Consider the following 143,765-nt stretch of genomic DNA (forward strand, 5'->3'; position numbering starts at 1 on the left):
TCTCCCTAGTGGCGATGTTTACACACCGAAGCAAGGTACTCATTTGTGGCTGAATCGACCTAGGGGAGGTCCAGGACCGCCACTAGTATTGGTCGTGGGCGGGTATCGAACTCGGGTCGCCGGGTTCGTAGCGCAGTGCGCTGACCATTGCGCCACCGCTCCCTCCACACTCGGGGGCATCACGCTGTGCCCCCATTACATTGAGTATATGAGAGGTTATTGCACTGTTATAATGAATTAAAATCGTATTTCTCATTCATCATCATGCAGGTCACATTTCTTAATGCTAGCGGAGCCTGGGACACGGTCCGCAAATTAAATTATGGACGTTTAAATGTGAGCACACAATACCTAAAGTCATAATTTCCCTCGTTTTCCAATGATTAGTGAGGGGAAACTGAGGCACATTTTCGCTTCACCTTTAAGCAAACTGGCCCATGGTCCTGAACATGATATTTATTAATTAGATACAGGATATTCCTTTGTGTGTGTGTTTTTGATTTGAATTGATTTTCCAACCTTTTACCCAACACGTTTGAATAGAAATGCAAACAGGAAAATCAGCGAGGAGCGTTGCTGCTGATTTGACTGCATTGGTTCACGACCTTGACAGACGGTGCAATTATGAAAGTTTACTTTTTTTAAACAGAATACATTATATTTAAGGCTCTCAACAAGGTACAGGGTTGAACAAGAAGCCATTATGCGTCGTCTTTCTAGGATGAAGCTGTGGTGCAGTGGTTACCTGACTGCTCTCAAATCGGTTACACGAGTTGGATTCCAGGCTACGTGTGATATCTGAACTGGTCCTGGCTTTCCCGGTCCCCATCACCATTGCCCACCATGGTGGGGCAGTCAAAGAACCCCCATGATCGACACTTGAGATTGACGGAGGGGCTGTAAATTACAGTTGTTTTGATTTCAGCTCACAACATTTTTGACCTTCAACCCAAGGAAGAGAATCCTGATCCTGGCTCCTCCATCAGCTGCCTAACGCCTATGGGCCACAGTAATGGCTGGCAATTTCGACCTGGCTGCTGGATGTAGCGTACGAATACTTTGTCATCAGGGGACAGGACATTTCCCTTATGTGTGCACAAGGCATCCTCTCCAGAGACACCCAGCGCCTACCCGCTCAAACTCCCTATCCCTTGATAACGGAGCCAAAACAAACATGAGGGATTTGGAGTTGAAATTAAAGGCAAATATGATGGCGGTGCAAGAAAATATTTTAGAATGCAAGAGGGTCAATTGACCCTTTCCTCTGAACACCGCTGTCCACCCTCCCATTGCATCGCCTTCCTCCAACAAGCCGCCACGTGTTAAGACATATTTCACGAGTACACCCCTCTTCCCCATCCCCTGGGATTACTAAGTGTTGACTTTAATGTTCTAAAATTATGTTATAACATTCCAGAATACATCAGGTCGATCTAAGAAATACATTAGGGACTCTACTCAAGTGCATGGATCTCTCGCCTGCACACTGCAACCAAATCAACCTGAACGCACTCAATCTGGTTGGACCTCAGAAGCTCAGCAGGTTGGTACCTGGTGAGTTCTTGGATGGGTGGGTGACCAGTAGGGCTTGCCAGGCGTTATAGGCGTCGGGCTATAGGGTTGGCAATGTTGAATCGCCCATTCGTGGAGGTTTGCTCCAGATAATGCACTTTGGTTTCCTTTCGCATTCCAAACATTCATGAATTTGGCCAAATATTGCAATACAGTATTCTCCAAAACTTGAGTCGTACTACACTCAGTGCAGCTTTAATGGTAAATAATCGACATTTTATTAATTGGTATTATTACGATGTGGGTTCAGAAATAAGGTTGTGGTTAATCTGTAGGAACATACGAGATGGTGTTGACACGTTTAGGATGTTTCCCTGTGACTACAATGAAAATGAATTTACATTGCCGTGGGTGGTTTGACTCAGTGATTCCAGCACTCACTGATGAACTCAAGTAACTCGCTCACCGGCGGTCAGTTAACACCGTATCACTTTTATATCGCTATCAGCATGGTTTACTCTTCCCATTAACTTCCCTCCTAATTTGACCTCCCATATTGAGGACTCGGTGTACCAGACTCACTGTTTTATCATCCACACGCACTCAACCACCGCACTGCAGGTCACAACACTTGTATTTCTGCTTCTTTTCTCGCACTGTTCCACCTTGGAATTCTCCTCCAGTTGTTAATTCCCCCCACCCCCCCCCCCTAAGCTCCTATGAGCTTCCTAAATTTTATAAAAGTATTAAAACGATCTTCTATACCACTGCGATCATGCTCGTTGTTATTGGCAACTTGACATTTTAGGCCTGTGCTCAGAAACGTATAAAAAACCGTGACAGACAGCAAGCAAAAGCCATTGGGCAATGGAAGCCCGTGATCAGATGCATAAAAAAACACGACGTAAAATGTTCCCTTATTTGATATCTATTTGGATAGAAAAGGAAGGGAATGTATATATATGTTTTATATACAACCGATCAGTAGCACTGAAACAAGCAGACCGGGAGCTGTCAACAAAATGTCAGAACGCCGGGCTGATGCAGAAGGGGTCAGCTCTAGCAAGGGCATCGATTTAGCCGTGGGCAAGGTTTGATATGTGTGTGCACTCGTGGACCAAATCATCTGCAATGCGCCCGATCTCGTCAGATCTCAGACGCTCAGCAGCTATGAGCCTCGACGGTGCTTGCGTGGGTGACCACTTCACACAGAGCCGGCTGGTAGGAGAATGCAGTGCAGTCAAATCCATTGGGGTGCTGTATTTTGGTGCTCCCTGCCTTCTCAATCCCGAAAATATAGTAAAATAATCAACTAAACAATTTTTAATTTGACCAGGTAAGGCTGACTGAGCTCTTTAGCTCTTTTTCAGAAAAAAAAATCAGGCCACAAATGATATATCAACGAAGTGGCTTATCATGTTGACCTTTATAGCAGCCAAATACTCTAAATGCATGTTTCTCAACGTAAAGGGAAAATCGGAGGACCCGGAGAAAAATCCATACGCCCACGTGGAAAAAGACATGCAAATTCTAAATATAGAGGCATCAAGGTTGGAATTTAACCCACTGCCTGTATACCAGGCGAGGCAAATAACATCTCGCCACCGGGGCGCCTTAATCACTATGACCCTTATGGCTTTGGGAGACCCTCATCCAGCAGTGGATGGACAAAAGGGCTGCACGATGTATTTGTGTGCCTAATGTTAATTTGGCAGTTGCTGAATGGCTGGCCGTGCCAGGAGCTTATTGCTTGCAACAGTACTGATGCAACAATTTGCAGAGATTCAGCAGAATGGGAATCCCACGACCCACCGCCTCTGGCTGCGAGGAGTTATCAAAGCGGAGTGTTCTATAGAAGTGGAAGCCACCAGCACAAATCGCTGTGTGGGTGTCATGGCCCACATCCGTCAAATTTAAGGATTTATCCCAGGGTTTCTGAAATTGGCCTGTGGCAAAAAATTTACTAAAGCGGTTCTTTCTTCGTTTGCCAGGATACAAAGCCCCTTGTTGCCGTGCTAATAAACACTACTGAAACTGAACAGGGGAGCGTGTATGAAGTTGCGGCTTCATTGGTATGAAGTTGGACTTATATAATATCTAAATAAATGACAAGTTAATAAAAAAGGTATTTTTAGTAAAAGGAGAGAACACGCCCTAGAGTCTGACCACCGAGGAGATGGAGCGATGAGATTAGTCCTCTGCAGGAGTGAGACTGTCATCGCAGTATGGTGAGGGATGGTCATGCCGTGATAAAAATCGTGACGATTTCCCATTATCATCAGGAATGAATAAAACAATGTTATAGAAATGCCTCCTCAATCTGTCGCCATCTCTTACGAGCCTGTAATACAACGACCTCTACTTCCTGCACGCGGAGCTGATTTCATTTCTCCATCTTCTTGGTGGACACCTACGCGTATGCGTTACATTTATTGCCTGCCATTCCATTATTGTTAGGAAGTCACTGGAGCTATGCACTTCTAAATCTACATTGCAAACTAATTTCTTTATAACTGCTGTTTGTGCTCAGTTTGTTGTCCTTCCTCCACACCTCCGATTAGCGCGGTTGGCTACGTACGGCGCAAAAGAAGTTCAACACGCATACATTATTCCTGCCCATATTTCCTTCCAGCGGCGCGTCCTGCCCAAGCCCACTTAAACGTTTCTTAACATTGTTGCACGATGTCATTGACCTGTGTATGCTCTCAACTCTAATTCGTGCGTCGCTCTTTCTGACGATGTGTACGCGTTGAACGAATTAACGAATCCATCAATCAATGCTACTTCAAGTTTTCTGGTCACCGCCCGCTCGCTGGTGCGTGGGCGCGCATCTGCGGGAGCGGTGCCGCCATAAATCACCCATTAGCCAGACCCCATCGACACAAACGCCGTTACCACGAGCGGTGGCGGCGGAGGAGGTAGAGGCTGCTGCCACCCTCCCCTCCGCCCAGCCTTGCATGCGTTATCAGCCCTGCATCGAACCAATCTCTCGCGCCTTTCCCGTATCCCCTGCACCCATCGCGCAGCCTCAACTTTTCGCCTTTCAGACAAACGGATCGGGGACGCAGCTGAGCCGATAGAGACGCGAGCTGGTGAAAACAGAAGAGTAGAGACGAGGACGAGGGAACAAAGAGGAGAATAGGTGGCAGTGGGGGGGGGTGACAATGGAGGTGGTTGTGGGAGATGTTGCGAGCTCTCGAATGAACGACCTTTCCATCCTGAATGGCAAGACGCCCACAATTCTGTCTCCACGGCGACTGAGGCATTTCCATTTGTGGCCCACGCGTCTCTGTCTTCACTATCGCAATGTCAAGTTCCATCACGCGGGACCCAGCGGCGGCTGTCACCGACACGCTCCCCGAAATGGTTCAGCCAGCCCGTGCTGCCTCCCACTCGCCACCCCTCCTCCATCAGAGAGATGCCCGGTGGAGCCCACGCGAGATGCTGCTGCTGCTGTCTGCGAGCTCCTATTTCACGGCTGGCATGCCACAAGAGCGGGCGGCGTGCTCAGGCCCACGCCCGGCCGCCTTTGCCTCACCGCTGCTGCTGTTTACACACCGCGCCCTGATCATCATCAGCAACCTGGTCAATCCACTGCTGGATGAAGCCCTCTCTCCCCAAGCCGCCGTCACATCGAACGATTCTGTGGCGTAACAATTCGCTCACTAGCCCCTGCACACGAACTAATAATTTAAACTGATTTCATCGCTTCATCTCGTGCACCCGGTATTCGTTTAAGGCTAAGTGGACCCAAAGGGAAGACCTCAGATAGTCCCCACTGACGTTAGCCGTGGTCGGGAAACGAACTTGGGACGCCGGGATCGTAGAGCACTGCGCGACTGCTCCCCACGCAGAAACAGGCACACAGTGACACACGGCAGCCGCCAATGGCCACCGACTGGCGGTGGCGTCACCGCAGCGAGTGTGCCAGGCTCGGTGCACGCTGAGGCCACGTTAAGTGTCTCAGGGCATAGGAGCGGTCCTCTTATCACTCGTCGCTGCTGTGCGCCGTGGCCGGGACTCAAATGCGGGTGACAGGGTTCGTAACCCTCCAGTGCGCTAACCGCTGTTCCACCACTCCACCGTGTTTACCACCCGAAACCTCGCACCGTGTGGCGTCTTTCTCTCTCCAGCTCCGTGTTGAGGAATGCTAAGTAGAGGCGAGCACGATGGAGCCGTGAGATTGACGCATGAGCAATATTACACCGGGGACACTCACACGAGCGTGCAGCCTGCGGCAGGAGCGTGTGGACACCCGCCTGCCTGCCTTGGGGAGCGGTGGTGCAGCGGTTAGCGGTGGTGCAGTGGTTAGTGGTGGTGCAGTGGTGAGCGGTGGTGCAGTGGTTAGTGGTGGTGCAGTGGTGAGCGGTGGTGCAGTGGTGAGCGGTGGTGCAGTGGTGAGCGGTGGTGCAGTGGTTAGTGGTGGTGCAGTGGTTAGTGGTGGTGCAGTGGTGAGCGGTGGTGCAGTGGTTAGTGGTGGTGCAGTGGTGAGCGGTGGTGCAGTGGTGAGCGGTGGTGCAGTGGTGAGCGGTGGTGCAGTGGTTAGTGGTGGTGCAGTGGTTAGAGGTGGTTCAGTGGTTAGTGGTGGTTCAGTGGTTAGTGGTGGTGCAGTGGTTAGTGGTGGTGCAGTGGTTAGTGGTGGTGCAGTGGTGAGCGGTGGTGCAGTGGTTAGTGGTGGTGCAGTGGTGAGCGGTGGTGCAGTGGTTAGTGGTGGTGCAGTGGCTGGTGGTGGTGCAGTGGTGAGCGGTGGCGCAGCGGTGAGCGGTGGTGCAGTGGCTGGTGGTGGTGCAGTGGTTAGTGGTGGTGCAGTGGTGAGCGGTGGTGCAGCGGTTAGCGGTGGTGCAGTGGTTAGTGGTGGTGCAGTGGTGAGCGGTGGTGCAGTGGTTAGTGGTGGTGCAGTGGTGAGCGGTGGTGCAGTGGTGAGCGGTGGTGCAGTGGTGAGCGGTTGTGCAGTGGTTAGTGGTGGTGCAGTGGTTAGTGGTGGTGCAGTGGTGAGCGGTGGTGCAGTGGTGAGCGGTGGTGCAGTGGTGAGCGGTTGTGCAGTGGTTAGTGGTGGTGCAGTGGTTAGTGGTGGTGCAGTGGTGAGCGGTTGTGCAGTGGTTAGTGGTGGTGCAGTGGTTAGTGGTGGTGCAGTGGTGAGCGGTTGTGCAGTGGTTAGTGGTGGTGCAGTGGTTAGTGGTGGTGCAGTGGTGAGCGGTGGTGCAGTGGTGAGCGGTGGTGCAGCGGTGAGCGGTGGTGCAGTGGATAGTGGTGGTGCAGTGGCTAGTGGTGGTGCAGTGGTTAGTGGTGGTGCAGTGGTTAGTGGTGGTGCAGTGGTTAGTGGTGGAGCAGTGGCTAGTGGTGGTGCAGTGGTTAGTGGTGGTGCAGTGGTTAGTGGTGGTGCAGTGGTTAGTGGTGGTGCAGTGGATAGTGGTGGTGCAGTGGTTAGTGGTGGTGCAGTGGTTAGTGGTGGAGCAGTGGCTAGTGGTGGTGCAGTGGTTAGTGGTGGTGCAGTGGTTAGTGGTGGTGCAGTGGATAGTGGTGGTGCAGTGGCTAGTGGTGGTGCAGTGGTTAGTGGTGGTGCAGTGGTTAGTGGTGGTGCAGTGGTGAGCGGTGGTGCAGTGGTTAGTGGTGGTGCAGTGGTTAGTGGTGGAGCAGTGGCTAGTGGTGGTGCAGTGGTGAGCGGTGGTGCAGTGGTTAGTGGTGGTGCAGTGGTTAGTGGTGGAGCAGTGGCTAGTGGTGGTGCAGTGGTGAGCGGTGGTGCAGTGGTTAGTGGTGGTGCAGTGGTTAGTGGTGGTGCAGTGGTTAGTGGTGGAGCAGTGGCTAGTGGTGGTGCAGTGGTGAGCGGTGGTGCAGTGGTTAGTGGTGGTGCAGTGGTTAGTGGTGGAGCAGTGGCTAGTGGTGGTGCAGTGGTTAGTGGTGGTGCAGTGGCTAGTGGTGGTGCAGTGGTTAGTGGTGGTGCAGTGGTTAGTGGTGGTGCAGTGGTTAGTGGTGGTGCAGTGGCTAGTGGTGGTGCAGTGGTTAGTGGTGGTGCAGTGGTTAGTGGTGGTGCAGTGGTGAGCGGTGGTGCAGTGGTGAGCGGTGGTGCAGTGGTTAGTGGTGGTGCAGTGGCTAGTGGTGGTGCAGTGGTTAGTGGTGGTGCAGTGGTTAGTGGTGGTGCAGTGGTGAGCGGTGGTGCAGTGGTTAGTGGTGGTGCAGTGGCTAGTGGTGGTGCAGTGGTTAGTGGTGGTGCAGTGGCTAGTGGTGGTGCAGTGGTTAGTGGTGGTGCAGTGGTTAGTGGTGGTGCAGTGGTTAGTGGTGGTTCAGTGATTAGTGGTGGCGCAGTGGTTAGTGATGGTTAGTGACGAGTGGTGGTGCAGTGGTTAGCAGATTGCGTTACGAACCCGGCTTCGATTCCCACTCACGGCCAACAGCAGCAATCGATATCTGAACTTGTCTTAGGCCTCCTTTAGGTCGACTCAGCCTTAAATCGGAACCTGGTGTGGTGTGTAGGCATCAGCACTGGGGAGACAGCCAGCCGCGTCCCGCCTTAATAGGTGCTCGCTAATGAACACTTGCCTCAACGGTCTCTTAACGGGTTTACCCGGGGGCTTTGCCTTTATTTTGTCTGTCTGTATGTGTGTATGTGTGTGTCTGTATGTGTGTATGTGTGAGTGTGTGTATGTTGTGTGTGTGTATGTGTGTATGTTGTGTGGGTGTATGTGTGAGTGTGTGTATGTTGTGTGTGTGTACGTGTGAGTGTGTGTATGTTGTGTGTCTGTATGTTTTATCAGTGGGGGAGAGAGCTGGAATGGGGTAAGGGGTGAGGGTGCGCCTGGGACCGGTTCACACATCACTCGCCACTGGTGTTAGCCGTGGCTGGGAATCGAACTCAGGTGGCCGAGTTCTTAGCGCAGTGCGCCCAACGTCGTGTCACCACCGCTGCCCGCCGCTATCACCTGCGCGCTCCCAGATTGTGCGGTGTCCGCCTCGTCTCGCTCATCTGTCGCGATGGGCGCGCGATGCCTGCCCGGAGCGAGGCGACGAGACGAGGGGACGAGACCCCTGGACCCTGGCACGGGCCGTGGGGCTGCGAGACGCCGCCGCCGCCACGGGCACGAAACACAGCGGCCCACCCTCCCCCACTCTCGCTCACAGTTCCGCGATGTCCTCAGCGACCCGCCACCAACCCCCCCAGAATATCATAAATGATGAAAAGCATTCATCTACGCGGCGAGATGCGATCATTGGCGGGGCCCCGAACGCGGAGCGGCGCGCGGCATTGCTGACTCGGACGCTTCATCAATCCGCCCGTATCTGATTATTGTTGTTATTAAGTTCAAAGCCGCGCTCGTAATGAATGCGTCAATCGCGTAAAGCGACGCCTCCCATTCGGAGCGACCGCTTTGAAGCCGGCGCGATCCCCGTGCTCCTTTCACCGTGCGCGTTTTGATCACTTCGCGGACACACACAACTGTCGGCTGCTGGTAGCCCCACGTTGCCTCCCCGTGTCTCGCTGTGTGTGACTGTGTCTCCCAGCGTCTCGCTGTGTCTCCCCGTGTCTCCCCGTGTCTCGCTGTGTCTCCCCGCGTCTCTCCGTTCTTCTGTTCTCATCTTCGCGTGTCTCTCTCCCCGCAGTTCACTTCTCCGCCCGTGGCTCTCGGCACCTCCCAGTGGCTCGCAGCTTCTCTCTCCGAGTCTCCCGCTCCTCATCGTCACTCTAAGTGGCTGGCTGTGCCTCCTCCCATGTCCCAGCTGCCCCCCAGTAGGCCCCTGCCTCCCCCTCGTCAAGACTTTCCTTCGCCGTGCCTCGACATGGCTCTGCCTCTGACCCCCCCTCCCCCTATTTCTTACGGCTCCCTGCGCCCCTTCATGTCTCCCAGAGGGCTCCCATACCCCCAGCGGCTTCATGTAACCAACTACCTGTCGCTGACGCTGCACCTGATGATGCCGACCCCCTGGCTTCTCATGGCTGCCTGGTTCTCATCATTCTCGCCCACCTGGCTCGCGGTTGCTTTCTGTAACGTTCTGCGTCGCATCGTGTCGCATCGTGTCTCCTCCGAGCTCCCCTTGGCTCCCTGCGCCTCGTCTCGACTCCCCGTCCCTCCCCGCGGCTCCCCAAGGCCGCGGTCCAGACACTGATTCAACATGAAGTTTCAGAAAAACGAAAGGAAATCGATGCGAGACGCAGCCTCTGTACCAGCAGCAATCGCCGCGGAGAATTCCCACGACGCGGGCAGCGAGGCGACTCCGGGGTGGCGTCATCAGCGCGGAGTCGAGCTTCTGGGTTCTCGGTGTGCAAGTCTTGTTGATTCACCGAGTAACCACCTCGCCACCCCGCGGTGACTGCTCTCCGTGTCGTCAGACCTCGAAGGCTAAGCAGGATGTAGGCGCGTTAGTACTTGCAATGGAGGCCACCACCGCTGCTTGCCAGCTGTTGTAGGCGTGGAGCTGCTGGATGTTGTTAGGAGATGACAGTGCTGAGTGTCACCCCCTCGTGTTTATACACGACGGGTTTTCTCCGGATTCTCAGGTTTCCTCCCACAAGAAGTCAAACGCTCAATTATAATTGGAATTGGCCGTGAATCCCAATGTGGCAAGTGGCACTTGAGGTTTTCCTGGATAGTGACGGACAATCGCATCGAGTCTCGGCTTTGACCGCTGCTTTTATCCCTGAACGTCCCACGCAGCCCCATGCAGTCCCTCCCTCCCTCCCACCCCGGTGAGCCGTCGATTCCCCCGCCACCAGCCTCGCGGCTAATTAAGGCTCTGGGATGGAACCCCGCGCGCAGATGGGATTCTGAATGATGAAGATGAATGGGCTTCTAATGAAGTGTCTGATAATATAATGCCTCTCCCTCTCTTCCCGATGGAGTCGTGGCTCTTAATGACAAATCTCAGAATTGGGGGGGGGGGGGGCGCTCTGATCCCACATGTGGATGTGTCAAATCCAAAAATGTCAATCTTGCGTGAGTCATATTCTACTCTCCCCACGTGTCGTGCAACGTCATAAGGAAAGAGATGAGTCGTGGCATTTTTATAGTGACGCTTGCTTAAATCACCCAGCACCTCAAAAAAACTTCCATCACATCTCCCCTCAACCATTATATGTCCTTCTACAGTCTAGCCAAGGGGACTCCAGTGGCAGCTGTCCCTGTGCTGCAGCGGTCTGCAACCTTCATCGGCACGTGCGTCGCATACGTGCCATTAGAACGGGAGGAACACGCGACGAGGAGTAACCACAGCCATGTCGAGATGTATTTGTGGATTTGATGTGCCGGGGTGCGGAAACATTTTCTGGGGTTTTCGACCGGTTAAAATTGAATCCTCGAGAGGAGGGGAATCTCTGTCGTATTATGTATCAAAATAAATTAACGCATCGCTGTAAGTGAACGCGAGCGTGGGAGTATGTGCGCGCTTGGGTTTGCGCACTTATATCAACACGTCCGTGTTGCACGATACATTATCTGTTTCCCGCAGCGAGTAGCGGCTCTGCGCGTTCAATTCGTCTTTCAACCACCCAGTGTGATCGTGCCATGCGTGTGCGACCACGCGCGCGTGCACACACTAAGGCAGAAGAAAATACACAAACATTCACAAATACACAAACACTCATGCGGCATGCGGCTTTCATTCCTCGTCGCAGTCATGGGGCCGCGACCTGGACGCCAACACAGACGCGTACAGCTTCTGCACTCCGTGCGTTACGCGCTGAGGTCCGAGGTTCTGGGATCTGAGTTCTGTCGCCTGAGATTTTACGACGTGTGAGCTGAGATCCCTCCTCTGCAATGTGATATCTGCGCTCTCTGGAGATGTGAGATCTCTACTTTGAGATATGTGCTCTGAGATGTGAGACGTGTGCTCTACGAACTGTGATCTGAGATCCAAGCCCTTAGATCTGTACGCTGATATATGATACATGTGTCCGAAGATGTGAGATCTGTGCGCTGCGCTATGTGGCTGAGACTCTGTGCTCAGTATCTGAGCTCTTGGCTCTCGTCTCTATATCCTCTGTTGTTTGTTCCAGACGAGGAGAGGCGCAATCATTTACCGAGGAATCTTCACCCAATAACTGATCATGCTGTAGTCTCGTTTTTTTTTAAATCCAGTTTTTTTACGGTAACGCGAGTACAAACACGTTGTCAATCGATACAGCTCTATTTCCAAGTAGCACCTCGCTGCTTATAGCCGTGGATGAATGTCAATCCCATTTGTTAGGGACGAGGCGCGTGCGGGCAATGACCCCCGTCGGACACCATAACACCCCCCCCCCCCTAGGAACGCAGGGGTCCCCACACGTCCACTCTGTGGGGGCGGGGGGGGGTGGGACGAGGGGTGCTGCCCGGCAGATGCTGGATGCGAGGTCGGTGTGGGCTGGACCGTGCGCGCCAATCACCGTGGGGCGCGGTGATGGAAACTGAAAGCCACCGAGAGCGCGGCTCCTGCCCTGCGTGGCTCGGAGTGAAACACTCGCCAACACCGCGGGGCGACGTGGACAGCAGGGGGCAGTGCAGCTGCACTGTACTTCTACGCTCCCCGTGGTCCATGCTCCGCACCTTCGCCAACCGGCACTGTGACTGGTGAGTGATAGGCAGCTCATTTGTAACAACAACATTTATTCGCCATATTTCACTCACGCCGCCTTGTAGTAGGACTCCTGATAGACGGTGGACGTTCGAACAGCGGCCCTTCATCAGAGCGGACATGCCTCCAGTGACCAGCGCGGTGAAGAGCCGCCAAATAACCCCACGACCCGCACGGTCGATTGACAAAATGTTCTGGCTGTGAACGGCACACATGCTTACCATGGCCCCAGATTTCTCAACCTGCAGTTACCGAGACGCGCAATGACGAAGCTTCCGGTACGGGAGTGAAACGTCGGACATTGCGTCGAACAACATGCGGTGCGACGCGAAAACCCATCGGCCAACCCACACAGCACAAACTGCGCGCGTTTGCTCAGCAGTGATATGGTGAATGTGTTCCACTGCATGGGTAGAGACTGGGAAACTCGACAACAGTGAGTCTGGGGTCCTCAGAGCTTCTCTTCGCGGTGGCGTTAATTTTAAATGTGTATACTCTCTGGTTCTTTGGGGTTTTTTAATGTTTGTTTTTCTTTCACAAAGCCGCCGAGTGCCAGACCAGGCGCGGTTCGCACACTCGGGGCGTTGGGGCGCCACCCCACCAGGCGACTGGAGATGAGAAATATTTTTTCTAATAAAAAATACTTTTCTATAAATTGTTTTGTTGCGTTTACAAACATGAATATATAATGATTCTTTCAACGTGAATTATCTAATGAAGATAACATTTGAAGCTGTTTGTATTAGAAACCGCCGCTGCAACGCCACAGTCTGATTTGTGCCTCGGGGAGGTCTCGGGGCGGCTGTGAAGGCGTCGTCCGAGCGAGAGATTTCCTCTTCGTCTGTTGCGTTTCAGCTTGTAGCGTGGTAGCCACGCCGTGTGAGACCCATTGAGGGCGGTGAAGAAGTCGCCCGTGGCTGTGATGAGAGACGACGTCACGACGCGAGGTGGCACTCTGCAAACAGAGCAGCAGCTCACGGTCTCCACGCTCTCGGCTTTTGGCAGTGTCCAAGGGGTTGTGTCGTGTGGACTTGAGGGTCATGGGGACAGCATTTGAGTCCTTTGTTGTTTTGTTTCGTATTGTTTATAGATGCATACCGTTGCTATATAAGACAGTTATATCACTTTCACGAGAAGTCCATTAACATGACCAGGTTCTTCTTAATTATAACACCATATTTTCAGAGGTCACTCACAACAGCCCCACCTAGTGGACATATCACGAGCCGCCACTGTGCCCGACTTTCAAGTTCAGAAGTGGCAAATGAAGTGTCTCTCCCACTGCGACGCAGCGATGTGTCTCGGCGACTTCTCCTTCTGCCTCTCCGAGGTCTGACGCACGGCGGCGAGGCCCCGCGTGGCTGCGCGCCGCCCGCGACGACCCCAAAAAAGCAACAACGGGAATTGGAGGAGGAGGATGGAGCAGGATGGATGGAGGAGGTTGGATGGAGGATGAATGGATGGAGGAGGATGGGTGGAGGAGGATGGGTGGAGGAGGCGAATCAGAAGACCTGGCAAAGGTCCCGGGGATGGATTCCAGGCAGGGCTGCGGTGAATGTGTGGACCTCGTGCTGCTGGCTGTTTGGATACTTGCAAGCGTCGTTTTAACTTTGATCATTACCTCTGTGTCGATCGTTCAATGTTAATGTGCCATTGTATGGAGGGACTATTGCTGTGTGGGGCATCTTGGCGTGGTCTCGGACTATTTTGTTGTTGTTTTTGCTGCCTTTGCCCAATCTTGATACATCGGACTTATATAATTAATTTATTTCTATTTAGCGACTTTCTTTACCATTTTCTCGACTGTTTCACTCCTATCGTTTGATGTATTGTTTGCTGTTGCAACTTACTGACCCGTAAATGCTAAACATCTGTGGCTGGTTGGATACTTGGGGGAGGTGAGGGGTAGAATCAGGACGAGTAGCTGGTTGGCTCGTTGGGTTATAATCAGAGCTCAGTGTAGTGCTTGTGTGCACGTATGTGCCCCACGTCCGTTTAAATCAGCGCTCCCCACGTCACGGGTGGGGCGCGTGTAACAATCATCAGGCGCGTGCAGCATGTAACGACTTCATATGTATTTGAATGGAGCATTGCTGGTAAGGGTGAATCGGTAGCAGTCAGCAGTGAATTGACAAAATCTTGTGAATTATGACCATTATTGTGATAAGATACCCCAGAAACGCGTACTCGGGGTATGTCGTGGAAAGCCACGACTTACCCCGGGTCCACGTGGTAGAAAATTAACGCCCTGGCCAATGGACCAAGCCACGTGGCATTAACCGTCACGCCTTGCGAGGCGAGACACGCGTCGCGGGGGGGGGCTCCTTGCCGAGTCTCTGCCAATTAGCCCAATTATCGCGGCGGCGCGCTCGATAAAGAGCCGCGTTAATTGGAGACGGTGACCTCGAATAATCATCACCTCGAATAATCATCACCTCGAATAATCATCACTTAGCATAATCATCACCTCGAATAATCATCACTTAGCATAATCATCACCTCGAATAATCATCACTTAGCATAATCATCACCTCGAATAATCATCACTTAGCATAATCATCACCTCGAATAATCATCACTTAGCATAATCATCACCTTCACGGGGAGAAGGTGTTGGCCTCATCAGCGGTTCGGGATCTCCATAAACAGCTGGCGACGCTCTGCGTCTTGCACCACGCACCCTGCACCACACACCCAGAGCCCTGCACCACGCACCCTGACCCCGCACCCTGCACCCCGCACCCCGCACCCTGCACCCTGCACCCCGCACCCCGCACCACGCACCCTGCACCCCGCACCACGCACCCCGCACCACGCACCCTGCAACCCTGAACCACACACCCAGAGCCCTGCACCACGCACCCAACATCGCAGTAACTTGGAACACAGTCACGCATGGATTAGTCGATGATAAATATCGATGGCGAAGCTTCACGATTGTGAATTTTAAGAATTGCGAGGGAAGAGTCCCGACGTGCTTTGCTTCGTCGGCATCTTTGTTGCATCAAAGCGAAGTGATGGGACAAGGAGGAGATTGCGAGCGCCGCCGTGGGGGTGGCCGTGGTGGTAACGAGGAGGAGCGTCCCGCGTGCGTCGAGAAGAAGGCGTTTAATCAGCGCGCGTTCGCAGCTGCGGCACCGATCAGAGGCACGGAGACTGACGGAGAGACATTGAACAGCGAGCGGCTGCTGCTGCTGCAGCAGCTGCTGCTGCAAAGTGCGCAAAGAAGCGCGGAGAGCCGCACGCCACCGTGGGAACGGAGCGACGGGATCGGTTCTCGTGCAGCAGTGGAGATTGGTGACGGCAGCATTGGAGCGTGGGGGGAGGGGGTGGCGTAGGCATGCGTTCATCCAGCAGTGGATAGAGAGTGCCTGCGATGACGATACGTTGCATTCTAATGGGTTACCGTGACACACCCAGCCACAGGCCGCTACATTGAACACAATGTTAAATAAACAATGTACTGTTGAGCCGAATAGAAACCACTGAATAGCGGCAATTGTATTCACGTTGGACTTCTTTCGCACCGTATGTAGCCAACCGTGATACTCGGAGGTGCGGGAGAAGGACAACAAACGAAATGCCACCGGAATGGCAGCACGCGACATCACCCGACGCTGCCAGGAAGCCCCCAGCCTCTGCACGCTGCGCCGCCTGCCACCCTCAGTGCCCACGACCCCCACCCACCCACTCGGCACTGACAGCCGGAACCTCACGGCCCGCACCCCCCACCCCCTCCAAACCGCACTCGCACATTCCGAACCCCACCCCACCCCCATTCCACTCCCCGAATTCCCTCTCCTGCGCCTCCCAACCCCGCCCCGTGCACCCCGCGACTCTCTGCACCCTGCACACCTCCGTCTCCTGCAATCCACCACGCACCTCCTCCCCTACCTGACACCCGGCACGTGACACCCGGCACGTGACACCACCTGCGCTCGTCCCCTGCGCTCAAAAACCCCACAGATGCCACCACCCCCTTCCAGCGACAAAGGTTCCCTGTGTAGCCTTGGACAAACTGTTGGGGCAAGTACTGTTAGCGAGCATCTATAAAGGCCGGCACGGCACACGAGGAGGTGGGTTGCCAGCACCACGCCCGGCCGCCTTTGTCTCCCTAATAGCGATATTTACAGATCGTACCATGTACTAATTTAAAGTCTGAGTCGACCTAGGAGAGGCCCAATGTCAGTTCAGATAATCACCACTGTTGCTGACCACGAGGGAGTGTCGAACTGGGGTCGCGCTCACCACGACATCACCACTGCCACACCCCCCGCCCTCAGCCCCCAACGCTCTCACCAAACCACGCGCCCCCCGCCCCCCGTCCTGCCGACTCTGGCCTCCTCGCCCGCCCGCGCAGACCAACGTCACCCGCGGCACAACAAAGACTCCCACAAAGACTCCCACGCGTCGAGCGCAGGAAGCGAGGGAGGGAGTAGCGAGAGGGAGCGCTCGGAGGGGGAGGAGGGGGGGCCACAGGCAGTCGCGGGGGGGAGCGGGGGGAGCCACTCGCTTCGTCTCAGCCTGGGAATCGACCGCTCGGTTTTGACTCTCCTGCCGCCCCAGCGCCGTCGTGCGGGCCGCGCTCCCTGCCTCGTCGAGTTCTCTTGCGCAGGGCGCTTCGTGGCCACCCGCGTGCGCAGGGCGCTTCGTGGCCAAGCGGCAGCGCAGGGCGCGTCCGTGGTCTCCCTCTCTCTCGCGCTGCAGGACGCTCCGTGGGCGCTGCGTTCTCCAGGGAGCTCCGGTGGCCACTCGCTCTTGCAGGGGGGAGCCCGGGACGCGCGACTCCCGGCTGGCATCCAGGAACTCGCGAGCCCTGGGACCGCGCGCGGGAGACGAGGCCGCGGGAGACGCGACGCGTCTTTATCCAGCGAGGTGCCGAGATGATGTCTGCATGCACACACGTGTCCTCGCATGCGTTTACACATACGTGTACACACACAGGCGATACAGAAACACAGGCATGCACAAAGGGAGCACGCACGCATATGCATGCGTGTCCATACACACACATTTATACACGTGCACGCACACACCACCGCATACAAATACAAAGATCCCCGTATAGCCTTACCCAAACGAGACTGTTGGGACAAGTCCCGTATATGCACACATTCACGTATATACACAGTCCGTGTACGCGCAGACGTCTGTACATATACACCCACGCACACACGCACGCACGCACGTGTAAACAGGGACACACGCATGCATACATAATGAGCGCGACGCATTTGCAATTCACTGCGCGATGCCCTTGGTGGGTCCCGCTTTGCTGGAGTTTACTGGAGCCGTGAGCTCTGCGAGGTCAGTGCTGGATCAGTGCTTGATCAGTGCTGGATTAGTTGCTGGATCAGTGCTGGATCAGTGCTGAATCAGTGCTGGATCAGTGCTGGATCAGTACTGGGTCTGAGCTGGATCAGTGCTGGGTCTGAGCTGGATCAGTGCTGGATCAGTACTGGGTCTAAGCTGGATCAGTGCTGGGTCTGAGCTGGATCAGTACTGGGTCTGAGCTGGATCAGTACTGGGTCTGAGCTGGATCAGTGCTGGGTCTGTGCTGGATCAGTGCTGGATCAGTACTGGGTCTGAGCTGGATCAGTGCTGGGTCTGAGCTGGATCAGTGCTGGCCACAGCACCCCCTTGTGCGTTGTTTCGACTTTCGCTAACGGCAATTGTCCCAAACAGAATGCAGACTGGGGTAGGCCTTTATTGTTGTTGTGTAAAGGTGTGTGGCTGTGCAGGTCTGCGAGTCTGCTGGTGTGTCTGTGTGTCGGTGTGTGTGCTCTGTGCGTGTCACTTGACACCCTGGTCACCCTTGCGAACGAGATGTTCAAGGGATTATACAGTGGGAATATTCAAAACACAAACATTCTCGGAGAGCGAAAACTTCACATCACAGCATCAGCTCTCTCTGTCTGTGTGATAGATGAAGAGAGCGCGAGAGAGGAGATGAGAGGGGGAGGTGGGCTGGCTTGGAGTCGGAAGTATCGGCGTAAGGCACCACCACTAGAATACTCGGTATGCCTATCCATAATAACCCTAAATTATGAACCAATTTGTGAGAATATAGAGCAGTTCACAACTCACGCGAGATGGATGTGTGGTTCTAAAATAACTCGGCGTTCCGTACTCTGCGGGCTGAGCGTCAGCACTCGTCAGGCGGTGGATGTGACTCCCCCACCCCGCTCTTCCCCGCTGCTCGTGCAGGGCACGGAGTGGAGACGCTGGCTCGGAGAGGCTCGCGGCGCCCATGGCGACCAAGACGCACGGACCGCTGCTGAAGAAGCACAGCCAGACGGATCTGCTGAGTCGGCTCAAGACACGCAAGATCCTCGGCGTGGGAGGCGAGGATGACGACGGCGAAGTTCATCGCTCGAAGGTGAGCAGCGGCATCGATTCGTGGTGGCGACATTGGTGGAGGTGGTGGTTGGTCTGCTCGACCTCAAAGGAGTGCCGGCTACGACGTGTAAACATCGTTACTGGGGAGACAAAGGCGGTCGGGCGTGGTGCTGGCCACCCACCCCTTCGTGTACCGATCCGGCCTTCATAGGTTCTCGCTAACAGCTCTGTAGGGCTTTAGGCGATGTGTATTATGGTGAGAATGGCTGTGCGTGCGTCAGACAGCGCCTGCGGACAATAGCGCGTGGATGAGTCATCGAGTACGTAACGATCACAACAATGTTGATGGTGGTGGTGATGGTGTTGGTGATGGTGAAGTGCTACTGATGGTGGCGATCACTTTGCGCTAGCGAGAGGTCACCGCGAGCTGCTGATGAGCTCCATTCAGCGCGACACGCTCGCGGGGAGACGCGGGTCGTGTTCCAGGTTGGGTCTCGCCCCTGTTGCTCGGCACTGCGACAGGTGCCTGGACCCTCCCGCCCCCCCCCCCTGTGCCCCTCACTCCACGTGGTGTGGCCACGGCGACCGTGGCCACACCACGTGGCTACCTCCTGCCGGGTCGCTGTGGCCACAGCGACCCGGCAGGCGCCCCTCGCGGCGCTCTCACCAGGCCGCCAGTGGGCGACCTCCCGTGCCCGCAGTGCCCTCGCGGCGAGACGCGCGCGACCTCTGCACGCCGGCCACGGCGACTGAGGCGACAGAGGAGTCTGGCGACAGGCGAAGTCCACGAGGCACACAAAGCCCCCCCCCCTCCCCCCCGTGTTGTCCCACGGAGGACGGTTGACCGACGCGGCCACCGCGTGCCTTTGTGTGCGCTCTCCGTGTGTGCTCTCCGTGTGTACACGGGTGGTGCACGCTGCGTGCACACGTGTGTGTGTGTTGTCGTTTAAGTGTCTACGTGTGTTTGCACGCGTGTGCGTTTTATGTGGGTGCATGTTGGAGAGCGGTGGTGCAACGGTTAGCGCAATGCGATACGAACCCAGCGATCCGATTTCGATTTCTGCTCACGGCCAACGTCAGTGACGAATATCTGAACGAGTCCTGGGCCTCCCCTAAGTCGACTCGGCCTCAAATTAGTACTTAGTTACGATGTGTAAACATTGTCACTCGGAAGATAAAGGCGGCCGGACGTGGTCCTGGCGACCCTTCCCTTCGCGTGCCCTGTCGGCCTTCATAGGCGCTGCTCTCTAACAGCACTTGCCCCCTCAGTCTGCTAAGGCTATACGCAGGAGCGCTGTGCGTTGTTACGCGTGCAGGTTCGACCGGTCCAGCAGTTGGGTGACAATGGGGCTCACTGTGCGCCCCCATTGCAGTCGTCGCACGCTGTGCCAGTGGCTGTAATCGCAGCCATTGGCACAACACCGCGAACGGCAATGAGCCGTGGTGCGGCGGTGAGCGCACCGCGCTGTGATTCCGAACGTTGGAGTTCGATTCGCGGCCACGGCTGTAATCAGCGGCGAGTGATGCTCCGAACCGGTCCTGCGTGCCCCCCCCCCCTCCGACTTCGTCACCAACTCGCGCGAGAGACCAACACGGTGAAGTATGGCTAAACAACCTCTGTGAGCGACACGGTCATGGGGTGGGCCGTCATCCAGCAGCGGGATCGACACGGGGCAGTGCTACAATGATGATGAAACTGGCACCGCAGCGGGGGGAGGGGGGGGTTGGCATCTTTCCCTCGCCAAACCTCGCAGCTGCAGGTTGTTCCCGCCTCGCGTGGTGCGAGCGGCCTCATCGCCCTGCGCGCAGCCAAGAGGCGCACTCGGCAGACAGAGCCCGCAGTGTCTCCTCCCGCTGCCCCAGGTCTGTGAATGGGAGCCAGTGGGGTGGGGGCAGCGCAGACGCGAAGCCTCACTCCAGTGAATCTGATCGCCCGTGTAGCCTTGAGCCGATCGTTGGGGCAAGTGCTGTTAGCCCAGACCCTAAGAAGTGGGGTGGCCGGCACCACGCCCGGCCGCCTTTGCCTCCCCAGTGGCAATGTTTACACACCGCACCAGGTATTCATTTAAGACTGAGTCGACCTAGGGGTGGCCCAGAACCGGTTCAAATATTCAAACGTAAAATCGAACTGGGGTAGCCGAGGTTGTCAGCGCGCTCCACTGCCTCTGCCCTCCACTTGGGGGGTTTCCCCGGATTCTCCGCTTTGTCTGACCTGAACCCTTCTGAGAAAACAAAGAACACTCCAGGCCTTGGGTGGCTCAGTGAAGCTCCCTCGGCTTTAAATCCAGAGCAGCAGCAGCAGCATCGTCATTATTAGTATCATGGCCATTACCATTATTCAACCTTCACAAGAGACGGGCGCTTTCATCAAGTGGCTCTCAGCTGCGTCCGCACAAGGGAAGTAATTGATCGAGCGAGCGAGCCGCCCGTCCGCTCCGTGCTCCGCGTGAAGGGTTCCCTCTCTCTCGCTGCGTGGACGTCTTCCAAATGTTTCACAATTCGCCACCACGGCCACCACCACCGCAGCAGCAGCAGCTGCTGCGCATTTACCCCGGCCTCGCGCCCCGTGGGTCCCCGCACGCCCGGGTTGCCCAACCCGCAACCGAGCTCCGCCGCGCGGCTCTTTCGTAACAGACAGCGGTCTCCGTGACGCGTGCGCGCACACACACGAGCGTGTCTATACGCACACGTGTACGCGTGCACACGTGTGTGCGCGTGTGCCGTGCAATGACTCAATAGTCTCCGGAACGCTGCTGCTCAGGCTGTAGTAAGGATTATCGGCGTAAGGCGCGCTACCACCAGAGTACAAGGTGCGTCTAGACGTGAGAGAATAGTACAGTACAACAGTAGATGTTGTTGTTGTGCTCGACATTGCCCCACAATCTAGCCCGGCAGCAGCCTATAGCAACTTGTTCTATGAATATGATCCGCGAGATTTTGGGCGATTTCCCTTCTTCATTGCACATCACGCAGAAGGGACATTTCCCGAAACGTCGCCGATGCTATACAAATATAATTGTGTTTTAAGCCAGCGTTGTTGACAATTGTTGTTGATTATTCTCATGCACCACTGCCAACGCTGCAGCAGCGTCACCAGATGATGCGCTTCATGTAGACAGCGGTCTGATGAGATCGCGGGCACTTCGGGAGATGTGGGTCAGCGTCGCCCTTTTGTGCTGCGCAGATGTGTGGCGGCGTACTTTGCACTTTAGATTCGCGTCGTGTTGTTCGCCACGACGTCCGACGTTTCGCTGCACACATGCCGGGAGCTTCATCGGTTCGGGAAAGTTGCTCAATCAGTTCCTGACGAGGTAGCTGTCGTGCCAAAAATGCTTCGGAGGGAAAAATGTTCCTCAATTTTCTGTGATCCTTGGTAATATAAAAAACACGTAACGATGTCTGCACCACTAACAATGGGGGGAAATCGCCAAGGCAATCGATGGGTTCCGGCCGGTTCATCACCGGTTATAAATAAAGACCATCATCTATGTGTCTATATTTGTCTGTCCCACAGCCTCGGGGCAGAGATCTCAATCAGCACCGCCCGAGGGAGTAAAACTCGTTTGTCTCCTAAACGAACTATCTATTTGATGACCGAGAGCCCGCTCCTACGAAACGAACCAAATCCAACTCAATGGCACCAACCTTGTAGCAACATATTTATAGAAGGCAGACGTGTCGGGCAACGGCCCTTCTACAGAGCGGACACATCTGCACTGACCAGTCTGGTGAAATACGGTTAAATCACACCCACGACCCGAAATGTTCATTCGTCCACTCGGAACTTTAATCAACTCTTTTTTTTTCTTGTGGTCCAATTCCTCGGTCCACTCTCGAAGGCGGGAAACCCCCGGCAAGCCGTGCCCAGCGTAACGCGGCTGATGATGCCGATAACGTCATCACCACGCTACTCCCCCGCCACCTTCCGTCCAGCGGCACACGCGGGATTATTGGAGGAAGCGAGCCGATAGTCGGTCGACCTTTGCACTCATTCCTCCTTGGCCGGACGCCTGTGCCCAACATCTCTGTGCCAAGTCCCCCGCGGTTCTCCGTGACTCCAGGCGGGGGCCGGGGTCGATCCTCAGCTCGGCTCCACGTTAACGATTCCCATGAACCGCGTGAACCCTGCGTGCGGTGGGAGAGGGAGCGGTGGCGCAGTGGTTAGCGCACTGTACGAGGAACTCTGGCCATGGCTGATATTGGTGATATCTGAACTGGGCTTGGGTATTCCCCCCCCCCCACGTCGTCCCCCGCACTTTATCAACCTGCGCTGACCAGTGTGGTGAAGATGGACGATCGTGTTAAGAGCTGTGAGAGGTTGCGTTGTGGGTAGCATGGGGCACTGCAGTAAAATCAAATAGCGTGCTGTGCTCGCCGCCTTCACAACCAGCGCGGTGAAGTATGGTCAAATAACCCGCATGACTGACACGGCGTGGGAAGGCCTTCATCCAGCAGTGGATGAACATGTTAAGTGTTATCATTATTATTACTGGAAACACGACACGCTGTCTAAACACGTTTGATAGCCACGTTAGAAGGAATGTAACGCGTCCGATAGGTCCTCTACCGAGGGAGATGGAGCGATTAAAGCAGTTCGTGAGGAGATCTTGGGGGTATTCCTGGCATCGCAGGATCGCGAGATGTGGCGGCTCCTTGGGGGTAGAACCTCATCTAGCAGTGGATTAATTATGGCTGATGATGATGATAATGAGCAACAGTTTCGTCTCATCCAACCACCACACTGCAGGTCACAACCCACTTCCTTGTGCGTTCGTTTGTTGTCATTCCCCCGCACCTCCGATTTGCACGGTTGGCTACGTACGGTGCGAAAAAAGTTCAACGTACTGTACAGACACACGTGTACACACCCGCCCACCCACTCACCACACTGCATGTCACAACTCACCCACTCACCCACTCACCCACCCACTCACCCACCCACTCACTCACCCACCCACTCACTCACCCACCCACCCACCCACTCACCCACCCACTCACCCACCCACTCACTCACCCACCCACCCACTCACCCACCCACTCACTCACTCACCCACCCACCCACTCACCCACCCACTCACTCACCCACCCACTCACCCACCCACTCACTCACCCACCCACCCACTCACCCACCCACTCACTCACCCACCCACCCACTCACCCACCCACTCACTCACCCACCCACCCACCCACTCACCCACCCACTCACCACACTGCATGTCACAACAACTCACCCACCCACCCACTCACCCGCCCACTCACCCACCCACTCACCACACTGCTTGTCACAACAACGGACTCACCCACCCACTCACCACACTGCACGTCACAACAACGCACCCTCCCACTCACCCACCCACTCACCCACCCACTCACTCACCCACCCACTCACCCACCCACTCACCACACTGCACGTCACAACAACGCACCCTCCCACTCACCCACCCACTCACTCACCGCACCGCAGAACACAACACTTCTCTGGCCGCTTCTCCCCTCGTATTGCCTCACTTTAGAATTCCCTCCGCCCATGATCATCATCATCCTCGTAGAATAAATAACCTTTTCCAATTCGAGAGGCGGTTACAACTTTAATATCCGTGGCAATAATCGGGTCGCGCGTCTCCTGTGCATCAAGCTGGGGTCCGGCAGGAGGACAGAGAGCGCCGGGCGATGGGGGAGGGGGGGGGGCGATGAGGAAGGGAAGAAGGGGGGGGGCGATGGGGGGAGGGGGGGGGCGATGGGGGAGGGAAGAGGGGGGGGCAATGGAGGAGGGGCGATGGGGGAGGGAAGAGGAGGGGGGGGGCGATGGGGGAGGGAGATATGAAAGAGGGGGGGGGGGATGGAAGAGGGGGGGGGATGGAAGAGGGGGGGGGATGGAAGAGGGGGGGGGGATGGAAGAGGGGAGGGGATGGAAGAGGGGGGGGGGATGGAAGAGGGGGGGGGGATGGAAGAGGGGGGGGATGGAAGAGGGGGGATGGAAGAGGGGGGATGGAAGAGGAGGGATGGAAGAGGAGGGGAGGGCGATGGGGGAGCAGACATCAACAGCTGTTGTCACGATGGAATCTCGCTCTTGATTGTCACCGTGCTGTTTGTTGCTGTCCGCTTGCGAGCTGTTGGGGGAGGGGGGGGCGATGAGAGAGGGAAGGGGGGGGGGGCGATGGGGGGAGGGGGGGGCGATGGGGAGGGAAGAGGGGGGGCAATGGAGGAGGGGCGATGGGGGAGGGAAGAGGAGGGGGGGGGCGATGGGGGAGGGAGATATGAAAGAGGGGGGGGGATGAAAGAGGGGGGGGGATGGAAGAGGGGGGGGGATGGAAGAGGGGGGGGGGGGATGGAAGAGGGGGGGGGATGGAAAAGGGGGGATGGAAGAGGAGGGATGGAAGAGGAGGGGAGGGCGATGGGGGAGCAGACATCAACAGCTGTTGTCACGATGGAATCTCGCTCTTGATTGTCACCGTGCTGTTTGTTGCTGTCCGCTTGCGAGCTGTTGTTTGTTGTTGTCTTGGAATGTCCTCAGCAACCGTGCAACAACAACATCGCCGCACGGCACGATCGTTAGTCTTGACATTGCAGAGAGCGCGCGGGCGGGAGGAAGCTTCTAGACAATGGGCGAGAGAGCAGCAGAGAGCGGCGTGTGGACGAGGAGCTCTCGCCGGCTGCGGCTGCTGCTGCGGCGGCGGGGGGAGATTGAAGCGGATTAGCGTGGGCCGATGCGAACACCAAAGTGATGGCGCAGCGTCCTGCGGCCTGTGCCCGCGTCGTGAGTCACGGAGTGCTCCATCGCCACGGTCATAGAGGGACCACGGAGTCTAGACAAGGAAGAACAATCGTGCCCGTGTGGGGATTCCGAAACGTGTTTTTTTTTCTGTAACCGCGTTGTTTCCCCAACATGCCTCGGTTCTCGGAAGTAATGTTACGAAGTACGCGCTGTAATGTCATTAGCGCTGTAATGTCATAAACCCCGGTACCGGTAGCATTGAGGCCTCGTGCGCTGGTAACAGGGCGTCTGTACACGCCGCGATTCACCCACGGGGCTCGGATAGCGGCTGTGGCCGCACGTTTTGGGGAAACCGATCGATCAATGTGGCCGGTTGCCTCCAGGGCAAGTGCCTACTCATAATAATGTCACCTCGAACACGGCGCTCGCTCGCTCGCTCTCGCAGAGAGAGACGGAGCGAGAGGGGACGACTCCGCAGATGAGGAGCGCTGAGAAGCCGCCACCGAATCCCCCACGAAGCTCTGCTGTCCCCTGTCATCATTGAGGGGTTCCAGACACAGATCGACGGGAGTGAAGTTTCGTTTACATCGCATCAGCGGAACGAGTTACCGTGACCCCGCGTCACAGACACAGACGGAGCGAACGCAGCAACGCTTCACATCCGAACTGTGGCGCGTGAACACGGTCCCCGTGACGCGTGAACACAATCTCCGCGTGTCCTCATTCAAACTTGTCGTCGTCATCGTCGTTGAGCTCCAAGCGCATGACGCGCGTCACTTTGTGGGATCTGTTCCCCCTCCCGCGCGCAATCATCCGCGGGCTGGTGGCGCGTGACGTCCACCGCAGGCCCCGCGGCCGACCGCGGGGTCGTCCGAGGGTCGTGGCGCGTCCTCCTCCCGCTGCTGCTGCTGCTCAGAGATTGCGCCGGGAGCGGCGAGAGAGGCGATATCCCCACGCACCCTGGCGGCGTGCGTGGGGATGCCAGGGGCGTGGTGGTGGTGGTGGTGGTGCTGACGGCAGCTCTGCCTCGAGCTATGGTGGATGTCGCTGTGATGGGGGTAGCTGCTCTTGGTTGTAACTGTGGTTGTGGTGGTGGTGGTTGTGGCGGTGATGGTGGTTGTTGTTGTGAGAATGTTGGTGACGTTGTCTTTGGTGGTTGTGACTGTGGTGGTTGTGACTGTAGTGGTTGTGGTTTCGGTGATGGTGATGTGTTTGAGTTGAGAGGTGGGAGCAGTTTGGGTCAAATGATGGGAAATCTGGGTAACGTGGGGGACAAAAGGAGGTGTTTGAGGCTGGGGGCTGGATGACTTAAACCGTGACATTGCCCTCGCATTCACCCACCCCACACACAGACCCATCGCCAAAACGAGAACTCACACGGGGCGAGTCTGGCCTGGAGACGCAAGCGGCAATATTTCTCGTCAGTATTACCATCGTTGTTGTGGTGGTGTTTGTGGGTATACGAGTCGAGTAAATGTTCCAGGAAGTCTGTGACGAGATGAGATTTACGCACAAATCGAGTCCATCCTCCCTCACCCCCGCCCCTCCCCGACCTCAATACCCCTCCCCGCGGGTTGTTGTTGGACGGTCACAAGGGTGGGGGTAACGACGTTAGGGGCAGGGGTTGTAACCTCTTTTTTACTGAGGGCCAAATAGCATTTTATAATTCATGTGTCAGCCACCACACGTGAACAACGACAAAGACCCCCCGTATAGCTTTAACAGATTGTTGGGGCAAGTGCATTTAGCGTGCACCTCTGAAGGCTGGCACGAACACACGAGGGGGTGGGTGGCCAGCAACACACCCGGCCGCCTTTGTCTCCCTCGTGGCGATTTCTACACATCGCATCAGATACTCGTTTAAGGCTGAGTCGACCTAGGTGAGGCCCAGTACCGGTACACATGCTCGTCACCTGACATTGATCGTGAGTGGGAATCAAACTCGGGTGGCCGGATTTGTCCCCGAGAGCGCTAACCACTGCGCCACCGCTCCCCGCACGTGAACACGCACGCGCCCACCTCGACGAGAACGTGCGCGTGCACGAAGTGTGAAGCGGCTCGTTCAGTGACAGAGGCGACTGAGAGAAGGGGAATCGTAAACGCGGTGCCGCAGCCCAGTCCAACACCCCTCGAGGACCCGATTAGTACGGCTAACATATTGTTTGCCGCCGTGGTGGGTAAATCGAGTTCGCGAGCCGTACCGAATTTCAAAGTGGTAGGCCCCACGCGGCCGCGGGTCGTCTGAACCGAAGTCGCGGGCCGTGTGCGGCTTACAGGGCCCGTAGGCTCCCCATTCCGGGCTCAAGGGATGTGCGGGTGTAGGGGTGAGAACCGCCGAGCCTCGGCGTTCCTCCTTTGTTTGCTGAAGGACGGCGGCATTAGAAGTGTCTCCGGTGGCAGCGCGGGCCCACAGCAGACGTGCAGCCGCATGGCTCCAGTTCATCAGAGACGGCCTTTACACTTGAAGTGACATCGCTGGATGTCAACATGCTGGGTGCAGTGCCGGCCCTAGAGGGGCCCGGTGAGCGCTGGTTGACAGCGCCGGATGGCGCCACGCTTTGCGTGCAGTGCCAGTCCCTACAGGACAGGGTGTGTGAGTGCCGGCCGAGGGATGAGGTCATTAGAGGCCATGGCACTCTGGTTGACTCGGGAGGACACGTGACCGGTTAAGTCTACAAAGAGGCCCCAGGAGGGGGCTGGGGGTGGTCACGTGATTGGGACCCAGATCCTTCCAGAGGATTCTGGAAGGTGGTCGTGGCCAAGGGCGGAGCCGGCCACGCCGCAGAGAATATCAGCCGGGTCCCGAGAGGGACCAGGGTTGTTAATCCTAGAAGAAACCTTCGTCTACGATCTCCGTTCAACGATCCTCCAACACGTCGAACGGGCCAAAGCTGTTGGTCCCGGTCCGTAGTCGCAGTTACGTAGTAACTAGTGTAGGTAGCCTGGTGGTCACCACCCGGTTAACTACACTAGTTAGGTGGTGACTAGTGTAGTAACTAGTGTAGCTAGCCTGGTGGTCACTGCCATAGGTTGTTATTCTGTTAAGGGGAAAGTTACCCCGTGTGTTGGATTGAATAAATGTGTTGCCTCCAAGTCTACGTCTGTGACTAAGTTGAACCCACTACACACTTAATGGGCTCATTTGCATAACGCGTTTTCAATAGATGATTAAAATGCGCAAAATGTTATCCACGTCGTCTTATGGATGGACTATCCCCGGCCACTGTAATGTGGAGTTTATATCACCACGCTCGGAGATGAAGCCCGAGATGAGCGTTGCTGACTTGACGCGGTCCCCACGTGGTGATGGGATTGCCCCACCACGGAGAGCCCCCCTACAGTGGATTTGGCCTACTCTTCCACGCTATGCAGACGTCTTGCTCGAGGAAGTGCCGTGAAATCGAATTCTATTCGACTCTTTCGCATGATGGCAGCAGCTAAATGTCACCGTCGAGCTCTGCTGGCCACGAGAGGGCTTAGAGGGAGAGTTCGTGTCGTGTTGCTGTTCCTCCTCCTCCGTTAAAGGGGGGCAGACCACAGTGGGTTCACTGTGCGCTCCATAGTTTGAGTTGCATGGCCACAACCGCACTTCTGTGACCGTGCCTTTCATTTCCTATTGAGGTTACATAGAATGAAAGCAACGTTTTTGTTTGTAAATTAATAGGGCATTTTTATATTAAAATTAACCTCGTTTGAAAAACATCCCGCTCGGGGCACGTCCTGACACGTGCGTGTAGCCGTAGAGGGCCGCGATTACCAGGCCACGCAGGAGCTGCTTTTGTTCCAGTAATCGGTGCCAATTCTGTTGCCTCTCAGCGGCTCTACCAATTTCCTCTCCGTTGAAGGAGAGTTTGCGCCTACCCCCCCTTCCTCTCGCATCCTCGTCTTTTAAAATTACACAATTAATTAATTAGGTCACTATTGACTTAAGTATACAAAATTTGTTTTACCTCTGTATGAGTGAATGGCTTAAACAACGAATGAGTGAATGAATGCACGATTAATTTGTGAATCAACGTATGAATGAATTAATACATTAATAATATGTATTTGTCTATAAACCAGAATTGATCGGTGATTGCATTCGTGAATGAATGCATTGTTCAGTAAGTAAATGAATGACTAAATACATATACGAATTAATGGATGGATAACCTAATACGTTAATGAAGTGTTCATTTTATTATTGGGCTTGTTTACCGAGGAAATCCTCGCTGAGTCTTAAGACCCTTTTTCAGGAGGGTCCTGCCAGTTTTTCGCAGGGGGGCGATGTTGCTGCCCTGTCTCATCCTCATTGCAGCACAGCAGGCGGAGAGAGAACACACAGAGACTCCACACGGAGAGGCGCACGAGTCGGGCATCGGGCCCAGGGCCTTCTTGCTTTCTTACCACTGTGTCACTACTGAATGAATTAGTGAATTAATTGATGCGAGCTGGTGTTGTGCGCACCGCTGCTCTCGATCCTTTGCGTGGTTGAGTCGGCCTCTCTACTCTGTGAAGGAAGCGACGAATTGTTCACATGAATGAGTGAATAGAAATAATAATAATGATGATGATGATAGCTCCCGGAGAATCTAGGGGCTACGTCGTGGAGTTTGTGGCCTGCTCCACGTGGGAGCGCGGGAGTCACTCATGCAGGGGCCAAGAGCTCCTGGCCTCAGCCACATGGCGCTCTCCTCTCCCTGCGCCTGTTCTAAACCAGGCTCAACTCCGTATTGTGTTCCTCCGCTTGTCACCCACTGCCTCCTCCTTCTCATACTATACGAGAACATCGTTTTTATCCTGACCCACTTCCTGCCTGGATTCCTGTCTGTCTGCCTGGCCAGAAAGTGCGCGTGCTCGATAGTGACGTCACCTGCATCCCACAGCGTTGGGCCACGTTCGTTCGTGCCGACGTCACGTCCCCTCCCCCCCACCCACCTTGCACCCCTACCATGGCTACAGGATATTATACAAAAGATTTGCTGGCTGACTGGCTGGAGGAAGGGTCACGTGCAGGCTGCTCGTCTCGCTACAAAATAAATATGCCGACTCTGTCTCGACGGCGTCTTGAGACGCTGTCGCATTTGGACTCTACAACTCCACATTGCACTCTATTGGATCCACCGTTGTATTGTTCACTCGAATACCCCGTAAGGGGACTTGTCGAGCCTCGCGCAGAGCCGGATTGCGGGGTGAACACGGCACCGGATCGAGTCTCGTGGAGCCGACTCGGGCTGCGCGGAGTTCACGGATCGCAGCATTACTACGCAGACACCGCTCTCATCCCGTCCACATCTGTCCCTCCCCCGATAACAACAACAACGCGCGCGCGCGAGTGACGCACCGCAATCATCTGCATCCCCCGCAATGTAAACAAGACGCGTGCGTTATTGGCTGCGCAAGCTGGACATGAATTGTGGAAAAGCAAACACATGCGTGTTTACTCTGCATGTATAAGCGAGGGCGAGCGAATGCGTGACCGCTTATCTGTGTGTGTGTGTGTGTCGAGCGTCATTATCGGTTCATTGGCCGTGTAAGTAACGCCGTGTGGGACGCTGCCCGGTCTATCGCTCGATACGACGGGCTCGGTCTTCTCGGCAGCAGCTTTGCCCTCTCTTTGCCGTGATTTAGAAATGTGGAGCCCTTTACAGGGACACCGACCCCGGCTTGAGACATTGAGAGAGGCTGGCCTGCCTGCGATCCGCCCTGGGCTCAACCACAATGCAGGAGCTCAGATTCTTGAAGAACTGGACACAGGCCCATCAGTGAGCTTCCTGGCAGGCGAGGTGTGCGTGGCCTGTGGCCTCCTGTAGCCCGCAGTCCAGCCACCGCTTGCCAAAACAGCCTTTTTTTGGGCGGATAGAGGGGAGGGGATGCGGGGGCGCGGCACCGGCGAGAGAGGCGACAGACGCGGACGCCCTCGCCTCTGCAGAAGCCGTAATGCAAAACGTGTCTCCGTGTAGCTCAGAAAGGGGGGTGGGGGGGAGGTTGCGTGGAACGGTGGTTGGGGGGGGGGCAGATCGAAGCCACAGGGGTCGGATGGCCCCGTACATCGACGCTGATGACTGTGATCGTGGCGACGGTGGTTGCTGATGGCAGTGATGGTTGTGGTGGTGCCGGTGGTGATGGTGGCGCCCCTACTAATGGTGGATTGCAATGCTAGCGCTGCTGGTGGCGGCGACGCTTCTCCACCGGGTTCGGCTTGGCTCTGTTGATTCTGTAAATGATTGTGTGCGTCACGGTTGACGTGTAGGAAGTAAGTGTATTATCACCACCACCACACCGCCACCAGCACCTGCTAGAGACACGTGCAGGCTGCCTCGAGGTCGTCACCTGCAGACTCACGGCCCCACAGTTAGCGGTCGTGGTTCGCTCTTTGTTAGTGTAACGTTTGCACCGCTGCCGCCGCAGTAGAACCTAATAATAACGCGCGTGTGTGTTAGGGGTCTTGTGGAATCGAATCCTTCGTAACACAATTGCCACTGACAATTACTGACCTTTACGTTTCGTGGACTGAATATAAATTGCAGCAATGTCGACTTGTAATGACGCGGCCTTTATCGGATCCTTCGTTATTTCATTCACAATCCGAGGGCCTCCCCACGCCGTGTCGGTCATAAGGAATGTCTAGCGGCGCTGCAACACGCTGCTCAGTGCGGGTTGGGGCCCAGGCACGACTTGAATATCACACACCGCTGACGTTAGCCGTGGCTGGGAATCCAACTCAGTTCGCCGGGCTTCGGAGCGCAATTGGCTCACCACTGCGCCTCCACTCCCCTCTTGTGTAGTGGCGCTTTCATAAATAATGCTACAAGACAATGCCGGGATAACTACATCTGTTGTATCCCGGGTGTCATTTACTTGAGGGGTAATTAGTCTCCGGAGACTCTCACGGAGTTAAACGAAGGCCATACGGCGTATTTTTTTACGGCGTATTTTTTTTACGGCACGCGTTTAGGAGCCTTAATTCAATCTCTCGGAGAAAAAAAACCGCAATCACCTTTGCTGGCGAACGTTGATCAATCTGCGCGATGACGAACGAGTCACGGGTCATCGCCGCTCGGTGGCTTTATCGCCCCGCTGCCTGGGGCACCGTCGTGACGGGCTGATGGGCGCGCGTGCTAATGTCAGCGTGTACCCCCCCCCCCACGCTGCGAACGTTATAATGAGGGAATGCTCATCAGCAAGGACGGGGACCCCCCACCGCGTAGCCTACATAGACTGCTGGTGAAAGTGCCGCGAGTGAGCATCTGTGAGTGTAAGTGGCACACAGAGAGAGCGCGAGCGAGCGGGTGGTGTGGCCAGCAGCACGCCCGGCCGCACCGGGGTGGTCACGCCGCAGCGGCTGCTCGTTGAAGGGGAGGTGCAGCACCGGTTCGGTTATTCGCCACTGATGTTGGTCGTGTCCACGCATGGAACTCGGGTGGCCGGGTTCGTAGCACCACTGCGCTAGCCCTCCACCTCGGAGTGATCGCCAAACCCGATGCATGGAGTCGTTCTACCGAGAGCCAATGGGAGCGCCTGACACATCCTACAATACCTAAAAAGAGACGTCCGCTGAGGGAGATGGAGCGATGAGGTCGACTCGTGTGCAGGAGCGAGATGGATTTCTGCATCGCCGGACCGTAACGGCTTGGGGATTCCTTAATCTGGCAGTGGATAAAGCATATCTATTGATGGTGTACAGTACATTGTTAATAGTTACTGGAAAAAGCCTCACAAAGAGTCTCAAGCCTCTTGTTTTCAGGAGGTTCCTGCTACCCCGGGATGTTCTGTAAATGCCTTTTTAAATACTGAGAGGTTGGCTTCGTGTGGGAGGAAACCGGAATAGCCAGATAACCCCCATGACCGCGCATAGCGAGGGGATAGCTCAAAGATCTGCGTGATGCACCAATCCTAGCGTGATCCACCAACCCTAGCCTCCAAAGCGCTGGGTCACCACTGGCGCGCATCGCCGCCGCCACCACCACGCCGAGCGTCTCCGTGACCGCTTTGCAAGCGCGAAGCGCGGCTCGGACCGTCAACTCGGGGGTGGGGGGAGGTGGTAGGGGCAGGGGTTAGGACTGTAGGGGGTGGGGGGGAGGGTCGATTCATCACCAAACACTGGAAATGACCCCCTGCAACTCTTCCCCTCCTCTCACGGGCCTGTGTTTACATCTCCCGGTCTCGTTATGAGAGCTGCGCTCCGCTATTATTCGAAGACCTTTGTGACAAAGCGGCGCTGTCGACATCACATCCATCATCATCATCACCGCCCGCTGCTGGTGCTTCTGCTACCGTGACGGATGGCAGACGCCCGTGACAGAGATGGCAACGTCACGGACTTGGCCTAGAGACGCGCCACGAACAGAGATGCGCAGCGACCCCTGACCCTGAGCAGCGCTCATCTGCGACGCCACGGACCCCCGCGTGTCACTGGACCAGACTCTCCCCAACCCCACCCCCTCCATTTTCGCCCCCCCCCACTCCACTGTCCCCCTTCGACCCCTTCAAAACTCATTTTCGGTGCTTTTCCAGCCGCTGGCTGTAAACTCAGAAATCAGCGTCCACTCCTTGCACAGGGTAGTTCACAATGATTAGAACCCTCTCAACGCCGAGAGTGAGTTTAGAGTATATGGGTCTCACGCAGAGAACCATATACTGTACTTATATGGAGACCCATACACAGTACTCACGCACAGACCCATACACTCATATGGAGACCCATACACAGTACTCACACACAGACTCATGCACTCATATGGAGACCCATACACAGTGCTCACGCACAGACTCATGCACTCATATGGAGACCCATATACAGTACTCACGCACAGACCCATGCACTCATATGGAGACCCATACACAGTGCTCACGCACAGACCCGTACACTCATATGGAGACCCATACACAGTGCTCACGCACAGACCCATACACTCATATGGAGACCCATACACAGTGCTCACGCACAGACTCATACACTCATATGGAGACCCATACACAGTGCTCACGCACAGACTCATACACTCATATGGAGACCCATACACAGTGCTCACGCACAGACCCATGCACTCATATGGAGACCCATACACAGTACTCACGCACAGACTCATACACTCATATGGAGACCCATACACAGTACTCACGCACAGACCCGTACACTCATATGGAGACCCATACACAGTACTCACGCACAGACCCATACACTCATATGGAGACCCATACACAGTACTCACGCACAGACCCGTACACTCATATGGAGACCCATACACAGTACTCACGCACAGACCCATACACTCATATGGAGACCCATACACAGTACTCACGCACAGACCCATACACTCATATGGAGACCCATACACAGTGCTCACGCACAGACCCATACACTCATATGGAGACCCATACACAGTACTCACGCACAGACTCATACACTCATATGGAGACCCATACACAGTACTCACGCACAGACTCATGCACTCATATGGAGACCCATACACAGTGCTCACGCACAGACTCATACACTCATATGGAGACCCATACACAGTGCTCACGCACAGACCCATGCACTCATATGGAGACCCATACACAGTACTCACGCACAGACTCATACACTCATATGGAGACCCATACACAGTACTCACGCACAGACCCGTACACTCATATGGAGACCCATACACAGTACTCACGCACAGACCCATACACTCATATGGAGACCCATACACAGTACTCACGCACAGACTCATGCACTCATATGGAGACCCATACACAGTACTCACGCACAGACTCATGCACTCATATGGAGACATATATGACTTGACTGCCACGATAAGACAGGGGGCCTCGAGACGCGGTCGTACTGAGACCCTGTGTAAATCCGCATTGTAATGCAATTATATTCAGACGGGGGACCGCCCGCGGTCAATGCTAAGTACTGCTAATGAGCACATGGTAACATTTGTACGGACGCACGCGTACACACACAAGCTCGCGCACGCGTGCACAAAGCCACAGATCCCCCGCGTAACCTTTAACAGACTGTCGAGGCAGCGGCGACAGAGACTACCCCCCACAGACAAATGAGGGGGTGGTCGGGCGGTCAACACCGCGCCCGACCGCCTGTGTCTCCCCAGAGCTTCTGTTTACACATCTCACCAGGGACTTATTTAATGCTGAGTCGACCTAAGGGAGGCCCAGAACCGGTTGAAATATTCGCCCCGCGCAGTTGGCAGTTGGCACTCACGCACGCACACGTGACACACACGAAGAACCCCCCCCCCTGTATAACCTTTAGGCTGTGTTGTGTCGCGTTATGTCCACACTTTCACACACTTGGGAAAACTGTCACACAAACTCGCATTGGACACGCCCACATGTGGCACACGTTTGACACGCACGCTCTCTCTCTCTCATCCACAACACTCCCGACTCACTTCATAGATATTTGGGACAAAGGCCCTTTGGTGCTGTTAACACGCATATTTGAAGGCCGGTGCGACACACGAGGGAGTGGGTGGTCAGCACCACGCCCGGCCGCCTTTGTCTCCCGAGCGGCAATGTTTCACATTGCGCCGGGTAGTCCTTTGAGGTTGAGTCGACATGTGGGAGGCCCAGGACCGGTTCAGATACTCGACATTGGTGTTGGCTGTGAGCGGGAACCGAACCGGGATCGCCGGGTTCGTAGCGCAGCGCGCCAACCCTTGCACTACTGCCCCCCACTGCCGCTCACAAACACAACAACAACAACACCCGCCGTTCCCCACTAAGTGGCGGGGATGTCACCACTTTGTTGCCACGTGAAGTGTCGAAGGCCCGCTGGCAGGAGGTCACGGAACAGACCCAAAGAAGCCATGGGTTGACTGACCGAGATGACTGGCAGATGAGACCAACTGTGCCCCCCACTGTGCCAACTTTAACACAAACCCACACGCTCATCAGCTCATTACGCAGACGAGCACATTTGATTTTGTTAATCCGAGCGAGCAGCGGTAGCCGTGAATAGCGCCGCGTGCCCTGATTCTGTGGGGTGAGGGCTGCGGGGGGGATTAGAGGCTCGGTGCCATTTGGCTTCTCCACGCTGCACGGAACGCGGATCCCAGCGGGCCCCGCTGCGCCTGCGGGGCACGGGCGGGTCGCGTGTGGTGGCGCCTCAATGGTGGGGTTGGTGCTCTGCTAGAGGGAAGCTCGTGGTGGTGGTGGGGTAGAGGTGGAGGTAGATCTGGAGGTGGAGGTAGAGGTAGAGGTGGAGGTGGAGGTGGAGGTAGAGGTGGTGGTAGAGGTGGAGGTAGAGGTAGAGGTGGTGGTAGAGGTGGAGGTGGTGGTAGAGGTGGAGGTAGATCTGGAGGTAGAGGTGGAGGTAGATCTGGAGGTGGAAGTAGATCTGGAGGTGGAGGTAGAGGTAGAAGTAGAAGTAGAGGTGGAGGTAGAGGTAGAGGTGGTGGTAGAGGTGGAGGTGGTGGTAGAGGTGGAGGTAGAGGTGGAGGTGGTGGTAGAGGTGGAGGTAGAGGTGGAGGTGGTTGTAGAGGTGGAGGTGGTGGTAGAGGTGGAGGTGGTGGTAGAGGTGGAGATGGTGGTGGTGGTGGAGGTGGAGGTAGAGGTGGAAGTAGAGGTGGAGGTGGTGGTAGAGGTGGAGGTGGTGGTAGAGGTGGAGGTGGAGGTGGTGGTAGAGGTGGTGGTAAAGATGGAGGTGGAGGTGGTGGTAGAGGTGGTGGTAGAGGTAGAGGTGGAGGTGGTGGGGGGGGTAGAGGTGGAGAGGGGCTGTGCTGGAGGTGGCGGAGCAGTGTGGCTCTCTAATGATATGGGTGGTGGTCGTAGTGGTGGTGATGCTCGTAGTTGGTGGTCGTAGTGGTGGTGATGCTCGTAGTTGGTGGTGGTAGTGGTGGTGATCATAGTGGTGGTGGACATAGTGGTGGTGGTGGACGTAGTGGTGGTGGTGGCGAACGAGGGGTGGGGCCGATGAGGGCGAGTGGGGTGGGAAGGGGGGAGGATGAGGAGCGAGGAGGGCGTGGTGGCTCCCGTCGACCGATGATGATCTCCTGACATTCTCCACGGTGACTGTGGGCTGTGTGGTTGCACCGCTGTGAGTTTCCCTGTGTGCTGCATTGGGGTTAGGACTCGGTGTTAGAGGGTTCGGGTTATGTTAGCGTTGGTGTTAGGGTTAGGGTTGGTGTTGGGATTATGATTCGTGTCTGGATGAATGTTAAGGCTTGGATTATATTTGTGTAATAAACGACTGGACCACGATGTCTGGCTCAGTGTCCTTTATTATTCGGTTCGTGCTGTACACCCACACGGCTGTCTTTACTCTGTAGCTTCTCCACGGTGCTGACTCCAATGTCGGCCCGATCCACAACAGCAGCTCCGCTGCTGTTTCTCTCACACAGCCCCCATTGGCTGTACTCTCTGCTGCTCTTCTCCCTCCGCAGCTCTCACAGCTTCTTGCTCTCTCTCTCTCTCTCCGCAGCTCCTCCTGGCAGCCACACCGCTGCCTCTAACAAGCAGCCCCCTCTCTCTCTCTCTCCGCAGCTCCTCCTGGCAGCCACACCGCTGCCTCTAACACGCAGCCCTCCTGGCTGTCTCCTCCCCAGCTGCACACCACTCCGCAGCTTCCTCTTATCTTCGGGGTTGGCTCCCGATGGCCGTCGGCGCCCCCCCCTCTCCACACTTGCCCGCGTGGCCTCACTCTTTTCCGCTCACACCCCGACTGCCTTCCCCTTCCGGTTTACCCGCTTAAAGCCCCGAACCTTCCCCCCACGTCACATGACTCCACCCCCCGTGACGTCACCTCCGGAAGGTCGCTTACGCCCGCATTACACCACCCTCCCCCGTAGAAAAATCCCAGCCGACCTCGGCTGACTAATAGCAAATCGTAATGCGGCGAACCGAGCTTCCCCCCCTAAAGGACACTAAGCATATAATGTAACAACAAGAACAACAACAACGCAATTAACATCAACGAACATACAAAAGCATGCAATAAATACAACTGTAAGAAAAAAATAACAAGACAGCAACAATCAACGAAACGTAAGCGATTTGGAACGTGTGCGGGTCGCCGGCCCGTCCCGGACGGTCGGCGGCCCACTCGCAGAACGGGAACGCGATGAAAGTCGAGGAATGACAGGGGGTAATCCCCCTGTCATAGCCGGAAGTCCACCGACGTCCCGTGTCCCTAAAGAGTTAGTCTTGGGCTTGTCCTGTGACCGTGCCCGCAGCTGGGTCGGAAGAGCTGCAGGGCTCGAAGGTCCCGCAGACCTGGCAGGCGTCCTCCGAGCAGGGCCCCTCGTCCCCCGCAATGTCACGGCCGGCCTGTCTGGAACAGGTACGACAGGCGCTCTAGCGAGATCAATGGACGCAGGCAGGGGAGAGTCAGCAGCAACAGACCCCGGCAAGGCAACATTGGGGGATGACGCATCATGTAAGGGAGCAACATTTGGTTTCAAGCGCGACGTATGCACAACCCAGCGACGAGACCCAATCTGGACGCGTGCTGACTGTGGGTTGGGAACCGCAATGAGGCGTACGGGACCATGCCAGGGTTTGTGCAATTTCGGCGAGGTCCCCGGACGTACCTGTGGACAATGAAGCCAGGCTAGGTCCCCAACCTTCCAAGGGCACTCCCCCTCAGACCGTCGCGCATATCGCTCGTTCCGGGCCTGGGCTTTGGCCGTAGCCACGCGGGCATTCTCCCGCGCCTCCGTGACTCGGCGAACCGTGTCCTGAATGTATTCAGGAAGTGGTTTACGAGGTCCCTTCACCCCAGTTCCCAATTGCACATCCACCGGCGGCACGTTTTCCCGACCATACATAAGGTAAAACGGCGAATATCCTGTAGCCGCATGAGGCGTCATCCTGTATGCCGAAAGCACCCCGGGGATGTGCAGATCCCAATCTGATTGTTGTTCACTCACGGTATGGCAAAGCATGGCAGACAACGTCCTGTTCAGCCGTTCAACCATACCATCCGTCTGCGGATGGTATGGGGATGTCCGTACTTTCTTAGTCCCAAGGCCCGCGCACACTTCCGCCAATAATTTAGAAGAGAAATTCCTGCCCTGGTCCGTGAGGAGTCTCTCAGGCGCCCCCTTATCCATAATATACCCAAACAAAAAGGCGTCGGTAATGGCCGCGGCCGACTGATCGGGCAACGGCCAGGCCATCGGCCAACGGGAGAGGTACTCAACCCCTACCAGCAAATATTTATTACCCCTCGCCGATGGTGGAAAAGGTCCCAATATGTCCAGCGCCACCAATTCATTGACTCGAGACACCTGAATCGACTGGAGAGGCGGCACGTAAGGATGTTTCGGCGGCTTACGTTGTGCACACGCAGGGCACGCGCGCACGTGCCCTACGACATCTGTCGCCATGCCGTGCCAAAAATAATGACGTTGCAACATCAACAAGGTCTTCTGCACCCCTAAATGTAAGAGAGTGTCACAATGGAGGGTTCTAATCAACTCGAACCGCAAGGACGTTGGTACCACCAGGCGCCAACGTTCCTGGAACCCCTCCCGCCACATAAGCAGACCATCTCGGAGAGCGGTTTGCGGCCCCACAGCCGTACTCGGACTCCCATTGTCCTTAGCAGACCGCTTCCGCAAGGACACCAATGACTCATCCATCATCTGTTCCCGGATCCAGACAGACCGCGGCAGATTCAAAACCCCGTCAGCCGGTCCCGGTTCCATCGGAGTGTCCGACTTCTCGACGGCCAACGTGAGCGGCTGAGGGGGGTTTGGAATCGGCGAACACCTATGCGTCCCCGACTCACATTTACAAGGGGCGCGCCGCGGTAATCTGGAAAGTGCGTCAGCGTTCGCATGGCGCACTCCCTTCCGATGTTGAATTTGGAAGGAAAATTCCTGTAGCGTGTCCAACCAACGTGCCAACTGTCCGGATGGCTGGTCAATTTTAAGGGCATATTGCAAGGCCGCATGATCCGTACGCACAATAAAAGAACGACCGTAGAGGTATGGTCGAAATTGCCGTAGGAAAAAAACAACCGCCAATAGTTCTCTGCGAGTGACACAGTAGCGGGTTTCCGCAGGAGACAAGACTCGGCTACCATACGCCACGACACGCTCTACACCCCCTTTAGACTGTGATAACACCGCCCCAATACCTGTGTCACTCGCGTCCGTATCAAGAATGAATGGGTGATCGAAATCGGGATAATCCAATGTTGGGGCCGTGGCCAATAGATCACGCAGACTCCGAAAGGCCGCCTCCTCCGGCTGTCCCCAAACAAACTTCCGTCCTTTACCCGTAAGGAGATGCAAAGGCCTCGCAATCGTCGCAAAACCCGGCACGAATCTTCGGTAATACGAGGCAAATCCCAAAAACCGCCGAACATCCCCCACGGTGGCCGGAGTCGGCCAATCCCGGACGCACGCCGTCTTTTCCGGATCCGTGGACACTCCCTCAGCGCTCACGATGTGCCCCAAATAGCGGACGGACCGTTGCAGTAGGTGACATTTCTTTGGTTTGAATTTCAATTTGGCAGAACGCATCCTCGTGAACACTGTCTCCAGCCGCGTCAAATGTTCATCGAATGTGCGGCTGAAGACAATGATATCGTCCAAATATATAAGACATGTCTCCCACTGCAACCCCGTCAAAACGAGCTCCATCAATCTTTGAAATGTAGCAGGGGCCGCATTCAATCCCATCGGGAGACAGTTGAATTGAAATAACCCCTGCGGCGTACGGAATGCGGTTTTCTCCCGTGAGGACTCGTCAAGGGGAAGCTGCCAAAATCCCGAAGAGAGGTCCAGTGTGGAAAAGAACTTAGCCCCCGACAATGCGTCGAGGGAGTCATCCATACGCGGCAGGGGGTACGCATCTGCCACCGATATCTTATTCAATTTGCGGAAATCAACACAAAATCGCAATTTGCCATCCTTCTTCTTAACCAAAACGACTGGAGCGCCCCATGGGCTGTTAGATGGCGATATAATGTCCGCAGCCAACATGTCTTCCACTGCCCCCCGTACGTGTTCTCGCTCCGCAGGACTCATCCGATGCGAATTTAATCGAATAGGGGCAGCATCGCCCGTCTCAATGTGATGGTAAAGCAAGGAAGTGCGGCCCAAATCCAAATCATCGGAGCTGAACACATCGGAATATGTCAACAACAATTTACGCAGCGCACCACGTTGCTCCATGGACAGGGAAGAATTTTCGTCACATAAATGAGCAACCCAACGATCATCCGAACTCCTTGGCTCGGAAACCCCAGCAACAACTCCCCGGCTATGTGGACAATCATGGGTCGCAAACGCCGTAGTGGCATGTGCCACAACCGTACCGGCCGGGACACGGACGTTTTCTCCCCCCGCATTAAGCACCTGTAAAAACGGTAATTGATCCGGCCGGACGATGGTCTGTGCCCCCACTAACGCCAACCCGGTTGATATCGTGGCGGACGGTGACAACAAGACCCCTACTGCTCCTAGCCGATCAGGCAGGGGCTTCCGATACCGCAAGGGTATAAGCATCTGTGTACCAGGTGGGATGTCCACAGATGCGACGGACAGCGCCTGCACTTGTACGGCCGAAGCAGGTCGCCCCCAGGGCGACGGCAGGAACGAGATTTGACGGCCCCCCGGCAGTTCAATACAATTCTCATTGATTTTGATCAAAATGGGCATCTTAGCCAAAAAATCGGTTCCTAACAAACAAGGAACCGCCAAAGATCTCGATATCAACACAACACCCGAGGCCGACACATCCCCAATAGATATCTTAGCATCCACCTGACCCACGATACCCATGCTACCCCCGTTCGCAGCAACGCACGACCCATAAACCGGACGCACAGCCCCCGACGGAATGCCCAACAGATGGAAAATGACATCCGATATAATAGTCGCAGACGCCCCCGAGTCAACCAAAATGCGCACGTCCACACCTTGTATGGACCCCGGTACAGTGGACGAACCCGTAGCGGCCGCGACAACTCTCCGTGCCAATTTGCGCCACTGCGTAACTGAATGAAAAGGCCCCGTCGATGGCCTTTCTTTAACAACAACAATAGGATCGCGCAACACAGGTGGTGGGTGAGGTGGAAAGCCTTGCCGAGTGTCTGGTGCGTGCCGACATGCCTGTTTCGGAGGATCTTTAGCCGACTTGACCGGTGCCGAGGCCTCCTGCTGCGGCGGAGCCGGGAAGCGGGCCCAGCAGTCTCTGGCGTAGTGGCCCCTACGCCCGCAGCGGAAACATTCGGCCTCGTTGCGCCGAAGCGCAGGCCTCGCCTCCTGACGGCCCCGTTCTGGTAGCACCGCGCGCGGTCTCGGCCCGCCGCGTCCCGTCCATGGAGCGGAGGCGGCCGTCAGTTGTTGAGGGCCCCGGTCATCCGGAACATAGACGGCCTGCGCAGGGTTCCACCCCAACGCCTCCCCTTCTTTGACGGGCCCCCCCGTCCACGCCGTCACTTGTTTCCAGCGACGGAGGTTGAATTGCGCATCGAGACACTTAGCAGCCATCCGGGAAGTTAGCTTCTCATGCCCACACACAGGCATGGGGATCCCTAGATCCCGAGACAGCTCCAACATTTTCCCTAATATGAGAGGCTCAAGCAGGTCCTGTGGCGTCTCAGGATAAGCTGCCATGGCCAGCTCCAGCACCGCACCCCTGAACGCCACGGGCGACTCCTCTGGTGCTCGTTGTCGTTGAGCGAATCGCCGATGCGCATCATCTGGTGGCTCATAAGCATCGGCCATTTCTTGAAAAACACCACGTAAAGTTGCCTTCTTATCGGTCGCTATGGAACGGAAGAATCGGACAGATTCGTCGTCCAGGAGAGTCGGCAACACCTCCAAAGCCTCCGCATCGGTCCATCTTGCTGTGCGTACCGCCGCCAAGAAGCGGCAGGCGAACGCGCTCCAGTCCCCACCGACGGAAAATTCTTTAACTGTTGTAAGGTGGCGACTCCGACTCCTCTTCCCGCCGTCTTCCAATGGTGGTGGTTGTGATGGCAAATTCAAAATGGCGTCGGCCCGCGGCGTGGCCAAGATGGCGGTTTGGCGCCACGGAGCGCGCAAAATGGCGGCCTCTTGCCGCGTGGGCAATGGCGGCGGCAGGACAGGCAACGTGGCGGCCCGCGGAGCACCACTTGCATCATCCATCGTCCCTGGCGCGACGAGATGGCATAGATGCGCCAGGACGTCCTTAAGTGCCTCCAGTTGTACCGCCATCGCTTGCCATCGTTGATCCGCGTCTGATGATGTCGACGGACCCGCCACCGCGCCAACATCCTCCACTCCCGTTCCCGTGGTCTCCTCAGCCGGGCTCTCCTCCACCACCCCAACAGGATCCGCGGTTGGAGGGAGTTCGTCGTCGTCGGACGAAGAAGCCGATGCAGGCGCCGGATTAACTTTCTTCCTCACTTGTTTCGACATGCCGTTGCACTTCCGACACCAGTGTAATAAACGACTGGACCACGATGTCTGGCTCAGTGTCCTTTATTATTCGGTTCGTGCTGTACACCCACACGGCTGTCTTTACTCTGTAGCTTCTCCACGGTGCTGACTCCAATGTCGGCCCGATCCACAACAGCAGCTCCGCTGCTGTTTCTCTCACACAGCCCCCCTTGGCTGTACTCTCTGCTGCTCTTCTCCCTCCGCAGCTCTCACAGCTTCTTGCTCTCTCTCTCTCTCCGCAGCTCCTCCTGGCAGCCACACCGCTGCCTCTAACAAGCAGCCCCCTCTCTCTCTCTCTCCGCAGCTCCTCCTGGCAGCCACACCGCTGCCTCTAACACGCAGCCCTCCTGGCTGTCTCCTCCCCAGCTGCACACCACTCCGCAGCTTCCTCTTATCTTCGGGGTTGGCTCCCGATGGCCGTCGGCGCCCCCCCCTCTCCACACTTGCCCGCGTGGCCTCACTCTTTTCCGCTCACACCCCGACTGCCTTCCCCTTCCGGTTTACCCGCTTAAAGCCCCGAACCTTCCCCCCACGTCACATGACTCCACCCCCCGTGACGTCACCTCCGGAAGGTCGCTTACGCCCGCATTACATTTGTATTCTGTTCGTTTTGGTGTTAGGGTCCGGGTTATAGCCAGGGGGAGTGTTGATTCTGGGATGAAGACGGTGGCTCGCGTGGAAGTGTTGATGGAGTCGCTGCTGCTCCTCCACGTGACGCCTGGCAGGGTCACGTGGGTTCCCGGACCCGGCCTCCCAGGAAGCACCTGGGCAGTGGCAGGATTCGAATCTCTATCCCTTCTCTGCCTTCTTTGCACAAACACAGTAACACACAAGCACAGTAACACACAGACACAGTGACACACAAACACAGTGACACACACACACACAGTGACACACAAACACAGTAACACACAAACACAGTGACTCACAAACACAGGGACACAGACACGCGTCCTATTCCAATTGGGAGGAGTTCACAACGATCGGTCCCGGTGTGTTCCCCGCGCCGCTACCTCCACCACCACCATCATCACCACCACCACCATCATCATCACCACCCCCACCACCACCTCCACCACCACCATCATCACCACCACCAACACCACCATCATCATCACCAACACCACCACCATCACCACCACCAGCTCCACCACCAACACCACCATCATCACCACCACCATCATCACCACCATCACCACCATCACAACCACCATCATCACCACCACCATCACCACCATCACAACCACCATCACCACCACCACCATCACCACCACCATCACCACCAACATCATCACCACCACCATCACCACCAACATCATCACCACCACCACCATCACCACCACCACCACCATCACCACCATCACCACCACCATCACCACCAACATCATCACCACCACCATCACCACCACCATCACCACCATCACCACCATCACCACCACCATCATCACCATCACCATCACCACCAACATCATCACCACCACCATCACCACCACCATCACCACCACCATCATCACCATCATCATCACCATCACCATCACCACCACCATCACCACCACCACCACCACCATCACCACCACCATCACCACCAACATCATCACCACCACCATCACCACCACCATCACCACCACCATCACCACCATCACCACCACCATCATCACCATCACCACCAACATCATCACCACCACCATCACCACCACCATCACCACCACCATCATCACCACCACCAGCGGTGGCCGTCGGCGTTGCCCGGGACAATGCGGGGGGATTGGGGGTGCGAGACCCCCACCACCATACCCCCCACCCCCCATGCCCCCGCCCCCCATACCCCCCGCCCCCCGCGCGTGGCGGCACCGGGCGCGGGGTTGCCCTGGTGACGCCCCCGCGCTCGTGCCGCTGCGCGTGCGGCTGCGCGCTGAGCCCCTCGGGCGTGAGGGCCCCACCCCCCCACTGCAGCCCCGTGCCGGGTTTGCAAGGCTCGTTCAGGTGTGTGCGTGTGAGACCGTGTGTCCGTATGGATACACCTAGCCTGGCACCAGCGCGGTGCTGCTGCTGCTGTTGTTGTGTGTGTGGGTGTTTGTGCGGCTGGCGAGCGCCTACGAGGGGGTGCTGTGGCTACCACCACGCCGCTAGATTATCATCTCACGAATGCTGATTTTTCCACAACGCACTAACTGATTTTAAGGCTGAGTCGACCTAGTCTGCAAATTTTAGGACTGGTGGCTCAAGTATTGATCGCTGTTCTTGGTCACGAGTCGGAATTCAACTCGGGCCGCCAGGTTCGGAGCGGAGTGCGCTCACCACGAAATCACCGCGGGGTGGTAGGTTTACTAGGAATGGGCAGTGTGTGTGTGTGACACTGTGTGCTGATGTGTGTGTGTGTGACACTGTGTGCTGATGTGTGTGTGTGTGACACTGTGTGCTGATGTGTGTGTGTGTGTGACACTGTGTGCTGATGTGTGTGTGTGTGTGACACTGTGTGCTGATGTGTGTGTGTGTGACACTGTGTGCTGATGTGTGTGTGTGTGACACTGTGTGCTGATGTGTGTGTGTGTGACACTGTGTGCTGATGTGTGTGTGTGTGTGACACTGTGTGCTGATGTGTGTATGTGTGTGACACTGTGTGCTGATGTGTGTGTGTGTGACACTGTGTGCTGATGTGTGTGTGTGTGACACTGTGTGCTGATGTGTGTGTGTGTGACACTGTGTACTGATGTGTGTGTGTGTGACACTGTGTGCTGATGTGTGTGTGTGTGACACTGTGTGCTGATGTGTGTGTGTGTGACACTGTGTGCTGATGTGTGTGTGTGTGACACTGTGTGCTGATGTGTGTGTGTGTGTGACACTGTGTGCTGATGTGTGTGTATGTGACACTGTGTGCTGATGTGTGTGTGTGTGACACTGTGGTGCGGTAGTGTAGCAGTTAGCGCGCTACGCCACCCCCCCGGTCGACTCAGCCTCAAATGAGTACCTGGCGCAGTGTGCAAATATCGCCACGAGAGAGACAAAGGCGACCGGGCGTGGTGTTGGCCACCCACCCCTTTCATAGGTGCTCGCTAAAAGCGCTTTCCCCAAACGCCTGTTGAGGCTATACGGGGGATCTTTGTCTGTGTGTCTGTGACATTTTCTTGCCGCTCCGAGCAGGGAGGCAGAGGAAGGGGACTCGTGGATCGTCTCACGCACCCGCGCGCTCTGATTACATCGCGCGGGTGATGTTTGTTTATTTATTGTTTATTTATTACCATTAAACATCACCTCCCTCCCTCGCTGGGCTGCGTGCTTGGAGGGTCGCCGGTCGGAAGTGGCAATCGCTCTGACTCCCCCCCACCACGCCGCTCGGGACGTGAATCACGTGGGGCTGCTGAATGAATCTTCGTCTGCTGCTGCTGCTGCTGATATCTAAACGCGCGGAGATGGTGTAATGGAAGATTATTTAGCAATATCCATGGTTGTGGGAGGGGGGCGGGCGGGGTACGGGGGTGGGGGAGGATAATGTTTTTTATGTACAGCGCTCTACTTGCCGATAACATAGCCCTCGGAGCCTATAACACCTGCTATGCATGGTGGTCCATCACTCCAGCATTGTCCAGCCGGTGTGGAAGTGGCGACTCCACATACATGGTTCCCAGAGGCAGCCTCCGCAGCAGTGTTGACCATACCGTGCCGATGAGCCCGAATGAGGACGAAACCGGAATCTCGCAGTTGTCCATCGCTGCATGACTGCTGCTGTCAGCCGGTCGGTCACATTTGCTCACAATTATTGCGATTGGTGACCCAAGATGAGAGGGACCACGGGGGTACAAAGTGCCGTGCGCTTGCGTCACTGGAGACGCGAGGTGTTCCAGCAGCCTGCCACTCGGCCACTGCGATGATGTGGGGGGGGGGGGTCCCGTCTCTCCGACAGCTCCGACTGCGCGCGCTACACCGCAGCGTGGCGAGCGGCTGAGACGTCACGTGCTCGGGCCCATCAGGATGTGATTGGCCGCTGTCAATGCCAAAGGAAAATCAACTCTCTCTCCCCTCTCGGGTCAAACAAATGTGCCCAGAGAAGTTCAGCTGGGTTATAGGCGCAATGTCACGGATCAATAAATTATAATTGGCAGAATGTTCGCCAGAACAGGCAGCCAGGGGATCGGTGGTGGTTTCAATATTTAGGTTAAGACGCACACTGCGTTATTTAATTGTGCATCTGTTAACGAGCTGCCAGGCCAGGCTGGAGCGCAGTGACTCTACTACCACTGACGAGATCAGTGAGAGGGCGGCAGGTCGCAGTCCGTCAGCTGAGATGTCCCAAGTCATTCCTGTAAGGTTCTGTAGCAGGACATCTCCTGATGTTGTATTTTATTCGCAAATCTATTTCATGTGGGGCTTGAAGGTCAGGCTTCTGTCCATGATGACCCACACACAGCTTGGAGTGGGGTCATAGCGCACGGGACTACCACAGAAGGACACGCCAGGGGTGGAATCTGCTGCGCGATTGTTCAGATGGAAAGCGCTTGTGGTGGTTTTAGCAGGACTTGTTCTGAATAATGATCAAAGTTGCCGTGTAATGTGAATTATGATTTCTATATTCACTGGATGCCGCTGTGAGTGATAATGATGATGCTTATGGTGAGTACAGTACTGCGACGGTGATTATAATAATGTATTGTTTAGCTGCAAGAGCTGTGCTACGTTCATCGAGTGACGAGCCCCTCTGGCAGTGCTCAGAGAGACGTCGTGGCCAGGACCTCGTGGCCAAAGCTCGCTCGCTGCTCAGTGCCAGCGAGAGGAGCTGACAGCCGCAATTAATTACGCGGAGGAAGCTCCGCTCGTAAATCATTGAGGCAATGAGTGGGCCAGAGAATTACTCCGGGCAAAGTTTTTTTTGTTTCACGGAGGAGCGGGAGAGGCAATGCGAGGGGTTTACTGGAGCGGTCATGAGCCTCCCCCCCCCTAATGTGCAGCATTGCCCTCTCATCTGTGTACCCCGGTGAAGCATCTGTCGTGCCGGAACGAGGACTCCGGCTCCGCTCTACCAATGATGATTGTACTGGCGTCTGGGGGATTCGTGCCCCCCAATTGAATAGCAGTGCCCCGGCCCGCCACCCCTACACACGCCGTGTGCCCCCCATTCAGAGCCAGCCCCTTGGGGTGGTCTCGCCTGGCCACCGCATGCTGGACATGAGTGTGGGAGGCCGAATGTGTGTTGTGTTTACTGTCCACGTATACGTGAGCGCAATCCACCACGTAAGTTACCGCTGATGTGTTCATGTATGTATGTGTTAGTGTATGTATGTGTTAGTGTATGTATGTGTTAGTGTATGTATGTGTTAGTGTATGTATGTGTTAGTGTATGTATGTGTTAGTGTATGTATGTGTTAGTGTATGTATGTGTTAGTGTATGTATGTGTTAGTGTATGTATGTGTTAGTGTATGTATGTGTTAGTGTATGTATGTGTTAGTGTATGTATGTGTTAGTGTATGTATGTGTTAGTGTATGTATGTGTTAGTGTATGTATGTGTTAGTGTATGTATGTGTTAGTGTATGTATGTGTTAGTGTATGTATGTGTTAGTGTATGTATGTGTTAGTGTATGTATGTGTTAGTGTATGTATGTGTTAGTGTATGTATGTGTTAGTGTATGTATGTGTTAGTATATGTATGTGTGAGTGTATGTATGTGTTAGTTTATGTATGCGCCGGCTTGCAACGTCCGGGCTGGGCTGCTGACGATCCATCCTGGGTTTAACCAGGCTGGATTGTGTACGTAGCGATCCTTGAAATATCTGTACACAGCCCCATCAATCAGTTTGCTCCTCCCGCAGGCGAGACAGCGTTGGCTGGCTCGTGTCGCCTGCATGCGCAGACATCGCATTCTGTTTGGGCGGATCGAGGGGGCTAAACTGGCGTGCACGGGCTAGAGAAGGGATGGACTGACGCGGCACAGAAGTAAGTGGAGCTGGGCGGACTTGCCGATCACTGGCACCGGCGGTGTCAAGATCGGCCTCTGTGGGAACTAAAGCGGTCGAGCGTGCGAAACGTCGGCCTTCATGGGTTCCGGCCAACAGTACTTGCCCCAACAGGAAATGTAACCTTTACGGGAATCTTTGTATTCGTCTTTGTTGTACGTGGGCGTGTGTATGTTTTTTTCCACCTCGGTATTTCTGTGTCACTGTACGGGGAGCGATTGTGGTGGAGCCGTTCGCTCGCTCCGACAACGGCGGCCGGGCGTGGTGCCGGCCACCCAGCCCCTCGTGTGCCGTGCCGGCCTTCATAGGTGCTCGCTCGCCGCACTTGCCACAAGAATCCATTAAGGCTATACGGGGGATCGTTGTCTTTGTCGCTGCGTAGGAACGGAGACGTGTTTGCAGTGTTTGCAGGGTTCACAGGAAAACACGCGCAGAGAAACCCCGCCTGGGACTCGTGACCCGCGACCGGCAACTTCCTGCTCACTTCGGAGCTTTTCCGATTATTCATTAATTATAACCAAACCGTAGCCAATTACATTCGGATATATTTAACTTAAGCGTGTGTGTGTGTGAGAGATTGCCGGGAACAATGCCTCATTTGCGAATAACAAACACTCAGCACATTTTTCACGAACAGTGAGTGGTCTGAAAGAAAACACATATTTGATCAAATCCGACATTTCGAGAAACGGCCCTTCCTCTTGATAACAGAGAAAGGACAGTTGCCAGGAAAGTGACCTCTTGCATACACCTGTTGCTGTGAAGACGACGTAGCTGATGAGTGTGTGGAGACGTTTGTTGCGTGGTGCTTGTGAACCACCGTCGACACAGGAGCAGAAGCACCACCACCACCACCAGTTGTCGCGTTAATTGAGATGTTTTTTGGAGGAGGTTGCTGGGTGGCGGCATTCTCCCTCCACCCTTCTTCCCTCCCTCCCCCCTCCCTCCCCCTCTCCCCCCCCTCCCTCTCTCCCTCCCCCCTCGCCCCGGCTCTGTGCGGACCGCTCGGTGTCCCAGGCACGCAGTGTCCCGAGTCACGCGCCCACCCTCGCGGCGAGCGCTGCGATGCGACCCGCATGGACTGCGGGATTCCGACAGACGCACCGGCACACGTACACCCAGACGGATAGACACACAGGTCAACAGGCAGACAGATACACAGACAGACAGGCAAACAGCTCAACAGACAGATAAAGAGACCGATAGGCAGACAGATAGACGAATACACCGAGAGATTGACAGTCATACCAACAGATAGGCATCCTGCACATAGACAGGGAGTCGGACGAAAATATCCATGAACAGACAGACGGACAGACAGACGGGCACACTGAGGGACAGCGGGACAGGCAGACAGATAAGGCAGACATTGAGACAGACAGGCAAATGCCGGCACGTCTAATTTAGTATATGATTTATTAAATTAATTAGCTAAATAAATACATTGCTAATACTGAATGCGGTAACGATGAAGTTCAACATCCATCCATAACGAGCACACACAGTTCTACCCACGCAGCCTCTAATGCCGTGTATGGGCACACACACACATGCGTGTGATGACAGACACGTGTGCAATGACACATACACACGCGTGTGTGTGTGTGATGACACACACGCGTGTGTGTGTCATCACACACACACACGCGTGTGTGTGATGACACACACACGCGTGTGATGACACACACACACGCGTGTGATGACACACACACACGCGTGTGTGTGATGACACACACACGCGTGTGATGACACACACACACGCGTGTGATGACACACACACACACGTGTGATGACACACACACACACGTGTGATGACACACACACACGCGTGTGATGACACACACACACGCGTGTGATGACACACACGCGTGTGTGTCATCACACGCGTGTGTGTGATGACACACACACACGCGTGTGATGACACACAAACACACGCGTGTGTGTGATGACACACACGCGTGTGATGACACACACACACGCGTGTGATGACACACACACACGCGTGTGATGACACACACACACGCGTGTGTGTGATGACACACACACACGCGTGTGATGACACACACACACACGTGTGTGTGATGACACACACACACGCGTGTGATGACACACACACACGCGTGTGATGACACACACACACGCGTGTGATGACACACACACACGTGTGATGACACACACACACGTGTGATGACACACACACACGCGTGTGATGACACACACACACACGTGTGATGACACACACACACGTGTGATGACACACACACACGTGTGATGACACACACACACGCGTGTGATGACACACACACACGCGTGTGATGACACACACACACGTGTGATGACACACACACACGCGTGTGATGACACACACACACGTGTGATGACACACACACACGTGTGATGACACACACACACGCGTGTGATGACACACACACACGCGTGTGATGACACACACACACGCGTGTGATGACACACACACACGTGTGATGACACACACACACGTGTGATGACACACACACACGCGTGTGATGACACACACACACACGTGTGATGACACACACACACGTGTGATGACACACACACACGTGTGATGACACACACACACGCGTGTGATGACACACACACACGCGTGTGTGTGATGACACACACACACGTGTGATGACACACACACACACGCGTGTGTGTGATGACACACACACACGTGTGATGACACACACACACACGCGTGTGATGACACACACACACACGTGTGATGACACACACACACGTGTGATGACACACACACACGCGTGTGATGACACACACACACGCGTGTGTGTGATGACACACCGGGGATCCGCGCGATCTCGGAAGCTAAGCGGGCTTGATCCTGGTTACTGGTTGGATGGGTGACCACTTACATACTGACAGATCCTCATCAGCGACTTCGGGGATATGTGCTGGGCAGGTAGAAGCTGGAAAAAATACACCGTCGTACTGTACTGCTATGCTGCCCTCCATCAACAAATCTCACTGACCAGTATGGTGAAGTATGGTCAAGTGACACCCACGACCGTCGCCGCGTAGGGAGGCTCTCATCTAGCAGTGGAACAATCGCACCTGGATCTGTTTTGCAAGGGGGCCCTATGAGGCATGTCACACACACGCACACGAGTGCAGGGAGCTTCTTAACGAGCGACACGTGGAGCGAAACGTCGGACATTGCGCCGAGCAGCACGCGGTACGACTCTAGAACAACACACACAGCCGCTCCGCGGAACGCACCCGCAGGGGCGCACGCAGTGCCACGGCGAGTGGCCACGTCGCGACAAATCGTTGCGCAACGAACAGGACGTTAAAGGCGATAAAACTGTAACACAAAACAAAACCACAAAACCATCCCGACGGACAGGCGCGGACCCAGACGAAGACCAACGCCAGCCGGCTTCACGCTTCACGGCCTGCGCCGAGGGCGTTGACCGCCGAGAGGAGGCGGCTTAATTGCTCGCGACTGCGACATTGTTGGTATTTTCCTGCGGAGATGAAAGCAACCCTTTACCTCCACCGAAAGGACACATGCCAAGGTGTGAGAACAGCTCCCCCCCTCCCCCACAACTCTCCCACCTTTCCTGCCCATCATCGTCCTCCGCTATCCCCTCCCCTCGCACTGACTCTGAAGTGCAAATCTCACTGGGGGGGGGGGGGGGGGAGCTTCCCATCGCATCAAATCTTCCGGGCACGTTTGGCTCGCAAATTAGTCAGCCATGAATTCCACTGCAGACTCACCGCCCCATAGCGTCGGTGGGGGAGGGGGCTGAATGGGACTTAGCCCCCCCCCCTCCTCATGAATTCTAAAAATGTATAGCCACGGGCATTGCAGCCTTTCCTCGTGCACGCGGTGGCTGAGGGCTCGAGCAGAATGCACGCCGGACAATAGCAGAACGATTCGCTACTCACGCTCATTTTGCATGAAAATGTTTACCTAATTTCCGTTTCAAATTGACCGTGTCTTGCCCACCCGTGATGGTGCGTTAATAAACACGATCGAGGTGGTCCGAGTGGCTCCACGTGGGTTTCAACGGCGTCGTTGCGGACCTAGGTTCGAATCCGGGTCTCTGCCCCCCCCCCCAACTGTGACCCCACCGGGTTCTAAGGTGCGGCGAGGAGATGGCCTCAGCATGGTGACCCCGTGGCGTAGCGCGGTCAGCATGGGCCACGCGGACCATGCCACAGGGGGTGCCACGGTGGCTGGGAGATGTTCACTTCCTCGCCTCGTACACAGGAGGTCGTGGGTTCCATCCTGACCCTGACGCCTGCTGCTGTATATTTGGAGTTGGAGTGTTTCTCTCTCCCCTTGGTCACGTGGATTTTTCTCCGGGTCCTCCGGTTTTCCCCTCCACATTTAGACTCAATATGCGTTTAGAGTATGCTCTAAATTGCCACGTCATAAGCCACTTCGTTGAGCTATAATTTGTGGCCAGGTGGCTTCTGAAATAGAACTACATAGCTCAATGGGTCTCACCTGGTAAAATAAAAAATAGTTTAGTTTCATAGTTTTTAGTCTAAAAGGAGGGGGCCACCCGCTCAATTCCCCTCCCTCTTCACATCCCGCCAAGATCCGGACCGCGCGGCACTGTGCAGTTACATCGCCTGCACACTCGATTGCTACGCCACTGCGGTGACCAATGGCTCCAAGAAGCCCATCGCGTTAACTTGGTTTCCACTGAATTCGGCGCTCAGCCCAAACACGGGTCTATTTTCGGACTGAGAAGAAGAAAAACAAGTCTCCACCACGCATCGGTTTGGCTGCCGCGCCCCGAGCGCTGAGGAGCCACAATGCGGTGGCAGGGAGCTCGGAAGGCGTTCTGCAGTGTCGTCTTCCGCGGTTGTCCTTTGCTTTCTGCGAGAGTTCCAAAAACAAGAAAACGGGTTCCCCGACTCATGGCGGCGTGGCGCTGATAGCAGCTCATTAGGAGATAAGCATTTAAGAAGTAATTATATTTCGCAGCGTTAGATCAGCTTACAGGCTGTTCGCGTGGCTGCGTCAGCATTTGACTAATTTGTTGATATTATTCGTCTTTGTTTTCCCACTAATATTGAGCCTCAATTTTACTTTTTAGGAGGATCCTGAAAACTAGTTTTTTTTGTACAGTACGACGATTGCCGTGTGTTTTCCGGTTGAGTAAATCGCTCGTGTAGAGTGCACATGTGGGCCGTGACGGTGGTGCCACGTGGCCTTTGCTTGACGCAGCCGACGCGATGTTATTCGCGGTTAATACACCCCGCAGCATTAACCAGGACGGCCGGGGGTTCGAATCGTGAATTATGCAACAAACCCTGACGGCGCTACCGCTGGGTGCATGTATGTATGTTGAACTTCTTTCGCACCGCACGTAGTCAACTACTGATCGGTGATGCCGGGGAAGGACAATAAACTAAACACAAAAATAAGTTCTCAAGAAATTAGTTTTCAATTGAGTGTTGGTCCCTATCTGTGTACACATCGCTGTGTGTGTGTGTTCAGTGTACACGTCACTGTGTGTGTGTTCAGTGTACACGTCACTGTGTGTGTGTTCAGTGTACGCGTCACTGTGTGTGTGTTTAGTGTCCACGTCACTGTGTGTGTGTTCAGTGTACACGTCACTGTGTGTGTGTTCAGTGTACACGTCACTGTGTGTGTGTGTGTGTGTTCAGTGTACACGTCGCTGTGTGTGTGTTCAGTGTACACGTCGCTGTGTGTGTGTTCAGTGTACACGTCACTGTGTGTGTGTTTTGTGTACACGTCACTGTGTGTGTGTTCAGTGTACACGTCACTGTGTGTTTTGTGTACACGTCACTGTGTGTTCAGTGCGTGCGCCATTCCCTCTTCGCTCACTTCACCCCAAGAGGGTGACGTTGACAACAACAACAACTTCACCCCAAGAGGGTGACGTTTACAACAACGATATCACGCTTGCCTCCTCCCGTGCCCTCCCTTCACCACGCCACCCCACCATGGGCCACCCCACGATGGCCAGCGTGGGGAGGTATGGTCAAAAACCCCCCATGATTCTGGAGACCTTAACCTTTGGTGGATTGAGAATGGCTGAACATGTAAATGGGCGTTGGGGATGTCAGAGAGTAGTCTGTCAACCCCCCACAGGATGCCTTTCTGTGCCCCCCTCTCGCACTACTCATACCCCCCCCCCCTCGCCCCCACTCATCTATGCAAACATCCCGAGATGCGGTTGCATTAAATCGCTCTCCGCATCTCAATGGCACTGCATGCGTGCTGTGAATGGCAGCTTTTGTGAGCTAATGCAATTGCGTGCAATCCCCCGTCGCTTATTTCAATATAAGATATACCGGCCGGCACAAATGCCGAGATCTATCATCTCATATCGTTATTTTTTCTTCTTCTTAGCCACAAGTTTCACTGAATGCACGGGGGGGGGGGGGGGTCAGCGTCTCGCTCTCTCTCCATCTCTCCCCGTGAGCCTCCGTTCTCCGCGTCTTCTCGAGTCACGTCCTTGCCCCCGTGTCTCGCCCCACCGCACCCTGCCGATCCCCCCTCGGTCTCCCTCTCTCCTCCCTCGGCCCTGCACCGGTGGCATCTGTACAGCTCTTCTGTCATCCCACGTCGTGAACTGAGCGGTTCCTCATGATCATGGAGTCAAAATGTCCACGCCGCGCTATGTATGTGTGTGCCGTGTTGTTTGTGTTGTGTATGTGGTGTGTATGTGTTGTGTTGTGTATGTGTTGTGCTGTGTGTGTGTGTATGTGTTGTGTATGTGTTGTGTTCGTGTTGTGTTTGTGTGTATGTGTGTGGTGTTGTGTTTGTGTTGTGTTTGTGTGTGGCAGTCTACGTTGTGTATGTGTATGTGTGTGTGTGTTGTGTTTGTGTTGTGACTGTCTACGTTGTGTATGTGTTTGTGTATGTGTGTGTGTTGTGTTTGTGTTGTGACTGTCTACGTTGTGTTTGTGTTGTGTGTGTGTGTGGCAGTCGATGTTGTGGCAGTGTTGTGTATGTGTGTGGTGTTGTGGTTGTGTTGTGTTTTGTGGTGTGTTTGTGTGTCTGTGTTGTGTTTTGTGTTGTGTTTGTGTTGTGTTGTGTCTGTGTTGTGTTTGTGTGTATCAGTCGATGTTGTGGCAGTGTTGTGTATGTGTTGTGGTTGTGTTGTGTTTGTGTTGTGTTTGTGTTGTGTTTGTGTGTTTGTGTTGTGTTTGTGTTGTGTATGTGTGTGGTGTGGTGTTGTGGTTGTGTTGTGTGTCTGTGTTGTGTTTGTGTGTGGCAGTCGATGTTGTGGCCGTGTGCTCTTTGTCGTGATGTCCGACGTTACGCTGCACGTGCTGGGGGCTTTTTCAGGGCATTAGTTCGGTTCATGAAGAAGCCAAAAAGAAATGTGAGAGTTGGATCACGGCCATTGCCGCGGTTCGTCCTGCTGGCCGTGACGACGATGATGTCGCGAGTCCACCGACGATGCGAGTCGCCGCCTCCGGGGCGCGTGGCTCGTCGGGCTGCCCGAGCGATGTGTTTGTCCCCACGACACGGACGGACACGTGACGCGTGTAGTCATAGTGACGTCACACGTGTACGCATAGTGACACGTGTACTCATAGTGACGTCACACGTGTACTCACAGTGACACGTGTAGTCATAGTGACGTCACACGTGTACTCAGAGTGACACGTGTACTGATAGCGGCGTGTGCCGTGCTGGCCTTCATAGGTGCTACTCGCTAACAGCACTTGCCCCAACAGCCTGTTAAGGCTACACGGGGGATCTGTGTGTGCGGGCAAGCCGTCGTTTGTCTCGCGTGGACAAAATGGCATCGCACCTCGTGCATTTTATATTCCGGCGGGCTGTTGTTATTGATGTTGTTGATGTTGTTATTTATGTTGTTGTTGTTGTTATTGATGTTGTTGTTGTTGTTGACAAGGCCGCGCGCCGCACGCCGGGGCGATGAATGTGGAGGAGAGTTGAAGGCGATTTTCTCGCTCACGCCGCTCTGGCCTGCAGTGTGCCTCGAGTGCCCACACCTGACCCTGACGCACGCCACCTGCGGTTGGCCCGTTGCATTTAAGAGGCCTGCCTCGTCTTGTGACTGCCGCGCCGAGAGATCGAAGTGGTCCGGCGATAATAATGTATCGACGACGGTGTCTGCCGGGCTCGGCATGCGTGGGTAATCGCGTCTCGACGTCTCGTGATGAACCGCACTGTGTGGTCTACCCCCCCACCCCGCCACCCCTCTCTGTGGCCGCAGATCAGCCAAGTTCTGGGCAACGAGCAGAAGTTTACGGTGCGGCAGCCTATCGGACTCAGGTGAGAGGCCACGTGGTCGTGGGTTCGGTGGATTCCGTCTCCCCCCCCCCCGCACCATTGTGCCCCCCCTCCATCCCTCGCGCCTCTCCTCAGGGCTGCCCCCCGCCCTGCCCCCTCCCGTCGCTTCCTCTGCCCCCTGCACGCCTCGCTCGCCTCCTTCAAATCACTTCCTCCCAACCCCGCTTCCTCCCTCCAATTCCTTCCTCCCAACCTCGCCCCCCACCACCACCACACAGTCCTTGCCCCCCCCCCCGCCTTCATCTCCTGCCTTCCTTTCCTCTCTTTAAACGTCTCTCTTCTCCCTCTTCCCGACCACTGCCCTCCGTTCTCACTACGTTCATCACCCCTCGCCACTCGCCCACACTGCGCCCCATCATCTCGCCTCACCTCCTCAAGGGAAACGAGCGCGGCTCTGCGCACGCGTTCACGCGCGTGCCGGTGCGCATCAGGGGGCAAAGATCTCCCATATAGCCTCCAAGAGAATGTCGGGGCAAGTGTTGTTTGCGAGCAGGCCGGCATGGCACACGAGGGGGTGGGTTAGCACACACCACGCCCAGCCTCCCCAGTGTCGGTGTGTACACACGGAACCAACTTCACTTTTCAGGATGACTCGGCCGAGGAGAGACCGAGGACTGGTTCTAATGTTCGCCACTGTTATTGGGCGTGAGCGCGTTCGTAGCGCAGTGCGCTAACCACTACACGACCGCTCCAGCTAACCACGATGCACACACAAGAAAGCAATCGACAGGTGAAACTCGGATTTAAAAGCCAGGGCGTCGGTGGTGTAACTGGCACGGCCACGCCACGATCACCACCGCGAGAGACAGAGAGCGAGACAGAGACACGCAGACTCGGGGCTTCGACTCGCGCTCTCGGCTGTGTGCGTCCGCTCGGTCTGTGTACGTGTGGTGTGTACGTGTGGTGTGTACGTGTGTGCGGGGGGGGGAGTGGTAGTGTAGTGGTTAGCGCACTGCGCTACGTACCCGGCCACCCGAGTTCAGTTCCCGCTCACGACCGATAACAGTGGCGACTCTTTCAAACGGCCCCGCCGGATCGTCTCCGCCGTGAAGTTAGTAGCTGTTGCAGCGTGTCAACATCGGCGATTAGGCTGTTGGCCACCCACCGTCTCATGTGCCGTGTCGGCCTTCATCGATTCTGGCACACATGACTTGCCTTAACAACAGTGTTAAGGCGAAACAAACCCGGAGATCTTTGTCTTTGTGCACGTGTTTCTGACACGATCATTATGAATCCCATCAACCAGACAGCCACCTCGTCCAGTGATGCGATTCCGTTTAAAGGGAGCGCGTGTGTTTTATATTTAATGAGTTTAGCAACACCCAGCACCACCCTCCTATCGTCAGCGTGAATCATCGGCACGACAAACCATCTCACGCTCGGACTTAGAAATCCGCGGCAGTCTCCAGACAGCCGCGCTCGTGAAAGTGAAGATAGCGGCACCGCGGCTCTCGTTTCCCAAGCGGCGCAGATTTTTATTTATTTATGTTACAGACGAAACCGAGGCCGTTTGAAATGCAATTTCCCGCAAAGCTGTTTCATGGGCAACTTCTGCAGAGCTGTCGCCGCTACCGCCCTCGCGATGCGCTTAACATTTGCGATGCTGTCGGTTTTGACGGTGGCACGAATTGTTATGAAATCTCTGACGTAACTCGAGATTGTCACGGACTTGCACATCTCGCCCCGAGGCCGTCCTCCCTCCCCGCACTCCGAAGTGAAGCTTCGCTCTGCCTCACGCCGCACCGCGGTCCGTTTGGCCGCCGTCGCCACCGCCGCGCTTACTAACGTGCAGTGATAATTAAGGCCCTAATGAACTCTTATCGATATTAATGAAACCCGCAGCTGAGAGGAAATTACTGGGCGATACGTGCCAAAGGAAAGCGGCCCGCAACCGAGGCGCATTGCACGCGTCTGCTCGTCATCACTGTGGCTATGTACTGTATTTGTATGCGTGGTGCGTCTTTGTATCCAAGCGTGGACTATATACACACAACCTTTGTGGGCTATTCCCGGTTGCGCGAGCAATATAAATGGGATGATGTTTATCCGAGACACGATTTTCATGTTTGTCTCGTGTGGCTATAGACTCACACACACCACGAGCGGAAAGAGCTGTCAATCACAGCCCCCTCCCTCCCCCCGTGACCCCCCCTACCCCGACCCCCTCTACCTCTTCTGCCCCCCCCCCCCACCACGGATATTGCATCCGATTGTCCATACAAAATATGAATCCGCATGGATGGTGATGCAATGGTCAAAGGGCTCAGCTCCCCACAATTGTAAACATCCAAGTTCACATTCCGGGTGTGGGTGGTGGGTGGTGGGTGTGGGTGGTGGGTGTGGGTGGTGGGTGTGGGTGGGTGGTGGGTGGGGGTGGTGTTGGAGGGGACGACCCAGCTGGTTTCCCTCCAGCAGCAGCAGCAGCGGACATGAGCGATCCACTGCTGGATGAACGCCTCCGGGAATCCGTCGCCACCACGGTCCTCTGTTGAATCAGTTTCATCCAAGAGCTCAACAGGTACATCAACAGCGCTGCCCTAAAGAGTAAGACAAATATAATAGGTGACGTTTCGGACAATGACCCTTCTTTATACTATCTGTGGCGGTCATGCATTTAGGGCAGTGTTATGGACTAACAGTCGATATGTGTTAGTATCACGTTCTTGGAAGTCATCATCGTCATTTCATCACGTCATCAGTTGATGCTCTATTGATCAACTCGCCCCCGTCATGGGAATGTGAATGTCCGTACCAAATTGATCAGGGTTGCCAATGGCGATGACCGTCGCTCCACTCTCGCCAGGGCACTGACCCGAATCTTGATTAATCTCGGGAAACGCATCGGATATCGCTCCCATCTCGACAGCTGTTGTCTGTTTCAGCTGGATGAGGGGCTGGTGGGGGGCTGGTGGGGGGCTGGTGGGGGGGGGGATTGAATGGGGGGCTGTGTGTGGGAGGAACCAGCCGAGATGGTGCCGCCAGGGACGCGTTGTTCCATCCTCCAGCACCACGCCAACCGTGCCCCGAGACTTACGGAGACAAGGAAGAAAAATCATACCCACGCACGGGTTCCGTTACGCTTTCCAACATGCGTTTGTCCTGGAAGCCGTTTAATAACGGCAGCGCTCACGCTCGTAGGGCGCGCGCGCAGGAAGAGAGTGTGTGGGTAGGCCGCGATGAGACAATGTGGCTCGGATAGTTGCTTTTCCGTGGAGGGTGCCTCCAAGCTGGTAGGGCCGGAGTGCCCAGGCGGGTTCTTTTAGCGCTGGTTTTTTTTCTCTCCAACTTTTGTCCAAGTCCTTTTTATCAATGTGGCCGGTTTTCTCTAGGGAGAGTCCCTAATGGCAGCACAACTCTATCCTAAAGCTTGATGTATATTGTATCAGAGGCAGAGATCATTTCACGAATGCTTTCAACGCTGATCCATATTTATTTCGGGTTAGGCCACGCTTTCAGCAGTATCTGGAAAACGTTAAACGGGAAATTAAATTACACTGCGCCATCACGCGATGCCTAATGTCTGTTTCGCCGCTTGTTATGTGTGCATATACGCAATAAACACGTTCAGAATCGCTAGATGAGACCTAGATGACGCTAAGGGCCATCGTCATCCTGGACTCTGCCCCGATGTTTATCAGCAGAATTTTGTTTATGCAGCCAAAGTATGTGGAGAAAAGTCGCCTTTTTTGGTCGCATCAGCAGGGTGGCCCAAAAAAGGACCACAAGGCTGTCAGATTGTATTGTTTCAAAAACGTAAATTTATTATTTGGGGAGATAAAAGTGGCCGCGCGAGGTTCTTGCCATACCACCCCTTCACGTCCCGTGCCCTGCTTAGTAGGTGCTCGCGAACAGCACTCGTCCCATCAGTCTGGTGAGACAATCCCTATGACCGATACAACACTGGGAAGCCTTCATCCAGCAGTGGATTGACAAAGGGGCTCTTTCTTGTTGTTATGATTTTCAGGGGGGGGGGGGGGTTGTCCAGCTGCTACCCGCCAGTGTATGCGTGGTGGCGAGGATTCTAAAATCAACCACAACTCCCCCTCGTCATCCTCGTTCACACCCCCCCTCGTCCTCCTCCTCCTCCCCCTCCTCCTCTTGGCCTCCGCACAATCGCGCGAGCGTTCAGCGCAACCCTGGACCACACCGCGTGCCCCCCCCCACAGCCAGCTCGGAACAATGACTCAACACCGCCTCCTCCTCGCTCGTGCGGCTGGGCACATCTCGCTCCGTCTCGCCATCTGCTAAGGACGTTGCAATTGTGCCCAGATTCACTCTGCATCGTTTGGCCGGCGAAACGCATCATTAGACCGGCGATAGACGGATAAGGGAGGCGGGGGGGGGGCTGGGCAGGCTGCCAATGAGGTGGGGAGGGAGACAGGGGGCTGTGTGTGTGCGGTCTGCGTGCTCGTGATGGAGGCGATTGCGTCCAATGGAGATAATCCGTTGCGTGAAAAGAGAGAGAGTGTGGAGAAGCAGCGATTAGTCGATGAAGTCGAAGAACCCCCCTAACATTTGAAGTCGACTCTATGCGGCGGTTGATTAGTTGTAGCCGCCCATCTCTTGCGGATCTTAGCTAAGCAGGTTTGAGCCTGGATAGTCCTTGGGTTGTGTGGGCACCACGCACAGCAGGGGGAACAGCGAGGGTACTTCTATGCTCTGACCGGTGCAGTAAAGTCAAACAACCCCCACGGCCGACTGGGCGTGGGGAGGCCTTCATCCAGATATGGAGGGGTAAGAAGGCCGTGCATTCATTATGCTCCGTGCTGTGTACCTCTCAGCCGTGTTCTCGCGATGTACCGCATGTTGTTCGGCGTCTTGTCCGACGTTTCGCTCCACGCGCTTGGGAGCTTCCACACATAAGCTCACGACAGCGGCGCTCGCGGGCTGCACTGGTCCGCGCCTGGCTCCATTATCCACCCCGTCTCGATGGCTGGCCATGGCCTGAAGGGCTTTCCTCTCTATCTCTCGTCCCCATTCATCGTCTCGTGTGAAAGGGGACGAGAGCCTCTTGATGCCGTGCTGTTCTCCTCGCCCCCCCCCCCAGCGATATGGAATGCCCGCGGGATGTGATGGAGCCTTCTTACAATGCCTCACCCCGTGTGGCTAAGGGATTGGCAGCGGCGCATACGAACAAAAACTCAACACATTCACCAATGACGCTGCCTCTAAAAGGATATAGAAGTGACATTTCTGGCAATGGCCCTCAATCATAGCAGAGATGTATCTGAGTATAATAGAGACGCTACGAGCGTGGCATCCTGATTTCAGTTTCACACGTAGGCTTTCGTTCAGTTCAGTTCATGTATAGCCCTGTGAGCCATGCGGCTCTTGACTCGGGTGCAACTGCAACAAACAAAAACATGAACAAGAAACATCTTAAAGTGACTACGCGCAGCAGAAAAATCCAGGAAAAAACAGCAAAGTCTTCCAGAAAAAGCACCGCATTTCAACACTGTGTGCAAAAATCCCAGTGGGATGCAAGTCAAACAATAACAACCATAAGACAATTTAAAGTTATCAGGCTAACTCTGTACTTCAACAAACAAACATGGCTAAACCAAAAGTTTTGGAAATCACCAAAATAAAGCTATAAAAACAATGTAACAGTGATCATAGGAACTGTCATTCAAATGTAACAATAAACTATATACATAACATGTACGACCAAACTTTGCAGCCATAGCTGGCAGCATGAGTCACTCCCTAACAGCAGGAGTATCAGTTGGAGTATCGTGACCAATATCATCCATCTAACCCAAGAAACACCTCATGTCCTGATTTCAATTCATGGCTGCCATCAGCATCGAGTGATGTATCAACCGACCCTGAGCCCCTTTGGGATTCATTCAACCTTAAATAGGTACCTGGCGCACCGTGTATACATACATCATCAGCACTGGGGAGGCAAAGGTGGCCGGGCAGTGGTCCTGGTCACACCTCACCTTGAGGTGCCACGCCGTTGTGAAGGCGTGCTCTCCAGCCGGCACTGCCCGGCATGGTGAAGCGAGCACCATCGGCTGAGGCTGAACCCGCACTCAGCATTTGAACTCGCAACCTTCCACTTGTGAGCCGCTGGCCACCACCGCTGAACCAGACGAACACAGATTGACGCTTCGTGTAAATTGTTAGGCTTCTGATGTAAGTCAATAATCCCGCGTGGCATCTCTCTACTGTCAGAGAGTCCATCATTGCCGTCAGCCCACGACGATTGTATCCGCTGCGAGGCAGCGATAGCGACGCAGGTGGGGCGTTTTTGGGGGCCCCGTGTAACAAATAAAATCCATAAAACTATTGTCGCAGGCGGGAAGAGGAGGAAGGCATTTACACGACGCAATGTGGATTCCCATCGCCTTTCAATGCAACCGCAGTGGAGAGGCTGGCATCTCCGGGACATTGGGATGTGCGCGCGTGTGTGGTGTTAACTATTTAGTTCCCACGGTAGAGCAGGAGAGAGGAAGACCTTGAGGCTGGACTTGAACAGGGACACTGCGACTCGTATGAATGAGTCCACATCCGTGCAGACACACGACGTGAAAGACAAATACATCCCACGTGGTCAGCTGACGAGTGACGTAACAGTCAGACATCGACATGAGCCCCCGTGTAAGAAGATATCCTCCACTTGGATACACTAATTTGAGCCTGTGGTGACGTCACCACGCACACCTGCGTGATGACGTCACCGGCATCCCGCAGCGTCGAGCCCGTTTCGTGCGTTATGACGTCATCACGCCTCACCCTGCACAAATGCGTGACCCGTGCAGGCTTCAGGACACGCGGGACTGACACATTTAATGTCGATGTGAACGACGAGCGATCATGTTGTCTCCGTTGATTTCTGATCTATTAGGTTGTTTAATTTTCATCCTTCGACTCTCCACACCCAACGTAGATTCACCGTCTGGGAAGTGACCCCCCCCCCCTCCTCTCTCCCGCGACTCAGCAGCATTGAAGAGCGGGAGCGGGGTCCAAGGATACCCAAATCGTTGCCCTAAACGTTGCAAATCGGCGCGTCTTCAATAATCCCCCACGCACCTCTGGATCTGCTCGCTGCCAGGATCATCTTTGCCGCGCAAACCCCTCGCTCGACGTCCTCTTCCGTTCCTGTTCCGTTCCTCTTACGTTCCGAACTGCCCTAAAAAAAGAACACTCCTGCTTACTTACGGGCGACTCCCTCCCAATCTCCCTCTCAACCCCCCTCTCAACCCCCCTCTCAACCCCCTCTCTCAACCCCCCCTCTCAACCCCCCCTCTCAACCCCCCCTCTCAACCCCCCCCTCTCAACCCCCCCCCTCTCAACCCCCCCTCTCAACCCCCCTCTCAACCCCCCCTCTCAACCCCCCCCTCTCAACCCCCCTCTCAACCCCCCCTCTCAACCCCCCCTCTCAACCCCCCCTCTCAACCCCCCTCTCAACCCCCCCTCTCAACCCCCCTCCTCTCAACCCCCCTCTCAACCCCCCCTCTCAACCCCCCCTCTCAACCCCCCCCTCTCAACCCCCCCTCTCAACCCCCCCCTCTCAACCCCCCCCTCTCAACCCCCCCTCTCAACCCCCCCTCTCAACCCCCCCCCCTCTCAACCCCCCCCTCTCAACCCCCCCCTCTCAACCCCCCCTCTCAACCCCCCCTCTCAACCCCCCCTCTCAACCCCCCCTCTCAACCCCCCCTCTCAACCCCCCCCTCTCAACCCCCCCTCTCAACCCCCCCCTCTCAACCCCCCCCTCTCAACCCCCCTCTCAACCCCCCCTCTCAACCCCCCTCTCAACCCCCCTCTCAACCCCCCCTCTCAACCCCCCCTCTCAACCCCCCTCTCAACCCCCCCCTCTTAACCTCCTTCCCTCGAGGGCGCCCGTTCTACGAGTCTTGCGGGAGGGATGATGGCGGTGGTGATGGTTGTGATGGTAGTGATGGTGGTGGTGATGATGGTGGTTGTGATGGTGGTCGTTGTGATGGTGGTGGTGGTGATAGTGGTTGTGATGGTGGTGATGGTGGTGATGGTGGTGATGATGATGGTGGTTGTGATGGTGGTGATGGTGGTGATGATGGTGGTTGTGATGATGGTGGTTGTGATGGTGGTGGTTGTGATGGTGGTGGTGGTGATGGTGGTGGTTGTGATGGTGGAGGTGATGGTGGTTGTGATGGTGGCGATGGTGGTGATGGTGGTGGTTATGATGGTAGTGATGGTGGTGGTGATGATGGTGGTTGTGATGGTGGTGATGGTGGTGGTGGTGATGATGGTGGTTGTGATGGTGGTGATGGTGGTGATGATGGTGGTTGTGATGATGGTGGTGGTGATGATGGTGGTTGTGATGGTGGTGGTGGTGGTGGTGGTGATGATGGTGGTTGTGATGATGGTGGTGGTGATGATGGTGGTTGTGATGGTGGTGATGGTGGTGGTGATGATGGTGGTTGTGATGATGGTGGTGGTGATGATGGTGGTTGTGATGGTGGTGATGGTGGTGGTGGTTGTGATGGTGGTGGTGATGGTGGTGGTGATGGTGGTGGTGATGGTGGTGGTTGTGATGATGGTGGTGATGGTGGTTGTGATGGTGGTGGTGATGGTGGTGATGGTGGTGGTGATGATGGTGGTTGTGATGGTGGTGGTGATGGTGGTGGTTGTGATGGTGGTGGTTGTGATGGTGGTGGTGGTGATGGTGGTGGTTGTGATGGTGGTGATGGTGGTTGTGATGGTGGTGGTGATGGTGGTGATGGTGGTGGTGATGATGGTGGTTATGATGGTGGTGGAGTCGATGACGACTCCCCTGTGTCCCCCTCGCGCTGTGCGCGTGTCTCTTGCAGAGCGTGGCAAGTGCTGTCCGCGCTGATGTTCACCTCACTGGGCCTCGTGGTGAGTGCCGTTTGTGTGTGTGGGTGTTTGTGTGTGTGGGTGTTTGTGTGTGTGGGTGTTTGTGTGTGTGGGTGTTTGTGTGTGTGGGTGTTTGTGTGTGTGGGTGTTTGTGTGGGTGTTTGTGTGGGTGTTTGTGTGTGTGGGTGTGTGTGTGTGGGTGTTTGTGTGTGTGTGAGTGTGTGTGTGGGTGTTTGTGTGTGTGGGTGTTTGTGTGTGTGGGTGTTTGTGTGTGTGGGTGTTTGTGTGTGTGGGTGTTTGTGTGTGTGGGCGTTTGTGTGTGTGGGTGTTTGTGTGTGTGGGCGTTTGTGTGTGTGGGCGTTTGTGTGTGTGGGTGTTTGTGTGTGTGGGAGTTTGTGTGTGTGGGCGTTTGTGTGTGTGGGCGTTTGTGTGTGTGGGCGTTTGTGTGTGTGGGCGTTTGTGTGTGTGGGCGTTTGTGTGTGTGGGTGTTTGTGTGTGTGGGTGTTTGTGTGTGTGGGTGTATGTGTGTGTGGGTGTTTGTGTGTGTGGGTGTTTGTGTGTGTGGGTGTTTGTATGTGTGAGTGTGTGTGTGGGAGTTTGTGTGTGTGGGCGTTTGTGTGTGTGGGCGTTTGTGTGTGTGGGTGTTTGTGTGTGTGGGTGTTTGTGTGTGTGGGTGTTTGTGTGTGTGGGTGTTTGTGTGTATGTGTTTGTGTGTGTGGGTGTTTGGGTGTTTGAAAGTTGGCAGTGAGGAGTACAGCTGGCGCGTCTGCAGTCATCTCAGTCACTCAACCCATGGCACCTGGGTCTGTTTCATGACATCCTGCCAGCGGGCCTTCGACACTTCACGTGGCACATGCGCCGTAGTGATGTCACCACCACTTAGTGGTGAACGGCGGCGGCTGTTGTTGTTTTTGTTGTGTATGTGTGTGTGTGCACGAGTGCCAACACGTGCAGTGAAGTGGTGAACACACTACGCTACGAAGCCGGCGACCCATTTGCAGCTCACAGCCAACACCGGTGACGAATATATATAAATATATATGGTCCCGGAGCCATCTCCCCTAGATCGACTCAGCCTCAAATGAGAACCTGGTGCGATGTGTAAACATCGCCACGAGGGAGACAAAGGCGGCCGGGCGGTATACTATCCACCCACCCCTCGTGTGCCGTGCCGGCCTTCATAGGTGCTCGCTAACAGCACTTGCCCCAACAGTCTGCCAAGGCTATGCGGGGGATCTTTGTCTTTGTATCCATCATTACACAACCACGTGACACACGCTGGCCCGAGCCAACCAGCAGCTAGTACATCCCCCTCGCCCACCTCCATCTACGAGGAAACCAACTAACCCGAGCCCCCCTCCCCCCGTGCCCCCCCCCCGTGCCCCCCCCGTGCCCCCCCCCCCCCGTGCACCCCCCCCCCGTGCCCCCCCCCGTGCACCCCCCGTGCCTCCCCCCGTGCACCCCTCCCCCGTGTCCCCCCCGTGCCTCTTCCGTGCCCCCCCCCCTGTGCCCCCCCCCCGCGTGCCCCCCCCCGTGCACCCCCCCCCCCCCGTGCACCCCCCCCCCCCCCCGTGCCCCCCCCCCCTGTCCCTTGCGTCCCCAGTCCCTGGCGGCGCCCGAGGCGGCGTCCCGGGCGCTGTCGGGAGAGGAAGACGACGACGCGGGGGGCGGCAGCCGCATGGCCACGAGGCTCTACGGGGGCGCCCTGCTCAGTGGGTCACGCGCACTCCGCCCGGTTCAACGTGGACACACAGCGACGTGTACACAACAACGTGTACACAACAACACAACAACAACCTGTACACACAGCACAACAACACAACAACCTGTACACACAGCACAACAACACAACAACAACGTGCAGACCGCAACGTGTACACACAACAACAACGTGTACACAACAACAACGTGTACACAACAACAACGTGTACACACAACAACGTGTACACAGCACACAAGACAAAACAACAACGTGCACACCGCAACGTGTACACAACAACAACACAGCAACGTGTACACAACAACGTGTACACAACAACAACGTGTACACAGCACACAACAACAACAACGTGTACACACAACAACTTGTACACAACAACAACACAACACCATGTACACAACAACACAACAACAACGTGCACACACGGCGACGTGTACCCTCCACCGTGCACACGTGCACTGGTGTCCCACCTGCACCGTGCACATTGTCCCCGTGCTCATGACATGCAAAGCCGCCCGCTTTGCTTCAAGGTGCCGCGATGCACTTCTACGCTACTGGATTGAGAACTCATCCCTTTCGAACTGCTTCCTTGTGGTTCAGTTTGCTGTTCTTCCCACGCAATTCCGAATAGCATGGCTGACTACATACGGTGCGACAGAAGTTCTACATACATACACGACGGCCCGAATTTAATGATGGATTTTCTTTTTTTCGTGCAATCGTTGATGAGCGCGCTGGCACCATGAACTCGCCACACTGGAGCACCCCGGCAATCCGCGGGCGGCTAAACCCACGCGCATTCAAAGCCACGATCGCAGCGGTGCCGGCTTAGCAACTCTGACAATTGCGCGACTCGGCGCCCTCATTATTGAGTGCGTTTTAATCCATCCCCATTGCTATTCAAGTCTTGGCTCAAGACTTCCCCTCCGCCGATAGCAAATGCCGCCGCCCCCGAGAGCAAGAGCTGCCGTGTCGGCCACGACGCCGCGTTATTCTTACTCACCTGCTCATCCTTTCACCTTCATCAATACCTTGTGCCCCCCCCCCATTAGCCCCACACATCCCTCCCCTCCGCTACAGCATCCTTGACATGCGTTTATACTGGTAGGAACCACCTGTTTCCACCAGCCCACACGGGATTATTGTGTCCGTCCGTCCGTCGTGCATCCAAAAATGGGAGGGGTGGGGCTGGGTGGAGAGGTGAGGGTGGGGAGGGGCTGGGTGGGGAGGGTGAGGCTGGGTGGGGGGTGGTAGGGTTGGGGCTGGGTGGGGAGGGGCTGGTCACCCCGTGGTGCCCTTATAAAACTCAACGTTTAACCTATTCACGCCGGCTTGTGCCCGCCCTCACAGTCGGGCATATTTGCGGAATACACCACGCCGCCGTTGACCCTGGCCATTGACCGAGCAACCCAACGTTCCTACCAGCTCCCTCCACAGGAATGTGTTAGCCGTACGTTTGACTGCATTCTATACATCGATCATACAACAAAGATCCCCGTATAGCCTTCTAGGCGTTGTGGGCAAGTGCTGTGAGGCAGCGCTTATTAAGGCCGGCATGGCACACCAAGGGGTTGTGTGGTCAGCGCCACGGCCGACCGTCTTTGTCTCCCTAGGGCTGATGTTTTACACACCACACTGGGTGCACGTTTAAGGCTGAGTTGACCTTGAGGAAGTACACGAGCTGTCCTGAAATCACTCGCCATGGATGGTAGCCATGGTCCCCGCGTGAATAGGGCCCGTTCCCATTGACTGCTAATGCTCCATTAGTCTCGACCACCGACAAAGAGAGGCAGAGGAATTTGTGTTCAAAGCGAATCAGTTGAACCCAGGGCTCGATTCCTCTCTGCGTATTCCCGGGTCTCTGGTCGATTGGAGTAGGAGGTGACACGTGACTATAACAGTCGAGATATACTGGATGTGGTGTGTCGGGTGGATGATTATTCTCCTACATTTTTAGGAGAATAATCATCTAGATTTGAAACTCATTTTTAGAAGTGCTTTTTGTGCTTAGTTGTCCTCCCCCCACGCCTCCTATAGATCATGGTTGTCTTCATACGGTGGGGAAGAAGTTCAACATGCGGACATGATTTACCCCCCCCCCTCCGTCGCTGTCTCCGCCTGCAGGCCTCTCTCTGACGTTCTGGAACTCCCTGTACACGTCAGACAAGGCCGTGATCCGCTGGAGCCTGCTCACCCAAGTCTGCTTCTACGCCATCCAGCTCCTGGGTACGTGGACCCCCCCACGCCGCGGAACTCCCCGGGCCCAGTCGGCTGCTCGCCCGAGACGAGTCCGGGGAACGCCGCTCCTCGGCTGGCTAGGAGTAGGGGCTCTGCCACTCGAGCAGCCGGTGCGCCTGCCCGTCATCATCCGATAGATTGTGCCCTGTACGTCCATAATCCTATTGTACGGCAAAATCACGAGGGCAATACGAGGCGAGATGAATATGGTTGCGTGCAGAAATTATTCTGGGAAGGAGCGTTTTGTGTTAAATTAAACAACCAGGCCTCGCAAAGACAAAAATCCCCCGTGTAGCCTTAACAGACTGTTGGGGCAAGTGCTGTTAGCGAGCACCTATGAAGGCCGGCACGGCAAACGTGGAGGCGGGTGGTCAACACCACGGCCGGCCACCTTTGTCTCCCCAATGCTGATGTATCGACACCGCACCAGTTACTCGTGAAAGGCTGAGTCGAACTAGAGGATGCTTTCATTACTGGTGTTGGCCGTAAGTGCGAATCGAACTCGGGTCACCGGGTTTGTAGCGCAGGACATTAACCACTACGCGATTGCTCCCCAATCACGCACCCACCCACTCGCCAGCACACACTAATGTGCTAAGCACTGCACCCCGCACAGACGAAAAGCCACACACAGGATTCCCACACGTCGTTTAATTAAATGCGCTGGACCTGGAATGTAAAGTGTGGCTGCGAGCGATGTAGGGAGAGAGAAGAGGGGGGGTGCCGGGGGAGAGCTATGGTCGCATTGTGTATGCCAGGGCACGCACGCACCGCGTTACTTAACAGACGGCTCCGCGTGAATCACCAATCGCTGTAGCCGGCTCCACACACGGCGCCCTCCGCCTGCTGGGCAAGCGGCGGCTTCGCCCGAGCGCAGGGCCGCGACAGCGCCATGGCCGTCCGCCCCGGTTAATACGGCGGGATGATTGACCACAGCTGGTTAATACAGCGGCAGGATTGACCACAGCTGGTTAATACGGCGGGATGATTGACCACAGCTGGTTAATACAGCGGCAGGATTGACCACAGCTGGTTAATACGGCGGGATGATTGACCACAGCTGGTTAATACAGCGGCAGGATTGACCACAGCTGGTTAATACAGCGGGATGATTGATCACAGCTGGTTAATACAGCGGGATGATTGATCACAGCTGGTTAATGCAGCGGGATGATTGACCACAGCTGGTTAACACAGCGGCAGGATTGACCACAGCTGGTTAATACAGCGGGATGATTGACCACAGCTGGTTAATACAGCGGGATGATTGATCACAGCTGGTTAATACAGCGGGATGATTGACCACAGCTGGTTAACACAGCGGCAGGATTGACCACAGCTGGTTAATACAGCGGGATGATTGACCACAGCTGGTTAATACAGCGGCAGGATTGACCACAGCTGGTTAACACAGCGGGATGATTGACCACAGCTGGTTAATACGGCGGCAGGATTGACCACAGCTGGTTAATACGGCGGCAGGATTGACCACAGCTGGTTAATACAGCGGGATGATTGACCACAGCTGGTTAACACAGCGGGATGATTGACCACAGCTGGTTAATACAGCGGGAGGATTGACCACAGCTGGTTAACACAGCGGGATGATTGACCACAGCTGGTTAATACAGCGGGAGGATTGACCACAGCTGGTTAATACAGCGGGATGATTGACCACAGCTGGTTAATACAGCGGGAAGATTGACCACAGCTGGTTAATACAGCGGGAGGATTGACCACAGCTGGTTAACACAGCGGGATGATTGACCACAGCTGGTTAACACAGCGGGAGGATTGACCACAGCTGGTTAACACAGCGGGAGGATTGATCACAGCTGGTTAATACAGCGGGATGATTGACCACAGCTGGTTAATACAGCGGGAGGATTGACCACAGCTGGTTAATACAGCGGGAGGATTGACCACAGCTGGTTAATACAGCGGGATGATTGACCACAGCTGGTTAATACAGCGGGAGGATTGACCACAGCTGGTTAATACAGCGGGAGGATTGACCACAGCTGGTTAATACAGCGGGAGGATTGACCACAGCTGGTTAATACAGCGGGAGGATTGACCACAGCTGGTTAATACAGCGGGAGGATTGACCACAGCTGGTTAATACAGCGGGAGGATTGACCACAGCTGGTTAATACAGCGGGATGATTGACCACAGCTGGTTAATACAGCGGGAGGATTGACCACAGTTGGTTAATACAGCGGGAGGATTGACCACAGCTGGTTAATACAGCGGGATGATTGACCACAGCTGGTTAATACAGCGGGAGGATTGACCACAGCTGGTTAATACAGCGGGATGATTGACCACAGCTGGTTAATACAGCGGGAGGATTGACCACAGCTGGTTAATACAGCGGGATGATTGACCACAGTTGGTTAATACAGCGGGAGGATTGATCACAGCTGGTTAATACAGCGGGAGGATTGACCACAGCTGGTTAATACAGCGGGATGATTGACCACAGCTGGTTAATACAGCGGGAGGATTGACCACAGCTGGTTAATACAGCGGGATGATTGACCACAGCTGGTTAATACAGCGGGAGGATTGACCACAGCTGGTTAATACAGCGGGATGATTGACCACAGTTGGTTAATACAGCGGGAGGATTGATCACAGCTGGTTAATACAGCGGGAGGATTGACCACAGCTGGTTAATACAGCGGGATGATTGATCACAGCTGGTTAATACAGCGGGATGATTGACCACAGTTGGTTAATACAGCGGGAGGATTGATCACAGCTGGTTAATACAGCGGGAGGATTGACCACAGCTGGTTAATACAGCGGGAGGATTGATCACAGCTGGTTAATACAGCGGGAGGATTGACCACAGCTGGTTAATACAGCGGGATGATTGATCACAGCTGGTTAATACAGCGGGAGGATTGATCACAGCTGGTTAATACAGCGGGAGGATTGACCACAGCTGGTTAATACAGCGGGATGATTGATCACAGCTGGTTAATTCAGCGGGATGATTGATCACAGCTGGTTAATACAGCGGGAGGATTGACCACAGCTGGTTAATACAGCGGGATGATTGATCACAGCTGGTTAATACAGCGGGAGGATTGATCACAGCTGGTTAATACAGCGGGAGGATTGATCACAGCTGGTTAATACAGCGGGAGGATTGATCACAGCTGGTTAATACAGCGGGAGGATTGACCACAGCTGGTTAATACAGCGGGAGGATTGATCACAGCTGGTTAATACAGCGGGAGGATTGACCACAGCTGGTTAATACAGCGGGATGATTGATCACAGCTGGTTAATACAGCGGGATGATTGATCACAGCTGGTTAATACAGCGGGAGGATTGACCAAAGCTGGTTAATACAACGGGATGATTGATCACAGCTGGTTAATACAGCGGGAGGATTGACCACAGCTGGTTAATACAGCGGCAGGATTGACCACAGCTGGTTAACACAGCGGGATGATTGACCACAGCTGGTTAATACAGCGGCAGGATTGACCACAGCTGGTTAATACAGCGGGATGATTGATCACAGCTGGTTAACACAGCGGGATGATTGACCACAGCTGGTTAATACAGCGGGATGATTGACCACAGCTGGTTAACACAGCGGGAGGATTGACCACAGCTGGTTAATACAGCGGGATGATTGACCACAGCTGGTTAACACAGCGGGATGATTGACCACAGCTGGTTAATACAGCGGGATGATTGACCACAGCTGGTTAACACAGCGGGAGGATTGACCACAGCTGGTTAACACAGCGGCAGGATTGACCACAGCTGGTTAATACAGCTGGATGATTGACCACAGCTGGTTAACACAGCGGGAGGATTGACCACAGCTGGTTAACACAGCGGCAGGATTGACCACAGCTGGTTAATACAGCGGGAGGATTGACCACAGCTGGTTAATACAGCGGGAGGATTGACCACAGCTGGTTAATACAGCGGGAGGATTGATCACAGCTGGTTAATACAGCGGGAGGATTGACCACAGCTGGTTAACACAGCGGGATGATTGACCACAGCTGGTTAATACAGCGGGAGGATTGATCACAGCTGGTTAACACAGCGGGAGGATTGACCACAGCTGGTTAACACAGCGGCAGGATTGACCACAGCTGGTTAACACAGCGGGAGGATTGACCACAGCTGGTTAATACAGCGGGAGGATTGACCACAGCTGGTTAATACAGCGGGAGGATTGATCACAGCTGGTTAATACAGCGGGAGGATTGACCACAGCTGGTTAATACAGCGGGAGGATTGATCACAGCTGGTTAATACAGCGGGAGGATTGACCACAGCTGGTTAACACAGCGGCAGGATTGACCACAGCTGGTTAACACAGCGGGAGGATTGACCACAGCTGGTTAATACAGCGGGAGGATTGACCACAGCTGGTTAATACAGCGGGAGGATTGATCACAGCTGGTTAATACAGCGGGAGGATTGACCACAGCTGGTTAATACAGCGGGATGATTGACCACAGCTGGTTAATACAGCGGGAGGATTGACCACAGCTGGTTAATACAGCGGGAGGATTGACCACAGCTGGTTAATACAGCGGGATGATTGACCACAGCTGGTTAATACAGCGGGAGGATTGATCACAGCTGGTTAATACAGCGGGAGGATTGACCACAGCTGGTTAATACAGCGGGAGGATTGACCACAGCTGGTTAATACAGCGGGATGATTGACCACAGCTGGTTAATACAGCGGGAGGATTGACCACAGCTGGTTAATACAGCGGGATGATTGACCACAGCTGGTTAATACAGCGGGAGGATTGACCACAGCTGGTTAACACAGCGGGATGATTGACCACAGCTGGTTAATACTGCGGGAGGATTGACCACAGCTGGTTAATACAGCGGGATGATTGACCACAGCTGGTTAATACAGCGGGAGTTCGGGTTTTCGGAGTTACCAAGGTTCGGAAAATATTCGTTTATAATCCGCGTGCTGGACCCCCACGAGGGGCCTGTCCCCCCTCTCGCAGAAATTCGACGAATTATCCTGCCCAGGGATAATATCTATTAAACAAGAAAAGTCAAACAGCAATCATGTGCATCTCATTGCAGGCTTCTTCCAAGGAAGGGTTTTGAGACGCGGCGAGGATTCTCTGGGTAAATGAAGGCCGAAACCGGGTTCATAAATAATCTAAGTAGGACTGCATCCAAACGCATTGTGTACATAATGAGGGTCGCGTCCAACTGTGGTGGCCAGCGGGGGGAGGGGGGCTGGAGAGGCAGCCGAAGGCGATTCATTAGGAGCGCAGAGATTTGTGTTTATATTTTACGTCCGTCAGTCTATGTGTCCGTCTGTCTATATGTCTGCCTGTCTATATGTGTGTCTGTCTATAGACTCCCCCAAGACCTCCTTAGCCAATCGCTCTGAGAGTTATCACACAAGCTGATCAATACCAATGCCCGCAACGCGAAATTCGAGGACGAGATTGGCCATCGACAATCTATAACTCGAAAAAGTTGCCTTTATTTTCACAACCAAAGTGGTAAATGACCTGTGCGCTGCTCCCCCCCCCCCCCCACTGCGGGGAGGGTGCGGTGGAGGAGGATGCCCGCGGGCTGCAGAGTCGCCGGGCTGGTCGCTCGGCTGCTCTGCAGGCGCAAGGGCGCCGCGTGGAGGCTGCGGGCCAGCGAATCAACCCCCACCCAACACGTCTCTGCACATGATGAGAAACGCATCAGAGGCGTGCGAGCAAGCTAGAAGCAAATTACGAGTCGCGTCCCTGCACTGCCGTGTGGTGCTGTTTGTCACTGGCCCCTCGAGATGTTGGGCCCAGCAACCGTGATTAGGGGATAACACACGCAAAGCCTCAATATTCAAATTTGAAACTCTCACATGCAATAGTACTCCACTGGAATGACTGTAACACACAGACACAGGAGCAGCAGCAGCAGCAGCAATAGTCGCCGCCTACTGGCAGCAGACCAATGCCCCAAGCTCACGCTTGCAAACGAGACTCCCATCTTCGCCTCTTGAGTTCTCAGCCCGGTTACCCTCAACGAACTGCAACTCTGAGGCAGCACGACGCGCGATTGTGTTCGTAAACTCCGCCCTCCCGTGATGCACCGCGCGTCACGTCACGTGCCGCACGTGCAAGGCACAAGGCCTTTGTTCGGACCAACGAGAGATGTGAAACTGCGTTGCCCATGTGATTGTAGACAGGAGTAGGACGATAAGATACACGCTCTTACCGGTGTCATCCTTGTTAGGAAATATCAGTACAACAAAGCCATCACTGCGTGCTGGGAGGACCGAGATAAGATGGTAACACTTTCTCCAGGAGTGGCAGCCAAGGAATGTAACGCATCCGAGAGGACGTCCATCCTGGAGATTGAGCAATTAACTCAGTCCGTGTGCGGGAGGCGCTGGGTGGGTTATTGATCGCAGAATCCTGAGAGGTGGCGGCAGTGGATTTGGGGAGAATTCCAGCGGGGCATTGATCATGGCTCATGATATTATAATCACAGAGCAGTCTAGAGAGCGCCATCGCGCTCCCATCACACCCACTCGCCTCTCATCCGTCTCACGTCGCCACCAGACATATTTGAAGAAAAAGGTAAAACACCGTTTTGTTTGAATGAGCTGATGCTTGAATGATTGGCCGACGGCTTCATTATTGTCAGAGTTTCCAATGTAGAGCGCCTGCTGTGCTCTGCGTCAGGAGCCAGAAGAGTTGCACTGGCCGAGTCGCTGGCGCGGTGTCACGGTTCGCACAGCGGACTCGCAACGCAGAGGGTCGCCGGTTCGATTCCCTCTCCCCCCAGGGCAGCTGGAATTGTGGTGAAAGTTTATTTTCACCGCCCCCCTCCCCCAAAGTCAATCGGTAGGTTGTGTGTGGCGATGGGGTAAGTTGTGGGTACGCTCACCTCTTCCAAGACGTCTTGTCAACGTAGGAAGAGTAGGCCAAATACCTTCTAGGGCTTCTTCTAGTGGAGGCCATTCCGCCCGCAGAGGCGTGAGCTGGCAGAGCTTCGCATTTTCATTACAAAGTTATTTACCCCCCTCCCACCACTTTCCATCCCCCACCCTGACCCCTCCCCCTTGCCCCCCCCCCCGCCCACAGTGACGAGCATGACGCTGTGGGAACGAGGCTCGTGCCCGGCGAGTGCGCTCCTCTGCTCGGCGCTGCGGGGAGCATTCCTCCTCGTCTCCCTGGTGTACTACTTCAAGATCGGGCGGAGGTGGCGGAAGTAGTCGGAGGGAGGCAAAGCTACCACCCCCTCCACGAAGCCCCCCACCCTCTCCAAAGCCCCCTACCCTCTAGCCCCCCACACTTCCAGTTCACTTGGTCTTGCCTTCTGTGGAGAGCAGTGTGCGCGTGTGGTCGTCTGTGTACGAAATCCCTGAGCTACTCGAGCGATGAGTGGCATTGGAAGTGTGTGATGCGTGTGGGTGTGATGTCTGAATGAGGGATGGAAATATACACACGCAGAGACGCATGCACGTTTACACACCCTCACGCTCACACACGCAACGCACATACGGTACACTCACAAACATACGTGCATTCAGAAACACATATCCACACCTACACTCAAATATAAGACAAAGGCCTGACTAAGCTGTTGGGGTGTGCGTGGGCAGGTGTGTGTGGGGTGCGTGATCAGGTATGCATGGCAAGTGTTTGTGGGTAGGTGTGCGTGGCAGGTGTGCGTGGGCAGGTGTTTGTGGGTAGGTGTTTGTGGGTAGGTGTTTGTGGGCAGGTGTGCGTGGGCAGGTGTGCGTGGGTAGGTGTTTGTGGGTAGGTGTTTGTGGGTAGGTGTTTGTGGGCAGGTGTGCGTGGGTAGGTGTGTGTGGGTAGGTGTGCGTGGGTAGGTGTTTGTGGGTAGGTATGCGTGGGCAGGTGTGCGGCTCTGCATGCGGACCGTGAGTCGCTGGTTTCTTCGTGCTCATTTTTAAACTCCTAGGTGTTCCGTTTTTCTCGTCTCGTGTTATTATATTGTTCATGATGATTGTTATTATTGTTACTATACTATTATTACTGGATCGACGATTAAACAAAGGAAACGATTCGTGTGTACGTGTGTGACGCGACAACGGCGAGGGGTTCACCTGTTGAGTTATCCCGTGAGCTGCGAGCTTATGGAGGTTTCTCCGGGGTTTCGTTAATAAAATAAAATCCTCGCTCAGTTTTGCTTTGTGGGGGGGGGGGGGGTCACTGCTTTTGGCTCCGCGTTGTGAGTGATGGTGCCGTGAGAGCGGAGTGTTGGTGTCTCGCAAATGTCACGGTAGTCACTCCGTGAGACATTCCGTGACAGCGGAGTGTCTCAGCTCGTCTCATTTGGAAGTCATGTGCGAGTCGTGGCATTTCCACGTTCCCATGATGTCGACAAGCTGTACATTTGAGTACAAGAGCGCTCCTTTACGATAGACTCGGTTCATCCCCCACAATAAACGCGATTTTTTCTAATTCGCTTTTATTATATAACCCCCCCCCCCCCAACAGCATCAGAAAAAAACTAATTCATAATCAACTCCGCGAACAATTTATTACCGATCTCCCGAGCTCCCTTACCGCAGGGGATTGAGCGAGACGGAACGAGAGAGATGAGGGAGGGCAGGCAGCGAGAAGATGCAAATTAGCTTCGTGGAGCAATTAAAGAGAGAGGCGGCGTCTCGAGTCGGGAGTGCTGCTGGCTCATCACGATCCGAGGTTCCAATAAAACCAGGAGATCGGGACTCCGCCACGAGTGTCGCCTCGCGCCACGGGATGGAGGAACGGCTCGAGTCCCCCTCTCCTGGGGGGGGGGGGGCAGCGACGAGTCGATTGGCCTGGTGGTGGTGGTCGTGGCATGAGATGCTGCGAGAGTCTGGAAGGTCCTTCTTAGCGGGGCGGCTCCGACAGAGCGAGATGTGGCGCTCCACAGATTGCGAGGCACGGCCACTGCCGGTATCGTGGCTGTGCCGATATCCCCATCACTTGAAAGCATCGATATAGGAGGTGCATGGCGACATTTTTAGATGTGGCTAAGAGACACCCACATGTTACGTAAAAATAAAACCATGGAGGTATCAAGTCGACGTTTTCTCCCTTTAACTAAGTGACATTCATGCTGAATATGCCGACTCTCATCGTGTGGATGGCAATGTGCTCAGGACCTAGATGACACTGTCGCGGTCTGCTGCGAGCCAGGCGACAGAATTCGTCCAGTCTCAACGAACACGTTTCATGTTGCTCTTCCTCCGGCTCACTCTCTGGTCCAGAGATTGGCTTGCATGGCCACAATCGCACTACTGCGACCTGTGTCTTTAATTTTCCATTCGTGAAGGAGAATAGAATTGTCAGTGCAGTAGAACTACGCTGTGAGGAGCGAACAGACGGATCCGATCTGTAACCTGGCCAACAACCATCGATGGACCATCCACGAGTTTGACTCCAATCAACTTCCACGGTGCGTCTGCGGCCCTGGCAGAGACACGGGAGCGAAATGGTGACGAGTCCCTCCGGAGGCACAGGGCGCCCACGCCCCAGGCCCCGGCTCCCTCTCCAGGGACCCCCAAACGGTTTTTGGAGGCGCGGAGCAAAACTCCAAATGAGCCTCCCTCCTCGGCTGTTTCTGAGCCACCCCCTACGATCTGAGACCCGGGACAAACGGCCGCCGCTCATCCCTCCTCCGCCCCCCACGTCTGTGTGTGGTTCAACTGATTTTTGTGTTAAATTTGTCCTTCCCCGCACCTCCGATTAGCGTGGTTGACTACGTACGGTGCGAAAGAAGTTCAACATGTGTAATAAACGACTGGACCACGATGTCTGGCTCAGTGTCCTTTATTATTCGGTTCGTGCTGTACACCCACACGGCTGTCTTTACTCTGTAGCTTCTCCACGGTGCTGACTCCAATGTCAGCCCGATCCACAACAGCAGCTCCGCTGCTGTTTCTCTCACACAGCCCCCTTTGGCTGTACTCGCTGCTGCTCTTCTCCCTCCGCAGCTCTCACAGCTTCTTGCTCTCTCTCTCTCTCCGCAGCTCCTCCTGGCAGCCACACCGCTGCCTCTAACAAGCAGCCCCTCTCTCTCTCTCTCCGCAGCTCCTCCTGGCAGCCACACCGCTGCCTCTAACACGCAGCCCTTCTGGCTGTCTCCTCCGCAGCTGCCCACCACTCCGCAGCTTCCTCTTATCTTCGGGGTTGGCTCCCGATGGCCGTCGGCGCCCCCCCCTCTCCACTCTTGCCCGCGTGGCCTCACTCTTTTCCGCTCACACCCCGACTGCCTTCTCCTTCCGGTTTACCCGCTTAAGGACCCCCTACCTTTCACCCACGTCACCTGGCTCCGCCTCCTCGTGACGTCACATCCGGAAGGTCGCTTTCGCCCGCATTACACCACCCTCCCCCATAGAAAAAACCCAGCCGACCTCGGCTGAACAACACCAAAGCGTAATGCGGTGAACCGACCTTCCCCCTTAAAGGACACTAAGCATGCAATATAACAACAAGAACAACACACAAGTAACATCGACGAACGTACGGAAGCATGCGATAAATACGACGGCAAGAACAAGAACAATAACAACATACAATCAACGAAACGTAAGCGATTTGGAACGAGTGCGGGTCGCCGGCCCGTCCCGGACGGTCGGCGGCCCGCTTGTAGAACGGGGACGCGATGGAACACGAGAAATGACAGGGGGTAATTCCCCTGCTGCGATTGGAAGTCCACCGACATCTCGTGTCCCTGACGAATCAGTCTTGGTCATATTCCGCGAATGCGCCTGCAGCGGGGTCGGAAGGGTCGCCGGGCTAGAAGGTCCCGCAGCCTTGGCAGGCGCCCTCCGAACAGGCCCACTCCTCCCCCGCGGTGTCACGGTCGGCCTGTCTGGAACAGGTACGACAGGCGCTCCAGCAAGATCAATGGACGCAGGCGGGGAAGAGTCAGAGTCAGCAGCAACAGACCCCGGCAAGGCAACATTGGGAGATGACGCATCACGTAGGGGAGCAACATATGGTTTCAACCGCGACGTATGAACAAACCAACGGCGAGAACCAAACTGAACGCGCGCCGACTGTGGATTGGGAACCTCAATGAGGCGCACAGGACCATGCCAAGGTTTGTGCAATTTAGGAGAGGTCCCCGGCCGCACCTGCGGGCAATGGAGCCAGGCCAGGTCTCCCTCTCTCTCTCCGCAGCTCCTCCTGGCAGCCACACCGCTGCCTCTAACAAGCAGCCCCCTCTCTCTCTCTCTCCGCAGCTCCTCCTGGCAGCCACACCGCTGCCTCTAACACGCAGCCCTTCTGGCTGTCTCCTCCGCAGCTGCCCACCACTCCGCAGCTTCCTCTTATCTTCGGGGTTGGCTCCCGATGGCCGTCGGCGCCCCCCCCTCTCCACTCTTGCCCGCGTGGCCTCACTCTTTTCCGCTCACACCCCGACTGCCTTCTCCTTCCGGTTTACCCGCTTAAGGACCCCCTACCTTTCACCCACGTCACCTGGCTCCGCCTCCTCGTGACGTCACATCCGGAAGGTCGCTTTCGCCCGCATTACACATGTATAACAACTCGCGCTTGCCCCAAATGCATGCAGCGAGGTCGGTACGCCCAGCATGTTTAATTAAAGTCTCCGGCGAGGCGCCGCCCCATTAATATTTGAGCATTCGCGGGATTTACACGGGGCATGCATTATTTAATAGTCACAACTCACAGCGCAGAGCAATCACACGTTGTACCGTACTTCCGTGCTCCCAAGTCTATGCTCCCTAGACCTTCAGCGCCAACCGGCCCGGTGCCAGTTGTGGCGGTGACGTGTGGCCAACGAAACACCCACGACCCGCACGGCGTGGACGCTGCCCTCGTCCGGCAGAGGAGTCACCAAAGGTCACCAAAGGTCGCCCGCGAGCGTCACGCGCCGTGGACGTCGGCACGACGCGACTCCGGTGCCCTCTGGCGGAGGGAAGAGAAGATTCAGCAGCGGGGAGAGCCGCTTCAGAGAGATGCGGGTTGAACGAGAGCCGGAGATGAAATGCGTTGGGTCAGGCGATGATTCTGAGAAATGAGATTGTAAGGCGGGGTAATGACAGACGCGTGTCTGGAGAAAGTCTCGGCCGTGAAGATGTGAGACCGCGCATTTTCTAAAAGAGGCTGTGGAGATTTTAAATGCGATGGGAGGTAGAGCTGAGACGATATGCGTACGGGAAGATGATGGCAATGAGGGGGTTGAGTTTTCTGGGGAATGAGAAATGATGTTGTGAATAACAGACGCATGCACATGGGTAGGGACATCTTTCCATGCGTGAAGAAGAGCGTTCACGCGTCTTATAAATGCGGCTGTGGAGATAATGGATGAGCCCGTACTGCTGAGAGATGAGGACATTGGCCGGCTGGGTGTCGCAGTGGTAAAGCTCCTGCCTCAGAAGTGCCAGTGTTCGATTCCCGAGTCGGGCTACATTCTGTCTGGAGTGTGTAAGTTCTCTCCCTATTCTGCATGAGTTTCCTCTGGTTTCCTACCACAGTTATATAACATACTATACAATGTAACTGGTCAAACATCCCAACGATGACATATTTCCGACAATCTACTCAATTGGGATCACGCAGAGCAGCAGAAACGTCGACCCCTCCTGCGGAAACGTAGCAGGACCCTCCTGCAAAACAAGTCTTGAGACTCGGAGTGGCTTTCCTGGGAAAACATGCGTAAGTTAAACATGCCGTCAAAGTTTAGCTAAATGTGAAGATGAGAAATGGTGACCTCCGGCCCCTGTGACCCGTGACCTGCGTGCGTGCGTGACCCGCACGCAAGCCGTGAACACGACCTCGACAGGGGCCCAATCGAGGTCGTGTTCACGGCGTGCGGGTCGGGAAGACGCGGGGGGGGGGGGTCAGTCTTCTGTTGCGGAGCAGCGACGACAATTTCACTTTCAGGTGGTCAAGCCCCCGGATAACCACGTCGGGAGCATCACCACCAACATCACCACCAACATCACCACCAACATCGTCAACATCACCACCAACATCACTCAACATCACCACCAACATCGTTAACATCACCACCAACATTACTCAACATGACCACCAACATCACCACCAACATCACTCAACATCACCAACATCACCACCAACAAAGTGCCATGTCGTCGTGTATGACCATGGCTCCTGATGTCTCCTTCGTCTTTGTGGATCGGACATTTCGCCGTTACATGTTGAACGGCCTCTTCTGGATGGCCACAGTCGCACACGGGAGGGTGTTCAGGGTATCCGCGTCTGCCACGGCCTGTGCAGTGGATGTGATCTGGGTTGGACCATGAGCAGCTTCGTGGAAGATGCCTCTTTCGCAAGGGGGTCAGTGACCCCTGCTGTACACGCATGGGGATGCTGCCAAACCCATCGGCCCATTCCCGGACACGACGCCACCCTGCACTGTGTGTGGTTGCATCCCTCTGTCAAATCCACTGCTGGATGAGGGCCTCCCCACCACGCCGCATCGGTCGTAGAGGTCCAATGACCATACTTCACCTCGCGCGGTCTGGTGAAGGCGGGGGGAATGGACGTGGGAGCAGAGAAGTGCAGTACAACACAACACGTGTTTTAGATGTCTCGGCACTTGCCCTCTGCTGATCACCACCTCGCGCTGTGCTCACCGACACAAACACGAACCAGGCTCCAGGCTGCTTGGCTTACCAAATCGGGTGCATTTCGTGTGAATTAGTCATAAATCTCTCTACTTTTTATTGGCACAATACGGCCACCCACACAATGTTTATTAGATGCTCATGGCACTATGTCACACATAAATGTGGCTTATGAAGGCGTCTGGGTGTCCCTGACGTTTATACACAGCGCACCCGGTTACTCATTTAAGGCTGAGTCAACCTAGTAGAGGGCTAAGGGCCCGGCTCAAACATTCGCCACCGTTTTATTGGTCGCGAGTGGGACTGACCACTGCGCCACCGCTCCCCGCTGCGCGCACGCGAAGATCCGGAACTGATTTTTAGTTCCGGATGCTGCGTTCGTTTTTCCCGAGTCCGGGTCCGCGTCGCCGCTCGCCGTCCCTCGTCTCGTCTTCAGGATGTCTGAGCGCAAAGTTCTAAACGTAAGAACATCGTCAACATCATCGTCAACATCGTCACCAACATCACGATACATCACCACCAACATCGTCACCAACATCACCACCAACATCACTCAACATCACCACCAACATCACCACCAACAATATCACCAACATCACCACTAACATCACCACCGACATCATTCAACATCACCACCAACATCACCAACAACACCACCAACAACATCACTCAAAATCACCACCAACATCACCAACAACACCACCAACAACATCACCAACAACATCACCAACATCACCACTAACATCACCACCGACATCATTCAACATCACCACCAACATCACCAACAACACCACCAACAACATCACCAACAACATCACTCAAAATCACCAACAACATCACTCAACAGCACCAACATCACCACCACCAACATCACCACCAACAACACCCAACATCACTCAACATCACCACCAACAACACCAACAAGATCACCCAACATCACTCAACATCACCACCAACATCACTCAACATCACCACCGACATCACCACCAACATCACTCAACATCACCACCGACATCACTCTACAGGAACCATCACCAGACGGCGGCACGAGCCGCTTCGCTGAACCTTCGTTCGGAGTCGGCGGGCAGAGTTGGGCAAGCCCGTGGGCTCCGCTAGGCGAGCAGGCCCTGCCAGGCTATCACAATTTAGAGAGTTAAAATGACAAACAAGTCACGCGTAGCAATTATAAACAACAACAACACGCAGCATTATCCTAATGTCGACACTATAGTACAATCATTACACAGCATCAATACGACACGCCTTGTCCGTACACAAAGAGCGTTGGTAACGCGACATTGAGACGAATGCTCAATTAAGCCGCTCTCCGCGGACACCTCGGTGAATTGAAGGCGTTTCCATCGGAATGTTTTAGACAAATACTTTGATGAGTGGCCTGTGGGAGTAAACTGGAGCACAGACGGGTCCATGAACCCGCTTGCTGTGCTGCCTTCTCGCACATCCCGACGTGGCCCACCAACCCGGGCCTCCGCACCGCCGTATTCCATATGGACATATACGTGGATAGACTCGCTCCCGTCGTCGGAATGTGGAATTTCCGCCACTGCGTCAGGGCTGCAAACAGGCGACGAGCACCGCTTCAATGCTCATCAGAGCAGCAACATCGCCGTGGCTTTGACGTGCAGAGTGGGTACAGAGTAGGCCAAACGTTACCCAGATAAAGTGTAACTTATACCACGTCAATACGGGCGTCGGCAATTGGGGCCATTGTTACATTCGTAGTCCTATGTTTGGCTACTCCATGTTGATATTAGTCATTTTGATGTAAATGCGTTCCTCGAAGACACCGGTGGTGTGACCATCAACTGCATCACAACATCAACAGGCCGATGCGCAAACCTCCATCATAGATGTCAAATTAAAGACAAGCCACAGGGAGTGCGATTTTGGCCATGCGACCCAAGCTGTGGCCCACTGCATGAACTCTCTCCATGAAGCTCGCTCGTGGCCAGCACATTTAGTTCCTGAACATATTGCCATCATACGCAAGACTAAAATAGGATGTAAATAATGATAACATATGAATCCATAATACATGTTAAACTGATTAAATGTAAACGTATAAAACAAACATTGTTTTTATCCTGGTTAAGTTGTGGACTGTCCTTTGATTATGATAATGATAGTGTTCCAGCAAAGCCCCGAATGGACTGATTTTAGAAGTAGTTCTGCATCTGGATCTTGAGTTGGTGCCAGAACTAGAACAGACGTCCAGGCTCGGGTTGGGGCTTTAGCTCGGACTGGAGTTGGTGCTCAGGCCAGACGTGGTTGTGGTCCGTTATAATAACAATCAAAGCGGAATTGTTATCTGTAGATTCAGTTGCATTGTCATTTAAATCCACTATGAATTATTCAATTACAAGTGCAGTTGACCACAGGTCTAACTAAACATGGGGCATGTTCAGTGCCGGATTATCCCAGTAGTAAAAGTAGCTACATATGTAGTAGCTACGGGCCCCGCACTTTCAAGGGCCCTGCGCAAAATACTTTCAAGCCATCAATTCCGGTTCATTGATTCTGCACTTGCTCTATTACTATAGTACTATACTGCCTTCAACTTTTATGAACGACTGGGTGTTTAAGGTTAGCGATTTGTCGTATTATCTGGCTGTATAGCAATTAAAAAATACAATTTACTATGCAAGTAAAAAAATTGTGTTTTAATATTTATTTAGGGCCCCTTTATAACATATGCTACAGGCCCCACACTTGCTTAATCCGGCACTGGGCATGTTGCTGAGGCTGGGGTTAGTGCTAAAGCCAGAGCATTTTGCTAAAGCTAAAAGTGAGGCGATCATTTAGAGTGAAGCATGATGCTGAAGCCAAGGACAATGTTAACTATATATTGTTTTTCTTTAGCTTGTCTTTATATTAAATGCTATAGCTAGTTGCTTGAGCAAGTCCCAGTGCTAAGCAGCAATAACTTGGGCTAGTAAGAAGAATAAAATGGTTAGCGAGAGCTGGACCCATGAGAGGTGGCTACACATAACCCTAGGCAGCTTACATTCTCAGGAGTGGAGCAGGCTGTGTCGCTCTCAATGACTCACGAGTGTGTGTGTCTGTGCGTGGCTCCTGCAGAAATACTACCCCCCTGACTTCGACCCGGCTAAAATCCCAAAGCTCAAGCTCCCCAAGGATCGCCAGTATGTGGTGCGGCTCATGGCTCCGTTCAACATGAGGTGCGTGCACGTGGCTTGAGGTGGCTCTTGGACATCTAACACCTAACCGGTTCACTGATGAAAAGCATTTACTCCACTCAGGATGCATTCAATGAATTCTGCGCGTAAGATTGATTACGGTTTATATATCAAGGCCAAGGCTATTTCACGGCCAGTGTGGTTGATGTCACCAACACCTCATTGTTGCTCTATTCTGGTACAGCCAATTGCTTGTGCAATGTCGACACGAATTACAGGTCGCAAGAACCGTTTTAAATAGCTTTAAATCCTGTATTGGTCGCATACAAAGAGAAGAGTGTGGAACTCGCTGTCTGTGCACATGAACAGGTCCACGAGTGTTACAATCTGAAGGACATATCTCAAAGATATTTATTTCACATCGGTTTTCGATTTGGTTTCTGCTGTTTCGTAGGATTTTACAAAAATGTTTCATGTGTGTGTATTTCTGTTCTCACAAGTACGTTGTTTTTCATTCCTTAATGTGCCACGAGATGCGGTTACAATGCAAAGTGCAATATAAGAATACATTCAAGATTAACATTAAGGCCCAAAGAAGAACAGGGTTTTGGAATGTGCGAACCCACCAGACATGAACATGGACTTGAAAGTTGCTGCACAAAGCAGTGCGCAAGACAAAGTAATTGATATACATTTCTCGTGGTTGGTTTATGTAAAACTTTGCAGCCAGTATTGATTCTACCTACAGCACAGTAGCAAAAGGAGAATCGAACAGTGACCCTGAATCATTAGATTTCTTAGCAAGGTGAATAGTTACATTCGAAGTGGCTTTCATCTGCATGGTGAGGATTCGTAGGGGGTGCATTGTCTTGACTAAGCTGGCCCCTTGGGGAAATAACAATGATTTATCTTAGGTCATTATCTTATTTAATGTTTGTACCCCGCCCTCTAACAACTAATGCATGCTATAACTGCGGCTGTTGCTGAAAATACATTGACTTTAACGTGCACCCATTAGCGCTACTCGGCAAAAATTATTCTTTTAATTATGGCCTTTGCATCCGGTGTTGCAGTTAGTGTAGATTTAATCACCGTGTAGCTAAGTCTAGTTGCACAATTAGTTACGAAGCAACGATAGCTAAGATCGTATGTGTAAGGAATGATAATGCAGTATAAATTTCGATTTAAAACTTTCGTGACTGCAGGGATTCATCTTCTTGGTTCTTTCGGTAAAGTGACGTAGAAGGGAAAAAATAAAATAATAAAAATAAAACATAATAAAATACAATTCTCACGACGTTTCGGCCACAATGCAAGCAGCCGTTCTTCACCTGAGGACGGCTGCTTGCGTTGTGGCCGAAACGTCGTGAGAATTGTATTTTATTATGTTTTATTTTTATAATTTTATTATTTCCCTTCTACGTGACTTTACCGAAAGAACCAAGAAGATAATGCAGTAGTCCACACACGAAATTATTGAATATCAGCAACAGTGTCTGAACCTGTCCTAAGTACTTGTGGTTTGTATAAACAGCAGCACTGGGGAAGGAAAGGTGGTCAAGCGTGGTGCTGGTCATGCCACCTCGTCTTGTGCCTTGCCGTTCTTCTTAGGTGATCACATAAAGCACTTGACCATGCCGCCTGTAAGGCTAAATAGCAATATCATTGTTTAAGAGTGTGTGTACATGTGTGTCAATGCTGGCACAATGGGTAGCTCAGATGGTGATTGGGCCAGTCGATTAACCCATAACACCTGGGTCTGTCCTATGTCCTTTTGCCAGAGGACCTCTTACACTTAACGTGGCCTCCAAGTGCACATAGTCTGGCACAAGTGCTGGAGTAACATGACCGTCACTTGGCGGCGGCTGTTGTTGTCATCGCCGTGGTGCGTGCAGGTGTAAGACGTGTGGTGAATACATCTACAAGGGGAAGAAATTCAACGCGAGGAAGGAGACCGTGCTGACTGAGAACTACCTGGGCCTGCACATCTTCCGCTTCTACATCAAGTGCACCCGATGTGTGGCTGAGATCACCTTCAAGGTGTGCACGGCACTCGCTCAGCCCCGTCAGGAAGGACGGGGCTGAGTGAGGGAACAGCTTTACTGTGGGGCACTGCTCTCACGATGCGACTGAAACTAGAACGACAGAGGGAACTATCGCGCCCGCTGACCCAGTAAACAACGGCCATGACACGGTTACTTGGCCACCACGTTTGCTGTTTGTTATCTCTTCTCAGTTTTTACGGTGTAACAATGTGTAGGGCTGTTACAGAGAGCCCGTTATGCATGGCAGCCTATGGTAAACAAGCACAGTGGGCGGGGCTACGTCAGTGCACGGGCAGGTGCCCTCTACGACGTCCGCGCTTCGGACGTTACGATCCCCCGGGGCCCCACCCCTCAGGGAGGGGGGTGTATAAAAGGGGAATGTATCGGGGGGCTCGGGAGTGATGTTTAGCTAAAGAAGAGGAGGCGGAAGACGTCTGAGATAGAGCCCTGGACTCCCCCTGGTACGCCGTCCTTATCAGGACCGCGCAGGCTCGAGCCAGTGGCGTGGTACCAGAGCCAGAGCCAGTGCTGGTCTGGACTCTGGGTACCGGGCCCGACTGACCAGTGTCGGGCCAAGATAGCCTCCCCTAGCCCATTAGTGGAGGACTCAGAGGCAGGCTAAGGTTAGCCTAGAGGTGTGTCCTCAGATAGACGGGTGAGGGGGCCGATACCCCCTCAATTGTGTATGTCACAAAGTTGGTATTCAAATAAACAAGTGTGCCTCCAACTCCGGTGTCAACGAGTCATAAGCGTTACTACAAATGCATAGAATCCAGTGACGATTGTAAAGTCCCTGCCTGATGTTAAGGTCATCATTAATATTATTTAAAATGGAGATGCTACTCCACCGTTAAGGTAATTCAAGAAGTGTTTTCTCTGCAGCTTTCCCACTTGTGTACTGTGACCTGATATCGTAAAAAAATCGTACTTTTGTACTTAATTTTAAACTTTCACAACACGTTTTGTAACATTATTCAGCTACTTTTCCAACCAAAGTTCTGGTCCTTGGAGTTTTTCCCCAATTTTTGGCTTACTTTTGTAACTTTGGGCTCTGACCGATTAACTTATAAATACCATTATCGATTTCTTGCAATCTTGAAACCCATTCGGAGTGCGTCGTATTACAAACGCTCCTGCTATCTATAAACTTAGTGGCCCGTGCTTGTAATGCCTTCTTATGTGGCACCTCACCGAGAAACGAATGTCCCCATACATTCTCTCATGTATTTAACATTCTATTGATGGAGCTTAAACAAGTGGTGGTGCAGTGGTTAGCGCACTCTGCTACGAACTCAGCATCGAATGTTATCTGAACCTGGGCCCCCCACGAACCTTCAACAAGCTGCATTGACCAACATGGTGAAGTATGGGCAAGCAACCCCCATGGCAGACCCATCTTGGGAAGACCTTCCCTCCGGCAGTAAATTAACAATAGGATGTACATTGTAGGATATGTGCATTTGGTTCCAAAATAAGAAACCGAAACTGGGTCGAGACTTTCTGATCGCCCCGTATGAGCACTCGCACCACCGTGGTTTGCTCTGTCCATTTGTAACTTTGAGCACTCGCCCACCTCGTTGCCTTTCCGCCGTCCGCAGACTGACCCGGAGAACACCGACTATGCCATCGAGCACGGTGCGACGCGCAACTTTCAGGCGGAGAAGCTGATCGAGGAGGAGGAGCAGAGGATCGTGAAAGAGCGCGAGGAGGAGGAGCTCAACAATCCCATGAAGGTGAGCCGCGCGAGCTGCTTGCCCACGCGAGAAGGAAGAAGATGCCGCCGCCACCGCCTCAAGGCGCGGAGTCGCGGCGCTGAACTGGCATCACCGAGATCCAGGGTTCGAATCGAGGCTGCAACCACCTTTGATTAAACTGGTTTCTCAAGTGCAATGAGATGATGGTCTCAAAGTGGTCCCCATCGACTGCACTCAATGACGTTAACATTCCAGGTCTGAAAATTAAATATCAGTTTGTCATGCGATGGGCATTGCTCTCGTACAGAAAGAAGGGTGAGAAATTGCTGCTCTTTCTACTCAGTGGAGCAGTGGTCAATCGATGGGAGCTCAAAGGTAACTCTGTAGTATCCACTTCTGGATATTGCAGAGCTATGGGTGAGATGCTCTGCTATTCTTCATCGCTTGCAATGATGCTGACAGCACAATCGGAACATAACTGGTCAAAAGAAGAGACAAAGAGGAAAGCGACACTGTATCTCGGGTGTTGGAAGCAGCCAGCTACAACTGAGATGTGCACTCCGCCAGGTCCTCGAGAACCGCACCAAGGACTCCAAGTGGGAGATGGACATCCTGGAGAACCTGGAGGAGCTGAAGGACCTGAACCAGCGGCAGGCGACCGTGGACTTTGAGGGGATGCTCGCCAGGCACACGGCGCTTGAGGAGCTGGCACGGCAGAAGCAGCTGGAGCAGGAGGAGAGGGAGATACAGTGAGTGGGCGTGGGGTGGAGGAGTATGGTGGGGAGGGAGCGAGGGTAACACCTGTCTCCGTGCTGGGAATGTAATGCTGAAGTTCGTTTCAGTGAATTCATATGCACACAATGCATGCATTGAGTCTTGAATGGAAAAACCATTATTTCGCATTCTTGTATCAATCCATTATCAAGAGTCCCCAAGTGGCTTCAGCGTTTACATGAACCATTCACGAACAAACTATCATCATCGTCATCATCGGCAGCAGCCACAATAAATCCAGTGATGTTGCAATCCATCTAGCTCCTACATACGAGGTAATTTCATTGCATCACTTCCTTCATTATTTTCTTGGGCGCGTTTGTATATTTGTATGTATGTTCAACTGCTTTTGCACCATACGTAGCCAACCGTGATAATTGGAGGTGTGGGGGAAGGACTGTCCAACATTCGTCTCTACCACTGCTGTCTTAACAATTGGGGAGTTAGGCGCACGATTCGATGCGTGCATGCCTAGCACCACGACGCACGATTCAAATGCACTGACTGATCGTTACATCCCAAGCGCTGACCGAGCCTACGGCCCCTCGTCGCGCAGGGAGATCATGAACGAGCGCAAGGGGAAGCGTCTGATCGACTCCGACTCTGACTCGGCGGAGGAGGATGAGCCTGGAAGAGCTCGCCTCTCGTCATCAGCAGCTCCGATGAGACCCACCGACATCCTCACGCAGGTCAGCCATGCCGTGTGGCGATATTCTGTCCAAGCAAAAAAAAAACACTTGACCGTTATATACCGGTGGTCACTTGCATCTCTGAAGTGTCTCGTGTGTACGTCCGACATTATTGTGCCTGGTGGCTCACCAAGTCAATGTTGGTTGGGGGTTGACCCAGCCCATCATCTCCCTGGGGTTAATAAAATGAGTGCCACTTTGTGGGGAAGTCAAAAGCGATTGTCCTATGGACGTACTCACAACCACCATGGGAATATTAAATTTCAGGGACAAGAGCACTGCCTCAATGCTCATTTGAGCAGGAAATCACTGAAGCTTCATTAATTGTGTAACTGACAATGTGTACGTGTTCAGTGTTCATAACCAAATGGGAGCCCAATGCCAGCTAAAGTTTCTTGATTCAAAGTGGTCTAACACGACATTGTTTTCTATTGGAGCTGCTTGGCTGTTCCAGAGGTCAGAGCGGGACTGTTGTGCTCATGATCACACGGCACCCGACGACCCCGGGACACGTGATGACAGTAACGATGTGAATATTCTTGGGTCTTTCGGTAAAGTCACGTAGATAGGTTCAAAGAAAATATACAAAAATAACAGAAAACTACGACGTTTCGATCGCAACGCACGCGGTCGTCTTCTTTTCCTGAAGACGACCGCGTGCGTTGCGATCGAAACGTCGTAGTTTTCAGTTATTTTTGTATATTTTCTTTGAACCTATCTACGTGACTTTACCGAAAGACCTAAGAATATGAATTCCTGCAGTCACGAAAGCTTTAAGTCAAGATTTAACGATGTGAAGTTAACGATTTCGGCGCACCTCGTCCGGTTGTCAGGGTGAAGAAGATCAACCGGCGGAAAAGAAGCGCAAGACGGAGACATGGGAGCGCAGCGTGGGCTCCATCGGCCAGGCGGGACTCAAGGGCCTGGTGGTCAGGAAGCCGGCCGCGAAGGTCGCAGCAGCAACAACAGCATCAGCTGCTACAGAGACATTGGCAGGGAAGCAGCAAAGTGGAACCCACAGAGCAGCAGCTGCTGTGTTGAGACCGGTGGCTCCAGCAGCGGCAGCAGCAGTAGCAGGGAGTAGCGGAGCGGGCCCATTGATGACCGCAGCTCCGGCTGGTGGGGCTAGCGGATTGAGCCTGCTGGGGGCATACTCGGACAGCAGCGGAGGGGGCAGCAGCAGTGAAGAGGATTAGTGAGCAAGCGCACACCTTAACGCAGCACACACCTTAACGCAGCACACACCTTAACGCAGCACACACCTTAACGCAGCACACACCTTAACGCAGCACACACCTTAACGCAGCACACACCTTAACGCAGCACACACCTTAACGCAGCACACACCTTAACGCAGCACACACCTTAACGCAGCACACACCTTAACGCAGCACACACCTTAACGCAGCACACACCTTAACGCAGCACACACAACTTTGCATCGCACACACACACTTGTACAAAGTACAGAGATCCCCCATATAGCCTTAACAGATTGGAGGAACAAGTGCTGTTAGAGAGTACATATAAAGTTTGGCTCGGCATACGAGGTAATGGTTGACCAGAACCACGCCTTGCCGCCTTTGTCTCCCTCGCGGTGATATTTACACATCACACCAGGTACTCATCTGAGGCTTAGTTGACACAGCGCACACACCTGAACACAGCACACACGCTTGTCATCACCGCACACATGTGTGCGACATGTCAAGTATGGTTGCACACTGGGTCTCTTGTAAGGGGAATATCTCGGCTGATTCAAATAAAACGCGTGTTCATACGATTTTAGGAATTTAGCGCCCTCCGGTACTGCGTCGTTTCTCTCTGCCGGTCTCTACGTGCACCGTGCGTGTTTTAGTGGTGTATAGTTTGTTGCAAAAACAAGTAAACTCTACAAGATGTATGCTTTAGCCTAGCTGCTCGTGGGTAGAGGGATATGCTGTTTGCAAGGACGATACATTTCTGTCCATACGAGCGATTTCCAATGAGCTTTAATCTAAATAAACTACAAACTATAATCATGAGGATGAACTGTGAACTGGAGACCTGGTAACTGGCTTCAATTAAAACAAACGCTGAGGAATGAGGCTACCACTGCTGGATGTATCGTGATTGATTGTCGTCGTCGTTGAAGACCATGAGGTGGAGGCCAGCGGCAAACATCAGTGGCCCCTCCCCATCGCTTCACAAACCCGCACTGACCAGCGTGGTGAAGTATGGTCAAATAAAACCCCATTACCGAGACGCCCGATGCCTCTTCATTATTTTAAGAAAGTAACAGGGCGAGCTGACAAATGAGTACATCATATTTTAACACATTTTATTTTATCTGTCCCTTGCAACTCTTGTATCAGGATTAACTTTCAGCGAGAGCTGTACGGGGCTGAGCTCCGGAAAATATTTCCACCCGCGCCCCACTGTCGAGCGACGAAAAATCTATCCATGATACATGAATCCTTGTTGTCTTTTAGTTATTTAAGAATTGTTTAAAAGTGTCCCCGAGTGGCTCCACGGGGGGGGGGGGGGGGGATTAAACGTCTCTGCGGGTGTTGCAGTGGGGACACCTGCTGCGAAGCCACGTGTGTGTGTGCCCACGTGACAGCCCATTGAGATTCATTGCCTCATTGGAGGGGGGGGGTGCACAGGTGGTGCAGGTGCGCGCTCAATGGTAATTAGGGGCCGTTCATTAATCTCGCGCGCTAAAGAGCAGCAGATGAATCTCCAAGTTGGGGGGAATCGGGACGGTGATGGATGGCTGCATCGAGCGCGGCTTTGAATGACCTGTCAGTGGGAGGGGGGTCAGTGGGAGGGGGGTCAGTGGGGTCAGAGACGTGCCCTGCTCCAGCGAGCTCCACCCCGCACTCCCCCCAAACCCAAACACCTCAGGCCAAGGCAGACACTGCCATGCACGCCCTCACGCTCGTCATGGCGACACTCGCTGCTGCAACTGCTGCTGCTGCTGCAACTGCTGCTGCTGCAACTGCTGCTGCTGCTGCAACTGCTGCTGCTGCTGCAACTGCTGCTGCTGCTGCAACTGCTGCTGCTGCAACTGCTGCTGCTGCAACTGCTGCTGCTGCAACTGCTGCTGCTGCAACTGCTGCTGCTGCAACTGCTGCTGCTGCAACTGCTGCTGCTGCAACTGCTGCTGCTGCAACTGCTGCTGCTGCAACTGCTGCTGCTGCAACTGCTGCTGCTGCAACTTGCTGCAACTGCTGCTGCTGCAACTGCTGCTGCTGCAACTGCTGCTGCTGCAACTGCTGCTGCTGCAACTGCTGCTGCTGCAACTGCTGCTGCAACTGCTGCTGCTGCAACTTGCTGCTGCAACTGCTGCTGCAACTGTTGCTGCTGTTGCTGCTGCTGCTGTTGCTGCTGCTGAGAATGACTCGGGCAGCAGCGCCTCGCGGCACAGGCGGACTGACGCGATGAGTGATCGCCGCGCTTCTAATTAGGGCCGCGTGGGGTCTCGCCGAGAGGGGATCAGTGGCGACCCAAGGCGACCCGCTCCGCCTCGCATCCCCGCATCCTCGCCCTCCACTCATTACAACACCACCCCCCCTCCTCACCCCCCTCCTCACCCCCTCCTCACCCCCTCTTCACCCCCCTCTTCACCCCCTCCTCACCCCCCTCTTCACCCCCTCCTCACCCCCCCTCCTCACCCCCTCTTCACCCCCCTCCTCACCCCCCTCCTCACCCCGACCCCCACACTCTGCCGAGCAACCCAGCACGCAGGAGCCAGCGCGCGCAATGCGATTACCATTGTTTTAGTTGTGATTGTTTTAGTTTCGATTTAAAGCTTTCGTGACTGCAGGGATTCATCTTCTTGGTTTTTTCGGTAAAGTCACGTAGAATGGAAATAATAAAATAATAAAAATACAACAATTCCTCTTGATATGCAAATTATTTTGTCAAGGCGCCCTTCCCCACTCTATCCCAGCTTAAATAGTCGTTCCAAGCTTGGAGTGTGTCATTCAGACTGTCTACTCGACATACCTGCTCTCCACCTGAGGACGGCGGCTTGCGTTGTGGCCGAAACGTCGTGAGAATTATTTTATTATGTTTTATTTTATTATTTCCATTCTACGTGACTTTACCGAAAGAACCAAGAAGATGTGGTTTTATTTGTGTTTTTTTATTTGTGATAGTTTTCATTGTGATTATTTTCATTGTGGTTGTTTTATTTGTGTTTGTTTTCATTGTGATTGTTTTAATTGTGGTTGTTTTCATTGTGCTTGTTTTAATTGTGTTTGTTTTCATTGTGATTGTTTTAATAGCAGCCTCTGCTTGCTGCTGCCCCCAAGAGCGTCGCCATGGAAACCCGCGACTCAAGAGGCGGAGACAATGGGGGCTGCGGGGGAGGGGGGCGCGGAGTGGGGGGTGCGGAGGGGGGCAGGGGAGGAGGTGGAACGACCACGGGAGGAAGTGTTGGGGGGGGGGATGTGTGTAGGGGGGGGGGTAATGGTGGATGTGTGTAGGGGGGGTGTATGGTGTATGTGTGTAGGGGGGGTGTACGGTGGATGTGTGTTGGGGGGGGGTGGATGTGTGTAGGGGGGGTGTATGGTGGATGTGTGTAGGGGGGGTGTATGGTGTATGTGTGTAGGGGGGGGGGTATGGTGGATGTGTGTAGGGGGGGTGTATGGTGGATGTGTGCAGGGGGTGGGGGAGGGCGTGGGGTGTGTGTAGGGGGGGTGTACGGTGGATGTGTGTTGGGGGGGGGGTGGATGTGTGTAGGGGGGGTGTATGGTGGATGTGTGTAGGGGGGGTGTATGGTGTATGTGTGTAGGGGGGGGGTATGGTGGATGTGTGTAGGGGGGGTGTATGGTGGATGTGTGCAGGGGGTGGGGGAGGGCGTGGGGGTGTGTGTAGGGGGGGTGTATGGTGGATGTGTGCAGGGGGTGGGGGAGGGCGTGGGGTGTGTGTAGGGGGGGTGTATGGTGGATGTGTGCAGGGGGTGGGGGAGGGCGTGGGGTGTGTGTAGGGGGGGTGTATGGTGGATGTGTGCAGGGGGTGGGGGAGGGCGTGGGGTGTGTGTAGGGGGGGTGTATGGTGGATGTGTGCAGGGGGTGGGGGAGGGCGTGGGGTGTGTGTAGGGGGGGTGTATGGTGGATGTGTGCAGGGGGTGGGGGAGGGCGTGGGGTGTGTGTAGGGGGGGTGTATGGTGGATGTGTGCAGGGGGTGGGGGAGGGCGTGGGGTGTGTGTAGGGGGGGTGTATGGTGGATGTGTGCAGGGGGTGGGGGAGGGCGTGGGGTGTGTGTAGGGGGGGTGTATGGTGGATGTGTGCAGGGGGTGGGGGAGGGCGTGGGGTGTGTGTAGGGGGGGTGTATGGTGGATGTGTGCAGGGGGTGGGGGAGGGCGTGGGGTGTGTGTAGGGGGGGTGTATGGTGGATGTGTGCAGGGGGTGGGGGGAGGGCGTGGGGTGTGTGTAGGGGGGGTGTATGGTGGATGTGTGCAGGGGGTGGGGGAGGGCGTGGGGTGTGTGTAGGGGGGGTGTATGGTGGATGTGTGCAGGGGGTGGGGGAGGGCGTGGGGTGTGTGTAGGGGGGGTGTATGGTGGATGTGTGCAGGGGGTGGGGGAGGGCGTGGGGTGTGTGTAGGGGGGGTGTATGGTGGATGTGTGCAGGGGGTGGGGGAGGGCGTGGGGTGTGTGTAGGGGGGGTGTATGGTGGATGTGTGCAGGGGGTGGGGGAGGGCGTGGGGTGTGTGTAGGGGGGGTGTATGGTGGATGTGTGCAGGGGGTGGGGGAGGGCGTGGGGTGTGTGTAGGGGGGGTGTATGGTGGATGTGTGCAGGGGGTGGGGGAGGGCGTGGGGTGTGTGTAGGGGGGGTGTATGGTGGATGTGTGCAGGGGGTGGGGGAGGGCGTGGGGTGTGTGTAGGGGGGGTGTATGGTGGATGTGTGCAGGGGGTGGGGGAGGGCGTGGGGTGTGTGTAGGGGGGGTGTGCAGGGGGTGGGGGAGGGCGTGGGGTGTGTGTAGGGGGGGGTGTATGGTGGATGTGTGCAGGGGGTGGGGGAGGGCGTGGGGTGTGTGTAGGGGGGGTGTATGGTGGATGTGTGCAGGGGGTGGGGGAGGGCGTGGGGTGTGTGTAGGGGGGGTGTATGGTGGATGTGTGCAGGGGGTGGGGGAGGGCGTGGGGTGTGTGTAGGGGGGGTGTATGGTGGATGTGTGCAGGGGGTGGGGGAGGGCGTGGGGTGTGTGTAGGGGGGGGTGTATGGTGGATGTGTGCAGGGGGTGGGGGAGGGCGTGGGGTGTGTGTAGGGGGGGTGTATGGTGGATGTGTGCAGGGGGTGGGGGAGGGCGTGGGGTGTGTGTAGGGGGGGTGTATGGTGGATGTGTGCAGGGGGTGGGGGAGGGCGTGGGGTGTGTGTAGGGGGGGTGTATGGTGGATGTGTGCAGGGGGTGGGGGAGGGCGTGGGGTGTGTGTAGGGGGGGTGTATGGTGGATGTGTGCAGGGGGTGGGGGAGGGCGTGGGGTGTGTGTAGGGGGGGTGTATGGTGGATGTGTGCAGGGGGTGGGGGAGGGCGTGGGGTGTGTGTAGGGGGGGTGTATGGTGGATGTGTGCAGGGGGTGGGGGAGGGCGTGGGGTGTGTGTAGGGGGGGTGTATGGTGGATGTGTGCAGGGGGTGGGGGAGGGCGTGGGGTGTGTGTAGGGGGGGTGTATGGTGGATGTGTGCAGGGGGTGGGGGAGGGCGTGGGGTGTGTGTAGGGGGGGTGTATGGTGGATGTGTGCAGGGGGTGGGGGAGGGCGTGGGGTGTGTGTAGGGGGGGTGTATGGTGGATGTGTGCAGGGGGTGGGGGAGGGCGTGGGGTGTGTGTAGGGGGGGTGTATGGTGGATGTGTGCAGGGGGTGGGGGAGGGGCGTGGGGTGTGTGTAGGGGGGGTGTATGGTGGATGTGTGCAGGGGGTGGGGGAGGGCGTGGGGTGTGTGTAGGGGGGGTGTATGGTGGATGTGTGTAGGGGGGGGGGGAGGGCGTGGGGTGTGTGTAGGGGGGGTGTATGGTGGATGTGTGCAGGGGGTGGGGGAGGGCGTGGGGTGTGTGTAGGGGGGGTGTATGGTGGATGTGTGCAGGGGGTGGGGGAGGGCGTGGGGTGTGTGGAGGGGGGTATAGGAGGGGCTGTAGTGGAAGAGGGAGACGAGGAAGGGAGGTGCAGGGGGTTGAGTGAGTGGAGTGACACGGGGGGGGGGGGAGGCAGTGAGCCGGTCTGTGCCATGGCGGCACAGGAGCTGCTGCTGCTGCTGCTGCGGGGTCACGAGTCGGCACCTCCGCGCGCAGAAGAAGCCGCGTCGCGGATGACGCGCACAGTCGGGGTCGCGCCGCGTGTCTGCCGTGGCTTCTGCAGGCCAAGCAGTGGCTTGCGCGCTACGGTTTATGCAGGATATGCACTTGTACATGCGGGGGGCGGGGGGGCAATTTGACCACATCCCCCCACGACGGTGAGTGCGGGTGTGTGGAGGCGGGAAGCGCAGAGGTGGGAGGCATGGACGCGGGACCAGGCGCGTCCTCAAGGTGCCTCGTTGTGGCTGTACGAGCCTCGGGGATGGACACTGAACCGTGCGATTGCAAGAAGAGGCCTCTGCGGTTCAATACTCGGTGCACGCGTCGACGACTTATTGCTAAATCAAACGTCAACACGAAAAAGGGAAACATCGGAATGACACCGACGACAGTGATGGCTGCTGCGCGTTGTGACGTCACAACGCGCCGCGTGCTGACAGGCCCAATCCTGATTAATTCGCCTCAAATATCAACATCGAGTCGCTGTGGAGAATATTAATTACTCGAGAGATACGCGGACAACGCATCCTGTTGCCTGATGATCTGACTGGTTGTTTACATTCAGAAGGCACTCCTTGGTATTGGTCTGCAAAGCCAATAGGGCGATGGACTAAAACGTGTTCGTGTTGACACGTGGAGATACTGGGCGGGAGTTCTGCTCACACAATTTGCAGGCGTGCAAATACAGATAGGGATTGACTCATCATCCCTCTGTGGTCGATACAATTTGTACCAAGTTGCAGGGGAAATCAACAGTCACCCGCGTCAAACAAACGTGGCATTTTCACCACTGGCTGTGAACAGCAGAGAAGCAGCAATGCCTCAATGCTCATTTGAGCAGCAGGAATTCACTTTACATAAATTACAAAGATCCCCCGTATAGCCTCAACAGACTTTTGGGGCAAGTGCTGTTACCAAGCACCACACTCGGCCGCCCTTGTCTCCCTCGTGTTAAATACATACACGAGGTGTCGGGCCCGGTGACCCTGCCCCCGGTCTGCGTAACCGCTAGAGCTCCACCTCCTCATCCCTCTCATCCTCATCCCTCTCATCCTCATCCCTCTCATCCTCATCCCTCTCATCCTCATCCCTCTCATCCTCATCCCTCTCCTGATGATCCCCCTCCTCCTCATCCCTCTCCTCATCCCGCTCTTTCTCATTCCTCTCCTCCTCCTGCTCCTCCCCCTCATCCCTCTCCTCCTCCTCCTCACCCCTCTCCTCCTCATCTCTCTTGTCCGCTTGCTCTTCCTGCACCGCAGGCGGCGCTCGCCCCATACCGCCCCGCGGGCGGAGAGAGGGAGGGGAGAGTGAAGGGAGAGGGAACAGAGTGAAGAGAGAGGGAGGGGAGAGTGAAGAGAGGGAGGCTGGACTGTAAGCGCGGCTCTCATTGGCAAACCCTCGCCGCTGCACTGGGCACTGCAAGGCGGAGTCGCATTGGCAGCGGGGAGAGCAGGGAGAGCAGGGACAGCAGGGAGAGCGCGGGGAGATCAGGGAGGGATCAGGGAGAGCGGAGGGAGATCAAGGGAGGGAGCAGCGGGGAGCAGGGAAGGGCGCATCTCGATTTCCGATCTCAGGGCGATGATGACGGAGCGGTCTCTGCCGTGCCGCCTGCGGCTGCGCTCTGGATGCGGGGAGCCGTGAGAGGAGCCAGGGGCCGCCCTGCCGGTGAGGATGAGGAGGAGAGAGGATGAGGATGTGGGTGAGATGAGAGGAGGAGGAGGAGGAGAGAGGATGAGAGGTGGATGTGGATGGGAGGAGGAGGAGGTGGATGGGAATGGCGCTACTCGCTGTGCCGAGCCCGGATTGCGGAGCTGCGAGGCGGCGGCGGTGAGGGCGGCGATGACAGCTGAGACCGCGACGCGGCGTGGTCGAGGCGTGAAGGCGGTGTGTGTGTGCTGTGTGTGTGTGTGCTGTGTGTGTTTGTGCTGTGTGTGTGTGTGCTGTGTGTGTGTGTGCAGTGTGTGTGTGTGCAGTGTGTGTGTGTGCAGTGTGTGTGTGTGCAGTGTGTGTGTGTGCAGTGTGTGTTTGTGCTGTGTGTGTGTGTGCTGTGTGTGTGTGTGCAGTGTGTGTGTGTGCAGTGTGTGTGTGTGCAGTGTGTGTGTGTGCAGTGTGTGTGTGTGCAGTGTGTGTGTGTGCAGTGTGTGTGTGTGCAGTGTGTGTGTGTGCAGTGTGTGTGTGTGCAGTGTGTGTGTGTGCAGTGTGTGTGTGTGCAGTGTGTGTGTGTGCAGTGTGTGTGTGTGCAGTGTGTGTGTGTGCAGTGTGTGTGTGTGCAGTGTGTGTGTGTGCAGTGTGTGTGTGTGCAGTGTGTGTGTGTGCAGTGTGTGTGTGTGCAGTGTGTGTGTGTGCAGTGTGTGTGTGTGCAGTGTGTGTGTGTGCTGTGTGTGTGTGTGCTGTGTGTGTGTGTGCTGTGTGTGCTGTGTGCTGTGTGTGCTGTGTGCTGTGTGTGCTGTGTGCTGTGTGTGCTGTGTGCTGTGTGTGCAGTGTGCTGTGTGTGCAGTGTGCAGTGTGTGTGTGTGCAGTGTGTGTGTGTGCAGTGTGTGTGTGTGCAGTGTGTGTGTGTGCAGTGTGTGTGTGTGCAGTGTGTGTGTGTGCAGTGTGTGTGTGTGCGTGTGCGTGTGTGCGTGTGCGTGTGTGCAGTGTGCGTGTGTGCAGTGTGCGTGTGTGCTGTGTGCGTGTTTGCTGTGTGCGTGTTTGCTGTGTGTGTTTGCTGTGTGTGTGTGCTGTGTGTGTGTGTGCTGTGTGTGTGTGTGCTGTGTGTGTGTGTGCTGTGTGTGCTGTGTGTGTGTGTGTGCTGTGTGTGTGCTGTGTGTGTGTGTGCTGTGTGTGTGTGTGCTGTGTGTGTGTGCTGTGTGTGTGTGTGCTGTGTGTGTGTGTGTGCTGTGTGTGTGTGCTGTGTGTGTGTGCTGTGTGTGTGTGCTGTGTGTGTGTGCTGTGTGCTGTGTGTGCTGTGTGCTGTGTGTGCTGTGTGTATGTGTGCTGTGTGTGCTGTGTGTGTGTGTGCTGTGTGTGTGTGTGCTGTGTGTGTGCTGTGTGTGTGCTGTGTGTGTGTGTGCTGTGTGTGTGCTGTGTGTGTGTGTGCTGTGTGTGTGTGCTGTGTGTGTGTGCTGTGTGTGTGTGCTGTGTGTGTGTGCTGTGTGTGTGTGCTGTGTGTGTGTGTGCGCTGTGTGTGTGTGCTGTGTGTGCTGTGTGTGCTGTGTGCTGTGTGTGTGTGTGCTGTGTGTGTGCTGTGTGTGTGTGTGCTGTGTGTGTGCTGTGTGTGTGCTGTGTGTGTGCTGTGTGTGTGTGTGTGTGCTGTGTGTGTGTGTGTGCTGTGTGTGTGTGCTGTGTGTGTGTGTGCTGTGTGTGTGTGCTGTGTGTGTGTGTGTGCTGTGTGTGTGTGTGTGTGCTGTGTGTGCTGTGTGTGCTGTGTGTGCTGTGTGCGTGTGTGCTGTGTGTGTGCTGTGTGTGTGCTGTGTGTGTGCTGTGTGTGTGCGCTGTGTGTGTGTGTGCTGTGTGTGTCCTGTGTGTGTGTGCTGTGTGTATGTGTGCTGTGTGTGTGTGTTGTGTGTGTTGTGTGTGATGTGTGTGTGATGTGCGGTGTGTGCTCTGTGTGTGTGTGATCTGTGTGTGTGTGTGTGCTTTGTGTGTGTGTGCTCTGTGTGTGCTCTGTGTGTGCTGTGCTCTGTGTGTGCTGTGCTCTGTGTGTGTGTGCTCTGTGTGTGTGTGCTGTGCGTGTGTGCTGTGCGTGTGTGCTGTGCGTGTGTGCTGTGCGTGTGTGCTGTGCGTGTGTGCTGTGCGTGTGTGCTGTGCGTGTGTGCTGTGCGTGTGCTGTGCGTGTGTGTGCTGTGCGTGTGTGTGCTGTGCGTGTGTGTGCTGTGCGTGTGTGCGTGGTGCGTGTGTGCGTGGTGCGTGTGTGCGTGGTGCATGTGTGCATGTGTGCTGTGTGTGAGATCTGAGTGTATGTGTGCATGGGTGTGCTGCGTGTATGAGTATGATGTGTGTATGAGTGGGCTGTGTATGAGTGTACGTGTGTATGGGTATGCTGTGTGTATGTGTGAGCTGTGTATGAGTATGCACTGTCTATGGGTATGATGTGTGTATGAGTGGGCTGTGTGTATGAGTATGCGCTGTGTATGAGTATGATGTGTGTATGAGTGGGCTGTGTATGAGTGGGCTGTGTGCATGGGTATGCTGCGTGTATGAGTATGCTGTGTGTATGAGTATGCTGTGTGTATGAGTATGCTGTGTGTATGAGTATGCTGTGTGTATGAGTATGCTGTGTGTATGAGTATGCTGTGTGTATGAGTGGGCTGTGTGTATGAGTGGGTTGTGTATGAGTATGCGGTGTGTATGAGTGGGCTGTGTGTATGAGTGGGTTGTGTATGAGTATGCTGTGTGTATGAGTATGCTGTGTGTATGAGTGGGCTGTGTGTATGAGTGGGTTGTGTATGAGTATGCGGTGTGTATGAGTGGGCTGTGTGTATGAGTGGGTTGTGTATGAGTATGCTGTGTGTATGAGTATGCTGTGTGTATGAGTGGGCTGTGTGTATGTGTGAGCTGTGTATGAGTATGCGCTGTGTATGGGTATGATGTGTGTATGAGTAGACTGTGTATGGGTATGATGTGTGTATGAGTGGGCTGTGTGTATGAGTGGGCTGTGTGTATGAGTATGCTGTGTGTATGAGTGGGCTGTGTGTATGTGTGAGCTGTGTATGAGTATGCGCTGTGTATGGGTATGATGTGTGTATGAGTAGACTGTGTATGGGTATGATGTGTGTATGAGTGGGCTGTGTGTATGTGTGAGCTGTGTGTATGTGTGAGCTGTGTATGGGTATGATGTGTGTATGAGTGGGCTGTGTGTATGGGTATGATGTGTATGAGTATGCTGTGTGTATGAGTAGACTGTGTATGAGTATGCGCTGTGTATGGGTATGCTGTGTGTATGAGTATGCTGTGTGTATGGGTATGCTGTGTGTATGAGTAGACTGTGTATGAGTATGCTGTGTGTATGAGTGGGCTGTGTGTATGAGTGGGTTGTGTATGAGTATGCTGTGTGTATGAGTGAGCTGTGTATAAGTATGCGCTGTGTATGGGTATGATGTGTGTATGAGTGGGCTGTGTGTATGGGTATGATGTGTATGAGTATGCTGTGTGTATGAGTAGACTGTGTATGAGTATGCGCTGTGTATGGGTATGATGTGTGTATGAGTGGGCTGTGTGTATGGGTATGATGTGTATGGGTATGCTGTGTGTATGAGTAGACTGTGTGTATGAGTATGCTGTGTGTATGAGTATGCTGTGTGTATGAGTATGCTGTGTGTATGAGTGGGCTGTGTGTATGAGTGGGTTGTGTATGAGTATGCGGTGTGTATGAGTGGGCTGTGTGTATGAGTGGGTTGTGTATGAGTATGCTGTGTGTATGAGTATGCTGTGTGTATGAGTGGGCTGTGTGTATGAGTAGACTGTGTGTATGAGTATGCTGTGTGTATGAGTGGGCTGTGTGTATGAGTGGGCTGTGTGTATGAGTATGCTGTGTGTATGAGTGGGCTGTGTGTATGAGTAGACTGTGTGTATGAGTATGCTGTGTGTATGAGTGGGCTGTATGTATGAGTAGACTGTGTGTATGAGTATGCTGTGTGTATGAGTATGCTGTGTGTATGAGTATGCTGTGTGTATGAGTGGGCTGTGTGTATGAATGGGCTGTGTGTATGAGTGGGCTGTGTGTATGAGTGGGCTGTGTGTATGAGTGGGCTGTGTGTATGAGTATACTATGTATGAGTGGGCTGTGTGTATGAGTGGGCTGTGTGTATGAGTGGGCTGTGTGTATGAGTGGGCTGTGTGTACAGAGAGCCCTGTCCCACGATGGAGCAGTGGCCCGTGGGGACTTCGCGTGTGCAGCGCTGCACGTCACCGCTGCACATTGACCCTGAGCCGTAGCTGCCGCGTACTTCACTGCTGCACTTGACGCATGACTGGCGCGTTATCTTTACACGCTAGTGCTGCTGCACGTTACTGCTGCACATCGCCGCTGCACATTGCCGCTGCACATTGCCCCTCGTTACCGCTGCACTTTTGCGCTTGTGCGCCCCCCCCCCCCCCCGCGGAGTGCGTCTCAGTCAGCGCCGCCCGCTTCATTGTTCATTCTCCGCGTGCAGGAGCGAGGAGCGCGACATTTCTATTCCACGTCTCTCTGCTTGCTCCCCCCCCTCTCTCCTCCCCCTCTCCCGCACTCCTTCATCTCCTCTCGTCTTGCTCTCCCTTACCCCCCCCCCCCCGTGTGTCTCTCTCCCCGTCTCCTTGCTCTCCCTCTCTCTAGCTCCTCTCTATCCCCCCCCTCCTCTCCCAGCTCTCCCCTTGCTCTCTCTCCCTTCTCTCCCTATTTGCTCGTTCTCCCTCTCTTACATCTCCACTCTCTCTCTCTCCTCTCTCATATCTCACTCTTCCCACTCTCCCATTGCTGTGCCCCATCTCCTATCTCTCTCTCCCCTTCCTATCCTGTCTCTTAACCCGCTCCCCCCTCTCTCTCAGATGCTGTTACGCGTGGTCATAAATAGACTTTAGCACCAGAATCTATTTCTGGTTACTGGCACCCCCCCCCTCTCCCCCCCTCTCTCTCCCCCCCTCTCTCTCCCCCCCCCCCTATCTCCCCCCCCCCTATCCCACCTCGTATGCGTGATGGGTCTCCTCCAGAGTTCTCCAGTTTCCTCACAAATATACAGTACAGTACTGTACATAGATTTGCTAAAGATCCCGGTGTAGCAAGACCCTCTTGCAAAACGAGTCCTGAGACTCAGCGAGGCTTTCCTGCACGTGTTCTGTTTGTGACGTCATCGTCGTCACCATCATCAGTCGACGTGCTGGCGTGAGGCACGAGATGTAAAAGACGATGATGGCGATGACGGCGATAATGGCGTGATGATGGCTTTAATGGCGTGGAGTGGTCGTGGAGTGGTCGTGGGTTAGGAGGTTGGAGGGGTTGGGGAGAGCAATGCCGAACGGATCCACCTGGAGTCTCGCGTCGTGTCGTGCAAGGACACAGGAGCGAGGGGGGGAGGGGGGGTCTACACGAGGGATTGTCCGCGACTGCCGGGTTGAGTCTCCCTCACTCACCGCGGGGCGCGAGTTGCTTGCGGCCAACCGCGATGCCGCGGGTCGTGCCGCAGCCAATCGCCGCTAGCCCCAACCCCCGACCCTACGCTGACCCCAGCCCTGACCCCAGCCCTGACCCCAGCCCTGACCCCAGCCCTGACCCCAGCGCTGACCCCAGCGCTGACCCCAGCGCTGACCCCAGCGCTGACCCCAGTGCTTGCCGACCGCTCGCCCAACCCTACCCCGAGCAGCCACGCGCGTTCTGCCCTCTAGACCTCGACAGAGCCACAAGCAACACGATCTATCTATCACCTTCACACTACTCGCCCTAAAACCTAACCCTATAACGCTAGCCATAAAAGCTAACACTAGACATAACCTTAACCCTAACCACTATATCTAAACCTAACCCAGCATTAACCTCGGCCATAACTGCAAACCAATCCCTCACTCTCACCCTGTCCGCAACGCCAATGGTGGCCGTGGTTCCACCCTGGAACCAGAATCCTGACCGCAGCCTCTTGAGCCTCACCCTCCTCCACCTGTGTGCCCTGAGCTTGATCTCGGCGTGGTTGTCGCTTGGTGTCTTTGTGGTTGGCTGAGGTTGTGGGCGAGTCTGACTGTGGTGGTATGAGTGTCGTGTCCGCGTGTTTGTGTCTGGATGTGGTTGTATGCCGAGGAGTGCTCGTGTATTCAGCTTAACACGGAGGCTAATGGATGGTAGTCGATTGGTTCGATTCCTGCTCACGGCCAACACCAGTGACGACTGTTTGAACCGGTCCTAGGCCTCCGCTAGGTCGACTCGGCCTCAAATGAGTACCTGGTGCTGTGTGTAAGCATCGCTAGTAGGGAGACAAAGGCGGCCGAGTGTGGCGCTGATCACCCCACCCCTCGTGTGCCGTGCCGGCCTTTATAGGTGCTCGCAAACAGCACGACAGTCTGTTCAGGCCATACGGGGATCTTTGTGTGAGTGTCATTTTGACCTCGCGTGACGGTATCCGTTGTGTCCACGTGGTCGTGGATGAGTGCGTGGTTGAGGAGAGGTCGAGGTGAGGTCGCGGGGAGTGCTGGGGCTGTTGGATCCAGGGGCAGGGAGGAGGAGGAGGAGGCGGCACGGGGCGTGCTGTTGCTGATGATGATGATGCGCGCAACGCAGACTCATCCATCATCATGCCACCTCCACCCCGCACCCCATCCCCTCGTCCTCCTCTGCTCTCCCCCCCCACTTCCCTCCTCCCCCTCTTGCGTCCTCATTGACATCTCAAAGCTCAGCGTGACGACATCAAACACCATGATCATCATCATCATGATCATCATCAAACACCATCACCATGATCATCATCATCATGATCATCATCAAACACCATCACCATGATCGTCATCATCGTCGTCGTGTGTCGTTCCCGTGTTCCACAACCACACGAACGAGACGACTCTCACGCCTCACCCAGTAGCGGGGGGGGAGGGGTCGCTCATAGCGGGGGGCGCTTTTGCGTTATTTTCTTTTTCCCACCGTGAATCGTTTCGGTGACCGATCACAGAGAATAACGTCAACTATAAATACCGTCCACGTCAGAGACGGGGAGAGGGAGGGAGAGACAGAGAGGGAGGGAGAGACAGAGAGGGAGGGAGAGACAGAGAGGGAGGGAGAGACAGAGAGGGAGGGAGAGGGACCATCTGTCGCCACCTTCCCGTTGCCAGATGATGAAACAGTCATGCGGAACTGCGTGGTGAATGCGGTCAGTGAGGTCACTCGCAGTCTCCGTGTCTCCGCGTGTCTGTCCCTCTGTGTCTTCGTGGCACGAAGGAGAGAGAGGCGATCGGGCGTGGTTCATGACCACACCACCGTTGCGCCGTGCCGGCCTTGAGAGGTGCTCGCTTGCACCACTTGCCCCAGGAGTACGCGAATCTAAAACGGGGGGGCATCTTCTTCTGAGGTTTTTTCGGTAAAGTCACGTAGAAAGTAAAATAAAATAAAAAACAAAAATCACGACGTTTCGGGCATCTGTTTATACATCGCCGCCGTGGAATAAATAAACGCGGATGGCGTCTGTTTCATGGCAGGAATATGTTTGTGTTTTATGAGAGAGGCCGTGGTGGGGAGGGAAGGGGGAGGCGCTGATGGATTGCTTCATGTCCACTGTGGCCGTCTTCTCGGGCCTGTGCCGTCATTCATGTGCGTAGTATGTTGGACTTCTTTCGCACCGTACGTAGCCAACCGTGGAGGTGCCATTGCCTTCGCCAGTCTTGTGGTCTTGTCCATCGGCGATCATCCCTTTCGACCCGAGCCGGCTGCTCCCGCGAGAGTCAACACGCGGCCTCTCGCACGCACTTGCTCCGTGCTGCACGCCTTGCGCTCCCATTCCCAGCCTGAGCCTCTCCACGCTTCGCACTTCTCAGTTTCTCTGCCATTGCCCGTGTCGGTGTCCCGCGTCTCCCATCCACGTGCCACACAGGGCAATGCGCACTGATTTAAACAAATGGTGCAATGTGACAAAAATTACAGTGCAATAATTTACGGCCAGGTGTCGATGCACTGCTGGATGAATGCTGCCTCGCGCCTTGTCGGTCAAGTGATTTTATTTGACCATACTTCACCCCGCTGGTCAGTGCGGGTTGTTGAAGGGAGTCCTCGGGATCCGTTTAGATTTCACTCGCCACGGATTACTGATGTCAGCCGTGGCCAGGAATCAAGCTCAGGTCGCAGGGTTCCGAGCGATGCAGTGCGCTAACCACTGTGCCACCGCTCCACCCCTGTGGAACATCACGCACACTGCATTCTGAACACGAAGAAGCTTGTCGAGCAATTGGATGCGAAGAGATTCTCCTGGGTGATGTGGGGGGGGGGGTGTAATGAGCAAAGTTGATGACCCATGGCTGTTCACAAATCGGGTTCGTGAGCCACAGAGAGACAGAGAGAGGAGTTTAACACGAGGGCCGTGGTTCACGCTGCCCTGCTCCCTGCGTGGTTCACGCTGCCCTGCTCCCTGCGTGGTTCACGCTGCCCTGCTCCCTGCGGTTATCAGATGTTGAGAGTATTCCTCGCGGGCTATGAGACCGCAGGACGTGTTTATATTTAAATAGCGGCTTCATCGTCACGGCTCAGCGCCAATCCAAACAAACTCTCTCGCGAACTCCCAGAGCCTACGGAATGAGACTCCGGATTCCAGGCCCCGCGCACGGGAACACGTCACATCGAGCCCACCAGCTTCCAGCTGATTTTGATGACACCAGCTGAGACGACGAAGCGTGGCCTGGGCGTGAGTCTGCTGCCAGTAGCGGGTAATGAATGCTGCTGCTGCTGCTGTGCGTGATCCCAGTCGAGTAGTTTGAGGTGTAAGTTTAGAATTTAGTCAATTCGGACCCCGAGTCGGCCAAGGGAATCCGCCGTCTCCGCCACGGCTGTCCACAGCAACCCGAGGAGACGGAATTCGGAAACTGCGATCGTAGTAACGTGGAGAAGGCATCAACAGCCTCCAAGCTCTCACGAACCCAGGCTTCAATAAAGTCGCGTATTCATCAATAATGGCGAGAGTTTAGAGAAAACGACCAGCCACAATAAGTTGACGTGAAGAAAGTAAATCAAAATACGTTCGAAAGGGGCAAGCAGGCACTGAGACGCACCCTCGCAGTGGCGAGATGTTATCTCCCTCGCCTGATATGCAGGAGGTCGTGGGTTCGATCTCGACCCTGACGAATCCTGCTGTATATCTGGAGTTTTCCTGTTCTCCCCGCGGTCACGTGGATTTTCCCCGGGTCCTCCGATTTTCCTCCTCCACATCTCGAATCAAGTTCGTGTTTGAGTACTTGTCTGTTTGAAATGTGATAAGCCACTTCATTTAGCTACAATTTGTGGCTTGGTCGCTTCTTGAAAAAGTAGCGACGTAGCTCAGTGTGCTTTACCCTGTTAAAATAAAAACTTGTTTAGTTTAGTTCAAGTTGTTTAAAGCGACTTTGGACGATTCTCATGTCAGACTTAGATGCGGACTTCACTCAAACCCCATTCAGCTAAGATGAGCGAACCCCTCCTGCCCCCCCCCCCCCCATATTACTGGTTTGAACAGGGATATAATTTGACCAGCGTGGTGCAGTGTCGTCACTTAACCCCCACCATCAGCTCGAGCTGGTAGGCCTTCATCCACCAGTGGATTAACAGTAAGGCTGTGCATGGCAGGCAATGGGTTACTGCAGTGCTTAGAGTCGGGGCTTGGCCAACTCGCGTGGATCACGGGGGGTGAAGAGGGGGGGTGGGGGATAAGGGGGGGGGGGGTGTCGCGCCATCACTGTCACTGCCCATGGGCGGCTGGGAGAGTCGAGGAGTGGAAGTCATCGCGCGCCGCTCACTCCGCGTGGCCGTGCGGGCCCCACTGTCGGCCCACTGCCGCATGGAGGCCTCCCACGCTCTCACTGCGGGTTGCTGAAGGCGCGGGGGAGTGCCCACGACTGACTTCGATCCATCACTCGCCGCTGATGTTCCCTCGCCCTGACTGAGAATCGAACCCAGACGGCCGTCTTCATAGAGCTGCCCCCCCACCCCTCTCCTCTCCTTCCCCTTTCCCCGCTGCCTGTCTCGTGGAAATTATAAATATCCCCGCGTTGGAACAGACGTCATCCGTGTGTATTTAGTCCACGGCGATGCACAAACAGATGCCTCCGCTTTAGCTCTGCCCCCTCTCTTGGGAGGGGGCGAGTGGCGTTAGCGAGCACCTATTTTGGTCAGCACGGCGGCACGCGAGGGAGGTGGTGGTGGTGAGCCCAGCGCCACGAGCCCTTGACCGTCTTTGTGTCCACAGCGCTCATGTCCATGACCAAGCCGTGTCACTAATTAATGTGTGGGGGTGGGGAGGCGCTAGAGATCCTTTGGATGGCAAGTCACGGATTTTAGGACATGTACCGCCTCATCCCCGGATTATAAGACGCACTCTCAAGGACATGTGCTCTCGCTTCTCAGTTCAAGGGTGAAGGTGCAGCCCTGCAATTGCTCGCTCGCCACTTGTTGGCAGAAGGTGCCTTGTCCACCGATGTGAACTCCCGAGTGGTATTTGGCCTACTCTTTCACGCTGGCCAGGCGTCTTGGAACAGATGGGAGTGCCCCGTGTACCGCCGACTAGAAGCGATGCACCTACTTGTACCTCTGGGTGGACAGCGGCAGTCGTGGGGCGAGGGGGGGGAGTTTAAGAAACGTGCGCGCTGATTCCACTGTCGCGCCAGGATATGACATCGAACCGGCGGCCTCGGGATTGCAAGTCCAGTGGTGTGCTGACCACGCCACCGCCACCGTGGCAGCGTTCGTTGTAAATCAGACGGACGTTGCTGCTGCAAAAAAATATCTATTTGCCGGGCTGAGCAAGGCGGGGGGCGGGTGAGAGGAGGAGGAGGAGGGCTGAATGTTTATCCCACTGTGAGGCTGTTACCAGAGGTCGCGTCTCGGTGTGAAGGACGTTTTGAGCCCTGGGACCTGAGCTGTCGCTGTTGTGGTGTCGATGGGGGCGGGGTACGATTGGCGGGGGAGGGGGTGGGGGAGCCGCCAGGTGAATGCCCATCGCGGGGCAAGGGGGCGGGGCGGTTATCTCTGCGCCGTCTGCCTCCCGTGACCAAATCACCCCGGACACGGCCAGGCTTGTCGGGTCGGACGCTTCCTCGCTCCGTACGGCTGCTGACGTCGCTGCTGTCGAGCACCGCATTCATTTTACATCGAGGTGGTCGGGCCAGACGATTGCGCGTCAGGAGCATCGTCGCTGTGGTGATCACGGAGTGCCCCTCCTCTCTCGCGTTGTGAATCGGGCGTCGAGTTTCCGCTGTACGTCCCATGGTTCTGTTCTGCGCGGTGATCAGTCTCCGCACACTAACCAGAGAGTTTTACATTTTGCATGTGTGCATCATCGTCATCAGCTGCCATGCTTCATGCAGTGGAAGAGCTTCAGGGGTTGTGGTCCATGAGCTTCAGGGTGGAGATCGAAGCCCAGGGTTCTTCTGCTTTCCAAGGGTCGGGAGCGAGGTGAGAGTGAGCCTGGTTCGCACTTGGATGGGAGACTGGCTGAGGGATGCCAGGAGTCGTTGGCGGCTTGGGCTGTGACACATGCGCGGTGAATTTCACCATCAACACCACCGTCATCATGGGGCGTGGTGGTGGTGGTGGTGCACGCCCGCGATGCAGCCCTTTGGAGGCAAGGGTCGGTGGATCACGTCGAGATTCGCGAAGCACCCAAAGTCGCCGGGCCACGTGCGAGGTGGCCAGGAAACGAAATGGGTTCGTGAGCCCATCTGTGCGGACAGTGTCGGCATCATCCTCTCGTGAAGGAGCTCGGTGTTCTCTTTGCTCGGCAGAGACGCGTTCCGGGGGGGTGGAAGGGCGTAGGAGCGGAATGGGAGGGGGAGCGTGGTGGTTTGGGGGTAGTCGAGGTGGGCTACGGGGAGATTTGTTTTCGTAACATAACGGGGAGGAGCAGGAGGAGGGTGAGCCGGTAATTGTATGCGCCACCGCCGTGGGTGGTGTCGCCCCCGGCCCCCGCCGCTGCCTGAGGCGCGATGATCGCTCGGGCGATTGCGAGTTTGTGTGGAGAGGCGGCCGAGTCCAGCGGGGGGCAGGGGGCGGGTGACGGGGGGAGCATGAATGTGGGGGAGGGGGGGGGATGCGTCCGCTGTTCCCATTGTGTGCGTCACGCGGCTCACGGGAATTAATTGCCCGCACGCTGAGAGGAGTCGCTGAGACGCGGGGGGGGGGGGGGCGTGTGGTCTCGGCCACACCACCCCCCTCGTGTGCCGTGCCGGCCATCGTAGGTGCTACTCACCAACAGCACTTGCCTCAACAGCCTTAGAAGGCTATACGGGGATTATTTGTCTTTTCGGGAGTGCTCTTGCTGCGGTGAGCGCACTGCCGCACGAACCTGGCGACACGAGTTCGATGTACGCACACAGCCAACATGAGTGACCAATGTCTTAAGTCTAAACCGCCCTGCGCCTCCCCTAGGTCGACTCAGCATTAATTGAATGCCGAGTGCGGTGTGTAAACATCGGGCATCAGCAGTGAACTGGAAACCCGATTACACTGCGGAGGAGCTGGATGGGAGGTGGGGGGGGTGCCGCGCTGGGTTATTTGTGAGCCCGGGGCTCAGCTTCCTGAGCCGCTGCTGAGCCCTGGCTGCCTCCCTCCGAGTTTAATGCCCCACTTCCTCCCGTGCGAAATCAAACCGCGCGCCGCGCTCAAATTAGCGGAGGAGCGGGACGAGGAGGAGGAGGGGGGCGCGGATTTGTCCGATGCCCGCGGTTTGGCCACGGGGCGGCTCTGTGGGTGACGCCACGTGACAGCCTCTGGGTGCCTGCGTGGCTGCGCGCGTGCACAGGTGGTGCATCTGTTGGTCATTGCAGACAGTTCGCCGAAAACACCTGCGTCTGTCCCGTGACCTCTTGTCAGCGAAGCGTCGTCTCAAAGTGCACCTAGCCTGGCACAGGCGCTTTGGTGACGTCACCGTCACTCAGTGGCGAATGGCGGCGGATGTGGTTGATGTAGCGTGTCTTGCACGATTCATGGTCCAGGGTTTTCTGCGATCCGGACTGTACCACTTGTAGGGAGTGTTCGGAGGGGGCTGTGAGCAGGTGAGCTGGCTGCAATGCCTCTTCCCTCGTCGTCAGGGGCGCTCCTGCCAGGTCAACCTCCCCCCTCCTCCCCCACGTCCCCCTACGGCGCCCATTACCGCTTCACGTGGGGGTGACACGCGGAGCGTTTGGGCGAGAGACGCGACGCAAGTGGTGGGAACGGGGAGGGGTGGTCCCCCTGCTGAGCGCACCTGGGGCCCCCATCAGCACCCCGCCAGGGATATCTGCGGGGTCGTGATGGGAGGGGGGGGTGCCTTAGTCGGGTGGGGGCTGGGGGGGGGCAGCCGCTACCACCCACCGTGTTGGTGGAGCTCAGCTGCGACTCGTAATGAGAGGGTGACGGAGATCGTCTCCGCGTGGCGATTGCTCCAGCTGGCGTGGCGTTTCACGCGCGAACTGAGACGTGTATTTCACACGCGTGGGGCTTTCGGGACCAATATGAAGATTAATGATTGGTGTTTTGGGTCAGATCGCGTAAGTACAATTTGTGTCGTAAACCCTCCTCCACCTGACATGTGCCAATCTATGCCTGCTTCATCGTCATCGGCAGCAGCACACCGGCAATGTTGTTGGAGAGTGATCCACACAAGTTTAACCATTGGGTGCGGACGTCTCGCTGTCAGCACAGCCAGCATCATCAGACGTCTTGCCTGATGATGCGACCCGCAGTTTGCTGAAGCGATCTGACCCAAAAATAAATCTCTTATCAATCGAAACGTGCTGTACTTGCTTATCACATCTCCACTCCTCGGCCAATCACAGAGAGCGTCTGCCCTGTGGTCTGCGTGTAGGGTTGGGTGGCTGGTGATTGCCCTGGAGTGGAGCGGTGCGTGCTTATTGGTGTGTGTGTTGGTGTGTGGCGAGCAGTAGTGTAGCACTTGCCCCCTACAGTCTCACCGGCTACACGGGGGATCTTTGTCTTTATCCTGTGGGGGGGGGGGGTAGCGACTGCGTAGCGATTCGAACCCGGCGACCCGAGTTCGATTCCCGCTCACGGCCAACACCAGTGACGATTATTTGAGCCGGTCCCGGGCCTCCCCAAGAACGACTCAGCCTGAAATGAGTACCTGGTGCGGTGTGTAAACATCGCCACTGGGGAGACAAAGGCGGTCGGGCGTGGTGCTGGCCACCCACCCCCTCGTGTCCCGTTCCGGCCTTCATAGGTGTTCGCTAACAGCACTTGCCCCTACAGTTTGTTAAGGCTATACGGGGGATCTTTCACTTTGTTGGTCTGTCTGTGTTTGGCGTGCGTGTATGCGTCTTTCCCTATGCGTGGGCTCCTATGATGAACGTCGCTCTGTGTGTATGTTTATGCACACGTATGTGTATGTTTATGCACACGTGTGTGTGTGTTTAACATACACACACACGTGTGTGTGTGTATGTTTAACATACACACACACACGTGTGTGTATGTTTGTGTGTGTGTTTATACACACGTGTGTGTGTTTCCCTATGCGTCGCGCTGTGTGTATGTTTATACATACGTGTATGTATGTTTATACACACGCGTGTGTGGTGTATGTGTCTACACACGTGTGTGTGTGTGGTGTATGTGTCTACACACGTGTGTGTGCGTGAGTATTGGGTCGCTGGTCAAGTTCAATTTGCAAAGGCAAATGAAGTCTCCTCGGAGAAGATGATTTCTCGTTTCACGCTGCACCGGAGTGCCGCGCCTCCATTCCCTTCCCCGTGCAGCCATTCCCCGTGAAGGGAGCGGTGGGGAGAGCGGCAGGGGGAGCGGCGGGGGGAGCGGCGGGGGGAGCGGCGGGGGGAGCGGCGGGGGGAGCGGCGGGGGGAGCGGCGGGGGGAGCGGCGGGGGGAGCGGCGGGGGGAGCGGCGGGGGGAGCGGCGGGGGGAGCGGCGGGGGGAGCGGCGGGGGGAGCGGCGGGGGGAGCGGCGGGGGGAGCGGCGGGGGGAGCGGCGGGGGGAGCGGCGGGGGGAGCGGCGGGGGGAGCCTGAGGCTCGCCTCCTCCCATCTCCCACTCCTCCCCCTCCTCCTCCTCCTCTGTTGCCTCGGAAAGGAATGGCATATAAGAGCTCACGTGGGGTTATTCGTGTTTCATGGCCTTGCCACACACGTGTGTGCGTGTTTATACACACGTGTGTCAGCGTGGGTTTCTTGGGGAGCAGTGGAGCAGCGAGATTCGTTTGCCGCTCATGACCAATGACAGTGGTGAAAATATAAACCTGTCCTGGGCCTCCCCTAGGTCGACTCTGCCTTTAACGAGAACCTGGTGCGGTGTGTAAACATCGCCACTGGAGAGACGACGGCGGTCGGGCGTGGTGCCGGCCACCCAACCCCCCCTCGTGTGTGGCACAGACCTTTGGAGGTGCTCGCGAACAGCACTTGCCCCAACAGTGTGTGATGGATATCAGGGTGGTCCTAGTCGTTGATGTACACAGACAGGTAAATGCTGCCACAGTGATAGAACCGTTTGCATTCTGCACCTGCAATGCGGAGGTCGCCGGTTCGATTCGATCTCCTGGCGTGGCAGGTGACACGACGGGCAGGTCTATTAAACCCGAATATCAACTCCAAGGCGAAGGTGCAGCAGGGTGGGCGGAAGGGGGGGGGCAGGGGCTGGTGGGCACCACGCGCGCCGAGGAGGAGGCAGACATCGTTGGCAGATTTAATTGGATTTGGTGCCGGGGCTCACTGAGCATGCGGCTCGCGTCTCCACGCCGCCCACTCCGCGAGGCCTCCACGCGAGATGGGACACTGCTTGGCTTCTCCCTTCACTGTACTCTCTGCTCTCTCTCCCTCTCCTCTCGCAGTCTCCCTCCCTCTCACCTCTATACGCTCTATCTAACCTCTCTATACGCTCTCTCTCTCTCACAGTCTCAATCCCACTCGCCCACCAGTCTCCGATTTATTCTGCCTCTCTTACTCCATCTCACTCGGTATCATTTCGACTCGCCCCCTCTCTCGCTCTCGTCCTTCCTGCCCTCCCATATCTCTCCCTTCTTCTCTCTCTTGCACTCTGCTCTCTATTCCCTCTCTCCGCTCACTTCCTCTGTGAGATGGTGGTAGGGGGGAGGGGCCCTTTCCCCACACCTGCAAACCATCAGGCCGCATGCCTCACCGATGGATAGCGGATTCCAGTGCTGGCCAGGAGACGACCCAGCCACCACAGAACCACCACCAGCCCCGCTCTCCCCTGCCCCCCCCCTCCCCATCAACAATCGCCGTGCACTGTCGCTCCCGCTCTCTTCCCTCCACATGAAAACTTCTTCCACTCTGGTGGAGACGCAACGCAGGAGATGGAGCTGAATCCGCGGGACGGATCTCATGATTCCGTCACGTGTCGCCCCGCGCTCACATTCAGCTGTGAAGGGGACTTCTTCCTCTTCCAGTCTGAACACAGAGGAATACGAATAGGGATCAATTCTTAACGCCTTGCACACTTCTCCCCCGTGAGCTGCTGAGTGTGATGGAGGGGCATGGTGGTGATGGTGGGGGTGGTGCTGATGAGGTGGTGGTGGAGGGGGTGGTGCTGGTGATGGGGTGTTGGTATGAGAAAGGGTGTTGTTGGAGGGGATGGTGGTGGTGGTGGTGCTGATGAGGGGGTGGCGGTGGTGGTGGTCATGGTGGGGAGAAAGGGGAGAAGGCTTCGTTGGGCACCGGTATTGGAACTCATGCCATGTTTGTGCTCTCGGCTCTCGGAGGAGACACGGAGTCGTTCTGATAATCGTTGCTCAAAACGGCACCTTCCTTAATGCATTGTAAACAAAACAAATACCATGCTGATATAATTACAATGTGGGCCCACTGCACAATGAATCCGGCCACCCGAGTTTGAATCCTGGCCACGGCTACCATCAGTGGTGAGCGATATCTGAACCCATCCTGTGCCGCCACCCTCGCAATGAACCAACGCGGCGAAGTATGGTCAGACAAACCCGTGACTGACACGGAGTGTGAGGATGCCTTCGTCCAGCTGTGGATTGACAAAGAGGCTGTAGATGGCGAATGTGATTGTGTCACATTCGGGGTGTCGCGGTGGCGAGATGTTACCTGCCTTGCCTGGTATTCAAGAGGTCGTGGGTTTGATCCCGACCCTGAAGCCTGTTCTATATTTGGAGTTTGAATGTCTCTCTCCCCCTGGTTCCGTTGATTTTTCTCCGGATCCTTCGGGTTTTCCCTCCACATTTAGAATCAACGCGCGTTTCGAGTATTTGGCTGCTATAAATGTCCACGTAATAAGCCGTTTCGTTGGGCTATCATTTGTGATAGCAAGGTCGTTTCTGAAAAAGAGCTGCACAGCTCAGTGGGCTTAACCTGGTAAAATAAGAACTAGTTTAGTGTCACAGGCCGCTAGAGCGCTGCGATATCATTTTGCTTTTGCAGACAACAGCTGCCCGAGGAGCGGGGGGCCAGCGACGGGGGGCCAGCGACGGGGGCCAGTGACGGCCCTTTGGGGCTCTGCACCTCCTGTCAGCCCGGCTCGCCGTGATCGCCGGACAACGAAGCTCAGGTGAGCACGGCCAACACAAAACAACCTCCCTTATTTATTTGATTCCATCTCATTCGGCGTATAAATAATAATAATCCGCCCGTGACCCCCCCGTGACCCCCCCGGCGCCCGCCCACCCGCCCGTCGAGGCCCGCCGAGGCCCGCCGAGGCCCGCGTTGCTGAGCGCGGCGGTGGGAGTGGGAATTCACGACGCCCCAAATCTCATCGTCACCGCGTTCGGCGACGCAAATTACGCAGGGAAGCGCCCATCCTCGCCGATTACCCGCGGCTGGCGAGCCCGCGGTGCGGCGGGGCGCTTATTATTATTATTATCACTGCCTCTGGGCTCTCTCGTTACGTTATTGGTGCTCGTTATTTATGTACCGCACACGCCGCGGGCGCGGGCTGTGCCCTGGGAGCTGTGTGCGTTGTTGTTGTGTGTGGGGGGGAGAGGGGGTGGCTGCGTAGGTTGGCAGTGGTGCAGCCACCTTGGATGCCGTGTCTAGTGATGACAAAGATATACTCAGTAGTGGGGGTAGCCTATGGATAGACTCGCCCCCGCCATGGGAATGTGGACTTTCCATCACTGACTTAGGGTTGTTAACAGGAGATGAGCACCAACGCCCCACTCTCATCAGGGCAGGGAATCTATTGGACTTTTGTTGGTTTTGGAATCCACGTGGTCCTCTCTTCAAGCAGGTGACATGGTCACTGATTGCACTGGCCACTGATTGTTTACACAGAGCGCACGAGCGGCAGACTCAGTCGTCAGACAGTAGCCAGCAGCTGCGTGGACTTCATATTAATAATAATCACGCTTCAGCAAACCGCGTTGAGGGACGAACCTCGTGGATCTGGTCTCCAATCTGGCCAAGAGCCACCGGGAGCCATCGGTCAGGTCGACTCCAGCAGCGAGCAGGGCGACTGTGCCCACAGTCGGTGGCGCCGCTGTAGAGCATGCCGGGAGTTGCCCCCGGGCCACGTGCACGGGGCACGGGGAGGATGCAGAGAGCGCGCAGGAGCAGAGCAGGGAAGGGCACCCTGCAAGTACGAAAAATCTCAAAGTGTCTGTGGTGTCGTCTTCTAAAAAGTCCACTGCCTTCTAAAACATTTGAGGGACAACTGGCCCTTCCTCCCGCCCTCCCCCTGCCCCTCCCCCTGCCCCTCCCCCCTGCACCCCACGCCCGGGGCACGCCTGCCTTGCGGGAGGCACCACTGCGCCTCGCGAATGCGTGCAGTGTCACATTGCTGACGGGCCACCACTGCCAGGAGAAATGAGCGCTGAGCCACTCTCCACTGATTAAACTCGGTAATAGCGGGGGGGGGGGGGCAGGGGGAGCGGTGTTGTGAGAGCCGCGTTCACCCCCCACGCCCCCCTCCCGTCCTCCACGCTCTCCAGCCGACAGCAATCTATTTTGATTGCATCGCGAGTGGCAGTTTGGGTAAAAAAAACGTTTAGGGGAATTTCATCATAGCCGAGTGTTTGTATTAATGGCCTTTCTGCAATTAGGCGCCAATAGGTGTCCTCACAATAATTGCCGGTTTTAAGAAACGTAATGACAGCGCCGAGCAGAGTGCCATCGTGAAGCAGGCCCTGAGCCCACGACCAGCGAGCCCACGGGGCCATCACGACCTCCACTCATACCGAGACTCGGAGACACACGCAGAGAGAGAGTCGTAGACTCTCACACACATCCATAGGCTTACACAGAGATCCGTAGACTCACACAGAGATCCATATACGCACACAAAGGATCATAAACTCGCACAGAGATCCATAGACGCACACAGATATCCATAGACGCACACAGATATCCATAGATGCACACAGAGGTTCATAGACGCACACAGAGGTCCATAGACTCGCACAGAGGTCCATAGACGCACAGAGATCCATAGACGCACACAGAGATCCATAGACGCACACAGAGATCCATAAACTCGCACAGAGATCCATAGATGCACACAGAGATCCATAGACGCACACAGAGATCCATAGATGCACACAGATCCATAGACGCACACAGAGATCCATAGACGCACACAGAGGTTCATAGACGCACACAGATCCATAGACGCACACAGAGATTCATAGACGCACACAGAGATCCATAGACGCACACAGAGATCCATAGACGCACACAGAGATCCATAAATGCACACAGAGATCCATAAATGCACACAGAGATCCATAGACGCACACAGAGATCCATAGACGCACACAGAGATCCATAGACGCACAGAGATATCCATAGACGCACACAGAGATCCATAGACGCACACAGAGATCCATAGACGCACACAGAGATCCATAGATGCACACAGAGATCCTTAGACGCACACAGATATCCATAGACGCACACAGAGATCCATAGACGCACACAGAGATCCATAGACGCACAGAGATATCCATAGACGCACACAGAGATCCATAGACGCACACAGAGATCCATAGACGCACACAGAGATCCATAGATGCACACAGAGATCCTTAGACGCACACAGATATCCATAGACGCACACAGAGATCCATAGACGCACACAGAGATCCATAGACGCACACAAAGATCCATAGACGCACACCACCAGGGGGTCGCGACAGTCTAAAGTACCATGGACAGCGATCACCCCACAAGCGGCGGACTCGGCCAGTCTGTGGCTGTCGAGTGACACCGTGCCCACGTGGGTACGGTGTCACTCAGCAGCCTGTGCCTGCTGAGTGACACCGTGCCCACGGCGGTGTCCGCGGGTTGGAGTAGAACACGCGGAGGAGTGGCAATGGGACGTGGTGGGGAGTTTTTTTACGAAGTATGGTGGAGCGTGGTGGAGCGTGGTTGAGTATGAATAGAGCATGGTGGATGGAGCGTGCTATGGTGCGGTAGACTTCGATGGAGCGTCATGGAGCGTGGTGGAGCGTGGTGGAACGCCCTGTCGATGCAAGCGCGTCTGTGAGGTTGTGAACTCGGGGAGTCACGGCTGCGTTCATGGCACCGTGGCGCTGGAACAAATTCATCCACACATTCGGCAACGTTTGGAAACGTTAGGCTGTCAGGCTGTACGTTCCGGATGTTACCAGACCAGCATCATCGCCTGAAGTAAAGCAATGTTAAGTCTGACAGCAGCGGTCTGTCATGTATCCATGTGCGTATGCGGCGACACAGCATTACATGAGATATGCGTGTGTGTATGTGTACCTGCGTGTGTATCTATGTGTGCCCGGTGTGATGTATAAACATTACAATTGGGGAGACAAAGGTGGCCGGGCGTGATTCTGGCCAAATCACCCCCCCCCCCTTTTCTGCCGCTACCAAGTTGACTTCGTCACCGCCCAGCCATGGCTTTAACACAACGATCAGAATCTCGGTTTCACGCGAAACAGTTCGCTCGTCACCGACCGCTGTAATTGGCCACGGAATCGCGAGGAATCCCCAGAGAGGGGCCCCCGGGACTGTCCCAGCCCCGACGCTCCCTCGGGGTCCCAGAGGCGCGGCCCCTAATTGAACCCCCCGCTGGGCGATCCCCTCCCTCGATCCCTGTGAATCGGCGTGACCCCGCAGACTGCTCTGGGTGATGCCGAGAATGGCGCTGACGCCGCCAATCGGGTCCGAAAATGGAAGTGGCACGGAAATGCATGGGAAGCGGGGGGAGGGGGGGGGTATCGAGATGGGGTTAGGTGTACAGACACGACGATGAGTAAGTGTGTGGGCTTGAGATTGGGGAGGGGGGGGGTGTAAAGGTTAGGAATAGAGTTAGGGGTGCAGTTCGGGCTATGGGTGGGAGTGGCTTTAGGCATCAGGTTATGAGTATAATGAGGGCTCGAGCGTGAGTGTTGACGTTGGGGAGAGGCAGGCGGTGTTGGGGTTCACGGTCGAAGTCGCCTGCAGTCTGCGTCACTGCGTCTCGCCGCGTCACCGCTCCTCCCGACTGCTGCCCCGGTGAGCACGAGGGGTCTCTCCGCCACCGTTCGTGTTTTATTAATGATAACACGACGTAACACAATTTATTAGTCTTTTTTTTATTACTTTAGTATAAATACATGTTAATTTTGATTCATATGTTGCTTTTTTAAAGACACAAATTCGCACGTTTTCTCGTTGAAAATAACTGAATTTCAAAATATCACCGTCCTGGTCACAAACGCAAAGTTTGTGGGGAATAATAGCCACTTTATGTACTTTTGAGGCATATGCAATTAGGAAATAACATTTACTATGAACCAAAAAATGTGTCAGTGTAATTGCACCAACCCTTGGGGGAGGGTGCGTGGTGGGGGGTGGGGCCTGGGGGGGGGGGGTGGGGCCTGGGGGGGGGGGTGGGGCCTGGGGGGGGTGGGGCCTGGGGGGGGGGGATTCTCTGACAGGCGCCCTCGTGCGCTTCTTTAAAAGCTCCCTTCAGTGATGGGCCCCATGGAGCCCGCGCTGCTGCCGCTGCCACCGCTGCTGCTGCTGTGCGCCAACCCACGCGGCGCCGCGTAATTAATGACCGTCAGGTGTTCGCGTAATGAGTGCCCCTTGAAATTTGCGGGGCTATGCGCGCGGTGACATTTAATTTTCCGGAGCAGATGAGACCCGTGGTGGGGTGTGGGTGCCGTGTCGGTGAGGTGAGGGTGGGGGGTGATGGAGGGGCTTCTCTTTGGAGCATTTCCCACGATGGCCTCACACAGCGCACGCCAGAGGGCCGCATTAGCTGCCAGAGCTCACGCGGGTTCATGGCGTGGGGGACCTTGAGCTTGAGGACGCCGACGCCGCCGGTGGTGGTGGTGGTGGAAACCAAACGAGAGAGAGGTAGCTGCTCTCCCGCCACGGCCACGGCCGCAAAGGTAGAGGTCCCCCGTGTAGCCTTAACAAACTGTTGGGGCAAGTGCCGTTAGCGAGCACCTATGAAGGCCGGCACGGCACACGAGGGGGTGAGTGGCCAGCACCAAGCCCGGCCGCTTTTGTCTCCCTCGTGACAATGTTCACACGCTGCACCAGATACTCATTTGAGACTGAGTTGACCTAGGAGAGGCTGAGGACCGGTTCAGATCATTGTCACCGGTGTTGGCCGTGAACGGGAATCGAACTCGGGTGGCCGTGTTCGTAGCGCAGCGTGGCGCTAATCGCTACACTACCGCTCCCCACAACCGCCACACCACCACCGCCACAACCGCCACACCACCGCCGCCACACCACCGCCGCCACACCACCGCCGCCACACCACCGCCGCAACACCACCGCCGCCGCCACACCGCCGCCGCCGCCACACCGCCGCCGCCGCCACACCGCCGCCGCCGCCACACCGCCGCCGCCGCCACACCGCCGCCGCCGCCACACCGCCGCCGCCGCCACACCGCCGCCACACCACCGCCGCCGCCACACCACCGCCGCCGCCACACCACCGCCGCCGCCACACCACCGCCGCCGCCACACCACCGCCGCCGCCACACCACCGCCGCCGCCACACCACCGCCGCCGCCACACCACCGCCGCCACACCACCGCCGCCACACCACCGCCGCCACACCACCGCCGCCACACCACCGCCGCCGCCACACCACCGCCGCCACACCACCGCCGCCACACCACCGCCGCCACACCACCACCGCCGCCACACCACCGCCGCTACACCACCGCCGCCACACCACCACCGCCGCCACAACACCGCCACGACGTGCAGGTGACTTTCCCACCACTCCCCCCTGCGTGCACAGCTCCACGTAGCACCACAACTACGTCTCCGAGAAGCAGCAGCCATACACAGACCCACCACCATTACCGGCACACAGCCTCCCAGTACTACCATCGAACACGACCATCACACTCAGAGACCTGTACCATCACCAACACCCATACACAGCCTTCGAGCGCCACTATCGGCAACGAAAAGCAAGACCGCGCACACGCAACGTCCCGCCATACATCCTCGCAGCATCTTCACCATCTATGCCACAACCAGAATCACAACTACAAATACGACGACGAGTATCACCGCTACAAATACGCCCCCTACCAGCCTCCGAGCACCCCTCCCCCGCCACTCCATCGCGAGCCGCAATTCGTGGTGCCGCCCTGGGACCTCGGATCGTGGCGCGCGGAGCCTCGCGCCCTCTTTAATATGGATACCTGTGCACGTGTTTACAGAGTTCCCTCTGGCCCGAGCGGACACAGGGATGGGAGGGAGGGGGGAGAGAGGGGGGAGGGAGGGGGGAGAGAGGGGGGAGGGAGGGAGGGAGAGAGAGCGCAAAGAGAGAGGGGGGGACGCTGCTCTGCCGCTGTTGAATTTTGATGATAAACCCCTTTTTTCTCTCTGAAATTTTCATTACCTCCAGGATTTGTGCCATGAATTGCGGATTACATTTGCGTCTCGTAGTGCTCTGGCTCGAGTTCAGATTGTGTTTGCATTATCATCTACTCGTATTATTATTGCGCCACTGCGTGTGTGCTTGTGTTCTCCTGCGCGCGCGCACGCACGCATGTGAGTGTGTGTGAGTGTGAGAGTGTGTTCCCTCCGTGTGTGTGTGTGCGCGTGTGCTCCATCGCCCGCCCGCCCGCGTGCGACTAAGTGTGTGTTTAATATTGTTTAATGCTGAATCTGCCCGAGTGTTTGACTTTCATTTGTCGATGCCTGTCATGGAGTCTACTGCACCTTGGGTGTAATCTTTTCAAATTTAAATTTCTCCCCCACGGGCCAGAGGCGGCGCCGGGGTTTAAACGCTGGCGCCATCACCACGGGACGCGATGTTGCTGCTGCGGCTACTGCTGCTGATGCTGCTGCTGATGCTGCTGCTGATGCTGCTGTGGCTTTGAACTTCGCGGGGTCAGCGTCATAAGAAGGCAGCAGATTACAAATATACATTGGAGGGAGATGGTGCGGGATGGAAGGTGAATGTTGTTGATACATTAAATGCAGTTTCAGTTACTTACATCAGAATCTTGATTATCCTGGAGGAACCTGATGAGCTATGAAGCTCTGTCTAGTCGAAGCGGGGGTCAGCCAATTACGTCAACAAACAATACAAGAAAGGATACGAGTGCAGGATTAAAAATAAACTGAAGCAAGTCACGCAACAATAAATATGACTAAAGCATGGAAGTACAAATTGCACGCGAGATTAAAGCATCGCTTCGACTCTCGTGGGGCAATCTGAGGGCAGAGTGCGTGGGGGGAGCGCGCCGCCTGCAGCGGCGGCAGCAGCGTCACTCGAAGGACGTCTCCCTTCTCCTTGAGCGGATTTCTGACCCGCGGGCGGAATGGCAGTGGGGCAGCGAGACTTCCGAATGGATTCTTCATCTCGTCACGGTTGTAATCATCTCGTGATTCACACGGCACATTGTATTATTATTATTATGACTACTACGAACAGAGACTTGTTTCGCATTGTGAGCCTCTCTCTGCTTGTCGGAGCGACGAGACGCGTGGCAGGCGGAGCTCCCCCGGGTGAGGGATCTCGCTCCCGTGGTCCCCGGCGACTCCGATGACGCCGTGACGTCTTCTATCTCGCGGTGCGGCTTGAAACGGAACATTACAGTCGCTCATTTAATCCGCGCATGTGCGTGCTTTTTCTTCCTGTGCGCATGTTGTGTTCCAGCCGTGGGGATGAATCAGCTCTGGGTTTTTATTTTTGACTGAAATTGTAATGAACGCCAGGAGGAGGAACCCGGCTGCTGAATGAAACATCGGGCCCAGCCTCGCAGGCCCGAGCCACTGTCTCGCCCACAGCAGTGCGCGCAGCAAGGAAGACAAACCATGCATATGGATGGGCTTTCAAACATCCAACATAATTCAGCGATTATAATGTTAATCACGAGGGTCTGGTCCATCAGCGCCCCCCTCCCCCCTCGGCCCGGAGAGAATGCGGAGTGGAGCTTCGTGTCAGGAGGATGCACGGAATAGTGTTGGTGCCGCACAAGCGTTATCTCCCAGTGCCTCGGCAAGTCTCAATCTCCCAATGCCTAAATACATCTCTGTGTATATATATATATTCCTTTGATAAGATGTAGTATGCCCTACTCCCAATGCCTAACCATATCTATTCTTTCCAAATGCTAAGTTATGTCTATACCTGGTAATTGGACGCATATGTCTCTCTCCCAGTCTCCGGATACGTTTCCTCCTTGCAATGTCTTAGGATTGCCTACATATTCCATAGCCATTATCCCCTACTCCAAGATATGTATTATTTCAAAATTCCGAAGAAATGCCTATATCTCCCGATTAATGGATATATTACATCTCCTCATTAGTAGATTTGCCTAGATCTGTCAATTCCTCGGTGTATCTCCGTCTCCCTATGCCTGGCTGTGCCTGGCGTGCTGCTCATTCACGCTGCTGCACGCTGCCTGGGGAAGCCTCGCTGAGTCTCAAGACACTTTCTCAAGAGGGTCCTGCCAAGTGTCCGCAGTAGGTTGTCGATGTTTGGAGGTGTAAATCCCAATTGAGTAATGGCCCGGTAATTTTTCAGCATTGGAATGTTTGGCCAATTCCGGTAACAGTGCATGATGGGAATCAGCGCTGTGCGTGTGCGGTCAGCACCCAGCGACTGCCGGTGCTGCTGTCCGTGGTGCTGACGCCCAGATGGAACCTGGGGGGCTCTAAGCTCCCCCGTGTAGCCGGGACAGACTTGTCGCGCTGTTAGCGAGCAGCACTTGTAAAGGCCGATACGGCACACAAGGGGGTGGGTGGCAAGCACCGCGCCCGGCCGCCTTTGTCTCCCAAGTGGCGATGTTTACCGCACACCGCAAAAATTACTCATTTGAAGCTGTGTCAACCTAGGGAAGGCCCAGGACCGGTTAAGATAATCGTCACCGATGGCGTTGATCGTGAGCGGGAATCGAAGTCGGGCTTCCGGGTTCGTAGCGCGGCGCGCTAACCACTGCGCCACCGCTCTCTACACGGGCTCGCACACACGTACACAACACCCACACCGCACTGCGTGCGAGCTGTCGTCCTTGTGTTCACACAGCAGCGCCGTTTAACGTGCGGAAGGGAGCCGTACACACGCAGCCGGTGATGGTTTAAAAAAATTAATTTTCCTCCGTGCGCGTCGGCCAGAGTCTCGTGAGGTTGTCGCGGGGAACCGAAACCCGCGTTGGAGTTCAGCTTCTGGTGTCGTCGGCCCCTCCGTATGTCGCTCAGTGTGCAGCAGCAACAGCAGCTTTCTCCCAAGTCCCATATCGGGCTCATCAACCGTCCAATAAGACTCCTCTTCATAATAACAATAGTCGTGTAAAATATAATAATACTTCATAATAGTTCATTACAGCGCCTTGTCAAATTCATTACTCCCAACGGCATGGTGGGTTGTTGATCATACTTCACCGCGCTGGTCATTGCCGCTTGTCTATATGGGGGGTCTTTGTGTGTGTGAGTACGCCTGTGTGTGCGTGTGTGTGCATATCGTGCACGCACGTGACACACACACACATACACACAACGTTCTGCCCACTTTGACAGCTCTTTAAGGAATCGGGCCTTACTTATCTGCAGCGGGAATCTGGAAATTAACCTTATCAGCGCTGCGCAGGTGCGGTGGCAGATTGGGCCGCGTGGGCGGTGATGGCTGTAAGTGGAGGGTAACGAATCCCGTCTGGCCGTTCTTGATGCGTCTCAGTCGGCAAGAAACCTGTGACCTGCTCGCGGCCTGGTTCGATCTCCTATCGAGCGCGTTCAGACCACGGCGAATCGCGATTCTTTACAATTAGCGTGGCGTTCAGTGCGGCGCTTGTACTCACATCGAGTCCAAACAAAAATCACACACTCCTTTTGACCGTCAGCGTTCATCATCATGATTAACATCAGCAGTCATTACCAATCCACCCGCCACACGCACACGAGCTGATGCCAACGCTCCATCTCCTTGGTGGCCGTGCTCTGGGGCAAGTTCCCTCCCATGGCCGCCACTCCGTTGTCCATCTAAACCAGGGGTGGGGAACCTTTTTCTGCCAAGGGCCATTTGGATATTTATAACATCATTCGCGGGCCATATAAAATTATCAACGTACAAATTAGCCCGTTATATTTGGTCAAACATTTAATTAACGCACCGCTAATGAGATGGCTTGAACTGCTTCTCTTTGGTGAGGCGTGTGATATTAGCTGGTGTTGATGATGTTGCTACTCGCAACTGCTTTCCAGGTTTGCTCCTAGATTTATTGAATTTCGGGTCCCGCCTGTGGTTGCCTTGGCAGGGCCAGACCAAATGATTTCGCGGGCTTTATACGGCCTGCGAGCCGGACGTTCCCCACCCCTGATCTAAACCATCGGCAATCGTCCCTGCGAGCCCTTATCATGACCCTGACCATGACCCGAACCATGACCCGAGCCATAACCGCTAACACGAGACTTCACACTGAACCCGGATGTTGTCGTTGATCTTGACTTCGAGTATTTTCCTCTTGCAGCCACCCTGACTCGCAGCCTAAGCCGAACCACCGAACCCTCACCCCGCTCCTCGCCATGTCCGTCCCGTTGCCGGCGTGAGCCGCTGGCTGCCGTGCGACGCGAGCGACGATGCGACGAGGATGACTGTGGGGGGTGGGGGGCGCACGAGGAGGCGAGGACAGGCGTAGGGGAGTCGCTTGACGGACGCGACAGTTTGTAATGTCACGGGCAATCTCATCGCCGTCGAACGGGACAATTAGGTTGTGGCGGGGGCCGGGCCGAGGCGGGGTTTGTGATTAGTTTGCGGCCGTTCTAATCGCGCCACTCCTCCCGCCCCCCCCCCCCCCGCGTTGGCGCCGTCGCAGCCCCCTAATTAAATCGTGCGCCGCATGTGAATCGGCGTGAGCGCGGGGCGCGCGGCATCCCCTCCCGCGGCGGCAGCAGCACGGACACCGCCCTCGCCGCCGCTGCCGCCGCTGCCGCTGCTGCGCGTTGGTCCACAGCGCGTCACGACAACTGTTCGCGTGGTGATGGCGATGTCGTTCAGACGCCGAGCTCCATTGACTCCTCCACTAGCCCAGTAACCATGCAGAACAATGGGGGGCGGGGCGGGGATAGAACATACTCACTGCACACAGAGGCGTGCCCAGGTCTGGAATCGCACCCAGGTGATGTCGCTGTGAGGCCATGAGTGGAACCACCGCGTTAACGCCCTGCTGCCCAGGGTGGTCTGGATTGACTCCTTCGTTTATTCATTCACCCACTCACTCGATCATTCTCTCAATCACTCGCTCATGTTTATTTGTTAACTCTTTCAATTGTTTACGAATTCGTTAATTATTCCTTAATGTATTCCCTCATTCGTTAATTGCTTCATTCATCACTCGTTCATTAAAATTCACTTTATCATTCGTTCACGTATTGGTTCACAATAATTCACTCATGTATCCACTGATACCCTTATTAATGCTTTCATGTGTTCCTTAATCTGCTCGCGTATTCGTTGAGTTATTCCTACACTCAGTTACTCATTCGTGCATGCGCTCCTGCTGCCTACCCCGCGCCATGTGCCGCGTGTCTATTCCCTCCCCTCGGCGTGCCACGGCTTCACATATCACGCAGGGCTCCCCGCGTCGCGCTCGACTGGAGGGGGGAGGGGGGTGCAGCCCCGGGGAGTCGGGAGAGTTAAAGCTCCGTGAACGTTTCAATTTCTGGGAGCATCGCCAGCATCGCGTCTCCTGTCCGCGTTCAATCCGGGAGACCCAGGGGCGCGGAGCGATGCGCGTTCAATAACAACAACAATAACAACAATAACAACAATAACAACAAAAACAACAACGACCGACGATGGCGAAACAAGACGCCGGAAAGGCACTCGCATGCGGCGAGAGCGCATGCGAGTGCCAATGTCGACGAGGGGACACATCTCTGAGTGTGGGTTAGAGAGTGTAGGTCGCTGTGACCGTGTCAGTGGCCATGTGCGGGCGTCTGTGTGTCAAGGAGTCTGAGAGACGGTGTCTGTGTCTTGAGTGATGGTGTTGGCGTCATTTCCATTTGTCTCTCCCTGTCTCTCCTTGTTTCTCGCCTTCTTACTGTCTCTCTCCATCTCCCTCCATCTCTCCGTGTCTCTCCCCTGCCTCTCCCCCGTCTCTGCCCGTCTCTCCCCGTTTCTCTGCACTCTCCTGCCTCCAGCTCCGCTTGCTGAGCTCTCTGTAAAATCGGATTCGCACAAATCCTTTTTTTTTTTTTACAAATATTTGTCAGTTCGCGGCAGCTGCACATGTCAAGATTATGTTTCTCGTGTACCCGTTCTGAGCTGAATAAGTTCACATGGAGCTGTGGGTTCTTGAAGTGAAATAACACACATCTCGCTGGCCTCGAATTGTAAATGAATGCATGTAAAAAAAACTCTCCCAGATAACCTCCACTACCTGCACTAAAGCAGCACTGCTCGTGCAATGAGCGCAGAGCGTGGCAGCAGATGCCAGGGTGCTTTTCTGTTTAATCATCAAACTTGGAAGGGGGACTGGCACCGCCGATCACACGACGATGAATTATTCACCACCCGCGCTCCTCGTGACCCCCCCCCACTTCATCCGAGGGTAAATATTTAAGATTCTTACTGAACTTTATTTTCAAACAAGACCGCCTGATTATGAAAGCCTCCGACGTGATTAATAATTTGAGGAAGGCAATTTTGCACGTGGCGTGGGAGTGTGTGGGGGCGAGTGTGTGGGGGGACCCTGTCTGTGCACAGATCCCTCCCCTTGATTGCTGTGATGCGAGGTGGCGGCTGCTGACTGCGGCTGCTGCTGCTGCTGCTGCGGCTACTGTAGCTGCTGCTGCTGCTGCGGCTACTGCTGCTGCTGCTGTAGCTGCTGCTGCTGCTGCTGCGGCTACTGTAGCTGCTGCTGCTGCTGCGGCTACTGTAGCTGCTGCTGCTGCTGCGGCTACTGTAGCTGCTGCTGCTGCGGCTACTGTAGCTGCTGCTGCTGCACCGACTATCAGCTGGGATTCGGGATGATTTGTAACGGATCGCGGGTGGAGAGGCAGTGCAGCAGCGGCGCGGGCACTCACGCCGTGAACGCGGAGACCGTGGGTCTCGCCACGAGCGAGCGATACCTGGACCGGTTCAGGGCGCGCCGCCCACCCCCTCCCCCCTCTTCATAAACTCTCATCGACCAGCAGGGTGAAGTATGGCCAAACAACTGCCATGGCTAACGGCGTGGGGAGGTCTCCATCCCGCATTGGATGAACTGAGGGCTGCGTGCAGGTTTATTACTGTCAATGATTCGCCATCTCGTCAATGAATATCGATTCTCACGCTCGTGGTGCACACGTCCAATCTTGTGCATAATTGGTGATCGTTTATCACCTGCGCAATTTACATGCACGACGCATTCTGCTGCTCCTCGCCCGGTCGCGATGTCGTCTCTCTGCCTCCGTCTCCCCCGCTGTCTCCCTCTGCCTCTCTTCCCCGCCGCTCTCGGCCGCCACTCCGCAGCCAGTTTGGTCTCTCGTCAGCCGCTCCGAACGCGTGGCCTGCCCTGCCCCAGGCCCCTTGGGGCCAAAGCGACGAACAAAACGGGAGAAAACGAGACGGCAAGGAGTCGATTGCTGGCATCGAATTGCGGCCCTGATCTTGACGATTCGTCCAATTGCTGCGTCGAGTTGAGGAGAGGGGTGGGGGAAGCGGGGGAGGGGGGTGAATCATCGTTACAAGCGCAGTAATTACCTAGCCGCTCGCTCAGGAGACCTGCTGCAGGGGAACTGGAGACGCGGTTGTTATGGTTGTGTGATTTGGTCAAGGATAATTGCCCACATTTAGCATCGGGGTCATAAGACGGGGAGCGTGGAATTCGTTGGCTCGAGCCAATTATTGTATCCTGCTCCTCCTCCTGCTCCTCCTCCTTCCCGTGCCAGGTGAAACCCCACGCACGTGTTTGTTACTGCGCGATTGAGTCTGTGGGCATGGGTGAGTCTGTGAGTTTATGAGTCTGTCAGTCTGTCAATCTGTGCGTCTGGGTGTGTGGGTGTGTGAGTCTGTGGGTGCGTGTGAGTCTGTGGGTGCGTGTGAGTCTGTGGGTCTGTGAGTCTGTGGGTGCGTGTGAGTCTGTGGGTCTGTGAGTCTGGAGCGGCCACTCGACGGGTTCTGGGGGTGGCCAAACAGATTCCGGTTGTCCGTTCTGAAAAAAGCGTTGTGTGGGACCTATACACCCAGAGAGACCCACAGACATAGACTCGCACAGAGACCCATACTCGCACAGCCACCCGTCCACTCGGAGAGACTCAGAGAGACTCGGAGCCCTCGTGGCGGTGAAGAGCGCTCCCCTGGCGCGCGGCAGCAGTCGGTAGGGAACGGAGATTGAATTTAACTCTCGGGAAATTCACCAAACTCGATTGACGGTCGTTGAATAAAGAGCGCAGCGCAGCCACAATGAAACGTCACGATAATGCTACGCGAGGCAGGATGGTTGTGCGCCGTGCGGACCGCACACGCGTGCTTTTGTGTGTGTGCGTGCGGAGTGGTGGCGCAGTGGTTAGCGCAATGCGCCACGAACCCCAAGACCTGAGGCTGAATGGCGAAATGAGCGGCGCTGACGCTAACAGCACTTGCCACGACAGTCTGGTGAAGACTCCATGTGGTGTAGTTGTCTGTTACTTGTCTGTGGGTGTGTGTGTGGGGAGCAGTAGCGCACTGGTTCGCGCACTAAAATTCCCAGTTACAGCTCACATATGTGGAAATTATATCTCGACCAGTTCTTGGCTTCCTATAGGGTTAACTCTGCCTTAAATATGTACCTGGTGAGATGTGTAAGCATTATTACTGGGGAAGACAAAAGCGGCCGGGCGCGGGGCCGACCAAACTACACCCTCGTGTGCCGCGCCGACCTTCATAGGTGCTCGCTAACAGCACTTGTCCAAACAGTCCGCTAAGGCTCTATGGGGGACCTTTGTCTGTGTGCCTGTGTGTAACTTCACTCGCCACACTCCGCGTGCACAGCCTATACTCTCTAAGCTGACACCAGCAGATTTAATTTCTCACGGGAGGGTTCAGTGGTTCAGGAGCAGGGGACGTGAACTGATGAATACAAATGATCACACGGCAGCTGGAGGTGGTGGCCGGGTTGCACGGAGGGCAGACACGGATCAACGGCACCGATGAGATTCCCTGGGTTTGAATCCGGGTTCCGGCGGTCCGTGATAAAATCTCTAAGCTCTCAAGTCGAGCGAGCTGATGGTCTCAGCCTGGTTACTAATGGGCCTGTAAAAAACCTCATTAAAATTCAATTGGTTTTAGCAGGTATTTATCGGTTTGACTCAAACCGGTATTTTTTAAAATATTGGTTTAGCAGGGACAATGGGAAATCACAGCCCCTGCTAGTGTGGATAGGAGGAGGTCACTTGACGCGGTCTCAGAACTAGTTCTGGGGTACATGCTTCCGTGGTCTGTTCTCTGACATGGTGGGTGATGCATTGCTCTATGAGACCTATGAATTGCTTATCCCTCTCGCAATGCCGACAGCAAACATTGAACAAGCGTATGATAAAGAAAGATACATCGATGTATATTTCAACGTATGCATTTCATCCGGCAGAAATGCATGTGTTAGGTGGCGCAGTGGTTAGTGCACTGCGCTACGAACCCATCGACCCAAGTTCGATTCCCGCTCACGGCCAATACCAGTGACAATTATCTGAACCAGTCCTGGGTCTCCCCTAGGTCGTTTCAGCCTCAAGTGAGTACAGTACCTGGTGCTATGCAGGAAGACAAAGGCGGTCGGGCGTGGTGCTGGCCACCCACCCCTTCGTGTGCGTGCCGTCCCGGCCTTCCTTGGTGGGAAGGCGGGGGGAGAGCGAGGCCTGGCGTGCACGCGTCTGCTGTGAGGCGTGCGGCGGACGTGGAAAGACGCGGCGAGGAAGGCGCACTCGGTGACGCTCGGGGCTGTAGCTGTGCGTCTGGGGGGGCAATGTTCACATCAGGGAGTCACGTGTCAGAAAACTGCTGAAGCACGAGATTGCCACGGCTCCCGTTTAAAGCAGTGCCAGAAAGCAGTGCCAGGTACGGGAGATGTCTCAATTAAGGAAAGTCGTGCAACTGGCCACAATCCCTGGAAGCGTGTCCATCTTGTGCGATGTACACCACTCCGAGCCGTAAACATGTCCCGAGAGAGGGGCGGACTGAGTTTGTTTCCCGTTTCGGGCCAACATCAGCGTCGAGTGATTTCCGAACCGGAGCTGGGTATCTCCGAAGGCATGGGGGTGGAGGAGTGGGGGCAGCAGTGGAGATTGAGCCACCTCGCCCTCACCAGGGTCGGCCTCCGTGCTCCTCTACTTCACGGCTGACCTGCTGACACCTCCAGTTTGTGTCGCCTCGGAGACGGGATCGTTACTTTGGAATTGGGAAACGTGGGATCCGTTTGGCCACCCCCGTGAGCCACCCGTAGCGCAGTCGTCAGCAGAGTCCGACCACGGGGGACCGCGTCCGCGTTGGAGACGAATCGCGTTCACTCCCTCCTCCTCCTCCCTCCTCCACCCCCTCCTCCTCCTCGCCTCGCGGCCGCTCTTGGCCCTCGGTGCGCTCTCCGCGCGTCCGATGGCTCGAATTTAAAATGCAGTGGGATTTTTGGCATGAGCGCGCAGTCCTCGGAAGAACCCAATTAGTGATGAATCTCCATGCCCGGGGTGGCAGGCAGCCTCATTTGTAGCGCATTTGACTTCTCATCCACGGCGCTGATTATATAAATGAACCAAAGGAGAACAATTAATTACTCGGACGGCTTTATTTATGTATCGATTTAGTAACGAAAAACTCTCGCTTCAACTCTCTGCACCACTCAAACCAGATGCACCAAGCACCACGTGAACCACACGCGCACAGCCACGCGCACAGCCACGCGCACAGCCACGCGCACAGCCACGCGCACAGCCACGCGCACAGCCACGCGCACAGCCACGCGCACAGCCACGCGCACAGCCACGCGCACAGCCACGCGCACAGCCACGCGCACAGCCACGCGCACAGCCACGCGCACAGCCACGCGCACAGCCACGCGCACAGCCACGCGCACAGCCACGCGCACAGCCACGCGCACAGCCACGCGCACAGCCACGCGCACAGCCACGCGCACAGCCACGCGCACAGCGTGAACCACATTCCTCACACACGTGAACCGCTCACACAGTCGCCGTGCTCATCCAATCCTCACCGCGCCGCGCGGCCGTCGCTGTCGCCGCACGGGAGCCATGGAGACGCGGCGGAGGAGGAGGAGATGGAGGAGGTGGAGGAGGAGGAGGCGGAGGAGGGACGCCGCTCTGTTGTGGCGTTGTTTTCCCGAGAGAGGACGTGGAACCAGATAGAATCGCAGCTCTGCTTTCCGAAACGCTGCTGTTCCCTCTCGTCTTGCTTTAGTGTTGACACTCACAATCCACGCCTCTCACAGCTGGCCTGGAACAACCACCCGGCCTGCCGCAGAGCCCGCAGAGCCCGTACCGTCACAATTCACTGACGCTGCTTCGTCAGCTTCAATCTTCGTCGTCGTTGTCATCAGTTCTCATCAATCCGCTGCTGGATGACTGCCGTCCCAAGCCGCTGTCTCCTCTCGCGCGGTCCTGCGATGTCACGATCCACGCAGCTACTGCTGCTGCTGCTGCTGCTGCTGCTGCTGCAGCTGCTGCTGCAGCTGCTGCTGCTGCTACTGCACACGAGCCGATCTCATCGCCGCTGCTGCTGCCGCCGCCATCCTCTCGGACGCGTTCCCTCCCTTGGCTCCCACTCAGTCGTCAGCCTCGACCACCGGAAATCTCCCCCTCCAATCAAAACCACGAGCCATTTAGTGACTACTTCAGCACACCGGTGTGTTGGAGAGTAAACCCACAACATGTACAATTCTAGTACGACGTTTCGCTGATGATTACAACCAGCTTCATCAGGTGATAGCCAATATTTTTTAAGTGACAAACCTTACTTAATTGGCTGTGTGGGGTGGTGGCGGGTTTAACGACGCATTTATATTCATGCGATATAGCCCAAAACCCTTTATTATGGGTAATATTGGTCGCGAAAGCCGACTAAGTGTTAAGCTGTATGGGTTGCTGCATTGTGGGACCGTGAAAGATGGCGGCGGCATGGGGGAGGCCTTCATCAATCAATCTTTATTTTACGTGCCAATATCGCCCTCAGTAAAGTAGCATCAGTGCACATTGCGGCACAACGGGGACGGTGCAGGGGTCACTGAGCAACAGCAATGAAAAAGAAACCCGTCACGACCTCGGCGGCTAACACCAGCTGAGCAAAGTAAATTGCAACCGTGAGCAGTGGATTTATCCAGCAGTGGATTTATCACGGTTGCCGATGACGGTGATGATGATTGCTGATGATTGCTGATGATTCATGATGATTGTTGATGATTCATGATGATGATGTTGACCAGCGCGCAGTCCCCAGAGAGACGCTTCTGCTAGGCAGGGTGGAGGCAGCGTGGGCGCTTTGAAGATTTGGAGGCATGCACCACGCCACCGGCACACGCGGGGGCCGCGGTTCCGCCAAAATTGTGGCCTCCAGATCCCGGTGCGAAATCGCCCTCCCAGGGATGGCGCGGAAACGAGCGACACCTGGCCCTGGACGGAGCCCGAAGCATCGCTCCGTGCGGCAGCCTCTGGGGTTTCCAGTAATCCGTGACGCAGCTCGGCTTGCCTCGGGTCCTTGTCCAGCGAGTGACATGCGGCTCTACAATTGTTCCCCTCTTGGTAGCCAGGCGCTTTGGGGGGGGGGCTCTGGGTCCGTGGGCCCCTCCGCATTGTCCCACCTGCACATCCGCTTCGTGGCTATGCCAACGGCATCGCTCTGCTCACAGGAGACCAAAGCAACACGCACGAAGCCACCACTCCGTCGGCTGAATCCTGGCACGTGGCAGCTCCCACGTGTTGCTCGCGCTGGGGTTCGGCGCCGCGATTTGCAGGCCGTGCCGCGTGCCGTCATCTCGCGGCGCTCCGAGTCCCCGTGTGGGCGCCGTGGGGTGAGCCGCTGGCGTTTTCGCGGACTTGCTCCCCCAGGGGACGCAGAGGAAGACAGATTTTGCCCGAAAGAAAAACGAAATGAATAATGTATAACAAGGCACATTAGACCTGTGTAGCCCACATAGGAAGCTGGGGCAAGCGCGGTTAGCGAACGCCTATACAAGCCGGAATGACGCACGAGGTGGTATGGACAGTACCACACCCAGCCGCCTTTGTGTTTACACACAACGCAAGCTACTCCTTTAAGGCTGAGTCAACCGAGGGAGATGCCCAGGACCAGTTCAGATATTTCGTTACTGATGCTGGTCATGCCGAGTTCGCAGCGCGCTCACCACTGCTGCACCACTCCTCAAAATAACAATAGCAGAGCCCAACAACAGCCGCCAATCAGCACTACGTAGCGGTAACGTCAGCGCTTGTGCCAGGCTAGGTGCACTTTGAGGCAACGTGAAGTTGCGAAGGCTCTTTCGCAGGAGGTCATGGGACAGAGACCCCCTGGCGGAGATGGGTCAACTGGCCCATGACGCAGCACGCACTGTGGCACGTGGAGCTCGCACGTCTCTACGAAGTGATGGGGCCCGAGCGGTGAAGGATGGGGCCCTAGTGGTGAAGTGATGGGGCCCTAGCGGTGTCGACAGCTGTCCCAGCAGCGCCTCCTCGCAGGTGCGCGAGGCTGGGACGCACCAGCGCGCATCCATCACGACCTCTTCACAGCCGCCAGACACGCGGAGGGGGGGGGTACCCTCGCTCCATAAGCCTCCCTCCCGCTCGGTCACGCACAGACGCGCATACACATGCACAAAGACAAAGGTCCCCCGTATAGCCTTAACAGACGTTTGGGGCAAGTGCTATTAGAGAACACCTATGAAGGTCAGTACGGCACACGAGGGGGTGGGTGGCCAGCACCACGCCCGGCCGCCTTTGTCTCCCTAGTGGCGATATTTACTACACACCGCACCAGGTACTCATTTGAGTCGACCTAGGGGAGGCCCAGGACCGGTTCAGGTAATCGTCACTGGTGTTGGCCGTGAGCGGGAATCAAACCTGGGTCGCCAGACTCGTAGCGCAACTTGCTGACCGCTACACTACCGCTCCCCACGCACACACGCACGCACACATACTCGCACATACACACGCACGCGTGTGTTCTGCCCTGTAGCGTAACCTTGTGTGTGGGAAGGGGTTAAAATAAAGGTTGTTTCGCGCAGGCCTAAATGCCCAACACCAAAGCGCCAGCCACAGACAGCACCGCTGACCGTGTTCGAGACGCGAGTCGCGGTCGCACGCGTCTTGAATGCGGCAAGGTGATCACGAGTGCTCGGGGGTGGGAGACGCGATGGAAAGGAATTCCAAAGTGGGTCAGTGCGAGGCAAGTTTAAAGGGGCCGTACACAGAGAGGTGGGGTGAGGACACGACGCAATGTCCAAGTGCCGTGCCGCGAGAGCGGGGACGCTCGCCGCGGGAGGAGCGCCGCGCTCTGCGCGTGCCCATCCCGCATCTCCGCCCTCGCCCCCGCGTGCACGCGAGGGCAGGAGGCTGCCGCGCTCGCCGCTTGGTCACCCTCGTGTTGTGCCAACTTACTTGTCTTCACCATGACGATTTAGAGGGGGGGGGGGGGGTCCACTCGGCACCCCCCCCCCCCCTGTAAGGGGACTCTCCCTTGGAGAATCACGGAGTCTCTGAGCCGGAGTCCCAAACATACGGAACTGAGCAAGCTGGCGAACTGCGTTATCGGGCATGCACGTGCAGTCCTTGAGCTTGGCCTGTTCATGCCCCAGGAAGACTTCCCAGGACAGCTGCCTCCAGAACAGGAGGATCGCGGGAAAATACGGACAGGTGGTAACCCCCATCCGGGAGAGGAGAGTGGCGGCGGTGTCGTATATCCGGGGTCGGAGTCGTGGATCTGGGTCGGTGTCGTAGATCCGGGTCTGTGTCGTAGATCTGGGTCGGTGTCGTAGATCTGGGTCGGTGTCGTAGATCTGGGTCGGTGTCGTAGATCTGGGTCGGTGTCGTAGATCCGGGGTCGGAGTCGTAGATCTGGGTCTGTGTCGTAGATCTGGGTCGGTGTCGTAGATCTGGGTCGGTGTCGTAGATCTGGGTCGGTGTCGTAGATCTGGGTCGGTGTCGTAGATCTGGGTCGGTGTCGTAGATCTGGGTCGGTGTCGTAGATCTGGGTCGGTGTCGTAGATCCGGGTCGGTGTCGTAGATCCGGGTCGGTGTCGTAGCGGTCGCGTGGGTGCGAACGCGGTGCAACTGCGTCGGGACCCAGAAGTCGGAAGGACCCAGGATGAAGGCCTCCCCCTGAGTCCTCGCCACCACTCGTCACGGTTTTGTGACGTACCAATCCACATAGCACCTGCCCACGAGCTGATCTCATCGCTCCGTCTCCACGGTGGACGTGCTCCCAGACGCATTTCATACTTTGGCTGCCACTTCGCCACGATTCCAGAGGTCACTGTCACGGTCGTGGGTTTTGAGCAGGGGAGGGGGGGCACCAACCCCCGCCCGCCCCCACCCGCCCCCACCTCGCGGCCCTCTCCTTGGTCACGTCGTCCATTCGAGGAAGTCCCGAGCACGCGGTCGGCTCGATGCCTTTTGAAGTCGTCACGCGCCTCCTGGCGGTCACGTGCGCCGCGGTGGACCTCAGGGATTTTATTTGGGGGGTTTTCTTCTCCCCGGTCGCTGCTCATCTTTAATTATTGCGCGATTTTAGGAAGCGTACAGATGATGGTCCCCACCGAGCCAACTCGCTGTGTTTCAGCCGCTGTGGCTGAGCCGGTTTGCTTGCAGAGTCGCTCCTCCGCCCTCCGTTGTTGTTGCTACCACACGCACACCAAATACAAAGACCCCCCACATAGCCTTACAGACTGTAGGGGCAAGCAGTGTTAGCGTGCACCTATGAAGGCCGGCACGGCACACGAGCGGGTGGGTAGCCAACACAACACCCGGCCGCCTTTATCTCCCCAGTGTTGATGTTTTGCACATCGCTCCAGCTGCTCATTTAAGGCTGAGTCGACCTAAAGAAGGCCTAGGACCGATTCAAATATCGCCAACTTGTTTGTCGTGAGCGGGACGAAACTTGCACATACGCGCGCACACACATACATCATCAAATGGTGTGCGTCACTGCGTGGTGACGACACCACATCACTTGTGCCAGGCTAGGTGCACTTTGACGCCACGTGAAATGGCGAATGCTTCGCCGGCTGGAGATCACGCGCACACGCATACATACATACACACAGACATCCACGCAGGAACACACACGCGCACACTCACAGCCCACACGCCCCACCGTGCCCGTGGCAGGCGAGTGTCGCGGTGCAAGGCGGTGATCGTCTCCGGAGTCAGCGAGGGGATTGTGCGAGGCAAGGGCGGGGGGGGCGGGGCCGGGGGGCTTGGGGTGGTCGTGGGGATTGGGGGGGGGGTTCTCTCGTTTTGGAGGAGTTTCAACTTTCCGATATTTCGCCTGCGCAGAGGCGATCCGCTCTCGCGGACTCCAGTACCACTAGCCACTACCACTAGCCACTACCACTAGTCTGTACCAAGTGGTGGTTTGCCACGGGTCAGTCCGCCCTACCGGCTCTGCGCCGCTCCACCTGCCCCGCCTCTCGGGCTCGACTCAAGCCCCGTGGCAGCCTCGCCGGTAAGTGTCGTCTGGCTGCGCCCTCTCGTTGTTGTTGTTGATTGTTGTTGATTGTTGTTGTTTGTTGTTTATCGTTGTTGATTGTTGTCAGACGGTAACTACCCACAGCTAGGTAAGGCATTCTCATCCGGCCCCTCCTCTCCCCAGCTGAGAGTGTCTACATGAGTGTGTGTGTCTACATGAGTGTGTGTGTGTGTCTACATGAGTGTGTGTGTGTGTCTACATGAGTGTGTGTGTGTGTGTCTACATGAGTGTGTGTCTACATGTGTGTGTGTGTGTCTACATGAGTGTGTGTGTGTGTCTACATGAGTGTGTGTGTGTGTCTACATGAGTGTGTGTGTGTGTCTACATGAGTGTGTGTGTGTGTGTCTACATGAGTGTGTGTGTGTCTACATGAGTGTGTGTGTCTACATGAGTGTGTGTGTCTACATGAGTGTGTGTGTGTGTCTACATGAGTGTGTGTGTGTGTCTACATGAGTGTGTGTGTGTGTCTACATGAGTGTGTGTGTGTCTACATGAGTGTGTGTGTGTGTGTGTCTACATGAGTGTGTGTGTGTCTACATGAGTGTGTGTGTGTCTACATGAGTGTGTGTGTGTCTACATGAGTGTGTGTGTGTCTACATGAGTGTGTGTGTGTCTACATGAGTGTGTGTGTGTCTACATGAGTGTGTGTGTGTGTGTTTACATGAGTGTGTGTGTGTGTGTCTACATGAGTGTGTGTGTGTGTGTGTCTACATGAGTGTGTGTGTGTGTCTACATGAGTGTGTGTGTGTGTCTACATGAGTGTGTGTGTGTCTAGATGTGTGTGTGTGTGTGCTGGACTAGCGCCGCACGCCATTCCTGATTGCACACCGCCCGCCGGTGACAACGAACATCGTGACGCACTGGGAAGGGGTTCGCGGTGGGGCTGTCCAGTTGTGCCGCGTGTTGGGCGGCGCGATGTCCGAACTTTAAAGTTCGCGAGGAAGCTCCCGGCACGTGGAGCGAAGCGTCGGACGTCGTGCGGACCCACGCGCGGCACGAGCCGGAGACCTCTCGTCTCGGATGGACGCGCGGAGCCCGCGGTCAGGGGGCTCGCGAGGCGCCACCGCTCGCCGCTCGCGATGCTCCGGCCAGGCTCTGGTGGCCACCGAACGGAGGCGTCGCGCGGCGCGTGTAACGGGCGAGAGCGACTCACGGCGGCGTTCGACTGGAGGGTCCGTCTCGGCTGTCGCCGGCTCGAACGCGGCGAGCGCAGCGTCTCGCGTCAGCGGCCCGCGCCGTGCGGCAAATCGGAGGAATTCGAGAAGCCGTAATTGCATTTGACCGCGAACGAGAACAAACGCGGTCGGTCAATAGTGGAGTGGGGGGGGGGCGGGCCTCGTTAGGAGGACCGAACCCTCCTGATGAAAGCGATCATCGACCGCGGCGAGGCGCGGCCCCTGCGCCTTTCCCGACCCGATGCCGTCTCTCAACTTCTCTACGCCTCTTTTCAAAGTAACTTTCTTTACCCGCAGAGCGCAATCGGCGCTACAGTGGCGCGCGCCGCGTGGCCTTCGCTCAATGAGACGCTCGTGACGGGCGCTCTAATGAGCGGTGGCTGCGCTGTCTGCCGTCAGCCGCAGGGGATTTGCATTGATTTGCGACGCACGGAGTTTGAGTTGAGCTCCGTGCGGTCGCGACTACGTGAAGGGGAGGGGGTTGGGGGGGCAGCGCGGGGGGGGGGCACTGATGGGGAGGACTCCCCCCTCCCCCCCCGGCATCCCTGCAGCTTCACTCATTGGAGCGACTCCCTCAGCCCCCCGGGCTCCCGATTGCACCACGGATCCCAAGATGCCCTGATCGCCCGCCTCCTCCTGCCCTCCGGTCACCCGTTTAACAACTCGGGCTCAAAGCCGGTGATGCTTCAGCGCTGTTCGTCTGAGACCGCTCGTCAAGACGGTTCAGTCCGAGTGAGATGTCCACGTGGGGTCGTGTTGCTATTGTGACGTCACACGCCGTGCGCCGCGTGACGTCGTTTCCTCGTGGCTCCTCACGGCGCTGGCGGCGGTGCTGGTCCCCCGAGCCCTTCGTTCCGCCTCCTGAGGGTCACCCCCGCCCCAGGAACGCGCTTTGCGAGCGGGGCCCATGGAAGTCGCCGACACGCTCGGCAGTCGACCGCAGTGGGGTAAGATGGCTCCGCTCGGCGAGTGCCGGGCGAGAGAGACAAGATGACAGCTTGGAGGGACGGACGAGGTCCGCCGTGGTCCTCCTCGTGGACACGGGAGCGACCCCGTGAGGCGCGTCAGCCCGCGATCGCCGCTCCCCCCGCTCGGCCTCGTATTAATAGTTAAAGCCAGCACTGCAATTTTTTTTATCCAGAGACCTTTTCCAAGTGATGGAAGAGAGCGTCTTGTGTGTGTGTGTGTGAGAGAGAGAG

General features: G+C 55.5%; 2 protein-coding genes and 1 long non-coding RNA gene across 4 annotated transcripts in view; all 3 read left to right on the forward strand.

The window, feature by feature from the left end:
• The first annotated feature begins 16,360 nt into the window (after positions 1-16,360).
• Positions 16,361-78,546, forward strand: TP53I11 (tumor protein p53 inducible protein 11). 2 transcript variants are annotated; one of them, XM_078597192.1, is made up of 8 exons: positions 16,544-16,929; positions 17,981-18,072; positions 18,262-18,433; positions 57,655-57,713; positions 66,530-66,578; positions 68,140-68,248; positions 70,381-70,482; positions 77,600-78,546. In XM_078597192.1, exons 3-8 carry the CDS (start codon positions 18,305-18,307, stop codon positions 77,728-77,730), a joined length of 579 nt encoding a protein of 192 aa, XP_078453318.1. In that variant the 5' UTR covers positions 16,544-16,929; positions 17,981-18,072; positions 18,262-18,304; the 3' UTR covers positions 77,731-78,546. The 2 variants fall into 2 exon arrangements, with proteins under 2 accessions (XP_078453317.1, XP_078453318.1); XM_078597191.1 differs by lacking the exon at positions 17,981-18,072 and having other exon boundaries at positions 16,361-16,929.
• A 5,896-nt stretch (positions 78,547-84,442) lies between these two features.
• Positions 84,443-94,694, forward strand: YJU2 (YJU2 splicing factor homolog). Its single transcript, XM_078597193.1, has 7 exons — positions 84,443-84,551; positions 87,190-87,290; positions 89,144-89,288; positions 90,892-91,026; positions 91,555-91,736; positions 92,318-92,450; positions 93,284-94,694. Exons 1-7 carry the CDS (start codon positions 84,528-84,530, stop codon positions 93,644-93,646), a joined length of 1,083 nt encoding a protein of 360 aa, XP_078453319.1. The 5' UTR covers positions 84,443-84,527; the 3' UTR covers positions 93,647-94,694.
• A 6,482-nt stretch (positions 94,695-101,176) lies between these two features.
• LOC144720415 (uncharacterized) overlaps positions 101,177-143,765 on the forward strand; it is a 108,307-nt gene continuing 65,718 nt past the window's right edge. The window contains exons 1-2 of the long non-coding RNA XR_013585757.1: positions 101,177-101,387; positions 118,738-118,864. This is a non-coding gene — a long non-coding RNA (uncharacterized LOC144720415). The remainder of the gene's footprint in view (positions 101,388-118,737; positions 118,865-143,765) is intronic.

This window comes from Lampetra planeri, chromosome 8 (assembly GCF_965212315.1).
Source record: "Lampetra planeri chromosome 8, kcLamPlan1.2.h2, whole genome shotgun sequence".
Taxonomy (NCBI): Eukaryota; Metazoa; Chordata; class Hyperoartia; order Petromyzontiformes; family Petromyzontidae; genus Lampetra; species Lampetra planeri.

Excerpts from the sequence above, each read along its gene's own strand:
- YJU2 (XM_078597193.1), top strand. The coding sequence starts at position 84,528 with ATGTCTGAGCGCAAAGTTCTAAAC. Across the intron at positions 84,552-87,189 it reads CTGAGCGCAAAGTTCTAAAC|AAATACTACCCCCCTGACTT; the intron begins GTAAGAACATCG and ends TGGCTCCTGCAG. Across the intron at positions 91,737-92,317 it reads CAGGAGGAGAGGGAGATACA|GGAGATCATGAACGAGCGCA; the intron begins GTGAGTGGGCGT and ends CTCGTCGCGCAG.
- TP53I11 (XM_078597191.1), top strand. The coding sequence starts at position 18,305 with ATGGCGACCAAGACGCACGGACCGCTGCTGAAGAAGCACAGCCAGACG. Across the intron at positions 18,434-57,654 it reads GCGAAGTTCATCGCTCGAAG|ATCAGCCAAGTTCTGGGCAA; the intron begins GTGAGCAGCGGC and ends CTGTGGCCGCAG. Across the intron at positions 57,714-66,529 it reads CGGCAGCCTATCGGACTCAG|AGCGTGGCAAGTGCTGTCCG; the intron begins GTGAGAGGCCAC and ends TGTCTCTTGCAG.